At 38.9% G+C, this 117,683-nt stretch overlaps 6 protein-coding genes across 10 annotated transcripts; 5 read left to right on the top strand and 1 right to left on the bottom strand.

Moving 5' to 3' along the window:
* The first annotated feature begins 8,814 nt into the window (after nt 1-8,814).
* On the top strand, nt 8,815-24,117 carry LOC101173398 (uncharacterized). The gene is made up of 6 exons (XM_004074257.5): nt 8,815-8,934; nt 13,671-14,880; nt 19,055-19,724; nt 20,052-20,302; nt 20,931-21,110; nt 22,489-24,117. The coding sequence occupies exons 2-6, from the start codon at nt 14,146-14,148 to the stop codon at nt 22,696-22,698; spliced, it is 2,046 nt and encodes a 681-aa protein (XP_004074305.2). The 5' UTR covers nt 8,815-8,934; nt 13,671-14,145; the 3' UTR covers nt 22,699-24,117.
* A 2,838-nt stretch (nt 24,118-26,955) lies between these two features.
* On the top strand, nt 26,956-31,262 carry LOC101163911 (cytochrome c oxidase subunit 6B1-like). 3 transcript variants are annotated; one of them, XM_078954881.1, is made up of 5 exons: nt 26,956-27,129; nt 27,664-27,768; nt 28,676-28,789; nt 30,626-30,726; nt 31,106-31,262. In XM_078954881.1, exons 1-5 carry the CDS (start codon nt 27,024-27,026, stop codon nt 31,157-31,159), a joined length of 480 nt encoding a protein of 159 aa, XP_078811007.1. In that variant the 5' UTR covers nt 26,956-27,023; the 3' UTR covers nt 31,160-31,262. The 3 variants fall into 3 exon arrangements, with proteins under 3 accessions (XP_078811007.1, XP_023816060.2, XP_011479276.2); XM_023960292.2 differs by having other exon boundaries at nt 26,961-27,129; nt 27,661-27,768; XM_011480974.4 differs by lacking the exon at nt 26,956-27,129 and having other exon boundaries at nt 27,760-27,800.
* Nucleotides 31,263-32,837: 1,575 nt separating this feature from the next.
* Nucleotides 32,838-53,264, top strand: LOC101173640 (solute carrier family 2, facilitated glucose transporter member 1). The gene is made up of 11 exons (XM_011480975.4): nt 32,838-33,064; nt 33,197-33,337; nt 40,547-40,648; nt 40,764-40,924; nt 44,075-44,315; nt 45,655-45,817; nt 45,967-46,154; nt 46,822-46,926; nt 47,006-47,104; nt 47,193-47,396; nt 47,493-53,264. The coding sequence occupies exons 2-11, from the start codon at nt 33,326-33,328 to the stop codon at nt 47,826-47,828; spliced, it is 1,611 nt and encodes a 536-aa protein (XP_011479277.1). The 5' UTR covers nt 32,838-33,064; nt 33,197-33,325; the 3' UTR covers nt 47,829-53,264.
* Nucleotides 53,265-55,529: 2,265 nt separating this feature from the next.
* On the top strand, nt 55,530-69,015 carry LOC101173875 (polyhomeotic-like protein 1). Of its 2 annotated transcripts, none has more exons than XM_023959911.2 (15): nt 55,530-55,766; nt 57,721-57,845; nt 59,428-59,544; nt 59,701-59,778; nt 59,897-60,019; nt 60,099-60,242; nt 60,318-60,399; nt 61,210-62,180; nt 62,291-62,426; nt 62,506-62,675; nt 62,757-62,847; nt 63,659-63,746; nt 65,440-65,665; nt 66,065-66,278; nt 67,535-69,015. In XM_023959911.2, exons 2-15 carry the CDS (start codon nt 57,723-57,725, stop codon nt 67,684-67,686), a joined length of 2,715 nt encoding a protein of 904 aa, XP_023815679.1. In that variant the 5' UTR covers nt 55,530-55,766; nt 57,721-57,722; the 3' UTR covers nt 67,687-69,015. The 2 variants fall into 2 exon arrangements, with proteins under 2 accessions (XP_023815679.1, XP_023815680.1); XM_023959912.2 differs by having other exon boundaries at nt 55,535-55,766; nt 65,458-65,665.
* On the bottom strand, nt 67,918-82,735 carry LOC105355099 (tyrosine-protein kinase STYK1). The gene is made up of 10 exons (XM_011480978.4): nt 82,539-82,735; nt 79,724-79,776; nt 74,321-74,530; nt 74,015-74,236; nt 73,646-73,827; nt 72,547-72,615; nt 71,693-71,904; nt 71,573-71,613; nt 70,613-70,709; nt 67,918-70,453 (listed from the first exon to the last, which is right to left on the bottom strand). Exons 2-10 carry the CDS (start codon nt 79,773-79,775, stop codon nt 70,258-70,260), a joined length of 1,281 nt encoding a protein of 426 aa, XP_011479280.1. The 5' UTR covers nt 79,776; nt 82,539-82,735; the 3' UTR covers nt 67,918-70,257.
* Nucleotides 82,736-85,410: 2,675 nt separating this feature from the next.
* LOC101174115 (chloride channel protein 1) lies at nt 85,411-116,620 on the top strand. 2 transcript variants are annotated; one of them, XR_013658868.1, is made up of 24 exons: nt 85,411-85,633; nt 93,011-93,281; nt 93,364-93,495; nt 93,567-93,695; nt 94,607-94,740; nt 94,813-94,890; nt 94,987-95,065; nt 96,125-96,250; nt 96,806-96,890; nt 98,060-98,161; nt 98,267-98,351; nt 100,525-100,680; nt 103,948-104,017; nt 104,553-104,663; nt 105,498-105,711; nt 105,849-105,982; nt 106,093-106,184; nt 106,917-107,009; nt 107,543-107,630; nt 109,006-109,108; nt 109,977-110,021; nt 112,091-112,195; nt 113,637-113,723; nt 115,490-116,620. XR_013658868.1 is itself a non-coding variant. In XM_011480979.4 (24 exons), the coding sequence occupies exons 1-24, from the start codon at nt 85,463-85,465 to the stop codon at nt 115,937-115,939; spliced, it is 3,132 nt and encodes a 1,043-aa protein (XP_011479281.3). In that variant the 5' UTR covers nt 85,417-85,462; the 3' UTR covers nt 115,940-116,620. The 2 variants fall into 2 exon arrangements, 1 of the variants encoding a protein (XP_011479281.3); XM_011480979.4 differs by having other exon boundaries at nt 85,417-85,633; nt 109,006-109,100.
* Nucleotides 116,621-117,683: the final 1,063 nt, after the last annotated feature.

Raw genomic sequence — 117,683 nt, 5'->3', positions numbered from 1 at the left:
GTATCGACCAAGACATTTTTTTAAACCATGAAAACATAAATTTAATTACAATAAAAAAATTTATGGCTACATACTATCTTTCCTTGGAGACACATTAAAAAATAAACACAATTTAGGTAGTTTAGAAGCCATCATGTTTCATCAAGTCACACAGAAGAAAACTGTTTAAGGGATTCGTTTTTAATTGTCTTTATTTTAATTTTCGGCTATTAGTACGACAGAATTTTAAGGCCATTTTAAAAAAAAAAATTTTAAATTACGACTTTTAAGTCGTAAATTTACGAGAAAGAAAGTCATAACTGTTAAATTACGAGATTTTGAGAAAAAAAAGTCATAGTTTAAGGACGGAAAAAACCAGAAGTTTTCCTTTTATCAGAGCCTGGCTTGAAAATGAAATTTGTGGAGCCTTTTGTGAAGCTTTATTTCTGGATAGGTTTTAAAAACAAAGAGATTCTGAACCTCTTGGCGACTCAAAATCAGATTATTTTCAGTGGAGCCGGCTTTGCGGGGTCTGGTGTCAGTAAAGCGGAGTTTCATATGTAAAATAAGGAGCTCAGAGACACGTTTGGGTGTAGAGGACCGCTGCAGCCTTTATTCTCCTTTTCATTCACATAACCTGAAGTTCATCTGTCACCTTACGTCATGAACCTGTCATCCGAACACCTATGCGGAAGTAAACAGTGTCACATACACCCCCTCCTCCACATAAAACGTACCATTTCAACATAAAACAAAACAGAGGAATGAAAAGTGTCTGTTATATTAGCAGAAGAACATTGATACCTCCACAGACGGAAGCATCACATAAAACATAAAGATCTTGTCTTTGGTGGAGAAAGAAAGGGTGATTTCTTAATCAAAGGGCTGCAGAGATTCTGCAAACCACTCATCAATAAATAAAACATGAATAAATCGTAAATCAAACAAATGAGCTTCCAGACATGTGGAACGTTATCATTAAAATTCAGCTCACCTGTTCAATTGAGTGTAGTCGGTCTGCTCTGCTGCGTGTTTGCGCAGCGTTCACTTGCTGCTCTGTATACTCACTTCAACTTAAATCTCATAAATTTACGAGATTTTTTCTCGTAAGAGTAATGACTTAAAATCTCGTAATTTTACTTTTTTGGTGGCCCTTAAAACTCTCTCGTAAATTAAACATTGTAGTGAATGAGATTTTAATTGTGTAACAAACCCCAGTGGTAACTTGGCAAACTACACTCAGCTCCAGTTTTTCTCCTATTTCAAATGTCCTTCAATCTGAAAGTACGAAGGTTAGCTTCTTGGGCACAAAAGTTTTATGCAACTATATTTTATACAATACTATATTAAACAGACACAGCGACAGCAGCAAGAATTATTGAAGAAAAGACTGAAAAATTAAAGGCATCTTGAAAGGTTCTGCAACCGCTTTTAGGCTCTTTCATTGATCAGTGGTGTATGAGATGCATGTAAGAATCAACAAAGCCAGGATCTCAAAAATCAGTTAAAAGCAAATTAATTGGACTTAATTTTATTTGTCTAAGTTAGTGGAGATGAAAGAAAAGAATAGGCAAAAAAATCCCTGCAATGTTTTAGAGAACCAGAAACAGCTGGGCAAAAAAGTCCAAAGTTTTTGATTGAATGCGACACCTTGGGGTAATTGACCTCTGCGCCCTTCTTTCTCATGTTGCTTTCACTCAGGATGTTTTCATACTGGACACATTTGGAAAGTTTGTGGGAGTTTTCAATCTGAACACACCCAAGTGGACCCTGGTTCTCAGATCCTTCTTTCAAGATGGTCTTGGTTCGTTTCCATTGGACTGAGCTTCGGTTCCCTCTGAGTTTTCTCAGTCTGAAGGTACACTGATAAGTATTTATGACATATATATTGTCAGGAAAACAGTGTGAGAAGCAATATGTATAACGTAAAAAGTTGTTTATTGAGCCTGCATCTATCGAACCCAATTTCATTGAGTTGCTGTGTCTCATTGTTGCTTCACGTTTCTCTATGGCTCATTGGTTGCTCACCTTTCTACTCTGTTTACATCACGTGATGTCCGGCTACGGTGGCTGATTTTGTCCAGTGGTTACGAGCACGGAGCCTATTCAGACTGAGAAAACTCAGAACCTTGCAGCATGTCTTTACCATATGGGTAAAAAGTGTAGTACCGGACGTTGATACAGACTTTCTAAAAGCGCATTTTCAGGACTTGATCCGGACCAACAGACTGTTCCAATCTAAATCCACCCTCAGAGTGCCTTTCTGCTAAACTGTCAATCAGAGATTTGAATTATTACTGAATAAAAACATCAGTTGACATGTTTGTCAAACATAAATTGTCATATACTGTAACCATTTCAGTCTTGGTGTCTGTTTTGAGGCAAGGATACATATATATACTTACTTTTTATTTTTACAAACCACACTTGCTTTGGTGATTATCTAGAGTACTTTAGCTTTGCAGGTGTTTAAAGATGTATCGAGGGTACGTGAGGACAAAACAGCGTTATCTTTAAACTGTTTCATGTTTGAAGCCGGGATGACCTAACCGGACTGTCACCATAACAACATTAAGAGGTGAGTTTGCTGCTCTGGCATGACCAGAATAACAGGGGTCAGAGGAGGAAAAAAGGATTAGGTTCCTCACAGGATTATGAAAGTTGCTAAATATATATATCACTGAACTTAACCCTTGTGCTATCATAGGCACTTTAACATTGGGAGTTGGGTCATCTAGACCCACTAGACAGTGCGTTGAACCTTTTTTCTTCCATGATTTGTGATCTTCACTAGTGTCCATGGATTACATGAAGTCTTTCCACCTTTATCCACCTTTGTCATGGTAGGGAGAACACGTCAATGTAAGGGTGGGGTCATCTAAGATAGCACAAGAGTTAAAGGATACAGACATTTTTATTGTTTAACAAGTGGAATCTAAAATATAGTTTAAAATTATTAAATGTCATTCATTTATGAAACTAAATTGAACATTTTGTTAGTTCTGGACATTGCAAATTTTTTAAAGGAAAAGTAGTTTGCTTAAAAAATTTAAGATAATATTGTTTGTTTCAGAATCCAAACCACAATCAGGACTTCAAAGTCATTGTCTGAGGAACAAGATATAACAGAGGAACAAGATATAACATTTTATCCTAATCAATTATATTTTTTTAATAATATTTTTTTTTATCAAGAAACAGCAAATGCTTTTTTTTTCTTCTTTTAGTAGGGAACAGTGAAAATGCCCAGTAGTCCATGATAATCACAAGATATCACAAGAAAAATCACAGCTAGGAATTTCTTTACATGGAACATTTTTGTCTGTCTATGTTCCAGTAAAATTAAATTTCAGTCAGACAACTCATGCTTTATTAGAGAATGCTTTATTATCCGTATTTTCTTTTAGTTTGGCATAAGGCTCAGTTCACATACAATAAAACAAGATTTCCATAGAAAACTTCAGGTATAAAACTACGCCTAACGGAGCTCACAGGTGGAAGCCGGGACGAGGGTGGGGCGACAAACGCAGCGCTCGCGGAAATGGATGAAGAGAGCGTAAAGTGGAACGGGTGAGTTAATTGCCTGAACCGCCCGCTGGGAGATGTCAACGCACTGATGAGCTGCCTGCCTGAAATTCTCCCAGGGCCATTCATTCAGTGTTAAAATACGTATTTAAGAGTCCTTGATAGTCAGGGGCATGTACAGGATTTTAGAGGGTCAAAAGTTGGAAAAGGGCAACAAAAACATATTCTGCCACCAAGCTCAGTTTCCTGCATTTTGAGTTGTACCCTTCCACGATGTTGGCTTTTTTCAGAGCATTGTACACATAACTCTGATCCATCCGGTCGCTCAACTAGAATCTATTGCTGTGAGGTTCTGCAGAACTTTGGCCCGCTTGCTGATGCTCTGTGCATTAGCTGCTGTGCAGCTGCACTGCTTCACTCGTTCTTATCTGAGCCGAAAGATGTAGCTGATACTGGCAGCAACATGGCACAGAGTTTTGGTTCGGTACCCATCCTAAGTAAAAACTTAGTAGTGCATGTCTCATAACAACAAAATGAGCTGTTTCTCACTGAGATCTTTTAGTTGTTTTCCACGCTGCTGCTAAAAGAGGCTCAGTGGGTGGTGCTGCCAACTAGCGGTTGGAGGTTTAAGTGGAAAACAAGAGTCAGAGGCTGAAGGACGCTTATAAATAATTAAATAAACATCATCCTGACAGCATTTCAAATCGATAAAAATATCACCAAATGAAATATTGTGATACATTACTGAATTGATTTTTCCCACCCCTAGTTAAAACGATAAGAAAAAAAAATAGGACACTAGGGCCCTTTTTAATACAGGACAATGGATGTTGACTATTGCCAATCAATCTCCTCCCTGTCATGTCTTTTACTCAGAATGCATTAAGTTTGCCAAATCTACATTATTCATTGTCTAATACTGGACTTATTTTTCTATGCAGGTTTGAACGCTGAAAGTTTAAACAAGAGAGAAACGTGTGAAAACGTTCATGTCCAAGCAATGACTATAAAACTTGTATTAAGGAGTCTTACAGCCTTGAAATATTAAAAAAAATAGTAAAAGAGTAAAGTTTCACGGATTGTTTCAGCCGAACAAATCTGTTCTTCTTGTGTTTTAATTACACTACCCAGAATGCCAGGTGTTGTAATTAGGCAGAAAATCTTTAGGAAGAATCGATGAGAAGTTCTATATATTTTCTAATGAGCTGTTAGTGTTATTATTTTGTTTTTCTATGTAAAAGCCACATATATTGAGTCTTGACTTCCCACCTTTTTTAATCCTTCAATGTATAGCTCTCAAAGAGGCTTTTTTCCATTCATCCTCAACAAGCGAAATGTAGACTTAAAAGCCCTCCAGGTAAAGAAGCTGATGATCAAACTGCTGAATTCATGATGAGGAAGAAGAACGAAGGTAAAAGTTACCTTCAGTAACTTTAAAGAACGATCAGAACGATGCACCAGAATAGATGAAAGAAAACTTTAAATACTAATATTGAGGATTTCTTGGGCCAGAAGCTGAAATGAAAGTGGATGCCAATAGAACATCAGAAAAAAGATGAACTGGAAATCCAAGCCTCATCAAGCATCAGAATCTTTTAAATAAGACCTGCTGAAAACATCTTTGCACACTCAGATGTGATCCCGACGCTGAATATGCAAAAGGGGGTCAACAATAGACAGAGGTGACAGCAGAGGTCGAGGACAGGAAGCAAACCTGGAGCCAAACCTGTAGTTCTAAGAATGGCTCTCTATCACACAAACACTGAAGGATCTCCTGACATCAGCAGTAGGTCTGTCAGCCAGCCAACCAGGTAACTGGGACTTTCCATTGTAAATATTTTGCCCCGACGGAGCAAAACTCCTCTTGAGAAACAGGTGGGGCGCTTTGGGCTTTGTAAATTCCCTGCTTAACCTAGATTTTTTTTTTTTAAAACACTTCAGATTCTAAGATGACAATAATGATATAATTAGTAAGAAATAGACTTTATGACTTTGTTATCTTGACAATAGTCATCAGTCTTATAGTTTTCAAGGAATATCATTTACATTTTAGAATAAATAGAAGAATCAAAGAGTTTGGTTGGAGTTTTTGTGTAAAATAAGTAAAAACAAATCACAACAATAATAATAATATGAAGAAGAATGTCATTGTACGTGGAAACTTGCTTTCTTCAGTGTACACATGACAGTAGCCTTGTGGTAGAGTGTCTGCCCTGAGACTGGAAGGTTGGGAGTCATTCCAAAAACTCTAAAATTAGAACCTAATGCCTCCCTGCTCGACACTCAGCATTAAGTGGTTGTCCCAGAGGGTTAAACTACAAAATGGTTCCTGGGGGGTATTCCAAAAAGCAGGTTACGTGAGTTACCACGGTAAGTTTGAGGTTAAGGAAGGGTATAACCTCAGCTTTTGGTTCCAAAAACCGAGGTATATTTCATGTTATGCTTAGTTCCCATAGCAACTCATGCTCTGAACGTAACCTGGGGGGTATTCCAGAAAGCACGTTTAAACTATTCTGACTTTAACCCCATCTCATTTCTATTTTCAAGTTGCCATAGCATATATATATATATATATATACAACTTGACACGTATCGATGTTGTAGAGATAAACTTTTTTACATAAATCTAACTTAATTTTTGGCTTCAGTTAAGATGAATCATTTTCTTGAGTTCAGTCAACTTAACAATAACCCGTAGTTATCAGACATTTATTTTACTTTCATTCTAATTACTTCAATTGAGTAGGTGTAACTTTGGTGCTGCTGTCAGATTGGCAGCGCAAGGAATTGTGGGATACCATTCCCTTTGGGTTTGGGTACAAGTGTAGGTTTTTGTCTAAATATGTTTAGTTGTAGCTGTTTTATAGTTTTTGCCGAGCTATTTTACCATTATGTTTAATTCTTTCTGCACCATGAGGACAATCGAGGATGATGAGATTATTTAGCACCCCTAGTGCAACTGATTAATATAAGAACTGAAGTGACAGTCAGAGTCATGATAAATAAATGCATGGTATATATTGTTAATCTACACTGTATCATTTATTTTAATTTTATGAAAATGAGAAAATCTGCAGCCTCTAACTTAGACATATGAGAGTTCAAGAAGTACAATAAATTAATATGGAAAAACGTTTAATTGAATTGGAGTAATATGACTTTTAGTTAGATAAATATGTAAATTTGAGTTGTATAAACAACTATTGAGTTGGATAGACATAAGAAATAAGGCTTAATAAATTTAACTCGATTACTTGTTACCAATTGAATCAATTCATTTAAGTTTTATAAGTCGTATATGTAAGGGTTAATGGCCGACAAAGTGTGCATTGTCACTTTTTAACGCACGCCGTGGAAGCCTGAACCGTCCGACGCCTGCGAAGTGCGTTAAAAAGTGGTAATGCACACTTCGAAGGCCATTAACCCGATTATACCATGGTGACTTACAAAACCAATAAATATTAACCAGTTTTTAGTCCTTAATTCTTGTTTTTTTTTTTTCTGATTTGGATCGCTTTTCTCACAAAAAGGTAACTCTTGCAGTCAAGATTCGTCGATATACATATGCTGATCTTTCCGATGGGTTGAATAAAGCATCAGTTCAGAGAGAAAGTTCACCTCTTACCGCATGTTTTTGCCAAACTGATGAAGCAAAAGGTTGTTTTAAAGAAGCGCAGTGATATATGTGGTATATCACTTATCAATGCACATCTAGCAGCCAATCAGAATCGAGTAGTCACCAGGACCATGTTATAAATATACATCACAATGTAATTGGAAACAAGATCAGAAACTCTTGCGTTTACTTTGTCCGTTATTTTTCTCCAAGCAGAAACTCTTTCTTTTTCTGATGCAGCAGTATAACTTTTTTGATGGACGTATAATCTTCATACGCCATCATTAAAATCTCCGACTCTGTCTCACTGAAGTATAGCGCTCTCTTTTGTTCTCCACGCATTTCCATGGTGACTCCGGAAATCGGCGATCTATTGAGAATGTCTTTATGTACTTGCCGTGCATGCGCATTAACCCAGGGACTTCAGCCAGAGTTCAGGGTTAAAGTCAGGGTAGCTTAATCTTGCTTTCTGGAATACCCCCCTGCTCATGAATGTATCTGCTGGTCACCGCATTACCATTCCTCCAGGGCATGGGTCAAATGCCGAGAACAAATTTCACACACCTAGGTGCGTGACAACTAATGGGATTTTAGTTTCTTAACTAATAAAAACTAGAATTTAAACTTGACTGTGACCATGTCAACTGTTTATGTAGTAAATATACATGTAAGTTTCAATGGATAACTGCAAATTTTCTGTTTTACTACAAGACCTGAAAATTGGAACAATGTAGCAATAAATATAAGAAAGAAAAACCTCAGTGAAAGCCATTATTGTAAACAAGAACGTCTGAAAAATTCTAATGTTTTGGTACTGAGGTATTTAATTTACTCTCTGCCTGTTTAACTCACAATTTCATCCACATTTATTGACAATCACCTGCAAAGATATTCTTCTTTAAAAACGCACTTTAATGAAAATTGTGTTTTTGGTGTTTTAACCCTTTGCCTGTAGCATTTTTCTCATAACTTAAAAAACGATTTGTTAGTATTTGTTAGGTAAAGGACACATGTTCTCTGCTCCGTTCCATTCCAATGCTTCCACTGTAGACAAATAGAGCCATTAACTTCACAGTTTTCTTCATCTAGCTCTAAACTGTACAGCTGGATAGCTCCAATATTGCTCTCCATTTTTGTTGCACCAGTAATGTTAAGTTGGGGTTGTGAGGGGCTGCAAGCTAGTGGTAGAGAGTATAAACAAAGGGATCATGGGAAATGGGGGAAGGCTTACTCCAAGTTAACATTCCCTTGCACAACGCAGAGGTGAATTTCTAATAAACTCCTAACTCTCCGCATAAATTATGTCCTAGAAAATGACACAGGTTTTTTTTTATGGCTTAAAATAGCAGAATCATAATTAAAAGACCACTGGGAACGACTTTGAAATAGATCAAAAGATGATTGGAGTGGGTCTATAATTATACAAAAACAAAGTCTGATAAGAGACTTCATCTGTTGCCTCTTGTAAAGAGCAGACACAACAAAACCCGAGTGAGAAATCCTTCTTTTTCCAAAACCTTTAAAATAATTGCAAAAATTGTTTTTTAAATCTCCATATGTTTAGCAATAAAATTGATTCTTCTTCCATCTGGTGACAACCTTTTAAAACACATTTCGAAACAGTAAATTTATTGGCTTTTTAACTAAAAATGTACTCCCCGGTGAGAAAAGATTTCCACATCACATGACACATTGCCTGAGAGGAAGAAGGAGTTAAAATTATCCTCCAATCCAACTGTCCAATCCTTCTCAAGCTGATCAAGCTGAGTGGAGAAGAGACTGAACAGACTTGATGACTTCCAACTTGCAGGCAGGTAAGAAAATTTTGTTTCCTTCTGTGCAAAGTTGGAACAAGTTTTTGTTTTCTTTAATCCTTCAGAAAATGAGACTTCCTCCAAAAATGTTGTTCTGCAAAAGCTATGTAAAAAATTAGTTTTACTAATAAAGACTTTCTTTTATGACAATTTTTTTTATAATTTGGAAACTTCTAAAAAGCTTTTCTACTCCCAAAAGACATGAGTATAAATTAAGTTAAGTTGTTTAGTTAAAACTTGTCTTACATCACAGTTTTAGGGATGAAAAATAAATTAAAGTAACTTTTACTTTAGGTGTTTTCATAGTTAAATAACTTTTTTTCTATTATAGTGATGCTAAAATTAAAATAGTTTAATAGTCTTTTGATTTCCACCTTGAATGAATAACAAATGAAAAAAAAAAATCCCTTTAATAAGTTTTGAGGGGAACAGAAAAATTTGAATGACAAAATGTAAGTATCAGCTTTAAGGCTGCTAGTCAAGCGCTGGAATTGACATTTATGCCACGTTGCTGTTAGATTTTATTAGCTTAAACTGATTTATGATTGTAATTTGTAATGTTGTACATATGTTGTTGTATAAAATCTCTAAATTAATTTCATTTAGGCAAGATTCTTTGTGAATTAAAGTAATAATCATTAGTTAGGTTTGGTCTAAAATGTTAGCTAAAAGTTTGATTTTTTTTTTTTGTTTAAACTGTTTAATAAAATATAAAACCGATAAGGAGCTAGACTTATTTTTTTCAATTGAAAACACATTGCAGTAGCCACGATCACGTTTATCCCGTCCTTGTATGTCCCTAAAATGTGAGCAGCACCCTTCTCTGAGCAATTGCACGCCACGTGCAGCACTGAGATGTCAGCCTGACTCTCTGTTGGCTGCCAACCAGACAATTGTGCGGACAATTCATCATCCCTCACATCACAAATCCTCCTGCTGACAAGCGTGACGCCAACCACATAACCAACAAAGAATCCCAGCAGATGATGAAGTGGGGCCGAGGCCTCGGTGGCTGAGAGTTTATCTCTGCAGACTGAACATTTAACATGTCAAACAGGAACATTTGACCCTCTGCGTTCATGGGTTGGAGTTATTGTTCTCCATTTCAGTTGTGTTCAGTTTAATAGACTTGGAAAAGTTTTAAATTGTTGATAAACCTACACAAGTGATATAACCTTACAAAGAATAGTAGACATAAAATGAAATGTGGTTAGGATGTGCTGAAAGTTGGGTGAAAGGCGTGACACCTCTGTTGTCTTGATGTTTGTGTTTAAGCTGCTGTGTTGTCAGATCGGTGAGCATGAGAGCTTTGAAGAGATTTAAAAGTGTCCTTCAACAGTAAGAGTTTCTTCAACCTTGAAGCTGTTAAAAAAAACCAGGTGATTGTCACCAGAAAAAAAGTTTTGGAGCAGCATTGTGAGTCTCTTTTAAATGGACAACTTTAAAGTTGCTCTATGAATTACAAATGTTATTGTGTTGATGTATCAAGCTATCAGTCACAGCACCATGTGAAAATGCATTTTACATTTGGGGTGTGAGCTTATTCGGTAGAATTAAGGTATTACGAAATAATACCCAGTCACATTTTGTGTTTTTTGTTCTACTTTACAGTGATTAAACATGTGTTTAAGGCTCCTGGTTGATGTAGTATAAGTATTTACTAAGATCACGTCCCCAGCAGACTAACGAATTGCAACATTCCTTGTTGTTGTAGAAGTTTTGTGAAAGCTTGTTTGGAAGCATTTTAGAATGGAAAAGGTCTCATCTCCCATTTGTAGCAAATTTATCTCTTAGAAAAATGAGGAAGAACCAGATCAAAACCACTGCGACCAATGATTATTATGAAGCATTGGTTCTATTATAAAACCTGAATCCCCAGAGACTCATCAGAAGAGAAAGAATATGTGAAAATAAAAAACTGTTTTGGATTTGCATTGAGTTAAATTTTATTAGCTTGACTTACTAGAAAGATTCTCTCCAGAAGTGCTTTAAAAATATATAAAACTTATGCAAACAGTAAAAATATTTCAAACAATGACTGAATCCAGTTTGGCCCAAGTTATCCTACTGGCATTTTAATGGTAACCTCCTTAAGGAAGCGTAAGAGATTTTTTGGGCACCTGTAAAGGAAAACCACGTTTGAACAAAACAATGAAGACAAAAACAGAAACCAAACCACCAGAAGACCAACTTTAGAGACAAATTAGACAAAATTGTATAAACCGAAAACAACTTTTTTAACCTAAGAGGGTACCTTAAGAGGGTAAACAAAGAAAGAAAAAACCCTAGTTCATCCTGGAAGGCTAAACAGCACATGAAACCTATAGCAGCAGAACTGAAGGCATGCCTCAGGGTCATCCAAAACGACCTGTACTGGAGGCTTTTGTTCCTGAACTGAAGCAAAGTTGGTTCCACAACTGAGAAGTCTGATCGCTGGCTTCTATCCAGGTTTGTAAATTATAGGAATCTTGGAGAAAATTCTCTTTAGGAAATGGTAGTTATTCCCAACAAAACAGGCTAAAACGACAAGCTAAAGTAGTCGAAAAAATGACCTTTTTTGCTAATTGTCATCAGAAAGCTGGCAGCAGCATTTTGGATCAGCTTTTTAGAAGAGTAAAATAGTCAGGACTTGCAGAAGTCAAACCCTAAAGTAACAAATGCATCAAACACTGCCTCTGAGAGAGGATCTTTCTGATTCTACATAAATAAAGGTAGCTTCACTTAATGCAGTTCAATTTGAACAGAATGAGCTCTGAAATTAAAAAACAACCTGGGTTTGATTTGAACGTGGGAAAAACATGTTTTTATAAGACATTAAGGACAGAGTGAAGCATCACAATGTGAAGCGGTTTGTTTCAAAGCTGGATCTTTAGTCCAAAAGTCTTGCGTCAGACTAATCCATACTGAATGCCTGAAATGTCTGAGGGTATCTCATATTATTCTTCCCGAACAACGTTTTTCTGTGACATCACCCGTCATGATGCTGCTTCACTTGCAGAGGTGCAAATTCTCACACCTGGATGAGGTCAGGGTGAGGCGGAGCTTAAGGAAAGTTGATCTGTTCTCCTGTGTTATCATGTGAGCATGAATCCATTTTGCTCAACAAAGATGGGAATGTGTTTGTTTTTTTGGACCTGCACACACTGCAGTGGCTGGCTCCACTTCATCTGTACGGGTGGCAGTTTCAGGCAGATCTAGGACCTTGTTGCCAATCCCTCATTAAAAAGCATTAAATCCAACCAATCCTATTAGTCTGTCACCCCTTAGGGGCACATGAGAGGCCAGGAGACATATTCTCCAGTCTGCTGTGGATCTTCTTAGAGGCACGAGCACAAACAACATTGTTCATTCAAACAAAGAACAGTTCACTTTAATACTGTAAATGCGCAAAAAGCAAAAGCTCCGCAACTTTTTCTCAAATAAAGGAGAAAGTGAAGGATAAGGATAATGATTTTGAAAAACTTTTAAAAAAGAAATCCATCCACATTTGTTTGTTTTTTTTGACTGACAATCTTTCCAGTTTGTAAACTGAGTCAACATCTCAACTCACCACGTCAAACAGCTGATGTGAGACAGCTCTGTTGAGATGAATGTGTTCTTGACTTTTTGACGAGTGCTTTTACACGTGACTCACTCAGGTATCACGTCTCTTTAATCTCTGCTAATGTTGCTTTTAAGTATCAGACAGCATGGTTCTCTGTCAGATTAAAGCTCTCAAGTACTGCCTGAACTCACATCCCCTAAACGCCTCGTTAAAAGAGACTTAAAGGAGCGACCTTGAACGAGAAAACACCGCCTTTGAGTCTTTTAGCAAAATAGCATGAGTTTGAACTATATGTTGGACAGAATGATTGATGACACCAGGAAGCAAAGGACAATAGCGCGTAATGCTTAAAACTCAGTGGCCTTGTGGTGGAGCGTCCACCCTGAGTCTGGAAGGTCACACTTAAAGGTGTGTTAGGACTTATACCTTAGGAATACCAGAGATACTAGAAGGTTTCTTACACATACCATTTTAGATAAAGGCCTATTAAGCTGTAATTAATGGTTATATCTGGGCTATTACACAAACATGTACATTTACTAGTTTTTTAATTATTTTACTTATACTTGAATAAATTATTTTTTCACTCTTCTCTTACTGGTTTTTCCTAACTATGTCACTTATTAAAAGTTTCCCAAGTTTCAGTGGAAATAAACTTGATCATTCTTTGATCTCCACATTTAGGTGAATGAAAGACAAAACCTGCTTGTTGTCTGTGCAGCCTTTCAAAATAAACTTTTGGGCAATATCTGTAAGTGATATGGAAGGAATCTCCCTTTACTTTAGATGGAATGGTGTTTTATTTTGAAAATTCTATGCCCTAAATTTAATCTCTTCTGTTCTATTACATTGATAAACTAGCATTTCATGACTTTGAGTCTCAAAATTGCAAACAGTTTGGACACCACTTTTTTCTTAAAAACTTACTGCTCCAACTTGTAAAAACTGGAAAAATGTAGTTGAGCTTTCAGACTGACTTTGCTGGTAACCCCTCCCTTTATCCTTCCTTTAGTCACTTCCTGTTCTCTACCTTAAAGTAGTTTACCTTCTAGGTAAAGGCTTTGAACAGCTTTGAAAACTGATAGTAAGCAACACATTTGTTTATTCTGGAAACCAACAAACTTTAAGGGCTTTTAAAATGTAAAAACCCTTTGATGTCTTGGTTTTTAAGGTCTTTTCTTTCTCTATCCAGCATGCAAAGTCCCTCTTGGATTTCACGGACAATTAGAAGCTGAAGTTAAAAGGATTAAACTCAGCTGATGATCACAGGAAGTCCTTGGAACTAAGAGCGATCACTTGTCTGGCAGTGGTCCCACATCTTTTCCATCAAGACGGCAGACGGACCTCTGAGGAGACCTCAGCTCAAACCTCAGAGCTTGTCATCCTTTCAGTAAGGCCAAGAAACCTTCCTAATAAAATGAGATTATTCTGAAAGCAAACACAGTTTTGCCAAAAAACTTTGCCACTAGAACATTTCTAGGGACTTGGATTTGTTTTATTTTTTTGTCCTTTTTGATGTTGTCTGAGCAGAACGATCTGCTGAGCATTTGCTGGGATGCACCCTTCAATCCAACATGAATAAGCAACATTCAGGGTTTATTTAGCAACAGATATAAAGTCAAAGAAAGCCATAACGTAATTCCTAATTACTTACACTCCAAGCAAAGATGACCAGAGACAGTCATCCTCCCAGTCTCATGCATTCCCGTGTATTGCACCACCAATGGATTGGAGTCTCCCTGGGGTTTGTCCTCCCCGTTTTTCCCCTTTGTCCTCTTCTTTTGTGTTACTTCCTGTCATGTGCAGCAGGAGCTGGTAGTTTACCAGGCATAGAATACAGTTATGGCATTAGCCCCAAGTTTGTTTGCACCCCTGTTCCTCCAGAGGCGGATCCTAGCTGCTATTCCCCACCTACTGTGCCCCATGGACCCAGTGGTAGCTCTCATGATCATGGTGGGGGCACCCATCGAAGCATGATGTCGGATGAAGCTAAGGCCACCATCCTGCACCTTCGCGAAAGCCTTGTGAGGCAGAAGGAAACCATCCTTGACCAGCGGGAGACCATCAGAGAGCTGACCGCTAAGCTCACCTTGTGCGAAGGTTTTGGGAGTCACCATAGTGTTGGACATCATGAAAACCACCATGAAAGTCACCACGACCCTCACCATGACACCCACCACAGTGGCCACCATGAGGACCATCATGGACGCCATGGCAGCCACAGTGGCCCTTCTTCGCTGCACCACAGTCCCTCAGCGCATGATCATCACCCCTCCCACGGCAGTCACAGACCAGACCTTCATCACAGGAAGGGATCATCGCACAGCAAGCATAGCTCCTTCTCCCCTGAGCAGACGGGAAAGACCCTGCAGACTCTGAAAGAGAGGCTGGAAAACCTACAGGTAAGATTAGCTCAGTGATTTGCAATTTTCTCAGCTCATATTCAAATCTGCATACATCAAGAATGCTTCCTGATACAATCCCACAAAGGATCAAACAAGGATCAAATCAGAGCATCATGGGAGAATTCCCCCTGACAGATAAGGGGTCATTAACAGCATAAATTGAGGCACAGCTCAGGGTTACTGTGACCAACTTTAACTGTCAGATATTTGAAAAAAACAACAAGTTCCTCAACAGACAATGTTTCCCTTCTGACCCAGATAAGGAAAAGGGGTTTACAAGGGGAGAGGTTGATGGCTCAGGGTTAACTGAAGATTGCTTTAGCATAGATGTAATGCAGGAGTGTTGGAACCAGTAGTTGCAGTGGCTTTATCTAAGGTGGTATAAAATGTTCCTGAACTTTAGGCAGGTCTGTTCCCTCACCATGTTGAACTTTTACTTAAAGCTGAAGATCAGATGCAGTTTGACCTGCAGGCATCAACACGTCAGTGATATTTACGGTGGCCGAGAGATGCAAGACAAGTTTACATTTGAGATACAACGACAACAATTGAACAAATACTGAAACACAACAGCAAATCACAGAACAAATTACAGATTCCTGAAAGAAAAAAGCAAATCACGGAACACATTACCAAATCCAGAATCACAAAAGCAATCCCGCTACAAATGACCAAATCCAGAAACACAATAACGAGAGCGGAGACACGGCTTTTAACAGAAAGGGACGTAATATAAAACCAATCGTGTTTGACTTTTTTAAAGTTTTTTACTGTTTTCTTTATGTGGACATTATTAATACATGAAACAGTCCAAAAGCATTTTTTTCTGAAATTGTATTATTACAATAAAAATTATAACAATGTTTAGTAGGGTAAAGTTCTTGCTTCACTTCCGGTAGTAAAGGTAATCCCTTTCCGTTAAACAGCCAGCCGGCAAGTGCAAAACAGAAGATAGAGAAAAAATTAAGAAAGGGAGCTGCTGCTAACGGAAAGGGAAATAGTCTGAATGCATAAGTATGCGTGTGTGAACATTAGTTGTATTGTGTACATGTTGACACGTTTGTATGTGAACATTTTTGAAGCTAACAGGTATGTTTATAATATTTGAGTGTGTGTGTGTGGACAGGCCCCACCCCTTCTAGATTTGTATTACATCTGAACCTTACCGTAATGATTATAAACATCCAGCAACTTGATGCTTTATGATGCTTCATAGTCTTACCCCTTCTCCCCCCCATTCTGTAAGCAGCCTTCTATCCCCCTCTCTCTAACATCACTCTCTCTTCTTCCCTCCTTTCCTTTTCCGGTCCAACACCAAAATGTTACAAATATGATCAATATGAACAAAGTTCGGCCTAAAAAATAATAAATAAATAAATAAAAATAATAGTAAATAAATATGCCTGTGTGAAAGTTAGTTGTTTCATGTCCATGTTTATCTGTGTGTATGTGACCATTATTGGAGCCAAAAGGTATGTTTGTAACATTTGAGTGTGTGTGGACAGGCCCCGCCCCTTTTAGATTTGTTCTACATCTAAACCTGAAAGTAGTAACTATAAACTTTCAGCAACTTATGGCCTTATGCTGCTTCATGATTTCACCCCCCCCCCTTTATAATCACCCTCCTATCTCCCCCTCTCTAACATCCCTCTATCTTCTTCCCTCCTCTTCTTTTCCGTCCTTCCAACGAAAAAATTTTACACATGTAATTAATATGAATAAAGTTTTGAATAAATTACAAAAGGTAAAGAAAATTTTGTGGAAAATGCCAGCGCCGGGAATATCTTGAAAAGTTCAAGAATTTGAAGGAAAGAAAGTCATATTGGAAAGAGAGCTGAACATTTTAATAGTTGAATGGTTAAAATAGCTAAAAAATTATAGGAGTTAAGCAGCAAAAAATAGTCGAAGATACTATAATAAAGAAAGAGAAACAGGAAAACAATGGGCTGAATGCTTTATAGCATTCAACGCATGCTATTTATAGCATTCAACCAATAACTTAAAAAAAAATCATACACAATTGGTTTTATATTGTGTCCCTTTCTGTTAAAAGCCGTGTCTCGGCTTTCGTTGTTGTGTTTCTGGATTTTGTAATGTGTAACAGGGTTGTTTTTGGTAAATTAGTATTTGGTAATTTGCACCCGAATTTGGTTTTGTCTTTCAGGACACTGTCATTTGTTCTGTGATTTGCGGTTGTGTTTCAGTATTTGTTCATTTGTTCTGAGATTTGTTATTGTTGTATCTTAAATGTAAACGTGTCTTGCACCTCTTGGCCACCATAGGATATTGGACCCATAATGCATTGTGTTAACCAAATTTATAGGCAAAATTCCTAGTTCAGCATATTTCAAACATATTTGACAACAACTGAACATGTTCAGGGCTGCTGAGCTCTCTCATATGAATCCTAATTCATATGAATGAAGGGCTCAGAGTAAAGCTTTCTCGGTCAAAACTATTCCAACCTCACCCCTAATTTGGAGAATTTGAACATATGAGGTCTTCAACATAAAAATCAAGATAAATTTCAAATTTACTAAAAAGAAAAAAAAAAAACATTCCATTTTGGTTTAAGCAAACATATAATGAAGAGAAGCTGCAACCTAAATAATATAATGTCTTTGGCTGCAGTGGTTCCAATTAGTGGGAATTTTTACTTTTAAGGTTGAGAAATAGTATGTAGGAGATACACTAATCCATTTTGAAACAATGAGTGTATATTCATTTTTTTACACCATTCCCAACCTAAGTAATGTTACACTGGTAGAAGAGTGTTAATTAGGCAGCAATATATGTATATTGGGGTCAGAAATGACTTAAGTTTCTCACTGAAAAGTAACGTGATTCAGTTTTCGTCGGTTCACACATAGTTCACTGGTAAATGGATTGATTAAAAATGATTAAAAATGTCACAATTCTTCAGTCTCTGTAACAGGTATTCAGATAGTCGGTTTTAAAACAAGTCATGAGTTTTTAAAGTCAAATATGTTCTTTTTCTGACATTTAGATGATGCCGAGGGGTTACTTTTAAAATTTGAACCATACAGGTCATGGAACACTCATTTACTGGGAATTCGTGGAAAACATCCCTTTGATCTTTCTTGAAGGTGTGAGATAAAACACAATAGAAACTGAGGTTTACCTATCACCACCTTCTAAGATGTCTATAGCATCAGTCTGTAGTCATGCACTTAAGGCCACTTGTCAGCTTCACCTTCAATTACTTTTATCCTTCCTGAGGGGCTGTTAATCATGGCGTGTGCTGGTAGGGGACAAAGCCGGATTTGCTGGTGAGGATGACAAAAGGGGAAGAAAATAAGTGGTGGGTGGGAGTGGCCGGAACCTTTGTTCTGATTGGCTGCTTTTAGTTTGATCCAAAGTTGCTTGTAAGTTGCATCTTCTTTCAAGTTGCATCTTGATATGTAAGTTGCATCTTCTCTGAATTAAATTTTTTCTGTTAATGTTGTTTTTGTGTATGTACAGTTTTCTTGGTGTTTTGAAAGGTTCTTTCTACATAAAATTTTCTTTTGTTAATATTAATATACTTATTTTTTTTTTATTACCTCCACTGTTTTTTCATCTTTAAGAAAATCTAAAATGATATTAAAGAGTGTTGTTTTTTCCTAAACTTTTGCAAACGGAATAGCTGCTTGATGTGAAGGCATTTTCCAATAAGTTAAGGTTATGGTTTAACATTGTTTATCTGATTATGTTGAATTGCTGTCTTTGAGTTGGAAAAAGGCACCTTTATAGCTTACAGACATTTTGTCTAAGCAACACCAAAACAATAAAAATGCATAACCTATTCAGAGATGTGTGCAACAGTCTGTTCTTTTTTGTGTAAAAATAATAAAACTGGATAGGTAAATGTAAACTTATGTTGCACAGAAAAGCTGTTATTCTCACTGTCCTGTGAGGATGTACATTCCAACATTAAATACTCACCAACTTCAACAACACATTTAGTTCTAATATACTTGTAATTTGTGGAAACGTTAGTTTTTTCAAAGAATGTGGGCAAATTAAGCCAAATCAAGTGAATAAACTGTATTGAACAAACCGAGAACAAATGAATGAGGACAACTTGTAAACAAACTAAACTATAATAATTGTTCTTCAAACAATTTTGTCCTAAAATGTAACTTCAAAACAAATATTTTTGTGTTTACAGGCTAGAAATTCTTCCAGCTCATATTCCAGCTCCTTAAGACAACTTCTTCAGCGAAAGATCAATGCTCTGGAGGAGCAGTTGCACAGATTCCATAGAGATCCCCATAGTGACCCTCACAGAGATCATCATGATGACCATCACGAAGATAACCATGGCGGTAGCCACCATGACGACCATCGGGATGACCATCACGATACTCATCATGGTACCGGTCACCATGAAGACCTGCACGGTCTAGGCCATCATGAAGACCACCACAGTAGCCATCACAGTGACCACAGTAGCCATCACACTGACCACAGATACCACAAGCCAAACAACCACCATAATAATCATCACTATGACCACAGCTATGACTGGCACCATGGTCGGCATTATGGTCACCATGGCAACCACCCAAGCAGCCACCATGAGGACCACACCAATGATCATCATGCTGGCGATCACCATGATGATCATCAAGATTATTACCATGAACATGGACGCAATGGTGACCACCATGACGATCACCATGACGATCACCATGACAACCACCATGAAACCAGCCACTATGACCAGTACCATCAACCCCAACACCTGCCCTACAGCAGCAAGGAGACAATTCTGCAAGGTCCTGGTCACAGCAAGTTGGAGACAGTTCTAGGTCAATTACACCCCAGCGGTGGTCATGGTATGTACACTCACACTTCAAAAAAAAATCAAACATAAAAAACTTTCGATTTGTAAACTGACGATTAGAGAGAAAATCCACTTTTGTTATACAGTTTAAGGGTTTGAGACACAATAACACAAGTACAATAGCATTTTGTCTTTATTCAGAGTTGCTATTTGTTTTTTGCCGTGTTACTTATGCCAAATTGATACTTTTACAACTGTTAGTTGTGCTTATAATTTCTTATAGAAGCCCAAATACAAGCTAAAAAAGTAGCCAGAGTCATCTAAGCATGATGTACCATCGTCCGATTTTTTTCCCCCCTCATTTTCACCATGACACCAGGAAACAAACCGAAGCTGAAGAGCCCCAGTGCTTTTCTCCTTGACTTCCCAATGAGGACCAACTACATGTACGCCAAGATGAAGCGGTCTTTGGTCAATGAGATCTTTGCCATGACTTTGTGCCTGTGGTTAAAGTCAGGCGAGAGTTCTGGCCTTGGAACTCCCATCTCCTATGCCATTCCTGGACAAGCCAACGAGCTCGTACTCATTGAATGGAGCAACAACCCAATGGAGCTTCTTATCAACGATAAGGTAAAAATAAAAAGCACTGCTAGATTTTGCACAAGTCCAAAATAGAACAGAAATAGATGTGTAACTATCACATAATAACACCCATGACCGTTTTGGAAACAACAGGGACATCTGAATGGTTTTGCCTTTTATGTTGAACAACCCAGAAGATAGTTTCTTCCTTTGTTTGAGATGTGTCTGCCAGAAAACAACTGTGTGTTACACTGACCCACAAACAAACTGTTGACGTACTCAGCTATTTCAGTGGCCCCCTAATCTTTTTTTCCCTGTAAAGCTGTGGTGTCTTTTTCTCACCAAGTGGAACCAAGAAGGTCATCTTTTTCCCCACCGTATTTCCGTTGTGTGTGCAGCAAGCACAACAAACAAGCAAAGCAATTAATCTCGTTATTGTCTCATGGTGATTGACCTAATTGTCTGTAGGAGACGCCGATGGGATAAACCATCATGTTTGTTGTCTGGGAGTCACAGACTTGGTCGTCATCAAACTAATAGGTGACACAGTTAAAGGGTTTTGTTCAGAGAAACCTGTTACCATAGTGATGGGATGATAAATGGAGTCCTAAAACAAGAGAATTTAAACTGAACTATATCTTCTTTATTGTGTTTTTGTTTTACTATCTATGTTTAGGCAGCTACTATGCCAATAACAGTGACGGACGGAAAGTGGCATCACGTGTGCGTGACATGGTCGACACGTGATGGCGTCTGGGAGGCCTACCAGGATGGGGTAAAGAAAGGTTCTGGGCAGAACTTATCAGCCTGGCAGTCTATTAAACCAGGGGGGATCTTCATCCTGGGTCAAGAGCAGGTGAAATAAGCAGCACACTCTTTGGGAATACATGATCAGATAGCCATTCCTCCTCTATGAACAAATCAGAATAATAAAAATACAGTTTTTGCAAAAGCCTCACTTCCTACAAGCTGTGCTCTTATAAAAAAAATTCTTCTTTTATGGTAATGTTTGTGAAATTTGAGAGGGGCATTTTCCAGCTGGAGATCTATCACCCTGCTTCTGCAGCTGTCCTCACCTTGCATCCTGCTGCTTACCTGGATCAGGTGCTTTCACCTGGGTTCACCTGATCCGGATAAGCAATGGTATAGAGATGCCAGGAGAATAAGTATGGAGGTAGATCTTCACATGCAGGGTTGGGCAGCTTTGTCCATATTTTTTGTACATCTTGTGGACTCAAACTGAAAAACATTTTTTTCTGTTTAGTTTCATATTGAAGAAGGAATCTGTAGATTTACATAATGGACAAAGACAAGACAGATGAGCTCTGCTCCAAACCAATTGCACATTGGTCACTAATTAGTTCCTATGATAAAGATAGTAAGAAATGTTGACTTGTGATAACATAACGTTTTGCTGACTGGTAAGTAAAAAAATGTCCCCCAAACACAAAAATGTGTGGAATTCAAAGTACAGAATCATTTCTACTCATATGTTTCCAGAAGTCTTGGAAGTCTGGATGGAATTTTTTTCAGTATGGGGAATTTTTGGAAAATTTTATTTTTCACCCCAACTAGTTAAAAGTTGATAGCCTTGAGCTACGTTCACACCACCCTCGGAAATACACTTTCAAGTGACAACTTTCACTGAAAAGTCCAGTTAAACATGTGTTTCTGGCTTCCACTTTCAAAATTCTTGCATTTTCAGGCTCTACATGCAAAATGTGCAGTCATTGAATGTGCGTTGAAAGTTAAATCAGTCGAACTTTGACCAATCAGGGACAGCTTTGGTATTGATATACGGATGGCATTCCTTTTACTTTACAGAAGTGCAACTCGTTTCAAAATTGATCGTGGAGGAGAAATAAGTAATTGCGGATTGTGACGGGATGGAATTATATGATGTAGTTGGCGGACATGCACTAGTATCGGGTAGCAACATTTCAGTGTGAACATCATGTGCAAAACCCACGTTTAAGAATGCACTTTTACTGCATTCTTAAAATTGTATCCCATGCCTGGTGTGAGCATAGCATAAGAATGGAACCACATTTATATTTAATGCTCTATCTTGGATAAATATTGGTCTAGACACAATCAAGTTCCCCCAGGATTTTTGCTTCCTGGATTTAGTATCACTCAATTTTTGATCTTATTTAAATGGAGGTAATTCAGCCACACTGTAGCTGCAAATCCATTCTACAATTTATGTGAAATCCCTTTACCTCAATCCACAGGACACTATGGGAGGTCGCTTTGACATCACACAGTCCTTCATGGGAGAGATGTCGGATCTCCAGTTCTGGTCCAGGGTTCTGACAGCGGATGAGATCCACATCCAGGCCACATGTGGAGGTCACCTCGTAGGTGACGTCATGTCATGGTCTGAAGAATTGGTGGAGCTCCACGGGGGCCTCAATGAGCTTCCCTATGAGCCCTGCCACTAAATCTGGAACGAATAAACATTGTTTGGGTTGTGTACGAAGAATACAGAATATGTATGTCTGAATGTATTATTTATTTATTTTTTTTTTTTGCTCCTGTCTGATCCTTCTGCCTTCTCCACGTACACTCTCTCTTCCGTGCTCTCAGCAGGACAGCTTTGAGAGCCCTAAAGGGCGCAGAGCTTTGGATTTACTGCCCATGTGCTAACGTCTGTGGCTGTTCTGGGCAATCCAACACACATAAGAGGATTTTCTTTTTCTGAAACAGCTCCAGAATTTGCTGGCTGACATTAACTGACTTTCTGTAATCAAGAGAAACGTTACAGACAGGAAAAGTGAGACTAAAAGGGGCATAAGTAATAAGTCCGTTCAGCCTCTGAGTAGCCTCTGGAGAATTTAATGCAGGTTTTGTTTTTACAGTGCTGGTCAAATTTGGTTTGGTTGTAGCACAAAGTATTAATGTTGACTTTTGCACATTATATTAGTATTTCATATTGAAACTATACTTCAGGCTTTTCGTAGAAAAACCATGCTTTTTTTCTAAAATATATTTATAATTTATGTTTAAAACTTGATGTTTTGTCTATTACTGCAAGTGGATTCTTCTGAAGATTTGTTGCACAACTCAGAAAGGGGTCAGTGAGAGGTGTCGCATGTTTTGGCTACATGCCACCGGGCAGTATAAATACAGGTAAAGCAGTTCTCAGCGTGTCAGAGCTGGAATGGCAGGATTTACCTGTGAACACCTGATCTAAGCCCACCTATTTTTGACTTGCTGCAGCCACTAGGCTGAGGCGGCAGCAGCGCATGCTTGGAGGAAAAACCCTCTGGTGACATCTGCTTTAGCTGCACTCCCACTTTTTATAACGTTTTTATCCAGTACAAGTCGCATCAGACATTTTTGCTTTCGCTTTGTAGCACTTTCTAAACATTTGCTTGATTCTGTCTGGTTTTTTTCATGCATGTTGGTAAGGAACTGTTGTTCCTTTGTTTTATTTATACCCTTTCTGGTTGTGTTGATAGTTAAAAAAAAAAAAGGGATATGCGTTGTACTGATGCCAATAAAACATCATTTTGAAGCTGTACATATTTGCAAACTCTTTACTTGTGATGCCATGTCAACCGCTCTTTGCTCCAGTGTTGGCATATGGCGCTGGGCCAAAGAGACAGAACGTCTCTATCCGTGTTCTCGTCATCTTGCCACCAAACTGTGTCGCTCATAAGCTCGATGTTTGTGTGTAAAAAGAGAAATATTTTATTTTTATTCCTGTGTACTTGCTGTAAATATGCCATCTATTTTCCTGTGTTTGAACGACAGCCCCTCCCTATGTGTAAGCCAAAAAGTTCAACTGTTAATCCATGCTAATGATGCTCCTCAACATGATATTTAATGTAAGGGTTTTGAATAAAAACAATTTCAGATGTTGGCTTTTTTTGCTGTTATTTGGGGCAGCCGTGGTGCAGAGGTAGGGTGGTCAACCCATGATCGTCAGATTGCAGGTTCGATTCCCACCTTGCACACCCATGAGTCAAAGTGTCCTTGGGCAAGACACTGAACCCCACCTTGCCTCTGGTGGGAGGCTGGCGCCAGTGTTCAGCAGCGGAGCTGCCACCAGTGTGTGACTGTGTGTGTGACTGGGTGAATGGGTCTGTTACTGTAAAGTGCTTTGGGCCTTGTAGGTAGAAAAAGTGCTATATAAGTATACACCATTAATGCCATTTTATCTGAACTACAGAATGGTGTTAAAACATCCACGGTTCAGCCTCATTGAGGTCTTTTAAAAAGAATCAAGACATTTGCAAGCACACACATCCTAAATGGATGCAAACAAACAACAATGTTCACACCAGCAAAACCATGTTCCACCAATGAGAAGATAAGTGATGATTGCAGGAGTGTCACAGTTTGGCTGAACAGTGAGGTATGTTGATTCCAAGTGTTGCTAAAACCTTAAGCAGCAGAAATGAGCAGAAAAGGCTTGTAATCCTGCACTGAATGTGGTTTTAATTTGATTAATTGACTCCACATGTCATTAATGAAAATAACTGACTGTTAAACATCAAAGGGTTTAAACCAAACATAATCCAGGTATATCCCAAAAAAGTTTACTTTTCAAAGAGGCTGTTGTAAGTTTAATGTTTGACTGCTTTGCACACGCACAAATTAAAAAAAAGCAAATAATAAAAATGCTGATGCAAATGCTAGTTTGTAATGCATCAAGTCCTGATTTTATGTTTAAAAATTCCAACCTGGTTCATTTGAAATTCGCTATTACTTAAAAATGTTAGCTTAAAACCAAACTAAGCTGGTTTTGGAAGCCCAAACAGGAAATGGGTTAAAAAAAGAGAGAACAAAAGTCACACACCCAGGTGTGTGTTTGCTGTTGGAACAAATCAGAATAAACCTGTTTACAATTGAATGTGGGTGTGCAAAAGATCTCAGAAGTTCCTCTTAGTATTTTTAAAAAGTAAAAAAAGAAAAACCTTAGCATATTCTCCGACCTCTTTGTATGCAGAGCATTTCCGGAGAGCTGCTGGCCTCAGGAGGACAAATGTGTCTTCAATCTGGACAGAATGATCTGGATCAGCAATCAGTACCAATGCAAATATCACTAGGGGGCGGTGTAGCTTCTATGAAGACTAGAGGACCAGGTAAAATCACTAAACACTTTTTTGGCCAGTTCATTTTTCCAAAACACTTTGAAAAAAAGCTAGCTTGCATAATACATTTCTTCAGAGCATCCTGAGTGGGCGGTCCAGCATGGAAAGTCTGAACGTGTTTGTGCAGATCTGTGTCGTTTCAGCTTGAAACATCAAAGACTTCTTAGTGATATATTAACTGCTAAATTAAGAATAGAAGTTGACCTTTCAGAGGTATGGAAACATCAGAGACAGCGGCCACTGCTTGTGGTTTCAGGTTCTGGTTTCCACTGAATTTGCTACAGCCCCATAAAGAATTATGATCTGGATTCTTCGCCAAAACAGAAATGACATTTTCTGGGGATTTCACAGGTCTCCCTTCTTCATGAACCCCCAAGGTCTGAGCAACAATTTGAAACAAAAAATTGAGCCATGGAGACTCATAGTGCCTCAACCTGGAGCAGCCGTGAAAATGTGGCTTGGCACTGGAGCAACAGCTCCTCTGTGGAGGAAGGGCCACACTGAGGATGAAGAGCAACAAGAGGAGTTTGAGAACATACATTGGGCTCATGAGGGCTCTGTTAATGTAAGTTTGCCCCAGATGCTCAGTAAAAGAGGGAAAAGATCCATTCTTTAAATCACAGTTACCACATCTTTCTGGAAAAAATGCCACACTGAACACTGAAGTTGACAAAGTTTCCCAAAACTCAATTAATATCCCACATGTCATGGTAACAGCTTCAAAGTGAGGTTAGTTAGGCTGCAAAAACAGTCAAAACTTGACAAATCTCACCACACACGTCATATTGAGATACAGTATAATAAAAAGAATTTCAAAATAAGAGTCCATGTGGTCAGCATCATTAGTATTCTGACTGCTGTCATAGCTACTATTGTAAAAGAAAGATTACGTGACTGAACACAGTTACAGGTAGCAGCAAAAATTAGAAGTAGAGCTACTTGCTGTCAAAATATAACTTCAAATTTATGTTGTTTTTTTGACTAAAACATTTATTGATTCAGCTTGAAGAAAACCTTATGATCGACTCAGATTTTAGCCACCATGACAGTAATATTTGTCAATTGAGCTACCAATACTTAATTATGATTCATAGAAAATTCAACAAACCATATAAATAAAGACATAAAGAGGTTTGTTGTGAGGCTAGATTTGTTGCTTTGGAAAATAACTATTTGTAATTCCCTCTTTAACTTTTGCTAACTCATTCTGGAGGCTCACAGCTACTCATTCAGTTCAGATTAATTTACAAAGTTTTGCCAACCGTCATTGACAATATCAGCCAAAAGCTAGAAGATTGGAATTTCTTTGATAGTTTTCATTGGATATCCTTTAACAAAAAGGTGGCCATGTGTCTAAAAACATGATACTCTCAAAAGATGCGTACTAAAAATCTCAAAGTATGATAAATTGGCATTGGTTGAAAAAGAAATGAAAATCACTACTTATCTGTATCAGTCCCGGATGAGAAAAAGTTTTCATGGACTCGTCAGATTCATAGAGAGCACAATTTTGGATTCTAACTTAATTTTATTGGTGATTCTCATAATGACTCCTTTTATTAAAGCGACATTTTACAGTCCTTCTAATGGATGTTTTTTTTTTTTTTTTTTTTTTTACTGGAATCATAATATCAGGTCAGTGAAAAGATTCAGATTCAGTCGTGTTCATGTGTATCCTGTTCTTCCAGATTTTGGGAACTTCAAATAGATACAACAGTCAGGAGTGCCTTTGGAGTTGTGTGACTGACTCACCACAACACATGGCTACAAAAGGTGCTGGTTTCCCTCCAAGTGAATTTTGCCAGAAAAAGTTGGGACAGAGAAATGACCTAATATCATTAAAGTACTTGTTTTAAATCTGGTTTTTCAACATTTTCCCTTTTAATCCAGACCCACATATGTTCATTGTTCATATACACCAATAAATGTGAGCAGAAACTCTAAATTATGTAACAATTAGGTCTGTAAGGGACAGATTTTGCATGATGTTATTCTTCATTTATAGCAGAGAAATGTAAAGAAATCCTTAATATTTAACAGTAAATTATTTTCTGTGCTTGCATTGTGTGGGATCAGGGCAAAAGGTCTTTTAAAATCGTGTTTTTTCCAGAGCAGATCTAAATTCCTTCGAAATGGATTAAAAGATAGGCTACATGTAAAAGCCGAGCCTTTTTAAAAAAAAAATCTTAAAAGTTGAGGGGCAACATGTTTGTTTTAGTTTTTTTTTTTTACATTTTTTTTTTTTATTTAAACAGTTGCTATTACTTTATTTGCTTTGTTGTTGCACTTCCTTAAATTTTCCAGCAGGTGTCAGAGTTGGATTTCAATTTTTCTTTGAACACGTTTCCCAACATGCTTTGAGGGATAGTGCCTCAAGATTGATGAGATTAAGGCGGATTTCGTCTCGTACAGGTAGGTGAACTGGTTTGTCTTTGAAATTTAAGGTGAGCTTTACAAGTAGTTAATTCAAATTTGTATACAAATTCCCAAAAGCTTTTTATAAGTTTGTTGTAAGGATTTTTCTTTTGACATACGCTGCAAATATGTAGATAATATTATTCGCTGTACGCACACACTTAGAGGCTTAGTGAACGCTGGACGGGTTTATATTGATTTACTATATTATTATTCCTTAAAGTTAGAAATAAGGCTTCCTGTGTCATGCATTCAAAATATTTCTAAACCAATGAAGTAATTCATCAACGGTAGAGATAAATATGATTTTACATTCTTTTTGTCTTTTAAGTCTATATTTTGTCTTTAACTTTTTGAATATTTATGCATTTTATCTTTTTACTATTCTTATTTCTTTATGAATGATTATAGTGAAGGTGTGCCGCTTTGCAGCGATCGGTTCTGATCGGTTTGAATCGGAAAATTCCGTTTAATTCCTTCTGGCATGATTCGGAAATTAATAAATATTATTCTGGTTTTTTTGTGTGTGTTTTTTTATTCACGTTTATTATTTTACATGTGAAATTTTATAGTGGGAGAAACAGCTAAATTATTTTGTAAAAAAAAAATACTATTGATGTTTTACCAGTTTTTCATTGTACTTGTTAAACTATTTGCTTTTTGTTTCACTGATACTGATAGTTTGGTTATAACTTTCTTAATTAATCAATTAAACATAGGCCAACTTGTAATTCATTTAAACAAGTACGATTTTTTTTTTTTGTAATAACGATTTACTTTCTCCACCAAACTGTGGCCTCCTGTTTTAAAGTCCATTATCTGATCCTGGCCTGTGTGCAGACTGTTCTACTTCTCTTGCCTCTGTTGTTTCTCTGAAATTATCTGCATGTTGATGTTCTGCTAGATCTGCATCTGAAAATGTCTTATGAGGAGAAGCTGAAGAACTACAGGACGGCTCCGTTTGACGCCCGCTTTCCCAACACCAACCAAACCCGCAACTGCTACCAGAACTATCTGGGTAATAACGACGATCTACCTCAGTTCACTCTCATGAAACTGCAAGAAAAAAGTGAAAGCACATCTAAATAAACAATTAAAAAAAAAACATGTTCTGTCACTTCTGTTACGGCCCCTTTGTGTCTAGGGGCACCGAGGCGGCATAACATAAAAAGTAAAGTTTTGGCTAATAATTTAACTGTAACAAAAAACAGCAAACGAATGTCTCCATAAAAATATGACAAATTTATTTACAAATAAACAACCAACAAGAACTAAAAGTGAAGCTAAAAGGCCTCAGGGTGAACCCAGGCCAAAATAACAAACAAAACCCCAACTAACTGAAACATGTAAGCTTACCTGTACAAAGGAAAGGGAAAATAAAGACAAAAACTAACCTCCTTAACCTAACAAAAACAGGAGAAAACATGTACTAAAGAAAATGGCGGTTCACCCCTACAGCTTCACTTAACATAACTATAAACCAAAAGATTAATCAGAGTGGGCACAAACAAAACTACGAAGGACTACGAATACAAAATACAAAAGTGCAACACACAACTAAACAAGAGGTGAAATCAAAAACAAAATGGAGACGAGGGCCAAGCTGCATTGGAGACTTGTTGCAGCCAAGCTCCCTTCTCACCGGCTGGAGGTCCAAATGGTGCTTTTAAAGCTGCCTCCACCAGCCTGTCCAAATTGAGGCCACACCTTCATGCACCACACCTGCAAATAATCACAGACATACAAACAAAGATCCACAAAACACAGAAGTCCCACTCTAATAAAGAAATAATACACAAAACACAGAACAAACCAAAACCAAATAAGGCCATAGCCAACTTCTTATAAAAGATCTTCATCCATCCCATACAGGCTATAGTGATGCATGTTACAAAACTAGTGTTCAATCTGCTGCAGTGTTATGAACTCCGTCCACTTTGCAGCAGATGTCTATAGGATTATTCATGTTTGTGTAGATTACTGCTGCTTAAAGCTGAGATGCTCTGAAACAACACATGAGCAGCCGAGCAATTATCCCTTAATTTATCAATTTAAGCAGGAAATTGACACTCTTTACAAACCTTATGAGTTTTGTTATTATTTTCAGATATTCTGTACAGAAAAATGCATCGATTTAATAATTTCACACTAATGTATCCGATCTGCTTTATCTCCATGTTCTTCATCTTATTTAGCGTTTAACTGTCAGAACTAGCATTTGGAATCAACTGAAGAAATTGCTTCTGCAAAGGATCATGAAATTTGCGCTCTGTCCTGAATTTTAAAACAGCTTTCACTTCCACAGATCCTAGCGTTCTGCTTGACATGTTGGCCCAGAGAGGTAATAATGTGTAGCAGACAAGTGTGAGTTAAGATCATTTTAAAATTAGCATGGACATAGAAAGATGTGGTGTACCACAAGGATCTGTTCTCTGCCCCCTACAGATTATTAAAAACAAACAAAGTATTTAAATGATCCAGTTTGTGGAACCGTATTATGTTATCAACTGTTTGGTCCCAACATGATTTCCATTAGAGTGGGTCTTTAACACATTTTATTTTAGTTTTTTAGTTTTTTGCTTCCGATTCAGGAGTAAATTGACTCACTGAGATTGCAGAAGTGTAGAAAAATGATGGAATACGTCAATTTTACCTCAAAATGAACACAAATGTACTCAGATCTGCATAAACCCACATAAAAACATTTATGCTGCTATGAGAGAGAACATATTTTGATGCAGAGTCAAAAGTGCGCGCATCATTAGCATGCACAAATAAAGATGTACTGTCTTGAAAGTTCAGCAGTTTTCGGTGCCTAACCCTATTGATTCTTCATTTTCTGTCTTCTCTTCAGACTACCATCGATGTAACAAAGCTCTGTCGGCCAAAAACCAGGACCCGGCCCCCTGCCAGTGGTACCACAGAGTTTACAAGAGCCTCTGTCCCATCAGCTGGGTCTGTTCCTCCAACAGCACGCCTCACTGAGCCGCAGCTGCACAGACACAACCGTTCTCACACTTTGTCATAAAACAACAGTAAAACTAATGAATCCTGATCCTTTTCTTTGATTTATTGGTGGGTCAACAACAGATAACAGGACAACTTTTTATTAAATCACCTTTATTTTTGATCCGTTTACGTCATAAGTGACCACTTTTAAATTCATTTATTGGATTTATAAGCAGCTGCTTTTATGAATTCATGTCTCTTAAGTTTGATCCTTTAATATGAATAGATGTTCTATCCAACATCTTGCTTTTGCATAATTTTCTGAATGTAGAAACAGAGAAGGACTGAGCTGATTTTCCATTTGTTGCCATGTTTTTTCACAAAGGTTCAGAAATGGGATGGTCAGCTGGAGGCTGGAACATTTCCTGGAAAGATCTGAGCGGTTTGAGCGTTTCCCGTCTCCTGTCATCCTCCTAATGTGAAAAACTCTCATCTTTCTGTACAGAAGAGGCAGCTTAAATAAATGAACCTGTTACTGTGAACCCTGTTGCCCTGGTGCTGTCTGTGTCCTTTCTAGTGCTGAGAACTAGGCTGTACTCTAAAAGACAAGTGTTAGTGCCCAGAAAACAGTATTTAACTGCTTTTTGTCCAACTGATGTATCTAAAGGTTAAACGGGTGAAGTGGGAACCTCTTTTTTTAATGCAATAATGTTACAGAAGATCTTTTTGCCTTATATAAACCTTCAATTTTGTGGTCACAGTATGGTAAATGAGGGAAAAGAAAGATTTTTCCCCCTTTTATTCACTCAAAGTACAGTTTTAGGGTGACATTAAGAAACTTTTGTCCTCAGGACAAGAAGTCATGCAATTTGGAGGATTCTATTTAAGATCAATTAAAATTGTGCGTTTCTGTGGGGAGAAAAAAACAACTTGCTGGTCATAAAGGCTCGCCAAGTCCATCATGCTGATATGAATGTTTTATATCCTCTAGAGGATTGCTCACCCACTCTACTCTTACTTGTACATACACTTTTCAAAGCAGAATGTTCTCAGGAGGCCATTCAATTATCAGCTTTGACAATGTACCGTGGGGGAAGGAGCTACTGGCAGTGGTCCCCCTGCCGTGGTTGCTGCATGGATACGGGTCCCTCTCCTCTTGGTTTTAATTGCACCTCAGACATGTAGGACCCTTGGTGTGTGTCTGGGGGGGGTGCTTGGACATCATGGCCAGCAACAGAAGATGTCCTCTCAGTGCCCTACCTGCCATTTTTAACTGCACCCTTTAGTACATATACCCTTTACCCCACAACAATATACACACTCCAACACACACAAATACACTCACAAGGAAGGAGGGACCTCTGATCATCTGTCCCTTACCCCATCCCTGGTGGGGGTCCTGGCTACCACTGCCTTGGTTGGGGGATGACTGGGCACTCTCCCTAAAATCTAATTGTTTTATTCCTGCATAGTAATATCACTCTTTCTAAAGATCTTGTAAATTTGAAGCCGGGATAAAATATTATTACATAATATTATTTTCTTTTTGTGGGGTCTAAGACGAAATTTGAAATTGAGATTTACAAAAATATCTCATAAATTTACGACATAATTGAAAGAAAAAAAAGTTGTTAAACTTGCCCTAAAACTCTGTCGTAATATAATGGATTTCTTCAGCAATTATTTATACAAATATGTATACCACCTGGTTACATAAAGATGGATGTTGCTTCTCAGGTTGTCTCCTGAAGCCTTTAAATGGGATTAAAGATTCAGGAGATTGTAATCTCAGAAAAAATCCTCTGATCTTTGGCTTCTTTTTTATATTTGTTTTATTCTGGAATCTGTTTGGTGCACTGGTTTAAAAATTAATATTTTTTAAGTTTTCTTTTTCACATCAGGGATGTTTGCTTGAATTTAATCCCATCACATCCTTAAAATGTATATTTTTTCTTTTACTTAAAATCTGTTATAATGTGTCGTGACCTGTTACTTTTGTAACGTTGCGTCATCTGCAGCATCAGCATCCGTCACCCAGCGGTGTCTGTCAAGGTCATCAACGAGAGCAGTACAGGAAGTGTCCTCCATCCTTGGTGCGCATGCGCTCGTCCTATTTCGAGTGACCAACTAACCGAATAAAGGATGCGAGCGTACAAGAAGCAGCGGGATGAGGCGATGCTACGCAGGAGCTTAGCGTTTGAGCGTGGGGGCGGGGCTTCATCCCAGCGACCCCGTCTGATTGGTTGACAATAAAAGTAATGAGAACAAGTGAGGCCGGCTACGTGCGTTCATCCTCGCAGGAGCTGTGGATGGGAGAATCGTGAGGGGTTTAACTTAAGGACAGGTGAGTGTCCGCCCACAGCCACGAGCCACGTCCATCATCTCAATCCGTCCAGATGTTCTCTAAATGACTGATTCATTTTTCCCTAAACGGAGCCATGGACAGCGACTAAAGGGGTGTGCTCATTTTTCGCAGTGTCAGTTTGGGCGGGCGGGTCCTTCGAAGTCTTCATCCCTCCACCTGAACCCCCCCTTAGGAGCGCGTGTCCTCCACGCGTCGTCTCTGACCATTTAAGCTCGTGCTCGTGCGGTCACAGTGCAGAAGATGGAGGGGCAGGTAAGTCTTCTACCGTCCTTCACAGTGACCCACATTTCGAAGAATCGAGAAATGATCTACTTCACAGCTTTTAGACCTTCATTTTTGGAAATGGATGTTTGCATGTTAAACAGCGTGTTTGTGAAGGCACTCAGCGTCTGACGGAGCTGCGTGGGCTGCATGAACACGCATGTGCTATAATGTGTTCATGTGCCGTAATCACTGAATTATCATGAGCTTTAAAAAAAACTTACTATTCTACAAAAAAAAAAACAAATTTGAGATCACAAAGATAACAAATAATCTACTTGTTTAGACACCTAATTATAAAGGTTAATGTTTTGACTTAAACTGACTTTCAAGATGTTGTTTAAAAAACCTCAGTCAGACAAGGTGGTGTTAGTGTCATGGTTTGTGCTGGATGGCGTCTTTCAAAGAAACATTTATTTATTTATATTTTGGAAAATCTTGAGCTATAAGCTCAAGGGCCATTGATTATCTGGCAGAGCAATGGTTAAAAAAAGGTTTGTCATAGTTGCCCATCCTCTGTTTGCGACTGTAGGAAATCCCTATTTTAGTTTTTGGTTTGGTAATTGCTGAATTCCATGATAAGTTTTGTGTATAAACAACAAAACGTTGCATAGTGTAATAAAAAAAAATGGGTGACAGTTAAAGACCCACTCCGATGAATACTGTATTTGTTGTTTTGGTGCTTTTAGCGTGTTGTTGTGGCATTTTTGTTTTGTGATGCAGGACATATATAAAGAAAATCAAACTCAGTTGGTATTTTTTTATTCAAATTGTTGTGAACCAGGAGCATAGCAAAAAATGCTGTCTAAAAAAAGGTTGCTCATAATATTTGTTGCACCGGTAACGTAAAGGTTGGGGGTGTGAGGCATGTAAGCTAGTGGGAGAGCATGTAAGCAAGTTGATCTCAGTTATAGGTGGTGGGAATAGGACAGGGGTTGTTCCAGGCCAGTAGTCCCGCCCACAACTCAGAGGAAAATTTGAAATGAATGCTCTGCAGAAACTATGTCCAAGAACACAACACAAGTTGTTTTTATTTTGGTTAAAAATCATTTTAAGCAATCATAATTAAAAAACCACCTAGTTTTAATACAGTGGTGGGCAAAATTGTTGGTACTCCTCAGTTAAAGAAAGAAAGTCCACAATGCTCACTGAAATGACTTGAAACGTTCAAAAGTAACAATAAATTAAAATTTATTGAAAATTAAATAATCAAAATCAGCCATTACTTTTGAGTTGTTGATTAACAGAAGGATTTTTTTTTTTAAAAACTAATAAAATAGGGCTGGACAAAAATGATGGTACCTCCATAAAAGACTGAGAACTAATTACCCAGGGGGTCATGATGAACTTAAGTATGTCATTTAATTGACATCACAGCTGTTTTCAAACCCATAATCAGTCAGTCTGCCTATTTAAAGAGAGACAAATAGTCACAATGCTGTTTGGTGAAAAGGTGTGAACCACACTGAACATAGACAACAGAAAGCCAAGGAGAGAATTGTCCCAGGACATTAGAAACAAAATTATAGACAAACATCGTAAAGGTAAAGGCTAGAAAACCATCTCTAAGCAGCTTGAAGTTCCTGTGACGACAGTGGCACATATTATTCAGAAGTTTAAGACCCACGGGACAGTAACCAACATCCCTGGACGTGGCCGGAAGAGGAGAATTGATGACAAATAGAGGAGACGGATAGTTGGAACTGTATCCAAAGAGCCCAGAACAACCTCCAAAGACATTAAAGGTGAACTCCTAGATCAAGGTACATCAGATCGCATCATTCGTCGTTGTTTGAGGCAGAGTGGACTTCATGGGAGACGACCAAGGAGGACACCACTGTTGAAAGGAAATCATGAAAAAGCCAGACTGGAATTTGCAAAAATGCATGTTGACAAGCCACAAAGCTTCTGGGAAAATGTCCTTTGGACAGATGAGACAAAACTGGAGCTTTTTGGTAAGACACATCAGCTCTATGTTCATAGACTCAAAAATGAAGCATACAAGGAAAAGAACACTGTACCTACTGTGAAACATGGAGGAGGCTCAGTTCTGTTTTGGGGCAGATTTGCTGCATCTGGCACAGGGTGTCTTGAAGTTGTGCAAAGTAAAATGAAATCTCCAGATTATCAAGGCATTCTGGATAGAAATGTGCTGCCTAGTGTCAGAAAGCTTGGTCTCAGTCGCAGGTCATGGGTCTTCCAACAGGACAACGATCCAAAACACACAGCCAAAACCCCCCAAGAATGGCTAAGAGAAAAGCGTTGGACTATTCTGAAGTGGCCTTCTATGAGCCCAGATCTGAATCCCATTGAACATCTGTGGAAGGAGCTGAAACCTGCCATTTGGAGAAGACACCCGTCAAACCGGAGACAACTGGAGCAGTTTGCTCATGAGGAGTGGGCCAAAATACCTGTTGACAGGTGCAGAAGGCACATTGACAAATACAGAAACCGTTTAATTGCAGTAATTCCTCAAAAGGTTGTGCAACAAAATATTAAGTTATGGGTACCATCATTTTTGTCCAGCCCTATTTCATTAGTTTTTTTTTTAAATAATTCTGTTAATCAACAACTCAAGAGTAATGGCTGATTTTGATTATTTAATTTTCAATAAATTTTCATTTATTGTTACTTTTGAACGTTACAAGTCATTTCAGTGAACATTGTGGACTTTCTTTCTTTCAATGAGGGGTACCAACAATTTTGTCCACCAGTGTATATATCAAAAGGTGATCGGAGTGGGTCATCAACATCTGACAGAAAATTTTTATAATTTCATTTTTCATCACATTTGCTAATATCCTGCTAACCATATTATTGTTTTCTGATTAAAACTGAGGTTCTCTATATTTTTTTAAATAAAATAAAAAAGCTCCCAAAACATAATTAATTCATCTTTTTGTAAATATAGAAGGAAGGCACAGAGATGTATAAAATAAAATATGTATAAAAATAAATAACATAATATTTTAGTTTTGCCTCAATTTTCTTTCATGCTAAAACCTCAGCATGGCGTTAGCAACTCAAGTGTTTCCACCTTATTTGCAGTGATATGTCCCTGGAGGACCCCCTCCCTTATCCGACCCTGCCTAAACATTGTCATTCCCGTCTGCCTCGCTAATGACTCTGTGGTAAATTCATCACAGAAAGCAGCATGTGAGCCACAGACGAAACATTTGATTGATCCTTTCTTCCCACAGAACCAGAGTTAGTCCACTCTGAGCAAATGTGGGTCAAATGTATATGTTGCTGTCGTGTACTCATGTTAAACCTATGGGTTAAGAACATTCCAGGGCGTTGTCATGGAGACAATAGAAGAACGATGAAAGGGATGATGGCATACAAGCCAAAAACCCAAACATTATTTTTGATCTGAATCATGGGGAAAGCTAAAAAGTAATGAATTGAAATGAGCTGTTTGATTTTAGCCTTAAGCTGTACGTTCCTGACATGAACAGCTGCAGCAGGCCACACACACACAATCAGGTTTTTCAGATAGGGCCATCAGTTGCCATGGCAACATCATTCCTTTGGCGTGCTGCATGCAACAGGCAGCAGGTTCAAATGTGCCTAATTTTATTTGTTTGTATTTATTGAAACAACATGAAAAGCTCTGAACAGAGTCAAAGAGCTGAAAATAAAGAATGCTTTATCATTATGAAGGTTGAATGTTTGGTTTAGGATGAGATGTTTGACAGGAATTTCAGAAAGAAGGTATTGGATGGAGATCGGCCCAAATCTTGATCTAATAGTCACATTCGGATTCAGATTCAGCTGGGATGACAAGCTTCATTAATCAATCAAACTTTATTTAAATAGCACTTTTTATGCAAACACAAAGAACTTAAAATGAGATACGTGCAAGAAAATAAAAAAAAGCAAAACAATTTATATAAAAGACAAACAATGAGCACAGTTGACGAATTGAAATACATTGAAACACTACTATCTTTATACTCAAATTGGGGAGATAAAAGGGGACAGAAATTCAGATTAAAACTAAAAACATGTTTAGATTTTTTTGAAAGGATGGATAGAGATCAAAATAAATTGTATTATGTTATAAAAAAAACTGTACCTGAGTGATGCTGCAATGTTACTGAGTCACAGTCACATGACAAAAAAAGGCAAACACAGCAGAGGGAGTGAAAGAAGGTGAGCCTGAGGGGAAAATGCATCACATGCTCTGTTAACTGAGCCACATTTTGCTTTTTTGCAGAGTAGGGAGCTTCTCTTCATTCCTCTCGGAGGTAAATAGAAAGAGATGTTGGCTGTTTGTGGGCCATTTTGAAGAATGAGTTTGCTAAGAGAGAATATTGAAGCTTTTAGCAACTTAAACTAGATTTTATTTAAGTGCAGTATGAAGTTTTTTTTTAAGAGTTGCTCATTTCTTTCATTCATTATTATAAAAAAAAATAAGACCAACAAGTGAAACCAGTTTTAGCTTTTGATGTGTGGCATTTTGCAGAATCCCTTATCTTCGTTTTGCTTGTCTGTCAGTTGCTGTTTAAACAGTCTGTGTTTTGGCTTCAATTTAGCAACAATTCTTTGGCTAATTTAGTTTATAGTGAACCCTCAGAGAATGTTGTTTGAATAGATTCTGAGCATGAACTGTAGAATTTAATTCAGGATCACTTTTATTGTCTAACAATAACTTATTTGTTCCCAATTTAGCTAATGTAAATGTACAATTTTGTAATTTATTGGCATTTTCAGCACATTTAACTTCTTTTCAGCTGTTTATACTTTATGCCAGTATAATATTTAACCTTATGTATTGTGTTTAGGCAAATGTTTCTTTTGTTTTTAGTGACATTACAGCATATTTAGTTTATTTAGCTTTAGCTAGTGTCTAATCTTTGACCTATTTCTTTCTACACATTTTCACCTTGTTAAGTGTTATTTGTTTCTTCATTTTAAATCTCAGATGATTTAAGTCATTTTAGAATTTGACATGTAGTATGTTAAAAACTTAATGTTGCCTTTTATTCCCTTCTTAACAAGTGCACACATTTGCTGATCACAAGTTAAAGAAGAACATTACATTTTTGCATATTTTTGTAAAAATCTAGTTTCAATAAAATACTAAAAACACTGGGTGGGCACAGAGACCTCAGTAGACACACCTGATGCTTTCAGGCTCGCTTTTTAGACTCTTGCTGAATTGATTGCTCAGAAATTTCCTCTAAATCCTCAGGGATGCACGCTTTCACTGCAAAAAAAGGAAAAGAGGTGACAAGGATTTTTGGTAAGAAAGCAATTAAAAGCTTCAAATTCATGCAAACACATTTTTTTAAATAATGAAACTTGTACAAGAGACATTTGCCTCATTTCCCTTAGCAGAACATAAGAAAAACGTCGCAACAGTTAATTCATACTTCAGTTAATATTTCAATTCTTCCGATTTATTTCCACTGTCCTCTACACCTATCAATAAACCTGTCTTTGTTAAAAATAAAATAAGTGCTCTTTAACCCTTTTTAAATATTTTTGTCTACAGTAATCTGTTTTGTTGTCAAAGAAATAACAAAAAAAGATTTAAAAAAAAAGATATATTATTAAAAAAATGTAAAAAAGACTTTCTCTAACCAGGTCTATATTTCTTCAGTCTGTCTATCAATTAGTAGTCAAAACTTTTGATACAATGTTTTATAATCAGCTTATAATTCTTATTTTGATTTGAAAAAAATTGTTTACTAGCTCCATCCTGTGTTTTTGTGTGCACATTTAGCATTTATTTTAGACTCCATTTTTACTTCACTTTCCTATCTAAGGGTAATTTTTTTTTTCCTTTTCTTTTTTGTTTTTGTTTTATTGCATTCTATGCTGTAATTTTACCATTTTATTTAAAAATGTTTCTAAGGCAGTGGTGCCCAAATCCAGGCCTCAAGGCCCGGCCTCCTGCTGCTTTTCAGAAACCCTGTCTTATCTGCTGTTAATTACCCAAATCAGGTGTATTTAGCCAATAGGGAGCTTCAATTGCAGGAAGGTTGGAAGTAGAGGGCTGCATTGGGATTGGGTCCCGCGGGACCCAACCCAAATCTCGCGGGATTGGGCGGTTTGAATTGTGCTGCGGGCGGGAGCGGGCGGCAAAAAAAAAAACCCGCGGGATCAGTGCTGCCATGAATATCTCATGAATATATATTAGCAGACTACGTTAGGCTGTGCAGCTGTTGGATTCTTATGTACTGAAGCTCCGTGAAGGCACCAGGTAGAGACGCCCAATGGCCTCTGTCATCTAACCTGTTGTTGGGGGTGCGCCCTGCCCCGCCTCTTACTAAGAGCGCGCTTCAGGCCGTCTGTCTGCGCGCACACAGGGACACTTTTAACCGAACAGGATTTGTGAAAATATATTTAATATTTAAGTTGCACATTACACAAGAGGAATGCATCAAAAGATGAGGCTGGAGGAGGACATGAATCTCTTTAATAATATCAATAAAAATACGTGTTTTTTTCCTGCGGGACGGGAGATGATACAAAATCAATGCATCTCTATTACTGTGCGGGACTAAATTCTCTGAGTTTTGCGGGTGCGGGCGGGGGTGGACATACATATTGCGGGAGCGGGCGGGAGTGTAACGCATACGTTGCGGGAGCGGGCGGGATTGGTCAAAAATTCAGTGGGCGGGAGCGGGATGAAGAAAATAGTCCCGCGCAGGGCTCTAGTTGGAAGCCCTCGAGGCCTGGATTTGGGCACCAAATACATACATTACATTACAATTTTCATTAAAGTCTTTTGTTTGTGAAAAAAATAAACATTATGGAGAAGGAGAGGCTGTAATGATACGTTTTGTTCAAATCTGAGCTGATGGAGCCGGGCTCTGCTGCAGGCAGAGGTTGATAGCTTTACAATTCAATTCTCTTTGAGCTTATTCAATTATTTTCAGGAAATAATCAATAACAGTCACTCGTCTGTCATCTAAAACAAAACAAGAAAAAAAAATGCAAAGAAGCATGATACTGTAGTGTCATAGTAACTGACGTTTTCCCACTTTAGTTACTAATGTGTTGTTTGGATTTCATGTGTTTGTGTGCACAAATGACCTACTGCCATCAACGCATGTGTTAATCACCGCCGACTGTCTGCTGCAGTGCTGCAAAAGCCCTCCTCAGCTCAGGTTTCATGTTCATAGAGTCTGCCTCTTTCCGTCTGCCTCTGTCCTCACTGCTCTGTCCATCCTCTCTGTCTGCCGTCAGAAAAAGCAGGTGACAGGCTACCTCCTGTTCTCCATGGGCACCGCTGTCATAGGCTCCTTGCAGTTTGGATACAACACAGGAGTCATCAACGCACCAGAACAGGTCAATAAAGCATTCCTCATTTAAACCCAAACTATTCTGAGGAAATCTCATTAAATGGATTATTTGGTGATCTTTTTTTTCCCCATAATCTTTAATCATTTTTTTTGCTTTGCAGAAATTACGGTCCTTCTTTAACAACACTTGGGTGGAACGTTATGGCGAGCCCATCAGTCCTGGGGTGTGTACTATTGTCTGGAGTATCGCTGTCGCCATCTTCAGCGTGGGGGGCATGGTGGGCTCCGTCAGTGTGGGCGTCTTGGCGAACCGCTTTGGCAGGTAAGCTTGTGTTGGACTAATGTTCTGTCTGCAATACACACTTCTTCAATCCACTTGTGGACTTCTGGAATTGTTGAATGAGTCAAAGACAAATTATTGTTATTTCAAATGTCCACTCTAACCATGTTTTCTGTGATAAATTTATGTTCTAGACATTGTTAGAGACAAATTAAAGTCACAAAATACATGTCCAGTGTTTTATATTTTATTCAAAAAGACTGAGCTGCCCCACCCATTATTTCGTAACTCAAACACCTCAAAAAAGCTGCGCAAAGAGACAAATAACCCAATTCTTGAACACATGATACAAATATGGTTCAGAGTCTTAAATTACATGAACCAAACTCAACCATTATCACAATACAGCCCAATCTGGGGGAACAAATTTTTCACCCCAGGTAGAGCGGATGCCACCTTTAAAATATGGGCAGCAAAGGGTCTTTCCGCCATCCGGGACTTATATCCTCTAGATTTTGATATGATGTCATTTGAAGAATTAAAAAATAAATAGGAGTTGAGCAAAAAACATGTTTATAAATTTCTCCATGTCAGAAAATTTGTAAGGAAAACACAGAAGACCCTCAATAAACCACCAAGCTCAATTTTAGAAAAGTTCATGGTGAGAGACAGTACCAAAAAAGGTGCCATTTCTGAGTTTTATAATCAGTTTTTGTCTAATTCAAATGAAAGTTCACAATACAAAGTAAATGCCTGGAAAGAAGATCTCCAAAAACAAATTACAAATGAGGAATGGGAGGGTGCTTGTGCTGCAGCTCAAAAGGTGTCAATTAACTCGAGACTAAAATTAACACAATACAAATGGTTAATGCGTACATATGTAACACCAGCGGATTTAAATATATATAACAGAAATATACCAGATGTTTGCTCCAAATGTATGGAAATGAAAGGAACATTCTTCCACTGTACTTGGGAATGCAAATGTATACAAACATTTTGGGAAGAGGTGAAAGTCAATAGAGAAAATTACTTTAAAACAGATCACACTGGAGCCAAAGTTTTTCTTATTAGGTATATTTCCAAAAATACATCACTACAACAAAGGTGAGAGGGCGTTTATAAATCTCAGCTTGATTCATGCTAAAATGTGTATTGCTAAACGCTGGAAAAACACTCACAGTCCTAGCATAAACCAATGGTTCCAACAAATGCTGTCAGGGGGTCCCTTTAGAAAGAATTACATATATTTTGAAAGACAAAGTAGAAGAATTTGAAAATATATGGCAACCTTTCATACACCTTGTAAAGAATATGGATCCTCTGGAATAGAATATTGATTGTTAATTTTGGATGGTACAATAGACCTCTGTTTTTTAATTTGTAAATTTTTATTTATTATTATTATTTTCTTCTTCTCTTAATTTTAAGTGTATTAAGTTTATATTCTTAATTTTGTCAACATCTAAGGAGAGGCACTCTTGTTCTTGGGGTGGGGAGAGGGGGGTGTTAATATAAGATGGTGAATAAGAGAAAGCATTACCTAAAAACTGTTGATAAAGTTGCAATTTTTGTAATGGCTGACTCGAGTGAAATTTATAATTGTAAATTGTATTTCTGAATTTCTTTTTATGACTTTGAAAATTCAACAAAAAGAATGTGGCAAAAAAAAAAAAAGACTGTACAGTCAAAGTAGCAACTCATTTCCTCTCTGACACCCCAAATAAGGAAATCCGGCACTTTATTTTCATTTATATTTGTTCTCTTGATTTTTTATCTTTTAGAGCCAGAATTTTATTTAAAAACTACAAATTATTGCATAAAAAATATTATATTATATTATTAAAAGTATCTTATTTACTCTTAAAGACAGCTAAAAAAAATGGAAAATAAATATAAGTATTTGATGAAAAACATGAAAAAATGTTTGAAACAATAGGATGTATCATGATAAATGGAGTATTTTGGAGATTAGACTGGAACACAGCTTGTTGTACTCTGGATCAGATGCATAGCCTTTATGTGAGGATGGCCTAGGGGTCAAACCCTTAACTGATAATGTTTTCCAAAGGGCAGAATGCTGTTGGGAAGAAGGTGCAGAAGGAGGCGAAGGAGGTGAAGGACAGACAAGCAGTGATGAGATTTATAGTAAAAGAAAGTGACACTGGTGAGCTAAGGTTGATCGGACCAAGCAGTGAAGGAAATTGACAGCCTGGAAAGTGAATGTGACAGAGGCCCAAAGTTCCTTCCGACTGGGGGGTTTATGTTCCTGTTGAAAGTACATCTAGGCTTCAATTCACATGCAAAGTGCAAAACTAGCTGCAGAAAGTACAGGATGGTTTTTTAAACCATTAAAACCAACCATTTCCAGTTGGGGGTTTAAATGTTTAACAGCTGCAGTTGTGCAGCACTCACTGCAGAATAATACTCAACAGTGCTATGAATTAAACTTAAAGTGCTTACTTAAACATTTTAAAAAGCTACAGAAAAATTACCAGATCTTAAAAGACTCAAGAAATGGACCAGATTATGGTTTAAATATAAACATGTAAATTTAACGGCATCTGCAAAAAAGGAGCCGCATGCAAGAGACTGATGAGATTATGGCTATGAGACAGGAAAAGTGCAATCCATTTTGCACACCTGCTTTCAAAGAACAAGCAGTATGGACACACAAAAACGCCAAGAAAACTAGAAGGAGTAGATGCAAAAAAATCAACTTAGCTTGTGCAATGTGATTTATCAAACCTGAATCAGGATGGCAGCTGCTGTTTGTACCGATATTTTGCACATGTGAAAGGTGAATAATAACTTTATGCTCAGAAGGCGGAAGTTTTTCTTGCAAGGTTGAGACACGGATGTCACAAAGGTTATGGAGTGAGAGCATAATTATGTGCTAACATGAATACTTAAAAATGTTAAAGATTATAGAGACACATCAGTGATGTAGAGGAGAGATGTTATAGCCTCTATTTATCATCTCAATGAGCTAAAATGAAATTAAAATTAATGAAACTTTTATAAAGCTTGAAAAAGCAAAACAATCACAACTCTAAAAATGTAAAAAAAAAAAATGAAAATTTGGCCTATCTTTCTGCACAAGTGTGTGCACATTTGCATTAAGCCTTTTTGTCAAACTGGCTAACAGTCCTATAGTGTCTCAGCTAATGCTGTTCTTCCTCTCCTCCTCAGGCGTCGCTCCATGTTTATTGTGAACTCACTGGCCGTGATCGGTGGCCTGCTTATGGGTTTCTCTACCGTCTGCTCATCCTATGAAATGGTGATTGCTGGTCGCCTGGTTATCGGCTTATTTTGTGGCTTTTTCACCGGCTTGACTCCCATGTACGTGGGCGAGGTGTCACCCACACCCCTTCGTGGCGCCTTCGGTACCCTTCACCAGCTGGGTGTGGTTCTGGGCATCCTGATTGCTCAGGTCAGCAGCACTCTCATTTTTACACGGAAACATTTCTTTCTGCAGACTTTAACACCTCAATCTCAGAGATATAACTGTCCTGACATCCAAAGGTCCAGCCACTGGCATTCAATCATCTCAAACCATGGGAGAAACAAAAAGCACTATCACAGTCTCTATGGTGTGATAGTAATGATGTAACACAACAAATGAGCAAAAAATTAAATACAGTCGGGAATTTTGCGTGTCTCCCACAAAGTTCAACAAATGAAAGGATTTTTGGCAAATTTGAGTCTAGATCCTGATGGTGCACATGGATGGAATTTTATCAGGAAAAAGATGTGTGTAAAACAGCCTGGAAGGTAGAAAATCAGACCTAAAAGAAAGAAAAAGACTTCGAGTCTGAAGGGGGCAAAGAGTGTTTCAAGACAGGGACAAGAACAAACTCTGTGATACTGAACTACAAAAAAGTGGTCAGTTTTCTGGTTTGTGCCAGCTATTTTCAGCACTCAGAATTGTTCCAGTCTCTTCAAACAGCAAACAGAGCTTACAGCTACATAGAGAAGCCCTCACCCTACAAAGACAAAAAGAACAAAGTATGGGCAGTGGTTTACGTTCTTCATCAGGACAGGCCAGCAACGCTGTAATCTGTGATGTAAAGCGGAAGAAGATCTTTATTGTAAAAATGAAGCACTAATTGCTAATGTTAATAACATTAGGGTAAATTATTGCTACTTGGAGGGATGTTGTGTGCAGGATTGATGATAAATATATTATATATGGAAACTTAGAGTTAAATGCATTAAATACTCTTTCCATCAATAAATGGTTCATGGAAAGAGCTTGAATGGGTTCTAATGGTTATAATGCAGTTAAAGTTAAAGATGTATATACGATCACATCAGTTGTTATAAATGACCTTACTAGGTCATTTTGACATCCATAAATCAGGTCCCACTCCAACTATATTTTCATCTTTTGTAAAAGTGTTTCCTGTGGTTTTTGAATTATAATTATGGCGTTTTTAGCCTAAATTAAAAATCCTGTATCTTTTTTTTAGATATATTTTCTGCAGAGCACCAGGAGTTCATTCGAAGTTTGCCACCAATATCCCATGATCCCTTACACTCTCCCCCGCTAGCTTACAGCCCCTCACAACCCGAAATTAGCATTATCGCTGCAACAATATTGGGATTATCCAACCGTATAGTTTTGAGCCAGATGCCATCTCAGACGAAGAAAATGAAAATGTTAATGTATCTATTTGTGTGAAATCAGAATGGAGCAGGGAGCTTGCCCCCTCTATCAGTGTGGGTCTTTAAGTCAACAGAGCTCTGCTTCTGTCTTCTACTTGCTGCAGATCTTTGGTTTGGAGGCTCTGCTGGGCTCAGAGAAACTGTGGCCCCTGCTGCTGGCCCTCACAGTGGCCCCTGCTGTGCTGCAGTGCATCCTTCTGCCTTTCTGTCCCGAGAGCCCTCGCTTCCTGCTGTGTAACCTCAAACTAGAGGAACAAGCACGCAAAGGTACAATACATTAGCAACTTGTTGGTTTTCTTTTTCATAGCCTGTCTAAGTGATGGGAAACAGAAAGTTAACTCTGTGGAAAAAAAGGAGAAAGAGATCAATTTTATTTTCTCCACAGTCACCCTGTAAAATCTGTATTTTGTTGCCAGTGCTGGTTCGTCTGCGTGGCACAGAGGATGTGAGCAAAGATCTGCAGGAGATGAAGGAAGAGAGTGCAAAGATGGCCCAGGAGAAGAAGGTGACCATTCCTGAGCTCTTCCGATTGGCGAGCTACAGACAGCCCCTCCTGATCGCGGTCATGCTGCAGCTCTCCCAGCAGCTCTCAGGAATCAATGCTGTGAGTTTATCGTTCATCTGCTGCCATATAGAATGGCGTGTCCTTGTCCTGTTCTGCACCCTCTATAGAGCTTCATGCGGCTGCACCTGCTCATAATTAGGCCTAAAAAGCTTAATGTGCAAATAAGTTTGTAATTGAGACTCGGTTAAACCATATTTTCATCTGCATGCTTGTATTTCTTCCAAAAAAAAAAAACACTTCATTGTATTTCTATAAAGAATTATGCACATCAAATGATCTCTTTTCAGGTTGTCGTTGTTTAATAACAATATGTATGTAGGCCTACAGTATATAATTATTAAAATAATAATCATAGTAAAATGTAAATAATTTGTTGCAGTTTAGGGATTTGTTTCCTACATAGTGTTGCAAATTTTAGTTATGCCTATAATCCTTTTTTTTATGCTTCTAAAAGTATTTCCCCCCATATGTTTGGAAAACAAATGCAATATCATAATAAGTAAAGAAATTGTTTTTAATTACTATGATCATTATTAAACATTGGATTTCATACAGTTTCAGCTTTTCTTATCCATGTTGACTCTAATACCTGCATTTGGATTTCCTAAAGAGATACTTCAGTAGCAGAATTCCTGCTGGGAAATATTCACTTTTCCTGAAATGTTTATGAAACTAAAAATCTTTTTTTCCTTCCCGGATCCTCCAGGTCTTTTACTATTCCACAGGGATCTTTCAGTCAGCCGGCGTGAAGCAGCCCATTTATGCCACCATAGGAGCCGGCATCGTCAACACCATCTTCACGGTTGTCTCTGTAAGTGATTCTCCTCAAGTCCTTCAGCTTAAAATGTACTTCTGGCCACTCATCCCTCTCTCCTGATTTTGCCCTCCAGCTCTTCCTGGTGGAGAAGGCGGGGCGACGCACTCTCCACCTGCTGGGGTTGGGTGGAATGGCCATTGGCGCTCTGGTCATGACCATCTCCCTGCTGTTGGTGAGTTCACCTCAGCGTCCGCAGTTAACATCCTTATGACCTCTGTCTCATGGGTCTCTTCCCCTCTTTTTTACCCGGATTTGAGTAGAAGGACATCCCAGCAATGAGCTACGTGGCCATCATAGCTATCATGTTTTTTGTGGCTATGTTTGAGTTGGGCCCCGGTCCAATCCCGTGGTTCATTGTGGCTGAGCTGTTCTCCCAGGGGCCCCGTCCTGCAGCCATGGCTGTCGCTGGCTGCTGCAACTGGACCGCAAATTTCCTTGTTGGAATGAGCTTCCCCAAACTTGAGGTAAAGGAGGCAACCATTGGTTAGACGCAGCTAAGGTCTCATTTCCTTTTTTTTTTCAACTCACACAGGCTCTTGTTCTGACTCTTGCTTTTGCAGGAATGGTGCGGGCCTTGGGTCTTCCTCATCTTCACTGCCTTCCTTATCCTCTTCTTTATCTTCACCTATATCAAAGTCCCAGAGACAAAAGGAAGAACCTTTGAGGAGATCTCCCGTGTCTTCAGTGGCGCTCCGCCTCCTTCCGCCTCACCCACCGAAGCTGCTCCTGCTGCAGCGAACGCCACCGTGGCACTGCCAGGCTCTCCCGAGAAAGAGAAAGAGAAGGTTCCATTGGTGGAGGTACAAGCAGCAGCTCCAGAAGTAGCCCCACCTGCAGCGACTGAAAACACGCCCCTCGCTGACAAACCCGCAGAAGAGCTTGCAAAGCAGGTGTAGATTTGATCGTAAGGAGGGCTTCAAATGAAAGAAAAATCAGAGACTCACTTCAACTCTGGAACCCCTAAGTTAATGTTTAAATCCTTATTACATTTCCCTCTTTGATTCTACTATGATATTCCAGGGAGTATAGCTGGTTTAGACGACAGCCAGCACAGATGTTTTGACGATTCTGGACGACACATATTTCCGGTAGCAGAAATCGACACGAAGAACAGCTGTAATGTTCACTGTAAAAGGGGCGTAGATGACAGAGAAGCTTTAACAAACAGACCTGGGTGCTACATCTTTTCCTAAATCTGCTCCGAGATTAGGAGATGCGAAGGAATGTGACCCACTTTTTAACACCCAAATTCCATTTCACGGAATTGTCAAAATGTGTTTGCCTCCCCCTTTCGCATAAATATTAATTTTAGACAAAGGATTTTATTCATGAAAGGTGGAAATTTGCCCATCCCAGACCATGACACTACCTCCCTTCATGTGTCTGAAAAACCTGTTTGTTTTTAAAAAGCATATGTCTGGTGACCTGAATAACAAACATTGAGGGGGACAAAAACTTTTTCTCAACTCTGTAAGTTTTGTGGACACCGCAGTGCAGGAAAGCTCAAACCTCTTGCTGTAGTTTTTTGCCAAACAAAAGTTAGCACTAGTTAATTAATTTTATCATGAAATGCAGTACTTACAAAACTAATATTGGAATTTATTTCTAAAATCACAACATATTTTTTCAATTTAAATGACTTCTATTTTCTATTTAATCATTCTATTACACAAGGCACATATTTATTGGGAGTTGCAGAATGCTAATAGAAGAACCAAAGCTTTGAAGCTCATAAAAATGTTTAAATTTAGATATAATATTAGAAATAGAGGTTTTATTTAAAGAAAATGCATAGCTATAAAGAGTTTCTCAAAGGTCTATATAAGAAGTGAACACATTAACAGCTATGAGGACATGCAGATTCATTCACTCATTGCGCTCTTTGGTAATCAGACTAATGCCATAGACTGCTTGTCAGTGGTATAGAAGCACTTCATGTAAAACCAACAATGCTCATAGTCTGCACTGTATTTACACAAGACATACATCAGATATTTAACTGTCTAACATGTGCAATTATTGTGAAATCTTCAGCCATAAAGGGCAGAGGCAAGTGGCGGCGAGATGTTAATAATGTAGATTTGTGTGCAGAGAAAGACTTTAATTGACTTTTGTGTTTTATTTTCTTGAGAATTACATTATTTAGTTTTTTTTTCTTTTCATAAGAGGAACAAATGAGAAGTCAGAGAAAAAGGCCAATTTAACGTGCGGGATTTTCAAAATAAGACATCCTGAGCTCTCTGTTTTTATTCTCAAATCAAGTGGAAAATTTTGCATATTTTAAAAAATAAATACTGGGCTTACTATAAATTTAGATGTTTAAGTGTTGCAACAAAATCTACTTTTATTTAAAGTATGTTGCAAGATTTCTGCAGGAATGGTTCAAAGATTTTCTCCAAAAGGCCCCCAAAACACAGAAATGCCAGCTTTAGCTCCATCTACTGTCACAAAAATATAACCTACCAGCAGAACTTTCTTTACTCCCATCAATGGATCTGCCATTCCCCTAACTTTTCCGGTTGATATTACTGCTATAATATAATAATGGAGGTAAATGCCTTTAATTATCCTTTGTGTGGCATTTATTCCCAGGCATTGGTTTCATACCTTTAATTAAATATTCCAGCAGATTTATTTAAGAAATTCACCAGCAAAGTTTCAAGCTCAAACAGACTCTGTGAGTGATTCTTATCTAAAAAAGAAAAATGTTAATATAAGCTCATTTATTGCACATATAAAGAACTTATCCAGCCTCTTGAACCAGATTTGATTGCTTGAAATGAAATCCCAACATTCCACCATAATGACATTTATATATATTTAAATGATATGTGAACGTAGGTCACGTTTAAAGGAGTTTTGAGCACTTTTCTTGTCTTTATGAGGTCGAGACACTGCTAAACCTGTGGCACTTTGTCTGCAAAGTTAGTTGTGACTGAATTATGTGTTGCTAGCATTGTGTAGTGTGTGTGTAGTGTACAAATGTGTGGCAAAAAGTATATTTTGCATATTGGGTTGTGTTAGTTACTGTAACTCTGTGAAAGAGATGTTCTTTACCCGCACGTCCCATTACAAACGTATTTATTTATGCATTTTTACTGAACTAAAGAAGTATTTAACTTGACACAACACTTGATGTGTGCTAAATGGTTGCAGGCTGCATTTTTGGGTGTGTTGCTTTACTGGAGAATTGATGTTTTTCTGTGTTTGTGGACGATAGTGACGTGAAGATTATCGAGCGCCCCTCTCTGCTTGTGTTTAGTGTCTTGTTCTGCTTTTTGTGAAGGTTCCAGCTTCTGTTTGCAGCTGCACATTTTCACCACCCTCCGTCAGATACCTCTAAGATGGCCGATTGTTCTTTATTTCCTGCAAATGTCTTTAAATTAATATCTCAGGATAATGTTGAAGGAAACGGGATACATGTTTGTTGTTGTGTTTTTCAATCTCACTTTGTTTTTGTTTGTTTTTGGGGGGGGGTCAGTTTTCCTATCTGAAGAGACTCCTAGACTTCCAGTTGTCCAACATCTTCCATCTTTTCCTTGTGGACATGGACGTGTTCCTAAACTAGCCAAGACTCATAGTATCTACTGCATTTCCAGGGTTTGCCATTGGGCCTCTTCCAGGTTGGACAGTCATGTATTGTCCTTCATGGATCGAGTAGGCTTTTTTTGTTTGCAGTCCAGACCAATTCAACTGGCTCCCCTGTATGTAGAGACGTTGGAGCTCTATTTCCAGCTCCACCTGGTTGTCTGAGCATCTGATCTGTAATGCTACATTCACACCAGGTATGTGTTGCTCGTTCAAGATTGCTGAACGCACTAAGCGACCTAAACGCAGGTTCTTGAATCTGGAATCTGGACTGTCAAATCCCGATACTAGCACATGAACCTATGGTTGGAAGAGTCTTGGTGTGAAATGTTAAAGCGGTGCAAATCTTGCTCCAGGCTTTTCTTTCATAGCTCTATACTGAAATATGAAAGACTTGGTGTCACAGAATTCCGGCCGGTCACAAACCACAATTATTAATTTCCTTTTCATGATCAATTTTCAAACTGTTGGTACTTCACTTAAATAAAAAGAACACTACTTATACGTTACTACCAAATCTGAGTTCCTGATTGGTCAAAGTTCAATTGGTTTAACCTTCAACGTGCGTTGAATCGCTGTGCATTTTTTGCGTATAAAGCCCAAAAATTGACTTTGAAAAGTCTTGAATGCGGAAGGCTGAAAGGTGCATATACTGTACACATGTTTACATAGACTTTTCAGTGGGAGTGGCCGCTTGAGGGTAGCATAAGGAAAGCCTCAGGTCACTTATACAGGAGCTCATTTGTTTCACTTGTTTCTGGGATTTTGCTGCATGATAATAACCCACAGCTCATGGCTATAGGTGAGAGTTTGACAGTAGGTTGACTGATTGAACTGAGAGTTTTATCGTCTGACTTCTTCTTTTCATGACCATGGTCCAACACAAACTCCACTTTAGTGCAGAGGCCACAGCAATTCTTCAGATGTTCTGACGCTCCCCCTTGGATATCATTCATTCCCATCCTGGAAATTCCACCTTTTTCCATGTAAGACCCATGGATTGGGACTTGGATATCAGTCATTCACACCCTGGAAATTCCTCCTTTTTCCGTGTAAGAACCGTGGCTTGGGACTTGGAGGTGGTGATCCTCGTCCTTAGATCTTCATCATCATGCGTAAAGGGCTTTAGGTCATTACTTATGAAGGCAAGAAAACCAGGTCATCTGCAAAGAGTACAGATTGGATCCTATTGCTCCTTAAGCTTTCTGCCAGTGTGCTGCTGCATTTTTTATATTTTCATAAAAGTTATGCGCAATTGGTGAAAAAGAGAAACCAAAGTCCTAAACTCCATCTGGGATTTTGGTAAAGTGCTGGTTTAATGTTCCATAAACAGACTGCACAGTTGCTTCTAAATCTGAGATTAATCTACTGACTGGACTCTGCTTTCAATCTTAGACCTAACTGTGGAGGCTGGTGAGTGAGATCTCTGATCCCTCCCAAAAGGAACCACTTACTCCACTCCACTTTGCCAGTCCAGAGCTACTTTTCCCTTCATTTCAAGTTTATGTTGTTGGTGGCAGCTTCATTGAGGCTTCCAAGGTGGAAAAGGTTGATATTTTACCAGATTCAGGTCAAAGCTGGGTAATCTGGTTCCACCATTGAGCCCAAAAGCAGAGAAGAAAACCTTCAAACAGGGGAATCATAGATTGAATGAAATGTGACCAGAAAGGATTCTGATAACTGGGAAATTGACCATAAACAGTTGTTTATGCTTATGTACAAACTCCAAACCCTTCTGTACATGAGTCACTACTAACATTCATTTGTAAATATGTATTTTTTTATAGAGTACTATTTCTACGCCAACTTGCATGCTTATACGCAGATCATGGTGCACATCTTTTTATGTTACATTTAGGTTAGAAATAAAGGCGCCACCTTGGGAACTGTCACTGCTTTCAATGAAAAAGACTACAGAGTCAAGGGGAAAAAAATCCAAACTATATTTTACTCACACAGCACTAATACTGACTGTCAGGTCAGATTCCCAGTAAAATGTTCAGCTTCAGAGCAAATGGCGAAAATCATTCAAACCAGGAAAACCTGTCAACAGCGTTTCTTAAGTAGATCCTCGAGCACTTTGTCTTGAATTGTGTCCTTGTTTGTGGGTTGTGGGCTTTTCGTCAGCTTCCTGTGCCTCTGTATGCAAGTATTTAAGTGTATGTGAGATTTCATCCTCCGTGCTACTAACTCAACTGCGAATATCTGTGAAAAGGTATGTGCCCCCTTCTGATAATTTAAACAGAATTTTGCATATTTTTCGCTTTAATTATTAAGATATTCAAGTAACTGTTTTTGTTTTCTCTTGAGTTAACTTTTATCTATTAGCGTGTTTATACTCTATCAGAATTTATTTGTGGTTTTGGAATTTTTTGTACACTAAACCCTGAAAGGGGTGTTGCTTTTTCACAGGACTGTAATATTATTATGAAACATTTCAGGTGATGAGGGCGACATTCTTCATATTTAACCTAAAGGGAACTATTGCAGTGCCATTGATGATGTGGTTTTTGATACAGGGTAGCTTACCTTGCACGGAAAGTCAAAAATGTCACATTTTAGTGTTGCAAAAAGGATGCATGAAAGATTCTGTGTCCCAGACAGTCACTATATTCATATGTTTCAGTGTTCACGTATGTCTTTAACATTTTTCTGTGACTCACCACTGAGGCACTCCACCCGTTTCTGTTTGTGCAACCTAATATAATGTCAGTCAATAAAAATATGTATTGTGTATCCAGAAATGTTGTGTTTTGTAATCTTTTAAAGGTAGTAAATCAATGATGATACTACTTACAGTCAGAAATGCACATTTTGTGTGCAAAGGCAATTCAAACTACTAAAACATTAGACGAAATATTCAAAGGAAATGTTAAAGGGGTAATCATTAAAATAAAAATTTAAAGAAATTTAAAAAGAACTGAATTTAATGTAAACTTAAAGTAACAGTGCGGATGAAGGCTTTTGAATAAAAACTAATTAAATTTAGCTGAGAACAGATTTAATTGAACTGAGTGTTTAACAGATCTAAGGCTTTCTAGAAGTCTGTTCCAGATCTGTGGAGAACAGAACCTTTTTTGTTTTGACTCTAGGAACAAAAGACCGGATCCAGATGACCGGAGAGGTCTGGTTGGTACATACTGGGTCAGTAGGTCAGTCATGTATTTTGGTGCAAAATCCTTCAAAGCTTTTTAAACCATGCAGAAACAGAACTTTGAAATCTGTCCTCTAGCAGACAGGCAACCAGTAGACCCCAGAACTGGATTGATGTGGTCTACTTTTTTGGTATGTGTGAGAACTCGAGCAGCAAAAACATGAAAAGTTAACTTATTAAATGTATTAGGCCTACATTTTTTCCAAAGTATAAATGTGTTCTTTTATTTTCTTGTATTTTTTGCTATATAACCCTGTCTAAAAATTAGGCTACAATAATATAGATATTTTAACAAAACTGAAGAAACTAAAAATAAATGGCAAGACAACGTCACACTCAATATTATATAGATATATAGTTTAATTTAAAAAAGTAGGGAGCAAATCTCAATTTATGTTGTAACTTTCAAAGGTTGCAAATCTTAAGGTTAAAATCTTTTGAGTTTGTATTAGATCAATGTATTAATTTATTTTGCATTTTAAAAAAAGGCAAAAATTATTATAATGTTTTTTTCATTTTTATAATGTCCCATTACAATCATTTGTTGATCTATTTCAGAAGAGTTCCTAGTGGTCTTTTAATTATTATACCATTCTTGAGCAAAATCAAAAAACCTGTGTGGTTTTCTAGGACATAATTTCTGCAGAACAGCAGGAGTTAATCAGAAATTCACTTCTAATTTGTGGGTGGGACTGTTAACACTAAGTAAGCCCTGTCCTACTTCCCATCATCCATCTGTTTATAAACTCTCCCGCTAGCTTACAGCCCCTCACAACCCCAACCTAATATTACAGGTGCAACAAAAATGGCAAGCAATGACTGAGCTATCCAGTCGTCCAGTTTTGAGCCAGATTCCAGGTCTGACGAGGAAAACAAAGACATTCATGTACCTGTTCATCTACAAATACATCAGAATCATTGATTATATAAGTGAACTGGAATGAGGTAGTGTGACATTGAAAATAACTACGGTAGTAGTTAAATCAATCCATTCGCCTCTTTCACATAAAATGACCGTTTTCATGTTGGAACCAGATGTAAGTCTAACTTGACATTTCTTTGGCAACCACTCTCTCCAGTGAGAAATGAGCATGTTAGAAGGCCACACCCCTTTCACTGAAAATGGGCTTGGTTTATAACTGCTCCATGCAGAATAACTTGCAATAAAGAAAAAAACTTGGGTTGTGTCCGAATTCCTTCACTACTCACTACATAGTACACTTTATAGTGCGTTCGCCATTTTGTAGTGCTTTCCGAATTTACAATTCCAAAATGCTCATGAGCATATCAATTAGATTTTCACTTTGTAAATTCGATGACGTCATATTCGGCATTAAAAAAAAAGTAGTGAGCATGGTGCCCAAATTACTTTTAAAATCCAGGGCACTCTAGCTTTATGATTAGCAGGAACATGTTTAAAAGGTGTTGCAGAGTAAGAATGGTTATTCTGATAAATATGACTGAGTAATTGAAGCTGTTTATTTCTCTACAGAAGTTTATGGGATTTTGGTTCTTCCTTTTTGGAACTCAGCTCAGTTCTCTTATATTGTCAATGATCAAAATGGAGCTTGTTGCTTGCCGTAGTAGCTTTTACGTCACATCTACAAGCTGTTTCCAACAGCGTTTTTTTCGTCTGCTCCTGATTCAACACGATTTGAAGAAAGAAATACTCAGAAATGCAGTTTTAAGCTTACATTCCTTTATATGTATATTTCATCATCAAAAAAGCCACAACAACTTATTAACAACTCAATTTCCATCGGATTGGGTCTTTAAAATAATTCTGATCATTAGCGGCTTCCCCCATCCTCCGGCTCCCTCCATCTTTTTTCCCGTCATTCCGTCGCGCCGGAAAGGGCAGTGCGGGAGAGAAAAGGAGGCGTTGCCCTCCCCTCCACACAACACATCAGCTGCAAATTTATGCAGAGCAGCAGAATCAGTGCCGCCGTCCAGCACGGAGGATCCAGCGGGGAGAGGCGGCGCCGGCCAGCTCGCTCCTACAGCCGGGAAGGCCGCTGAGTCGCTCGGACTCGTTGTGCTGCAGGCAGCCGGTTCGGGAAGAGGAGGCGGGGGGAGAGCCGCAGCTGAAACGGTGAGGATGGACCCCGAGTCCCGTTAACCGAGCCAGACTGCTGCTGCTGCAGCGGTGGCGGCGGTTAGCGGGATGCTAGGAGGAGTAGCCTCCGGTGGATCCAGTGTCAACTGGTCTGAAACATGGACGGCAGCTAGCCGAGGCTAGCTCCGCGCTCGCTGCTCAGGTGAACGCTGCAGCTAAAAGAGACTTTTTCATGAGAAAGGAGAGATGAAGATGATGATGCTGAGTCACTCCTGATGATGGATCTACATCACAAATAGAAACAATATGATAACCGCGAATAATCCAGATCGCTTTGCAAAAACCCCAGACTGTTGTTTGCAGCATCAGTTGTTAAATATTTTAAAATATGTAGTTATTTATACCTTAGACATTTTCTTCTTCGAATTCTATACTTAGTGAATATTTAATGTATTTTTCTTTTCATTTTGAGCAGAAGAACAAAATTGTAAATTAATTCTTTACTTACAAATTTAAATAATAATAAATTAATAAAAACTAAAATTAACACCAGGCCTTAAATGAATGAAGTGCATCCCTAAAGTTGTAAAAAAAAAAAAAAAACTTTTTTATTGCTGTTCTAATTTTTTTCAAATTAACTTTATTTATAAAAGAAAACTCCTTAACCCCATGGTTAATAGATGCTTTATTAAATTAAAGTTCGAGTTGCCTTCTTATATCTTCAGATTCATTTTGTCTCTAGAAAATTCTTTTAGATGGGTGTGGTTGATCCTTTGTCCTTAATTACTATTATTTAGTTTAGTCCAGCTGTCGGCCTTTTACACTACAAAAGACTTCTGCTCCAGTTTTTTTTTTACTGACCCTGCAAGAGTCTGCAAATCTTGCTTAACCTTTATAGAAAATTGCACTTTATGTTTACGTGGCCTTTAAGCCATTCTTTTATAAAATGTAGCTTTTAAATATTTATATTAATTGGATTCTAAGAATGATATATTTTTCTATGAAAAACAACTTTAAATTATTTTCTTTTGACAGAAGCACACACAAGTTCCTTTCAAAATAAAATACACCCTGTGTCAAATAAGTTTTGTCTGCTGCAGCGCAATATTGAATTAAAAATGCTAGATAGCCAAATCAAACATGAAATCTTCTATCATTATGATTGTGTTGCGCTGTCATTTTTTTTTCCTTTTTAGTTGTCGACATTGATGTAGATTCCAATTTTCTAAATCTGTATATGTCAACGCAATTGCATATTTTTAAAACATTGAGTCTGAACCACATCTAGTCACTGTTGTGAAGCATAGATTAGAATATGTGCTCAACTTGACTAAGTAGCTTCATATTTATTCAAATTGTTTATTCAAAGAGCCACACTGGGGGGATGTGGCTCCCAGAGCCTCAGGTTTGAGACCCCTGGTTTAATTAAATGCAGTCAAAAAAACGTGTAAATCTAAATTTGAGCTTTTTAAATAGCTTAGCAACCAACTTTTTTTTAAAGGAAAATTCCCTTACTGAAAAAAAACAATTGAAAACAATATTTGAACTCAAAAGCAACTGATTTAAAAAAAAAGTAAGTCTCACTAAATTTTTTAATATAGCTTATTTGGGTTTTTGCTCGTTTGATTAAAAACTCAAGCCTATTCAAGTGTTTATAGCATTTAAATTAGTCCTCAAAATGAACAAAATACTATTTGCAATAGTATATAATGTTCTTATTAAAATGTGGCTTCTTGATGGTGGCAGCAGTTCTTCCTCTGTGATTTTTAGCCATTTAATTTTAGAAAAAACTGCCACACAAATTTAATTTTTTTCCCCCACTTTGTGGATAAAAAGGGAAAGTCGCTCGTCTGTTACTTTGTCCGCTGACCGCACATGCTCAGTGAAGCTAGTCGGGGACACAGTCAGGTGTTTCTGTTCTCATCGGCTGGGGTCTTACGGCTCCTCGCCGCGTTTTCATTTATGTTCAGCTCATCCGTCTTCTCTGCAGCCATGGAGACGAGCGGCGAGCAGAACCAGCAGGGAAGCTCGCCCAACGGGAGCTCTGCGTCTGGAACAAGCCCCCGCACCTCAGCAATGAATTCCATGTCTCTGTATGAGCGACAGGCTGTGCAGGTAGGTGTGCGTATGGGGTGGGGGCACTCTGAACTTTGTTGAGGCAGTGTTTACTCCTGATAGATGCTCAGCCTGACCTGTTCAGAGCAGTCTTTCCTTTCGTCTTTGGTCCTGACTGCAAAAAGATCAGAAAAATCATCCGAAGCTCCTCATCGAATAGGAACTGCTCCTGATCTTCTCTTACCTTTCAGAACACTGCGTTCTTTTGCTGCTGGTTTCTGGCATCCAGCACAAACTCAAAGTTACAGATTTTTCTCAGCCTGTTAAAATCTCAAGACTATTTATAAGAAACGGCTTGAATTAGCAGAGACAAAGAGTTGCAAATGTGGAAACCATGGGGATTTTAGCCTGGATTTCATGAAGAGTTCAGCTCAGTTCTACTTGATGTTCTCTTGTCCTTTTGGAAGGGATAGAAGTTCTTCTGGAGCTCTGTCATGGGACAGGTTCCTGTATATTATTCTCTGCTATCTGATCCATCTTACCAGGATGAAGTGATCAACCAAAGTTCTGCCCCTCCTTCACCCGGGAGTTAAGAAGAAAACCCAAAAGTAGATTATTAGATGCAGAAAGGTTGTAATGATGCCGCCCAATATACATCTTCATCTTCCTCTATGGTGTTCACTGTGGCCAAAGCTTAGGGAGCCATTTTCTCTCAGGCCTCACATGAGCACTGAGGTTTTTCAGTAGAACAATAGACATGCTGGAGGGAAGATCTTGACACCCCACCCCCCCAACAAAAAAACAGCCATTTGCCCCAGACGACACAGTTCTTGTGATCATTTGAGCACTTTAAGCCCTCCTTCTAAAGGATGTGGGATTTTAAAGATAGTATTGGTAAATGTTGATGTCCTTTGAATATCCAGCAGTCCTGCTCTTTTTCTGACTTTGGTCAATTTAGTTTGAAGCATGCTCTTAGTGGGTTTCTTTCTTTTGTCCCAGAGGAGCCTTATCCCCACACCATAACACTTCCTCCTCTGTGCTGTACAGTGGGAACCGCATCGCCAGGTGGCATGTCCAAACACCAGGATCTGTTCCACCTCAAATCTGAGCTCCATTATTAATTTGGCTGCATTATTGCTTTTTGTCTTATAACCTGTTTAAAGTCGTAGAAGGTATTCCAATTCTCTGCATTTTAATATCGGGACTGTGCCTCGGGCTGCAGCACAAGCTGTTTGTGTTGCGTTGAGGCTTATTTGTCTTAATGGTTTATGATTGATGTGTTTGCTGACGAGCAGAAAGTGATTTCCAGCGACTGAATCAGAGTGGAGCAGAGAGAGATGGAGTCTTGGTGTTGTTTTCCAGGCCTTTGTCACCTCGAGCCGCCATCTGTCTCTGTCACCCTGCACATACTAATCTGAGCCACCATTCGCTTTGGACCCGCAGCTTATTACTGTACCAGATCGTACATCAGGCAGCTGGCGGGGGCTGCCGCTCCCTCCCTGCTCTCTTTTCTCTCAATCTGCACTCTTGATTTATCTATCTCAGTGGTGTCTCTATCCTCTTTTAGATCATCCTTCTTTCTCCACCTCTTCTCTTTTTGTACACGTGTCCCATTTTTCTCGTCTGCTCCTCCCTCCTCAAGGCCCTGCAGGCGCTGCAGAGACAACCCAACGCGGCTCAGTACTTCCAGCAGCTGATGCTGCAGCAGCAGATCAACAACGCCCAGCTGCAGAACCTGGCTGCCGTGCAACAAGTGAAGGTATGCGTGGAAGTTTAGCATCCACAATAAGCAGTTCCACGGAAAGCCACAGGAAGCGGATGAAGAAAACCACGAGTGCAGCTGCGCTGGATGGGTTCAGGGAAGGACCAAAGAGCCACGTTTTGCATTGCTAATCATACTCTTTCTTTCTGTCAGGCAACTCTGGCCGCCAGCCGTCAGTCCAGTCCCTCCAGCAGCAGCAGTAGCTCTTCTCAGAGCACCAGCACCTCCTCTGTAAGCCTTCCCTGTCATCCGTTATCCTGTTATTGCTCCACTCGGTGTAATTACATTTTATAATTAAGAACCACCTCCACAGCCTTGATTTCTAAGTTTGTAAAAAATGGATTTACAGGTGAGCGTAACATCTGGATCCACAGCCAGCAGTCGTCCTTTGGGCACCTCTGCAACCTCCACCATTAGCCAGTCGGTGCTGCTAAGTGGGACGGCAGGAGGGCAGGGTCAGATGTACCTGCGGGTGGGTTTCATTAGACGGTTCACCTGACATAATGGACCGGTTTACAGGTGTGATCCGTGTCTGTCACCTCCTCCGCCAGGTCAACCGCTCCCTCAGGGCTCCCATCTCCTCCCAGCTGATCTTCATGCCCAGCAGCACAGGAACTGCAGCCGTGGCAGCTCTGCCGCAGCAGCAGGAGGCGACTCCTGCTTTGTCCTCCAGCAGCCAGACCGACAACGACCAGGTCTGTGTCATCAAATCATGGAGTTTAAACGCTGTGTGACGTCTTTGTGCTCATGATTGTTATTTATCCTTGTAGGTGCAGAATCTGGCCATGAGGGGTGTGTCCAATCCCAAAGGTGTGGGTGTGAAAACTGAAGCCCCAGAGAGGAACGATGCAGGTGAAGCAGCTGGTTTTACTAATGGTTTCTTTATTGCTCGTGGTGGAGTGTGACTCATCCTTGTTTATACTAATAAAGCTTTAGTTTATGAACTGTTCTGCTATATATTATCAATTGTCAAAACTTGCCTGGACCAATCAGAAAGGTATCTGCATTTTTTAGTTTTAACAGCTAGAAATCCGCTGTAAATTAGAGTTTCTCGTGCCTGTGAATGACATTTAGTTCCACACTTTGCAGAATTGTTTCAATTCAGACATTTTGGAGGGCTTTCTAGCAGGAGTGTCTATTCCAAGCTCACGAAACAGAATCTGTCCGCTTTTTAAGTTCAGAACCTTCATAACTCTATGTATTCAGAATTTGACTGCTCTGTGTGAATCATTGTTCTGCTGCAGAACCAAAGTTCTTCCCTTTTAGGATTTTCTTATAAAGGACAGAATTCAAGAATTCAGATGCAAAGCCCCCCACACCATCACACTACTACCACCGTGTCTGGCTGTTGCAGTGATTATCTTGTTCTGACATGTCGAAATTAAAAATAATCCTGATTTTTTTTTTTTTGTGAAAAATAATTTACGTCACAGATACAATCTTTTTCAAACTGCATTTTTAGTCTGCTGACTCACAAGGAGTAGAATAAAGAAATACTTTGACTGCAATTTTAAGATTAACTTTCCTTAATTAAGATCAGAAAAATGCCACAAGAACATGTTAAAAAAACAATTTTGATTTTTTTTTTTTAAACAGCTTAGTTGAGTTTCCTTTGAAATATGACTCTTTTTCTCACAAACTTTTTGTTGTTGTTTTTATCAGCTGCCTTTTCCCTGGTCCAGCCCTCGCATCAGTCAACCCCCCAGTCTCCCACTAAACCAAGCCCCCAAACTCCCCACATCAAAATTCCCACTTACCCTCAGCCCACCAACCTCAAAGCCCATCCCACATCATCCGCTGGTGCATCGTCGTCCTCTTCATCCTCCACCTCCTCGATCCCTCTCTCGCAGCTCTTGCTCCATGGAACCCGGACGCTGACCACAGGGAGCACAGCCCCCACCGCCGCCCACGCCCTGGTGCTGACATCCAGCGCTGCGTCGCAGCCTCACGGTTACCCAGTCGGCACAGCCACCATCAAACCAGCGGTCAGCACTCAGACTCTGGTGGTGCAGCCTTTGCAGAAAACCTCCATCGGAACGGAGAAGTCAGGTCACGGGAACGCCCCCATTCCCATCCAGCCAAAAACGCTGCAGGGGCTCCGCCTCCCTCTGCAGCTGCCCTCAAGGAACCCTCCTCCAATCCTCCCAGCCCCGCCTTCTTCCAGCAGCTCCGCCCTGACTTCTCAGCCCCCACACATCCCTGTTCAGATAGTGGGGGCCAGGCAGAGCTCACTAGGGGGCGCTCAGGCTCTGGCTTTGGCCCGGGGCAGCTGCAATCAGGAGGGGGCAGCCGTCCTCAGCAGTTCGTCCAGCCTGCTCACCATGGTGGCGTCCATTGCTTCCAGGGAGGCTGGGGTCGTGGGTCGAGGGGTGGGGCTGAAGACGTTTCAGTCTCCCCAGGAGGCCCCCCTGCTGGCTCAGGTTCCCCAGGTGCATCCGCAGGCCAATCAGAACTCTGGACAGAACCAGAACGGACTTGTGGCGCTAAACTCCGCCTCCTCCCAGACCCCTGCAGTTTCATCTCGTTCCCCTTCACAGCCCCGCCCCACCGGCTCGCTCCCCCCGCTGTCTGAAGAGCAGAAGAGAGCTGGGGTGACTGCCAACGGAGACTCTTTGGGGAGTCACACCCCGCAGGTCAGCTATTGTTTTTTTATACATCAATATTATTTTTTTGGTTTCTGTAACCCCCCCCCTCATAAAAATGATTTCCTGTCACCTTTTTTCATTCACTTTACTCTAAAAAGGTAAAGCAGGTCCCCGCATCACTAAAAAGAAAATCTGACTCCAATTCACCAAATGATGAAGATGCCCCCCCTCCCCCGCGGCTGCAGGCAGTTAGAGACTGCGCCTCATCATCCCCCGCCAAACCTGCGTGTGCAGGTAAGACATCGGCTGAGCAAAGCAGTAGCGTTCACAGCCTCTCCCTGGTTCCTCTTCATCTTTATCATCGTCTCCACAGGCTCTCCTCTTCCTCCAGCATCTCCCTCCCCCACGCCAGCGCTCTCTGTGTCCCGTGGACCCTGCGGGCAGGGGGAAAAGGCCCCGCCTCCTCAGGCTGTGGTCAAACCCCAAGTTCTCACTCACCTGATAGAGGGCTTTGTTATTCAGGAGGGGGCGGAGCCTTTCCCGGTGTGTACAGCAGCCGTGCAGATGTTTTGTGTTCGTTTTTTGATGACATTCACTGAGGGTTCGCTTCTCTTTGGCTGACAGGTGTGTGGAACCATGAAAGACTCGGCGGGTGAGGATGTGTCACTCGACAGTCCAGACACTAATCAATCCGAGAATGTAACCACGGCAACAGGTACCCGGCATAAAGCTCTGCTTCCTGTTAGATTCTTGGTAACTGAAGTTGATATGAAGATTAATCAGTTGTAGGTATGAAATATTTAACCCGTAAATGAAAAACGGAGGATAAAAATAAATAAAAGAAATACTGTGATGGAGAATGTCAAAGAACAAAGTTAAAATTGTTAAAAGCAAAACATTAAAAAACTTAAAGGGTTGTCTTAACTTAAAAGCTTATTTAACAAACACAAAATTAACCGCCTTGCCGGAAACTTGGGCTTAATCAACAGAGTGAAATGAAATCACAGACTCTGGGCATCTTGTGTCGCCACGGAAACTGTGGGAAAGTTCAAAGCCATATAAACCTGCAAAACGGACGTTTCAGCCTCAATCTCCAGTAGTGGAAGACATGTTATTAACAATAAGACATGAAGAACTCTTCGTGGCAAGACCTGAGTAGTTCTGGGTAAAAACAATCATCAGACCTCTGGTTCTACATCTTCCCTTTTGGGGACCTTAAGCTTGATCGTGACCAGTACAGTAGCAATCCTCTTTACTGGGGGGTGTTTCATGTTGGATGGTGATTGGCTGTTGTTGATATTTTAAAAGGAGAATATTCCATCATCTCAATGAGCATCTCACTTGATTCTCAGCCCCATTTATAATAAATAACGACTAAAAACATTTCAAAATTATATTCTATGAAAAAGTACCAATTGTCAAGAGCCTATCTTATTGTTTTTTTGTACTGTAACAGAAAAACTGAAGATGGATTTTGCTGCACATTTCTTTGGTGATCTAATAGTTTTTTTCTTTCTCCCCTCCAGTGCTGAAGTGTGAATACTGCAAAAACTTTGCTCCAGCGAGTCAGTTCAGAGGAACCAAAAGGTTCTGCTCCATGTCTTGTGCAAAGAGGTACATACCATGCATGCAACCGATCGCACACGGAACGGGCCATGCTAAAATACTGTGCTGCTGCTGCTGCATACAGTTGTGTTTTCATGACAGCCTCAGTAAAACTCACAACACATATTGGGTTTTACAAAACTAAAACACATTTGTGTTACTTTCTCACTTCTCCCTAAATGCACACATTTTGTGCTTGCTGTTGTTTTGACATCTAAACTTGAAAAGAAACCCAGCACCTGTCATAATGGGCTGTTTGAAGTACTTTGGATGTTTTTTCCTGCAGTTCGGAGCTGAAGAACATCTTAATGGAGGAAGTCAGATGTTTCCAGTTCTTATCACATTGAAAACCCTTGTCAGTGTTTTATTTTGCCTGTAATTCTGGTTTCTACCCATAGATGGCGCACTATAAATACATTTAGTTATCCTGCATTCATGTGGCATTGGAAGATTTTGTTGCTTTTCTGACATTCATGTGTTTTTTTTTTTCTTTTCGGATGTCATTTTTTTCAATTGTCCCAACACCACATGAACACAGCATTTTTCTAAGTTTGCGTTTTTCTTTGAGGAACATCAACCCTTTGGTGGAATTGGCCCTGAAATGAGATACAAGTTATAGTTTTGAAACAAATGTTCTCTTTTTAAAAATGTATTCAATCAAAGTAAAAGCATTTTTTCGTCCAGATTACATTACTTATGAGGTCGATTGCAAAAACACTCCCCACATCTACCTCTGCTCCGGCCCTTCTGTCAAATTTTAGAACCCTTTGAGACCCACAAGTCCAAAACGTTTTCACACTCCTGTCTTTTGAGATGCTCTTTTGATGCTCCAGACTAAGAAAGCTCTGCACTTTTTTTTCTTACTGCAAAAAAAGCCGGTTTCCACAGAAAGAGAGGACCAGGATAATAATAGTAACAATACTATAATAATAACAATACTTTTAAGACTTAAGAATAAGATATGTAAATTGGGAAATGTACTAAAACTAACTTTTTGCTATGGTTGAATATTTAGTTGTGGTTTGTAATGTCAGTTGTTTTTTTATATTTCAGCAAACATTAGTCAACATGCCTGACAAAAATTAATTTTATGGAGCCAACTTCTGTTTTCGAAATTAGAGAAAAGGGTTTTCCTTTTTGGAGCATCAGATAATTACTCTCCCAACCCAGATTTAACCTCACTGGCTTTCTGTGCACTAAGGCCAAAGCACCTGTGTTTGCACATTTAAGTTTCTTAATGATTGTTCTGTAAAAGTTTTCTTTTTTTTTTCCGGAAACCTTTTTTTATTGGATATATTCAATAATGCAGGTCACTCCAAAGTTCTTCAGAACAGCCCAGTAAGAAAAGGTTCTGAATGTAAATGTGGTTAAGCCGCTTCTGCACAGCAGTTCTGAACCTAAAGAGCATGAATGTTTGTGTTCCTGTGTGTCAAACTGCACTATTCAAAATTTGTGTTGTTTTTTTGTCTTATGACAAACTACATTGCATTTATTATTGTGTTATTTATTTCTCTACATAAACAATGCATTGCCTGCATTGTTTTTTACAGTATGTTTGCATTTTGAGTTTGTTCTTTTGCTTCTGCTTTAAGTTTGTCTCTTTGCTCAGTGTCTGTGTGCGATGCTGCAAAGAGACAAACCAACTGTTTGTTGCTCGTCCTGGCTCCAGTACCGCATATGTCACTCTTTGTCTACGATACAGTATGTATTGGTTCCCCAGGTACAACGTCAGCTTCAGGCAGCACATGCCCGTGCGGCAGAGCCACGGCCAGCGTCGGGGTCCGGAGCACATCGCGGCGCCGGAGCAAAGCCAAGCGCATTTATCCAACTCGGACGAGGAGGGAGGAATCGCAAGGAGGAGGGTTCCCCGCCGGACCAGCTCTGAGATCGCCAGCGCCAAGATAGCAGGGAGACCCATTCCTGTCAAGGTGATCCTGCAGACGACCCGGAAGAATCAACTATTATTTGTTCAAGCAAAAAAATGATTTTTCATACATTAAATTATTCAAACTGTTGATTTTGAAGAATAACTGAACCTTTTTTTCCAGCAAAAACAAATAAACCTTCTGAAGGAGAAGTTCATAACGCTCGTTTGCTGCCATCTAGTGGCTTCTGTTGCTTACTGTCATGATGTAGCTTCAAAATTACAGTTTTAATTTCTCACTTTCAGCAAAGTTTATCTTTAATATCCAGACTAAATGAAATTACATACTTTAGGCTTTTATTTTTAAATTACTCCTTTTTCCCTAATCACACAGGTTTTGAAAGTACATGTTTCCTCTCATCCCCATCCAGTCCTGACCTTTTCTTCTGCTTCTCAAACTCAGTGTCGGTCAGAGTCCAGCCATTCAGAGGAGGAGTCCACTGCAGAGGAGGATGAAGACGACCCGCTGTCACTCTCCCCTGCCTCCTCGGCCTCCTGCCACCAGCCGCCGCCGCCGCCTCCTCTGCCGCCAGAGAGCTCCGCTCCCAGCTGCCCGCCCTCCAGCCCCGCCCAGTGGAGCGTGGAGGAAGTGTCGCAGTTCATTTCTTCACTTCAAGGTTGGAGGATTTGACTTGTTTGAAAGGGTTTGAAAGCAGGAAGTTTCTAAAAAAAATGTTGATTAAGACGAAAAACTTTTGAGTTGTGCCATAAAGGATCTTTTGAAAAAAAACTTCAGTCAGACCGTCTACACTGAGGGAGTTCTAAACAACCTTCACTGTTGAATGATGTAGGGGAGAACAGAAGTATGAAAATAAAAAATATGAAGAAAAAAAAAAGAAAGAAACTTAAGGTATGACTAAATGAACAGCTGTATATACTCACAGGCACGAATTTTCTAAACTCTTTTAACCCTCCGGTCGTGTTCGCATTCAGCCCCCTACTTTAGTGTTCCCGGTCAAAATTGACCGGTCTGTTTTAACTGGTCTTAAATTAGCACACAAAAAAAATTTCACCACCAATTTTTTTATTAAACATTCTTTAGTTGAGAACAACATTTAAAAGTAGTGTCTAACGACAATTTGTAGATGTAAACATTAAGGAAACATTTTTTAAAAATCACTATTTGTGGTCTAAAGCACTGAGCTCCACCTGGTGGCCAAACTAAAAATGCCGTCCATGTACCACCATATGGTGTAAAATATAAATGGTTTATTATTTTTTTTTACTTTTATTCGTTTATTTATACATTTTACAATATGTGAACTGTATCCCACTAATATGAATATCTTCAGAACACACAGATTATTAATGTATTTCTATGCAAATATTTCTAAATGTTTAAACCGTGTAAATTCAAAATTGAATTGAATCAAAACGAGTTGATCCAAAGAATTGTGAATTTAATCGATTCTGGAAATGTTTAATTTGCCTGAAATCACATTATTTTCATATATCACCTTGCTAAAGGTCATCATGCTTTTATTTTGTTCCACTTCTTTCTTTTTTTAACCAATTTTCAAACCTTTTTTGACTGTATAAAATGTAAAATGGGTCCACTTTAGTTCCTTGTAACCCTTAAAACTGTGGCCATTTTGTGTCTGAAACTGGAGAAAGTGATCAAAACTTGAGTGTGAGTTGCTGCTTTGCTCAAATAGTCTGAATCTTGTACATTTCCGGTGTCAATTTTCAGGCTTCCTCCAAACATTTCATTTAATTGTGTTTTTTAAATCAAATAAAATATGAAAGGGATTTTTGTGTATTTTCATGTTGTGGTTTCAGTGTTTTAAATGACATAAATATTAGAAACACTCTGCTATGTATATTTTGGTTGTTTTTTTCCCCCGTCTAACTCTACTGTCGTCCTCCCTCTCAGGCTGCGAGGATCTGGCCTCAATGTTCCTGTCGCAGGAAATCGACGGCCAGGCGTTGCTGCTTCTGAAGGAGGAGCATCTCATGTCCACCATGAACATTAAGTTAGGCCCCGCCCTAAAGATCTGCGCTCACATCAACAGCCTGAGAGACTAAATGGAACCGCGTTCAGACACTCAGACGAAGCGCCAAAGGTCCCGCGTACGAAGGAGCCGCTCCCGCCTGCACGTCTGTCTGAGGTTCTTCTGCAGAGAAGGTCCAGGTTTTATCCTCCCAGCAACAACGGAGTTAAAGTCGACGCGCTCAGATATGGTTAAGGAAAGGGCTCCTCTGAAGCCTTCAATCTGAGCCTTTAGTTTGAAAGTCAAAAGAAAAGGAAACATTGAAGAAAGAAATCACTTGAAGCTTTAATTTGATGCAAAATTTACTCCAGTTATTTGAGAACCAACACTTAACCTGGTTCATGAACCCACACAGAAGGAAAGATGTCCCCGTTTTTGAATGAATGTGGTCAGGAAAACCGTCAGTCTCACTTGTGATGTTCGCATAGGGACTTGTGTGTTCATCATCTGTGGATGGTGGTGGTTCTGCACTGAACAGGGTACGGAGCGAGTTACAGGGTACGAGTCCAAACCCCCCCCCAGGTCCCTAAAAGCTTCTGCAAGTCGGGAGTCAACCTCAAAAAGAAAAGGAATACCATCTAAAGTTGCGTGGATTATCTGGAGCGTCTTTGTGATTTTCTCCATTTGAGGATGCCAAGAGACCTTGAGCTAAACTGTAGGACATGTAAAGTTTGCCTTTTTCTATTTAATTGCACATTTTGTTGCTGGACCGCCTCGTCTGAGCTTTTTTTCTTACGTAGAACTGTGTTCATGTTTTCTGTGAACCTGGTGGCCTTTCTTTCTAGTCTCTAGATTTTAGATGAGGATTGTCTTGTTTGTTTGTTTTCTTTTGTAAAGCTGCATTACATATCATTCCTTTTTTTCTATCAGTGCTTAAAGTTTTTTTTTTTTTTGTTTTGTTTTTACAAACTCTGGTGACTGAGTCTGTTGCCTTTTTCCAAAACGTGACTGAAAAGTAGCGACCTTTATCAAGGAACCTGGTCTTCCTCATAGCTTTGTCACGTAGTGTGTAACTACAACCAGTATTTAGCTTTCTAACCGATCTCTCTTTATTGTTAGTGACTGTGACTCCTGAAGCCTTTTTTTTTTTAAAAAGGTCATCCTTGACAGCTGTGCGTTTTTATTTCTGCCCCTTCAGGATTTGGGGTGAATTGTGAGCCTCAAATATGTCATTTGGCAGATTGTTAAGACTTTTGTTTCTGTTTGTCAAAAAAAGTCGCCTCAAATTTTGTTTTTCTATTTATAAAAGCGGAATTGCAGAACTGAATGTGTTGCAATAAAACTGTAAAATCCTGGAAGAGGCTGCTCACATGGAGAGGTTGGTACTTTACTGCTAATAAAGAATCAAGGAGCTGTTTTGAAACGTTGGACTCCGTGTCTTAATTGATGCAAACATACCGGTCAGCTGTGCAGAATACTGTACTTCTATAGTCCGTCCATCTGTCCCTTCATCCATCTATCTCCTGAGCTTGCTTAATTCCTTTGGGGGTCACAAGGTTGCTGGATCCCACTAACTGTCCATAGCAACCATAGGACATGTTTTTTTTGCATACACGTAACTTATGTGTGCAGATCAATTCTCAAGACCCCCCCAGTTCCCATAGTAACCAGGCATGCTCTGTGACGGATGTTCAGTTTAACCCTTGTGCTATCTTAGATGACCCCACCCTTGCATTGATGTGTTCTCCCTACCATGACAAAGGTGGATAAAGGTGGAAAGATTTCATGTAATCCATGGACACCAGTGAAGATCACAAATCATTGAAGAAAAAAGGTTCAGCGCACTGTCTAGTGGGTCTAGATGACCCAAGTCCCAATGTTAAAGTGCCTAGGATGGCTCAAGGGTTAAAACAAGTGTTTTACTAAACAGCGCACACTTTGACTTCCAGGTTGAAGTGCAATGTGACACAAAATTTACTGCATCTTGGACATTTCATCAAGTAACCACAATAGGCGGGTTGTTAAATAATCAAATTGGCACCTGTAATCTCTAAAGTTAGTCTGACTTCAACAGAAATATGGAAAAAAAAACGTTTGGGGTTTTGTTAATTTACCCCTTGGCCCTGTTGTCTCCCTGCTCCACTGCTCCTGTAGTTGCTGTCTGAATGGAGGAGGGGGGGGTTGAAGTCCCACAAAATCAGACTCTACAGGAGTGACATCAATATTTGCAGATCAATAATCAAGATGTAAGCATCAGCGATTCAGGTTTGCCTGTCGATCAGCCTCTTTCCTGCGGTGCATCCGCTGCAGCTGGAATCTTATTGCATTATTGATAATGTTGATTTTATGGAATTCAGAGCTACACAAAAGAAACATTTTGACGTTGGTGGCTTTTTTTTGTGTGAATCCGACCTTGAAAAGCTAAAAAATGATCAAATATTTAAAGATAATAAATAGTACATATAAAGTTACAGTACTTCAAAAGAGGAATCGAGCTTTCCTGTTGTGCAAACAAAAGTACAAAATAACGAACCATAAAAAAATAGACTTTTATCTGTTGTTTGCTTCTCTCTCCTGGAGTGGTCAAACACCTCCTGTTAAACACCAGCACCAGAAAAAAAGCTCCTTCAAGTGTTTCACAAGTGTCCTACATGATCCCAACAGATCACAAAAAGGCAGAATCGGCGGCTTCTCTTAGTCCCGCCTCCCTCGTGTATCTGTCAAAGTTTAGTGGTTCTGTCACTCTCAGTGGCCTCCTCCCATCAGCTGATGTCTCTCCCGTGTGAAGAACGTTAATCAGCTGGGATGTAGACAGGCGGCGCTGGGGGCTGTAATGGCCACAAGACTTCATGATGGAGTACCTGCAGAAAAAGTGTGATGAATGAATCATTTTACATTTGTCCCTCTTGAACCACTTCAGCAACATGGGACTACAATGTTCTTTAATGAAAACTTCAGGTCCCAGAATTCCCTTAACTGACAGCTGCTTTGGGATGTGGCCGTGCTGCCGCTGTACTCACAAAGAGCTGGAGCAGGTGGACGGCTGCTTGAGGTACTTTCCACTCTGGAGATACTGCAGAAGTTCTGTCACAGGGACTTGAGCGAAAGGTGGACCACCTGATCACATGAGAAGAGGCTGCGTTAAACCTAAACCTTCCAAATACAAGAATAAAAGCTCCATCTACAACAGGGATCTGCAACCTTCAAAACCAAAAGATCCATTCGGGTCAATTTCTCACCAAAATCCAACAAGAACCACTAAGTTTTTTTATGCTTATGTACAGTAATTGTTACTATTAAGATGTATATGAAATGAACTACTGTTGTGTTGTGGCATGAATAAAACGTGAAGATAAATTTTCATTTTTTATTCTAAATATGAAATACTTTATTACTCATGAAAGTTTCCCATTACTTTCTTTCAAAATAAAAGACACAGAGCCACATGGAATTTTTTCAAATCTACTAGGTTGTGTAATGTCAGTAAAAAACCCAACTTTACATACCAATATTTCATGTTACTATCTTTGCCATAAATTTGTGAACATGAGTAACTAAAACTAAACAAGAGCTAATTAAGTGACCTTGTGCGTATTAGTGGACCATAAGACGTGCTTAAAATCCTTTGTTGTTTTCTCAAAGATCGACAGTAGAACACTGAATTAGTTGAGTGTATTAGTACAATGTTAGTAAATTACGAAGCTACAATTCTTGATGGATTATTGGAGCACTATGGGTACTGAAGTCAGGAGCCTTGTAGAGTGATTTTTACTGTGCTTATACAGTTCATGAATAGGTTAAATAAAGCTTGACTTATCTGACTGTTTTGATTTGACAAATGTGGCTTATATTCCAAGTTAGTTTTCAAATGATTTTATTTTTCTTTCATTAGAGAGCCACAATGGAGGGGTTAAACAGCCACATGTGTCTCAGGAGTCTCAGGCTGCAGACCCCTGGTCTACAGCATGACGGTTACTCACCCAGTGTCACCATTTCATAGAGGAGAATCCCAAACGACCATCTGCCAAAACCAGAGATACCACATCAGTACACTGCAAGACTGTCGCTCCATCGTGCCGGCTCTTCATTTTCTGACTCACATGTCACTGCTCTGACTCAGGGCCCTCCTGCCCAGAACTTCAGGTGCTTGCCATTTCTTCATACCCACCTCCTCCACTTCCATTGCTGAGGGGGTGTGGGTTCTGCGGTACGCTGGGCCCAATCCCCACAGCTTAGCTGTCATGTCTGCACCCACCAGAACACTGCAAGCTCCAACATTACCATGGATGCACTGCCGGCTGTGAAGGTACTCCTGTGGGAGACAAAAAGTGCAGAAATAAGAGAAGAAGGGAGCATCTGTGCTATCTTAAAACCTTGAAAATAAAAAAATAAAATAAGAAACCAAGACTTTATTGTACCACGTGAGGGGACTAAAGTTGACTTTTATGTACTTCATAATAATAATAATAACACATTTTATTTAAAAGCGCCTTTCAGAATACACAAGGACAGTCTACAGATTAAAAAAACACAATAAAATCACAATATGGTTTCATGGTTTTGAGACTCGCAAATTATCAAAGTGTCGGTGCAATATGACGTTTTTTGAGAGAATTTTAACCAAGCAAGATCTTAGCTTACAAAATGTTTCAATCCTTTCATATAAAAGAATATTTTTGAAATAATTTCTTTTTTTTTTTTTAAACTTAGACAAAATGAGGTGGAAAAACAGAAGAAAGTTGGAGGATGAGGCTAACAATTGTTCATTCAAAAACTCTGCCTTACTTTATGACACAGTTGTAAATGAGTATCCGTGTACTGCAATATGAAACCACACTGGTTTTAAACTAAAACACAAAGTTAAATCAGTGAGGAGAGATATTTTACACTCTCTTAGTGAAAACAATCTGAACACCTGTTCCTCAGGCTTTTATTTTGAAGGAGGTGAACTAACCAGAGCAGAGGCAACTTGTCCCGCCATGGTAAAGATTTGTTTCTCCGTCATCTCACAGCCAGAATTGTCCTTCAAAATAAAAATGGGAAAGGAAGAAAAAAGGATGAAGGTTAGAATCTGTCACATCCACATCCACGTTTCTCTTTTTCTTTCAAGATGATTTAAATAAATTCCACAGATGAAACGTGAAGAAGTCACTTTTTATTTAGCAGATTAACTGTCAGTTACAAACTATAACTTCAGAAAAAGTTATGACATCTCTCCAATAAAGTAACATCAGTTCCTGGGGAATAAACACTAAGAATTAAATAAAAATGTAAAGAAACTTTTTATGCTTTTGGATTTTTTTGTCTTTTATTTGATATTCTGTGTTGTTGTTCTGATTTTTTCACAAACATACATGACCTTCTCTCTTTTTTTTAGATGTCCACATTTTCTCTTTTACATTTTTCTTTAAATTTTTTATTGTCAGATTTGTACACATCTGCATCTTTTATACATTTGTCTGTCCTTTGAATTTTTGCATATCTCTATTCACATTTCTAATATCTTGACGGTGTTTGCCTGTTTTTATTCCTATCCAATTCTTTTTATTTGATGTTCAGTGATTAACATTTCTGTCCAGGTTCTTTTTGTGTTTTTTGACATTTCTTTCAGAACTAACATTTGTATTTTTTTTGTTTTAATGTGCATTTTTAATGTTCTTTTACGTTTATTTTTTACTTTTTTTACTTTTACAGTTTAAATATTTGTGTTTCTGTTTCCATTTTGACATTTGTTTGTTTTTTCTTTTTCTTCATCATTGTTTTTACACATCCGTCATCTCCGTTCTCTAATCTTTTAGTGTTGCTTCCATCTTAACACCTGTTTTTCTGTCCTCCATGGATGTTAAGATTAGATAAACACCTGAAACCACTTTCCTCTGTTCACTTGGCTGAGTTATAGATTCTGTTTCACTTTTGTGTGAAGAGGAAATAATGTAAAGTGTATTATGTATTTTTCATATTTCACATGTTTATTTTCTATATATATTTTGCTTGCTTCGAGTGTGGGTTTGTTTATTCCTGCCTTGCAGTGCAAGTACAAGTGCAGCAGGTACCTGTCTGCATCTCCACAGGAAGCCCAGCAGGTCCCTGTGCTTCAGCTCCTCTACCACCAGAACAAAAGGCGACTGCACTGACACAACGCCCAGCAGTGCAGGGATGAAGGGATGGGGTCCCATATTAGACAGGAAGGAAGCAAACCCCAAAAAGTCTTGTTTCTCACTGTTATTTGCATTTTCTGTGGAAAAACATTTGACAGGATAAGGGAAGGTATTAAATCTGACTGAGGTTCTGTGCATGTATGACATAAAGTCTGAATGGTTTGGTCTTTTAAACTTAAAATCTCTGCAACCAGTTTAGCTATTGAGAACTAACTCGTAATCTGTGGGTGTGGATTATTAGGTTTGTGGGCTGCAGCAGCTCACCTTTGAGCACCCGAAGGACCACGTTCTTGTTGTCCGTGCGCGCTCTGAAGAAGCTGACTGTGTCATTGGGTTTGATGCAGAAGCGCAGAGGCAGAGCAGTGACATGACCAAAGCCTCCCTGCTGCATCTGTGTGGACTTCTGTGGAACTGGGGTTGGTTTGACATTCTGCTTGACAGTCATGGGCACCTCTTCGTGTTCCAGAGGGTTGAGCCCCGGCGGTGCTTTTAGGAGAGAATAGATGCAAAACTTAGAAAACAACCAGTTCGAAAAGTGGAGTTGAGAACCTGCTAGGTGACATTACATACCATCGATTCCTTTCAGGTTGCGTCTGTGTGTATTTGACTGTCTGTGTGTTGTGTGGCGGTGGTTTTGATGGAGGTACTGCGGCGCTCTGTCTCGGGTCCGCTCTTTCCGGGAACATAATTTTAGTAAACATACTGTCAGGATGATGAGGAGGGTGAGGATGAGGAGGATGGCAGGGACCACGATGAGCTCCAACTCATAATTTAGAGTGACTATGAAGAAGAAAGAAGCAGTTTAAACAGAGCACCAGACATGTGTGTGTATTCCTGACAGCTTAACTCACTCTACAACCAAAGGTTTATTGTTTCCCAAAGCTGAAGATGTGTAGTTTTAGTGTTTTGCTCTGGATGACAGAAAAAGCTTCATCCTCCTCCTGATGACGGGATGTTTTATATTCACCACCATCTTTTATTCACTGAAGTTCAGACGCACTAGATTACATTGACAGGCAGAGTAGCCTTTTCAGTATAGGATTGTAAAGCTTCAGAATGATTAACCCTTGTGCTATCCTAGGCACTTTAACGTTGGGAGTTTGTTCATCTAGACCCACTAGACCACATGTGTCAAACTCAAGGCCCGGGGGCCAAATGTGGCCCGCCATGTTATTTTACATGGCCCGCGAGAGCATACAATTAGTTAATTTCTTAAAATAAAATGTTTCTTTAGTTGATTAGATATTATTTGTGTGTAGCTGCTGTTTTAATTATTCAATGTTTACAGGTCTCATGTGTATGCAGACAAATTGTTGTCATTAACCCTTGTGCTATCTTATATGACCCCACCCTTACATTGACGTGTTCTCCCTACCATGACAAAGGTGGATAAAGGTGGAAAGATTTCAAGTAATCCATGGACACCAGTGAAGATCACAAATCATTGAAGAAAAAAGGTTCAGTGCACTGTCTAGTGGGTCTAGATGACCCAACTCCCAAAGTTAAAGTGCCCAGGATAGCACAAGGGTTAAACCATCAGTTGGATGAAAGGCTGTGTGCAGCTTTTTTTTGTAAAGTCTTACACGTGTCATACATGTTCTTTCTAGCTCAGTTTGATGTTACTTTTCTCTGGAGAGTTTGATCGTGGGTTTTAATAACCGACAAAATTTAAAAGGATTTTATGCTTGCAACTGCAACTGTTATTGTCACTTCAAAAAGTTATAATAAATAAATGAGTTATTTAACATTAAGCAGTAGTTACGTTTACTTTTCATTACATTTAGTTACATGTATAAGTTATATCTGGCCCTTTGAGGACAACCACTATGCTGATGTGGCCCTCAGTGAAAATGAGTTTGACACCCCTGCACTAGACAGTGCTCTGAACCTTTTTTCTTCAGTGACTTGTGATCTTCACTGGTGTCCATGGATGAGATGAAATCTTTCCACCTTTATCCACCTTTGTCATGGCAGGGAAAACACGTCAATGAAAGGGTGGGGTCATCTAAGATAGCACAAGGGTTAACACCACAGGGGAAGCACAGATCACAAACTCAACAGAGCTGTGAAAAGGATTCTCACCTTCCTGCTTTTTTTTTAAATATTTGTCATAAAAACTGTTGCATAAATTAAAAATCGGACGTTATAGATTAAAAGTCAATGTGTCCAATCTTGAGGGCCAGAGTCCTATGCTTTCCAACAAACCTGCAATTCTAGCCTCCTGTTGGTAAAACACACCTAATGCAGGTAATTGTTTTAGGGATTTTCTTCCAACTGGCTCTCATCACTTATTCTCCTTACCCTACTCTTTGGTTCTCTGGAAAGTCTTTTTGCTTTCACACTGTCATGAACTGTACCAAAATCTACTTAAAAGGGAACAAGGCCAGAGTTCACCACACAAAGCTGACTGTCAGAGAAGAGAAACGCAGGTAGAACAAACATCAATGCTATTGTATGCTAAAAATACATGTCAAAAATGGTTTTCAGTAATTTATTTAACCCTTATGTGGTGTTCGGGTCTGTGGGACCCGTTTTCATTTTTTATCAAAAGAAAAATGATACAATTAATTATTTTTTCAAACTCAGACTCACTGGCCTTGGCTCATTTTCTGTGAAGAACATATATCAGAATACATTTTTAATGACCACACACCGTATACCCCCCCAACACATTTATATTACATATAAGATGTTCGGGTCCACTGGACCCGGGGCTAATAGAAGTGTGGAAATTGATGTTTTATGTACCTACACTCTGTCTTCCACCTGTCTGGGCCTGCTGTGTGTGTGTGGGTGTGTGTAGGTGTGTGTGTGCGTGTGTGTGTGTGTGTGTGTGTGACCAGTGAGAAAGAGAGAGAGAGAGTGGCAGAGAGAGAAAGTTTCACTGTAAATGTGAGTTCTGTTTCTGCACCTGCGGTTCCCGCACAAGGTTGCAACATTGTTAGAATAATTCAAGCATCAACTCTGTTTGCTCTCGTTCTCCCGCACATTTGACATTTAACCATTTGACTTTCTTGCGGGAATCTTTAATATCTCGCTCTTTATCTGCTACAAATTGGAGGCGGGACACGTTAAATATAGCTTTGCCAGTGTGGTTTCTTATCACAACTGATCAAAATGGCCAAAAGACTTTCTGCGCAGAGGGCCCTGGAATTGATTTTAGAAGAGAGTGACGTTTTTGATGATGATGTAGAGGGAGACGATTCAGAAGAGAAGGTTTCAGAATTAGAGGATTACATTTCTGAAAATTCAGAGTCTGACAGTGACTCTGAAGAAGATGATTAGATTGGGGCGGCCGTGGAGCAGCGGTCGGGTGGTTGGCCCATGATCGTAAGATTGCAGGTTCAATTCCCGCCTTGCACGCCCATGAGTCGAAGTGTCCTTGGGCAAGACACTGAACCCCACCTTGCCTCTGGTGGTAGGCGGGCGCCTGTGTTTGGCAGCGTAGCCGCCACCAGTGTCTGAATGTGTGAGTGAATGTGTGTGTCACTGGGTGAATGGGTCTGTGACTGTAAAGCGCTTTGTCCTTGTTGGAAGAAAGGCGCTATATAAGTATACGCCATTTACCGTTTACCATTTAGATTGAGCATCAGCCAGTTCCAAAACGAAGCCATCAGCACCCAGCCACAGGACCAGGCCGTCAGCAGCCAGGACCATATGTTGTATAGGCTAGTGGCTAGAAGGCCATGTGTTCAATGGGGCTGATGTGTTGTCTTGACTAATAGGTTTACTCTATGTGTTCAGCTTGTGTTGTGCAGCTGAATGGGTTCAGTTTCTGTGTTCAAATAAATAAAAGTCAGTAGTTTTGAAAACCCCTTGCTTCATTTGAAAATTTGTTTCCACTCATATCTTGATTTTAATTGATTTTCTTTATCACGTTTTAAATAATGAATTATGAATGTGATCTAACAAAGGTTAAGGGCAAATATTAACCAAATATACTGATTGTAAATGGATGAGGTAAACATCTGTCGAGTATTTTAACATCAAAGTGTTTGATTGTGAGGCATTAAAAACCACAACATGCAACGGGTCCACCAGACCCACGAACACTGGCTGAGTAACAACAATATGAACACCACACAAGGGTTAACAAGAAAAATTTCCTTTTTTTTCTCTAAATGAAAGATATTGGTAATATACCAGCAGCATCAGATGTAACTTTTGGTTTGTTTTTTTATCCTCCAGCTAAGCTGATCTCCTCTTTGCCAGCAAGACCACAAAAGCTTTAGAATTACCCAACCCTGGTCCTCTAAATTCTCCCACCCTGCCTGTTTCACAGTCTGCTCTGATTTCAGCCGACTTCAGCTGACTCAGGAGTTTCTTCATTCTGTATGACGGGACACGCCTGATTCAGGTATTCAGCAGCAAAAAGTTCAGGGAGAGCTGGAAACAGGCAGGATGAGAGATCTGGAGGATCAGGGATTTGCAGCCCTGCTTTATATCATGTTTACATTTGTTCCAACATTAGTTAGAATGATCTAAGCATTGGCGTTACGTCTGCAAACATCCCCTCGCTCTCATTGCTCACGCCTCACGTTGTTTGCTGTAGGTGGAATGTGAAAACTCTTCAGTGGTTTTGGCACATTCTTGGGAGTGTCATAGCCTTTGTAGAATGGTGCTAAGTAAAGACATGCTTGCACTTTTCAAGAACACACAATTTTACTTTGTTTTGTTATTGCTTACCACAGAAACACGGCATTATTTCATTCAGCACTCCTGTTTTTGATGCAGTGGAGAATGAACAGATGGAGATAAAGTAGCTCCAAATTAAAAAATCAATACAAATAAAAGGCTTTCCTGTTGAGGAGGTTAAAAATTGTGGTAGTCTGAGAGTTAATATCTGTTTATTTGTTGCAAAAAGGGTCCACTGATACTTGAAACAAATTAACCCTTGTGCTATCCACTTGACTAGACAGTGCTCTGAACCTTTTTTCTTCAATGATTTGTGATCTTTACTGGTCATGGTAGGGATAACACGTCAATGTAAGGGTGGGGTCATCCAAGTTAGCACAAGGGTTAAACGAAGCATATAGGAGCTGAAACGTGAAACTCAACAATGAGACTGTTGTACGCTTGCCAACAAGCAAATTAAAAGCATCATGTGGCAGAAGTACTGACAGGTTCGGCTGTGAGAAAAGTTCAGGATCTGAAGCAGCAGTTCTGTCAGCTGCATAAAATGAGATCTTTTTACTGAGAAATCTGTCACTTGAATGAATAAGATCATTAAACATATTCAAATCAAACTAAAAGCCTTTTCTTTTATATGACAATCATCAACGAGGAAAACAACTTCCCAAAAATTGCCTGAATGTATATGAAGTTTCACTTAAACCTTTAAGTTTAGTTGGTTGGTTTTTTCTCCACTAATCAAAGGTTTTTTTACTCTTGTAACTGCGGAGTCCTAGAGGTGCAGAAATGATTTTATAATCTTTTTAGATGCAAACACATCACTGACCTTCTTTGTCATCTATTCTTTCCTTTCTGCAGATGCAGCACTGTGAATAAGTTTGATTTCTTTTAGTTTATTTACTTTTACTGACAACATCTATTGCAAAAGTTTAGCTCCTCTGACTGTGATCAGCATCATGAAACCAAACTCAGCTTTGAAAAATCGTGTGATGAATGGGCATTTCTATACTGCAACGATAGGGACGCTAACTTTTTAATATAGATTTAAGCAGATTTGGAATCCCTTTCTGTTAATATATGAAACCATCATTTAATAATTGGTTCTCTTACCCAGTTTTAGATAATGACATCATTTAAAAACAATTGTGGGTACAAAATTTCCAAAAACAATAAATTAGAAAGGGTGCCAGTACTTTCCAACATGACTGTATGTACTTAGGGGATCAGAGTGTGGAATTTCCTTCTCTAACCTTGTTTATCAGAGATGTTTTGGGTTAAACCACAAGTAAAAAAAAAAGTCAGGTAAGAAAAGGAAGCTGAAGGAGGGAACTTTAAACTTACTACACAGCCTGTCGTCTGACGCACACAAACTGTCTGTTGAGTTGGAAGTCATGCTGGAGAGAGAAAAACAGAAGTCAGAAGTGATCCATGACTGCAGTGAGGAAAGACTGTCCAATGATGCTGGTTTTCTTTGTGCTTTTCAGCTTTAAATTCCTTAGTCTTTCAAAGTAAAAGCAGGCATTTGTCAGCGCACTGAATGTCTGTCATAACCCCCTGGAAAAACTGGACAGGTTGAACACCGAAGTGCAGCAGTGAAACTGAAACAAACAAAAGTAGGATGAAGTTTTAGTCTACGCTGAATGAAACCTCTGACATGGATCAGTTTGCATAACTTTAAATATGCAGACTATGTTACGACTGAAGTTTTCATACTCAGATCAAAGGGTTAGCAGAACACTCACCCCCACATCACTGTTTTTGAGAATTTGGAGAATTTATTGTCTGCTCTTAGGTGGATTTTTCACTTTTTACCAACGGTTTGTCTTCCTTGCCTATAAGGACCCACACTGAATATAATTTGCAGGCACAAAAAGACACACACACTCAAATGTTGTAAACATACCTGTTGGGTCCAAAAATGTTCACTTACAAACATGTCAGCATGTACCGGTACACAATACAAATAACATTTATACACTCATACTTATGCATTCAGACTAACACATGTGAAACGTTTCATTCAGTCACGCAAACTATTTGTAAAAGGTAAAATAGCACCTGTGCTCGTGTGAGTGTTTATGTTTTTCTGAGGTGGAAGATGGAATGTAAAAAGAAAGAGGGAGAGTACCCAGTCATCCCCACACCAAAGCCCCCACCACAGCAGCAGCGACAGTGAGGACCCCCAACACCCGCATGGTAGATAGAGAACAACCGCCCACCGGGCAATCGCATCCGCCACCCGGGACAGGGCCAGCAGGGCCGCCACAGGGACCCCCAAAGCCAGAGAGCAGGGAGGCGTACAGGGACAGAGAGTGCAAGCCCAACGCAGGGCCCTGCCCCAGGAGAGATTTTAGAGCTTTTGTTGATCAAATAAAATAACTTCATCGCTAATGTATATTAGACAGAATGAATGCAATCCTTTTTTATGAAAAATGATAAAAGCACAAAGCATATCTAAATAAATACATAAAATCAAAACCAGAGGAAATTTCCCAGTGGGTGCGATGAGTTTCATCCAGTGTGGGTCCTTTCATGGCACTGCCTAACTATGCAGCCACAAAGGGGCCTAAGTCTGGATCTCCCTGTGCCGGTCCCCAGCCTGGATAAAACTCAGGCCCAGGGAGGGCATCTGACTTAAAAATCTCTGCGAAACCAAAATGTGTGACTCTGTGAAAGCTAATTCGCTGTGACAACCCCTAAAGGGATATGCCGTAAGGAGAAAAACCTTCATGAATTGGGTTAAAGTGGCCAAACAAGCAGATGACGAGAAAAACCTGCAGAATCAATGCTGCCTTGAGTAAATTACTGGAAGGTCCAACTTCTTAAAAATCACTGCACATGTAGTTTCAAATGTTTCAAAAGCAAAGTCTTAAAAAATGAGCTAGTCTGATCTCCTCTTCAATATAAAATAGTTGACTCAGAAGTAATTGTAAAATAATCAAGATAAACCAGTTTAACTCAACAGTTGATCATTTATGACAGTTACAGATTATGTTTTTAATGTTTTTAATTAATGAATCATCTGAGCTGTCTCATTTTTAGTCATAAAAACTAATTTGCTGCATGTTTATATAAGAACATTTTAATATTACATAAACATATGAATATAAAATACAGCTTTAAACAAAATGTATTTAACAAAACTGCCTGGCCTCTTGAGAAAAAGTGAATTTCCACAAACAGATAAATAAATAAATAAATAAATAAATAAATAAATAAATAAATAAATAAATAAATAAATAAATAAATAAATAAATAAATAAATAAATAAATAAGGAAAACAAATCATGAATTGATGAATTATATTTTTCTGTATGAAAGGTTTCCTCAGAGAGCTAATGTAAACATTTGAAAATCAATTTGTCCCGAAGAACACAACGTGTGACACTTTGATTTGAATGACTGAGAATCTTCACGGACAGATGGACCAAAATGACCCCAACAACACTATGATGACTCATTCTAAGAGGTCGTCGCGACACAGAATGACACGAAAAGAACTCAAGTCAGAGTTCACAAGTTAACAAGATTACTTTTGGACTTTCTGGAGGGTGTGTGCTCTGTGTGCGTCAAACTAATAAAAAAAACAAAGTAACAGTCCGACGTGGGGGTGGCGGTGTGATGGTCTGGGGCTGCAGTTTCAGGACCCTAAACATTATTTCCAAACGAAAGACTTGCAAATGTCAAATAACTAAATGTATCCACAGATCACAAACACTGGGTTGAAGCTGTTGCTGCCAGATATGGACTAACTGGTTGTTTAGTTCTCATTTGGAGCCAGCAGATTTGAGCACTTCCCTTTACTCTGTTTTGAATGTATTACCATTTAAAAAAGACAAATTCTCTTAGTATGTTACCACCCCATTACTTTTTGTTTGTTGATCTAAGAATGATGTTTGACAATACATATTAAGTATTGTAAAGTATTGAAACAAGTAAAACTTTTAGTATAAAGGTATGGTCATATGAGATATTTAACACAATAATATAAAACATATATATGTTTTGGGTTTATGAAATAATGTTGCCTTCCTTCCTTATTTTTAATGGGGCAGCCAAAATGTTTCAGGTCTATGTTTACACTTCATCTCTAAAATAAGGATCTTTTCAAAGCTCGTCTGTACAGTCTTGTCTTCATCAAAAACAGTTGACATACCTTGTGTCTTCTGCCCCTGTAGTGCAGTTAGACTGAACCCGGGTAGTCCATGGAATCACAGCACCGATCCGAGAAATGCCATTTCAGACGTAACGTGTTCAGATTGCGTGGAGCCGATACTTATGCATCATGCTCCTCTGTCAGAAGTTCCCGCCCACATTGGCTCATGTTGACTCTAGCATGTTTGAGACGTCTCTGAAGTCAAAACACGCTTTAGCATTTGACCCTGCCGGCTGGATCTGCTCAACCGGTTTTTTCTGCAGCATTCCTCTGATTTTCTGCCCTACAGTAACTCAGATCAACACAAACCAGCACAAAGAACAACAACTTCTGCAAAATGCACACACAGGCCTGCATGTTGAAACTGATGTTTATATCCTGCTGAAGGGTGTGATTGTTCCATGTTCTAATAAAATAAAGGTGTGCAGGGAAGCTTTGGAGGTCATTTTCCGACTTGACTAACTTATACTTTGTCATATCCTATTTTGTGTGTGACGCCAGAGGCAATAGGCGACAGAGTATTACTCTTAAATGTGGTATTTACATCCTACCTGACCTGTTATGTGTAAAGGTTGAGTTCTCAAACTTTGTGTCCTCTGTTTCCCAACTTTACGAACTCCCTGAATGTAGTTCTGGAAGGTGGCTTCAAGTTCACTCTCCAGTTTTTTATGTTCACTCTGTTGGTCCAAAACACAGTCAAATCAACAAAGAGACACTTTCAGAGCAGACTGTGACTTCAGACCTGCTGTTTCTGCTCCCCTGTGCCACGCCCTCCCCAGCACTTTTCCCCTTTCACCATTATTACCTGCACCGCCCTGCACTCCTTCAGCATTGTCTTTGCTGCATTCAGACTCTTGTGACAAAGCCGGTTCTTTTGTCAGATATGACAATAGAGTTAAAGGAGAAGTCAGGCTGATGTCCACTAAAGTGCTGTTTAAAAAGACCTTTTGTCCAAATTAAGGATGATCACAGTGAAAATTTGGCTCAAAAACATTTGAACTTTCCGGAAATACCACACTAAACTCTCCTCGAGTACATCCAGCTGTGGACACTACAAGCTTTGAAACTGCAGAAATTTGGGGTGTTCCATCAAACCTGGTCTACAGTCACATTCTCTAATGAGGCTGGGATTCTCAACAGTATTAACATGTTTCTCCAACATGTCTCTGACTGCTCTTCATTTAGCTTTAGTGGACCAAGAATCCGGCTTCCTCCCACTGTCCAAAAACATGCTTCATAGGTGAATTGGCAACTCTAAATTGTCCATAGGTGTGAGTGTGAGAGTGCATGGGTGTGTGATTGTGGACGTTCTACCCTGCGACAGACTGGCGACCTGTCAAGGGCATCTCCTGCCTATGCCCAAGTAGCCGGGATAGGCTCCGGCAGCCCCGTGACCCCGAAAGGGACAAAGCGGTACAGAAAATGGATGGATGGATGGATGGACCAAGAATGAAAATACCACACAGTTTATTAATGTTTACCCTGTTACGACTGTGACTGTATTTAGTTGAGTTCTTTCTTTTTATTCTGTGTTGTGTGTGTGTTGTATTTGTGGTTCTTTGTGGGTGTGTGGGTGTGTGTATCTGTTTCTGATTACTTTCAGGTGTGGTGCTGGAAAGGGTTTGGCTTCCATTGGACCCAAGCTGATGGAGGCAGCCTCAAAAGCCCCGTGTGGACCTTCAGCCTGCGAGAGGGGAGCAATCCTGCAACCTGTCTCCACTGCAGTTTGGTGCTCGTCTCCACCTGTTTTGTAGTTTGTGTTGTCCTTTGTAGTTTTTGTGGTTTTGTGAAGTGAAGCTTGGGGATGAACTGCCATTTGCTTTCACACATATTTTCTCCTGTTTGTAGTGTTTTGTCATTGATTTCCATTTTCTTTCATTCACAGGAAAGATTTCAGTTAGGTGGGGTTTTGTTTGTTATTTTGGCCTTGGTTCACCCTGAAGCCTTTTTGCTTCACCTTTAAGTTATTATTGTCTGGTATTTATTAATTTGTAAAGAAATGTGTTATTTTGTGGAGACAATCTTTTGGTGTTTTGTTATTAATTTAAGTCAGGGCAAAAACTTGACTTTTATGTTATGCTCCTCTAGGCCCCCTAGACAACAAACAACCATTTTCTGAAAAACCTCAGATATACATTGGTATATGTGGTTTTTTTTATTTTCTGTTCTGTATTTAGTAGGTGTGTAACTATTAGTCGATTAATCAAGTTACATTCCAAATTGAAAAAACCTTTACCATAAAAAAATTGTTTCAATAAAACAAATTGATATGGATCTTGGAAAACACCATTTGAATTGAGGTTTATTTTGCTATAGCGTAAAAACAGTGGACAACACACATGTGATGGCAGCAAAAAAACGATCAAGCCGTCATCAGTCCAATTTGTGGAAACACTAAATGTTGCAGACGTGACCATACACTTTGGTAGAATGTTCTAATAATATCCGTTTGTATTATTTTCATGTGGAAAAAAACAATTGGCTGAACTTGATGAAACTAAAAATGTGAGTGGATTTGCCATCAATTCTTTTTTACTTATTTGTACACATTTAATTTATACTTCATTATTTTACAAGCAATTCAAAGAATCTGGAAAACTCCACCTGCGCCTGTTCAGTACCAGGTATTTATCTCTGAGTCACACTGGTTGAAGCTTTGGAAAAACATGTCCTGTATGGATTTTAGGTCAGTGAATCAGATCGTGTCAGATTGTTCCAAATGAACCAATATTGTACGATGAATCGTACCGTCAGCCACAAATTATGATATGAATCGAATCATTAAAATAAATGGTTACACCCTTCATATTTAGTGTTCTTCGTCTAGCTGCGTGTTCCCTGTTATTCTCCTGTACCTGACTGCTATATGTCACTGCAGCAAGCTGGGGTTACTGTAACTGAGCTAGTTTAAACAGAATGTCAGAATGCAAGAGCGTGTGTGTTGGTTCTGTGTATGCGTGTGTGCGTGTAAGAGAGCGCTCCTGGTAATCCTGAGACACCCGGTGAGCGGCAGTGTTTATTTTTGGGTCAGTGACGGTGTGTCAATGGCCGCAGATGCATCGGACAGGAAGGCTCTGAGATACAAGCAGACCCTGGTTAGTGTTCCTCTTGTTTCTTCGCCTTTCTCTATGTTTACTACCCCAAAGGCTGCATGCCAGGCCTCGTCTGACACATTTTCGTCAATGCCTATGTGTCTGTTGTGGTTTTGCCTAACTTTTCACCCACCTGTGTTGGAAACCGCCACTGTCACACTTCGAAAAGTGTCTTAAAGAACCGTGTCTGCGTCAGGTTTGTGGTCACCTTTTACCTAATATGTAACATCAGGGTCATACACACAGTCCGGCAACAGGTGCTGAGATTTTCTTAACTCCTGAACTTGACATGCACATGCACAATTTGCACACACTTGTGCATGTGACACTTTTTGAGAGCGTCTCACCCTTTCTTACTCTTACTCTAAACACCTTTTTGGAAGCCTCTTCTAACTCTTTTCATGAGATCTTCACATTTTTTTGCCGCCAAAATGTAGAGACTTGTTTACACAGTTTCGTAGCTCTCTGTGCTCGCATTTGTGTGTTCTGTGTGCGTTCTTTAGAAGAGAAACCTGATCGTGCTCCTGCAGCAGATTCTGTCCTCACCGGTGATGTATGTGAAGACAAAGTTATATGAGAAGGCCTCCACATCTGGAGCTTCTGCTTCATGGGTGCACAAACTATTTTGAATGAACTCCTGAGGGTCATCTGTTTGTGTTTTGCTCTGTTTTTGTCTGACACGCTCAGCTTTGTGTCTTTTATCACTTCACCAAATCAGCCTCACAGCTATGAGGGTGAACATCAGAAAAAGTATGCTAAAACAAAGATGGAGGTGATGACAGACATCAGAATTCTATTAAATTGTTTCAATCTGGGTTTGTTTTGTCAGCCACAACAAAGCGTCTACAAGTGTCTTAAATATCAAACATTTAGGAAGCCTCAAGTTCCTTTCTTTTTTAAATGTGTAAAAACCTTATCTAGCATATAGCAGGACAGATATCATAGATACTCTAGATCCGTTTTAGTTAAAAATGTAAAATGGAAGTTTATGTTTTAAAACAATGAAGGCAGCAGCTTGAATGCCTTTTTTTACACATTCTAACACCATTTACTCAATGTTTGGGAACTCACCCAGGTGACTCCAGTAAAAACGGATCAGGAGTGCTCATGTTTTCAGGGTGACACCCTCAAACACCTTCATTCCGTTTTGTGATCCAGCTTTTAAAATTAATATAACCTGAAAGTTTTCCTAATACATTGGAAATCACTGGAAATGACGATGAAACATCTCATTAACAGAAATTGAACCAAACTCAGATGTAACTGAAGCAAAAAATATATATTTTGTGTCTACAGAGCTGGAATTAGAAAACATTTAAAATTTGAAACAACAATGGTTTTCTTAATATTTTTAAAAGTACATTTAAACAAAATTGAAAACAGTGCATTTCTTTCATTATACATGTTTTTTCACTCTTTTTTATCAGTTAAACTCTTCTATTTCTCAATTTAGCTGTTAGTTTCATGTTCATTTTACAAACATGTCTTTTTCACTTTCACTTCTTTTCTTGTTACTTTCACCTTCTTTATGTCCTTCTATCTTACATTAAAGATGAGAAACCCTTTAATTGATCGATTCATGTGAAAACCTATCACTGGGCTGTCATTCATTATTACACTAAACTTTGATTTATACATTTCCTGGCTTCTTTTAGCTGTTTTTTTCTGGAGTGAAACTCCTTTTATGCTCCTGAAGCTAAGTAAGAAGCAAATAAAAATGAATTTTGATGCTTTAGTTCTCATCAGCACTGTCAATATCAAAACTGTCAATGTTGTGCCATCTCCCAGTTTATAGAATTTAATGATCATTTCAGATTTTCCATTTGTTTGTACCTGTTTTATAAACGTTTAATCAAGTTTAAAGTGTCCTCTTAAAAGCAGTTGTCATTTTAATGCCTTTTAAAGATTAAAACATGTTCTTTTTGCACTTTCTGCTGCAAATTGTCTAAAAAAACAAAGTTAGCGTGTATCTCTTGAAAATCCTTGGATGTTTCTTCTTTTAAAGTTGTATGGGCACTATGGCATTAATATGCTGGAGTGTGAAGGCCGATGTTCAGGAAGACTGCAGAGTTGTGGACGGCACAGAGTGTCAAGTCACCTCCGTGTGTGCTTTTTGGAGGCCGTGGTAACACCTCTGTTTACGCTGCGTGGCACGATAGCGGGATATAAACAGAGGTCTGCTCCCCTTTATTCACCTTTTATGTAATTATGGTGATCGCCCCTCCAACTGCTCCCTACCACAAAGACTTAGCAGCCATCCGGGGAATGCATGAAGCTAAATCCTTCTCTATTTTAAAAGACCTTTGTGTGCATACATCAAATGACACCCTCCAGTGACGAGCACAGACATTCATTCGTACACATGTTATACAGTAAAGCGGCACGTGAAGATCTGAAGGTCCTTCATTCATTGAAATGTTCCTGGAACGCAAACGTGATAAAAAAAGGTAAAACAAAGGTGGGCTCTTTTGGCCAATCATTTGATAAAAGGTCCATAAAATGTAAACATTCTTCTTCATGTTGATCAGCACAAAGGCCAAAAAGCCTGTTTAAGATACAACCATACGTTAATTTTTTTATTGTGAGGATTAAAAAAGAGTAAATCATGGCAGCTGCGGGAAATTGACAATTTTACTACTTTACATAATCATTAGACCTTGACATTGATAACAAATGGTTGCCATGGATTTTACAGTCTCAAAGGCTGCCACCTTGAATCAAAGTATGACCTTGCTGAATTGTAAGAACATATATAATTTCAAATGGAAAAAAATGCACTTTTATGTAAAAATAGAGGCTTAAGTGAGACAAAATGTAACTACTTTGATCCCAGAAAAATCATAGACCATTTATCAAATCAATTATGCAAACAAAAACTTTTTTTGCTTTTAAAATGTAATATCTGGGCTGCACGGTGGCGCAGTGGTTAGCGCCCCTGCCTCATAGCAAGAAGGCCCCCGGTTCAAGTCCCAGCTGGGGGACGTGAAAAACAGAACATCAGTGGGGGACCTTTCTGTGTGGAGTTTGCATGTACTCCCCATGCATGTGTGGGTTCTCTCCGGGGTCTCCGGCTTCCTCCCACCATCCAAAAAAATGCTTCATAGGTTAATTGGCAACTTTAAATTGACCATAGGTGTGAGTGCGGGAGTGAATGGGTGTGTGAGTGAGGACATTCTACCCTGCAACAAACTGGCGACTTGTTCAGGGTGTCCCCCCTGCCTTCGCCCACAAGTGGCCGGGATAGGCTCCGGCAGCCCCGTGACCCCGAAAGGGATAAAACGGTTAAGAAAATGAAAAAAAATGTAATATCTTAATTTCCTGTGCCAAGGTTGCTTTTTTTGTTCAGTCCAAAACACTATTTCTAATCATTTTTTTGAATAATCATTTTTTGATAAAAAAAACATTCTGAATAATAAATTTAGTCCTGTCAAATTTTGTAAATCAAAATTAAATCAGTATTTTGTAACACTGGTAAAGACACAAATTCATTTTTGATCAATAATTTAAAACATTTACAGCTGACTGGTTGCTATAGACTCTTTGTCATCATGGAGATTCCAGTTTGAATCAAAATGCTTCTTTACTAAACCTGTTGCTTTCATGTTGTCGCCTCAACAGTCTCACACAAAAACAGCAACAAGAAAAACATGTTCCTCGCATGATTTTGGCAATGTTATCTTGAGTCAAAATGTTACGCAATGAAAAACAACTCAAACTTACAACACAACAACATATAAAAGCCAAATCCAATTTATAGTTGCAATGGGAAATGAAAATTTAGTTTAGAGTAAAAGCACAAAATTGGAAAACATATTCATGAGTCCCAGACGTGCAAAATACTTTATGGTTGCTAAGGGCGTATTGTCATCATGGCAGCTGTGAGATAAAATGAAATACTTGGTCAAAAAAAAGTAATTTTGTATGCAGTAGTTTATTACTCAACACAGAAAACACTCTTCTATTTAACTGAAACTTTGTTTGAGGTCTCAGGCTTTCTGCAATGTTGGGCTCATTGGACCGAGCAAACTTTTTCATATATTTCGAATCACAAAACCACCTGACATTCCTTACACACTCACATACACAAAAAAGAAACACACAAATTAATGCAGGTATATCAATAAACATTTGTTTTAGGGTTTTGCAAACCAAATATGGCAACCTGTGCGGTCCTTATAAATGCAAAAATAAAGAGCAGCTCCTGTGATGAATCTCTGACTGGCACAGAAAAGATCCAATGTACTGTTTTCTATTGTTGGTTAAAGGCAAAGACAAACTTATAGACTTTGGGTGGCCAAGGCCCAAATAAAGCAAAGCAAGGAGACGATGTAATTTTGAGGATACTGTTCTTGGTAACGCAATAAAATTATATCAGCATTTAAACTTCTCCTTGTGCTTTAAAATGTAACCTTTCAGTGAATAATTAATTTATTTGATTAAGTCATACAATACAAATATTTTCTATTTCTTTTCCCTAATCTTCAACAAAAATGTGCTTTTGTGTTTATCTGAAATCCAACCTGAAACAGAGCAAATCATTTACATTTTTGGAAACATATCCATCTATTTTTCTCTTGGAATAGTTGATAAGTTCACTTTGAATATGGAAGGTAAAATGTGTCGTTGTTTTAAAACACTAAAGGACTAAACTAACTTTCCATAGTTTGGTCAATCTATAAGGATAATGAAAAGGAGTTTTTAAAAAAATATCATTTTTTTCTGATTTTAAATGTTGTCTCCAAAGATTTTAGATAAACCATTAACTAACTGACACAATAACATTGTTTGGGACATTTTATGTTAAAAAACTGAGATATTTTGTAGCTTAATGAAGCTTCTATGATTTTGTCTGCCTGAGAAAAGTTATTGAGAGACCAAACTGCGACAAAAATATTGTGCAAAAGAAGGCGAGACATGGAGGAACTGAGAAACACGAGGAAGCTCTGAAAGGTATCCTGATGGTGAGGGAAGTCTGATGAGGAATATTGGATCACACGGCTGCTAAGTTTAGAGTCGAGTAGAGTTTCAGCCGTACGCAGAGTGTGAGAGGAAGAAAGGATCAGGAGTAAACTGCAATGAAGGGCAAGAGTGGACGGGTTCAAGAGAGTAGCACACATTAGAGTTTCACCAGTCCAAGAGACAAACAAGAAGAAGGTGGGCCAGGGCGACACATGGAGATTGCTTGATCTGCAGGCTGCATTTGGATGAATCTGTGATGGAATTTTAGATTATAAAACTAAGAAAACCAGAGAGCACAATGAAACTCAATCTAATCCAATCACCTAATCAAAATATTTTAATTTAAAAACAAACCAAGTGCTCTATTGCCTTTTTTTGTTTTTTTTTTTGGAAAAAAGCTCCAGAATGTGATCATAATACATAAAATGGCTGAGCTCTACTGCTGAGTTTATAAGCCTGTAAGTACTGTTTTCAAAGGCGTAATGGCGGATTCTTAAACACTGTCTTTGTGGTGCATCAATGCTTAGAAATTCCTTATATTACAGATTAAAGCACCCCCAAACCGAAATTAGTATAAACCTGGTCAGTTCTTTAATAAACCACTACGAGGCTTGTTTCACAAGCAAGTCAGTCTTCATTCATTCCAAGACAAAGTAAATGTCTTTATCTGAAATGGTTTCTCTCATTGACTGTATATGAGAACTGGACAGGGTGACCCCCCCCCCCCCCCCCCCATTGACTCCTCCCCCCTCACGTTCCAAAAAAGAAATACCCGCTTACTTCTAGAAGCCAAAATCCCACAGACATCCATTAAGAAATAAACAGGCACTACTCGCACATTACAGTTGTCAGAGTAACCATTCTTGTTCTGGTACCTTTGTTTTGGCCCATTTCTTGCTAAATTCATTTTTAATGTTTTTTTTGTCTGTATTGCAAGTTGTTAGAATCTTAAACTGACCAATCAGATGCCTTCATAAACGTATGTGTTGCCTGCTGGCAGCCACGTCAAATGTTTAAAATGTTTTGCGCCAAAACCGTGAATAAATGACGACTGAATTGACTGCATTTGGTGGAATATTTTGTGAAATATTTTGTTCGCTTGGTAAACTAGTGTAGAGCAGGGCTTGTGGAAATGAGCTGAGTAAAGTAATTGGTTCCATCACATCCCTCAAGTGGACTGATAGGTGGTGACAGTGGATGCAGTTGGTGTTTAATCAACTCTTTGTTTTATTGTGCATCCTCCTGCTGGTAGCCGCCATTGGATGTTCTGTGGTTCTGGAAGGATGGACATGCTCTGTAGCTAAACAATCAGCAGACCATCACCCCACCATCAGCAACCTGAACCACTGATGCAATGCAGAATGGATTCATGCCTTTTTGGTCATGGTCATGATCTGACATGACAATGTTTTTCTAACCTTCTTCCTTATTGTGAGCCCCTCCAGCTTGTGGTTCCGACCTTCAGTGTTAGTACCAACTTCGACGGTTGACATGTTTTTCATTTCTGTGTTTTTTGAATATCTTTAACTCATTTTTTTAAATCTAATATCTATTCTGAAGCCTCAGAATATGTTAAGCTGCATCACAAAAAGCAAATAAAATCCAACAAAAATAAAAACATAAGCTTAGCTTTAAACATAAGACAGCTGACAGAAGTAAACAAATACAAGCTCAATGATTAATCTCTCATAGCCGTATAAGCAATGTGTTGTTTGTGTCGACTGACTTCCTGCCGAGTCAAAGCAGCTGCGGCTTTCATTGTTTCTCGGTCTGGAGGTGGGCAGTTGCAGCTCACAGTGCTTTTCTGCTGCTCATGTTTCACTCTGCAACGACTGGCATCTCTGCACACGAGCACAGCATCCTGACTGAAGCATCTGTGTGTGTTTGTGTGTGGGACACTGGCTCAAACCATTAATCCTTCAACCTGCCGGTCCACGAACCTGCTAAATCAGAAGCTGCTTCCTGAAGTGCTTTTGTCCACACCGCGGTTTCAATGCCAAGAAGGGGCATGAGCCACGAGCAAATGGTTTTGAGAGCCTGGGGGCGTTGACACGATTTACATAAAAGCTTTTATTTATTTTTTTTTCTGTTAAGAGAACATGTAATGCAATTTTTAGAACTTACATTTTTTCCCGGGATTATATTATTGCATATTTTGTGCCAAGTAATTTGAACCCCCCCCCAATGAGCATAATTATCAATGCAAATTCAAAATATGCTTTTGATTTCCTGAGGAGAAACAGAAAAATTGGCACAAAGAAAGATCACTAAGATCCACATTTCATTAGAATTAAACATTTGGGGTCATGGAACCTCATTGATCCATAACAGAGGTTCTGTTGATGGTCATGTACATCTTTGTGCATGTACGTACTCTTTGAACTGTGACTGTCATTGATCCATTTGCTCATTGGCTCACAGCTCTATGGGGAGTACCAGGAGCACCACGGGGCATCGGGGAGACGGGAGGCCACGAGGCTGCTGACTGAGAGACAGATCAAGAAACACGGCAGACACGACCACAGGAAGACACGCCACGCCCATCACAGCCACGGACATCAGCATGGCTATCACAGCAGGCAGCGGGCTAAACATAATGCCAACATGGACAACGACAACATCGATGAGCAACCGCCTGAAGAAGACTTCATCTTTTCCCTGAAGAAGAAGCGCTCCTACTCCAAATGCAGAGGTGAGAGCTGCTGAGGAAGGCAGTGAGGTGATGCTGTCTCACTCCCTTTTCTGTGATTGGCTCTGCTGTTTGGTTTGGACAGACTGCATAGCCCGGGTGCAACGGTTCCTTGTCACAAGGCTGGGGGAGGACTGGATTTTCCTGGTTCTGCTTGGGATCACAATGGCGCTGGTCAGCTGGACGATGGACTACGCCAGTGCGAAGAGTCTACAAGGTAAAACTATTCATTTGATCATAGAATGTCTCTGTTTCTTGACTTTATTTTCTCATGTTAATTTTCTTCAGCGTATAAATGGATCCATGGAGAGCTGAGGGGGAACATCCCCCTGCAGTACCTGGCCTGGGTCGCTTATCCTTTGATATTTGTTCTGTTCGCCTCCCTTTTTTGTCACCTGGTTTCTCCTCAAGCTATAGGTCAGTACCAGCTACTTTTTGTCTCTATCCAGACATGCCATCAATCAAGCAAACTTCTCTTGTTTCCTTATTTAGCATCCTGTGGGTTTGATGTGATGACACCTAAAGGAGATCAATTGCTCCTTATCATTGCTTTGCTTCATTTGGTTTCATACTTCACCACTTTTGCTCCTTCATCCCACCAAGATGGATAATATATATAATTTATTTGAATGTACAAAAGTCTGAGCTGGTTGACACATCATTCATCACCAGGCCAATAGGAAGTGCTGCACTTTTTTCGTAAATGTTCATTTTTCTGTCATGACTGCTTTGATGAGATTACATGACCTGAGGCCATTTTTCTTTTTTAGAATTTTTTACTAGTAGAACAGGATTCAGCTCCATAAACCAACACCATCACACTATCACCACCTTGTTTGACAATAGCTCTGATGTTCTTTAATGAAGTTTAGTTGTAGTGGAACACAGGATCTCTTTTGTCTCAGTATTGCACAGAAAAATTGTCCAAATATTTAATAGATTATCTAGATTGTTTTGCATAAAATTTGACTTCATGGAAATTCCGAAGCATTCACATTTAAAAATGATGGATATGCTTTTATTGAAAGTGTTGGGTTTGGGATTTGATTCCCCAACCAGCCAATTGGCAATAATGCTCGGACTTACAAAGTAAAAATTACTATTTAATATTCTTTATTATGTTCCCTAAGTTTGACCAAATCCGTCATGTACTTGTTGTATTTTTATAACATTTACAAATCAATTCACTCAAACACTGCAGAAAGCCAAACATTAAAGTCTATGAAAGAGCGTGTTATAAGACAACCACTGACATAATTAGTGGCAAATGTAAGTTGATTGAAGTGCTCTATTTTAATTTTTCGTTTCTGCCTCACCCTCTGGTGAAGGTTCTGGTATTCCAGAGCTGAAGACCATCCTGAGAGGGGTGGTACTTAAGGAATATCTGACCCTCAAGGCCTTTATTGCTAAAGTCATCGGTCTGACTGCCGCTCTGGGCAGCGGCATGCCAGTCGGAAAGGAGGTGATAAGTGTTCTTCTTTATTACCTCTTCTCTTCTTGTTGTTTATTTGAATGAAATGTTCTTCTCTCTCAGGGTCCTTTTGTCCACATAGCCAGCATCTGTGCAGCTGTTCTTAGCCGCTTTATGTCCTTCTTTTCAGGGGTTTATCAGGTGAGCTGAGGGCAACATTTACTTAAATCCCATCTTGTCTTTGATGACCTCTGGTTGACCCCTTAATCTCCCCCCTCTCTCTCTTTGGATCAGTAGAACCCATACTGTTACACAGACATCCTGACGGTGGGCTGTGCTGTTGGGGTGGGCTGCTGCTTTGGTACTCCGCTTGGAGGTAAACATGGTGTCCATTCTGGTGAAATCCATGTATGCTAGGAGTGTCTGTGCATTAAGATCTTGAAGAAGGAAAAACCATATAGTTGCAGTTCCTCAAACGCCCCTTGGGAGCATCTTACAAGCTTAAGTTTGACCTTTACAGTTTGAAACTGAAAAAAAAGACGCTGGCTGCAAAACATCTTTGGTCTTATTAAGTTCACTTTAATTTTGACAAGTTTCAGTGAAATAAATATAAAGGCAAATAGAGAATAATCACAATCTTTGTATTTATTGTCTTATTTCACAGCTCAGGAGTCCAGCGACAGGCAGTTGATGAGGAAAAGCCATTCTGCACATTTTTTAAGTTCTACATTATTTAAACAGAGAGACGTACAAAAGCAACAGCCAGAAAATTAATCAATAATAAAAAAACAATGCTGGAGATTGTTTTATTTTTGGTCGAAAAGTCAACTATTTTTTTCATTAATTGATTTCATCTATTGGGGATTTATTAGATAAGAACAGAGTCACAAGATTAGTCAAAACAAAATGTCAGCACGATACTAAGACAGTATTGACAAAATAAAGCAAAAATGGTAGTAGGCCTAAAAACATGTAGGTACACACAAAAGGTTGGTTGGTAGATTTCTCACCAAAATACATTTTGTGTCATAAGTGATATCTTATAAGAAACAGGAGGAGCTCCTCTTTAGAACAGGTGAACATGCCTTTCAAACAAACAAAATATATGAGTAGAAACTGTGTTTCTATTAAAAAAGGATTGAGTGACAAAAGCAATGGTTTCAGACTAAGACGATCCACAGGAGGTCCAACAGGATCCAGTAGGGCATCAGTAAATATTCTTTTCTGTGGAATTTCCTGAAAATATAAAACTATATATAAAAGTTTCTTAGCAGTAGTTTTAACTAAAGTTTTCATCAGCAATAGTAATTTTTGTGTTGGTCATTTGAAAGAATGGTGGGTTTATCTACCTTATTTTGTGATTAGCCAAACAAAGTGTATCAGAACTGTTTTGTTTGAGGCCACTTTCTGACTTTTCATCTTTATTTATTTGCAGGCGTGCTCTTCAGTATTGAGGTAACATCCACATACTTTGCAGTGAGGAACTATTGGAGAGGATACTTTGCCGCTACGTTCAGCGCCTTCATTTTCAGAGTGCTGTCTGTGTTCAACAAAGATGCAGGTCCAGATTGTCATGTTTTTTTTGTTTGTTTGTTTGTTTGGGTTGTTTTTCAATATTTAATAAGATCTACTGATGGAAATCAACATTTCATCTTAAAATCTAACAGGACAACTGATACAATGGGTTTGGCTTCAGAAATTATGAAATTATATTAAAACCAGACCAAACTGTCATTGACTTTATTGTACCAGGCTCTTATGTTTTCTATGTGACTTTACTTCAGATAATGTTGTTAGTGTTTTTTCAACTATAACTTAAAGATAGTTTGTGTCATTATAAGAAAGTATTATAAAAGAGAACCAGATGCTTTTTATATTCTAATTAGTAAAAATATATAAATATATCCACTAGGGGGCACCCTTACTCCAGTTTCCAAAAACAAACTTTTGTCCAAAAATCTCAGATTTCTGAAGCAGAAATTTAAGTTCCTTAAAAAAATCAAAAAGGAGTAGGTTGCTGGGGAGTAATTAATAGTTATGAGAGTTATTCTGATTGTAAAATACTCGATTTTATTATCAAAATTTTTTGGGCCTTTCTTTTTTCTTTTTACGGCAGTCACCATCACAGCTCTGTTTAGGACCAATTTTCGTATGGATTTTCCCTTTGACCTGCAGGAGCTTCCAGCATTTGCTATTATTGGGTGAGTTATTGATCCATTGAAGCCATTTTTCACAGAGGAAAATGGCTTCAGTGAATGCCTAATGATGTGTCTAAGTGTGGCAGAGCTTCAGCATTTAAATTCAAAATCAAATTAGACGTTTTCTTCTATTTACTTTTTCAGGTATTAGTGTGATTTTTTTGAAAAAAAAGTCATTTTCTGCTATGCAAAAGCATGCCTTTCGATGTTTTTTTTATTTTTTATTTTTGCTTAAAATGCCTGAAGAAATGTGCCAACAATCAGTTATGTGTCAAAATATAATTTGAGTACATAACTGAGTTTATGATTAGAGAGGAAAAAATCTAACCTGATTAACTTTTTATTCTGTAAAGTGCAATTCTGGACTCAGATATGATATCTGACTCAGATATGTCAGACCCAGAACTGTTAGACAAAATACGGATCCAGGATAACATAAAACAAGCAGAACCAATTGGAAAAAACTGCACGTCCCTTTTGACTTTGCTAAAGTTAGAGATGATGATCCCAAATTAAGAGGGAGACTTTTAGACGAAAGAGATCCATGAGAATTACTCTTCAAAGACTCGTCTCACTTTTGACAAAAACATCTGGATTGCCTCCAAGACTTTAGGAATTTTGTTCGGAGAATTGATGAGACAAAACCAGAAAGTTTGTGTGCAGTTACACCATGCAGTCAATCAAACATCATTTAAAAAAGAGAGCATCGAAGCAACAGTCAAACAGGCGGTGGTAGTGTGATGGTGTGGGCTACCTTACAGCTTCAGGACCTGGAGGACTTCTTATGAATGATGGAGCAAAAAATGTCTTTTATTCCAATAATTCTTGAAGGAGACATCAGTTGCTGAGCTCAAGAGCACTTATGTAATGCCGCAGAACAAAGGTTCAAACTCACCAGAATAAATCAAATAAATGAATGAAGGTCCTAGATAGCTCTACTTAAAGTCTGGACGTGTTTAAACTCAAATTTACAACATTTCTTCTTAAAAGTCAAACATACAGTTAATCAGAAATGATTAAGTTTTTAAGTCAGTTGTTATTCTTCCCCTTTACTGTTTTGCATCAACAGACTTGTTACACTCTTCCTTTTGACATATACTTTTGCCATTTTGCAAACAAATACATGGCAATAGGTTTATCTTTTTTTTCTTGCACGATCCATTTTTCTGCAGGATATCCTGTGGGTTTCTGGGAGCTTTTTTCGTCTATCTCAACAGACAGGTTGTGTTGTTCATGCGACGGCCGAACGCCATGACCCGCTTCCTCATCAAACAGTGAGTCTGAGTCTTTGAATCCAAAAGTCTTTTTTTTTCATTCTGAGCTTGGATGTATTGTTTGTAGGAAATGAACTCCTCACATCTCTGTGTTCTCCCTCCCAGCCGGCTCATATTTCCCGCGGTGGTGACCCTCGTCATCGCCTCTTTGACTTTCCCACCTGGCTTTGGACAGTTCATGGCAGGAGAGGTCAGACTTTAAATCATGCCAACTCATCCCGTCACTCAGAAATCCTCTCAGCTTTTATTGGGGCGGTCTGCAGAGCAGGAGAATGCTTCACATGCTCACCTGTCTGCAGCGCCAACAACTTATTTACACGACTTCAAAAGCATGGCCAGGGAAGTTTATTTGCTGAATTATATATAAGTGAACTTAATGCATAACTAAAGCAGTACAAAGTAAACTGAGGGCATCTTTTTTTTTTGACCTGGTGAAGATGAGCCTGCAGCTTTCCCCTAGCAGGCCTCACATCACAGGAGCACTGAAGATCAAACTGTGACCTTTCTTTGTTAGAATAAATCCAAAGCTTACCTGCTGCTTCAATGAGTATCAAACAGCAACAAACTATAGTTTTTTTTTTTAACATTAAGAGCTGCTAATTATTACAAATGTGGATCTTTGTATCAGATTGATCTTCATCTTCAAAGTTAAATGCTTCCGAGAAAACTTGCACAAAGTTCTGTAAAGGGGTTTAATGAATGAACTGGTCTCCATTTTTACAAAAGGTAGAATGAAGAGAGGATTCCAACAACTGCAGAATCTCTGATCAAACCTTAAAGAGAGTTTGGTTGAAAGTCTAATTGCACCAATGCCTGAAGACAGGCTCATTGGAGTCACCCCACCCCAAATAGACAAGATGGGTGTGGCTTTTGACTTAGAAGGAGAGAGGTGGGTGTGGCTTTTGACTTAGAAGGAGAGAGGTGGGTGTGGCTTTCTGTGATTGTTTCAAAGCTAGTCCCCCGAACTCTCTTTTAAACTTGAAACAAACCGGGAAGTGCCGAGTGTTGCAGCTCCTCAGAGAATCACTGGAGGCTGGTTGCAGAAGAAATAAAGCTATTAAAAATTCCAACTTCACACTAAAGATAAACATGTTACCAGCCTGCTGTCAAACACCTTTTGATGTTTAAAGCTTTTTTATTATTCATGGGGTGGGGGTGTCCACTTCAAGCATGTTTAGGGGCGGGGTTTCTCAATTGGCAGGCACGTGAATTTTAAAAACTTTACTTTATACACTGTATACTGTTGATACCGTGCAGGGCCGAAAGGGATTTTTGCCTAGAAAAAACAAAAACTGTTTTTGATAGCTTTAAACTCAAGTGAATATACATTTAAAAGAAAATCCAACAATTTTACATTTTTTGGACTTGTATCAAATTACACAAGCCTTATTTTTCACTTTTTCTGTCTCTTGATAGTTTAATCTTGAAATTATTCTTTGTAAGACACTAAATCATAAAACAACACCATATTTTTTGTTTAGGCACACCGTTTTCACTCCATGGTATCATGGAAAATTGTCCTTATTTAATCACTTCTCCCTTCAGAATAAAGCAAACAAACACCAGACCTGAGTAAATACGTCTCTACAGCAGATGTTTCACAAGTGCTGTCAGTTTGCTTTGCAGACGTCTCTGCAGAGTTTCAAGGTGAAATTTTAGATATCTCTGCATCAACAGCTCACCAACCCAGAGCGCAGAGCTCGCCGTGCGTCTCGCACATGCTCAGAATTGATCCCTAGGTGAGAACCAGGTGTGTGCGTTTCTGCATATGTCATTCAGTAGCGTCTGAACATGCTTCAAGGCCTCATTGAAAAAAATGTTCACACCTTCAAATCCTGATCCTTTCCACACAACAGTGAAGCCAGAATATGTGTGTGTTCCACTTCTGTAGCTTTAGAGACTTTAAGTGCAAATTTCAGATGTTAAACTAAATTCTGGTTCTCCTCTGTGTTTCCACACATAACACAAATATAAAGGATCTTGACTCAGCGCTGAGTCATCTGAATGGTGCTTTTGGACCAAAGCAACAGCATTTAGTGTCCGTGAGCAAAGACACATTTATGCAAATGTGGAGCAACATAATTTAAGTGCTTCATCATGTGAGTCATCTAAGGAGAATGAGTCATTCCGATTCAGATTTCACCACTTTCTTCAGCTTCTTTGTGTCGTCTGACCCCCCCCAACTCACACAGTTTTATTCCTTTTACTCCTCTGTCCCTTCATTAGACTCCATTATTTTCCTTCATTATTATCACTTCTTTTTATTGCTTTTATAGATATTTTCATTCACTATCTTTTCTCACTGACTGCTCATCATCCTTCTAGATTTTAACTCCTTCTCCTTCTGTCGTTTTTGTCTCCAGCTGATGCCCAGAGAGTGCATCAACTCGCTGTTTGACAACTTCACATGGACAAAGATTTGGGGGTCGCCCCCGCCTGTGGGTTTGGGCCGCTCAGCTGCCTGGCTGCACCCCGATGTCAGCGTCTTTGTGGTGCTGCTGCTCTTCTTTGTAATGAAGGTATGCGGCTGCTGAGAAAATGTGGGTGTTGTTTGAGGACAAGCCACCTCCCGCCTCCCTCTTGTGGAGAAGTCTGGTTCCTGTTGACGTCAGAACTCTCGTCATCATCTCCTTCATTAGGGACTTTTGTTGCAGGTCACTCATTTTATGTGGTGGTGAGGAGCATCTGTGAGTGTGGGTGTGGGTGTCTTCATTTTCTCCTTCTTCAAGGTCAAACTTGCAATCCCGCAACCTGGAGAATCCTAATCGTTGTAGATTTTTATTAATGCACATTTGCAAAATACGTAATTTGTTAAATGAGTCAGCAAAATATTTGTTAAACTCAGTGAAAGGTTTACATTAAGCAGCTGTTGTTTACAGTAAAGAAGTAAAGAAAAAGCAGAAACTGCAGCTGTACTGTCACTAAAACTTACAAGCTGGTTGATGTATCCCTTCAGTTTCACACTAAAGACAACAAGACACCTCCACTCATCCCATAATAAAAAAAAGGTGCTTAAGGTTTTTTTAAGGCCTAAGTCCTCAGGCAGATGCACAGACGTCCAATTCTGCCATGCGTGTTTGAAAATGAGACAGAGGGCTTTTTTTTCATTGTTGTTTTTTCTTTGAAATTTGAAAACCAATATTTTTTACAGTATTTGCTGCATAACTTGAAGCTAAATAGCATATGTGGAAAATGACATGCATCCCTACAAACCGTTTTATGCAGAATAGAAGTCATCTGCTGAGATAAGATTTGAAGAAGAGCGTTTTGTGACAGAAAATACACTGGATTGGCCCCGAATTCCCAGCTCTGAGCTCGTTGCAACGGGTGGGGGAAAAGGGGCGGGGTTGCTCCACACCAACAATCCCGCCCACAACTAAGAGGTGAATTTTTAATGAACTACTGCCGTTCTACAGAGACTGTCTTGGAAAACCATACACTTTTTAAAAAAGATATTCATGACCCCTTCAGATGCATTATTATCATTATTATTGTTGTTCCAATATCCCGAGATGCATTTCTAGGGTATTTAGCTTTCAAACACATAAAAAAACAACTTCTGGTTGAAATGCACAGGCCTGTATATATAAATATTTGTAGGAGCGTATTAAAGCCCTTCGCTCAGTGTCAAGCAGCAGCTAGATCATGGAGCTCGTCGGTTGTGCAGAGCGGCACCCAGCCGGGAAACTTTAATTCCTCTGAAGCGGAGCGCAGCTCTCTGTTCAAACTCAACTTATCCACCACGTTCATCTGCCTTCCTGTCATCTTCTGCTGCCTTCTGCTCCTCAGGAGGACACGCACAGACCTTGCGTGTCCTCCTGAGGAGGACACGCAAGGTCTGTTTGGCTGGAGTCTGTTTGGCTGGAGTTTGGCTGGAGTTATTCTAAACCAAAAGAGCAAACTCTCTATGAAAAGGCTAAATTTATTATTTCATTTAAAAAAAACAACAACATATCCTCTTGATGAAGGGACTGCTGATGAATCTGCTTGAATCCTGTTGTTCAGAAGCAAAGTGCTTCAAAGCTTCAGATCAGGTTTATCCAGGCGCTGCATGGTAGTGAGAAACCATTTTTCCAGCTTGTAAAGGACTGACGCTCACTCAGTGACAAGTGTGAGTGCTGACTACTCCCCTCTAATCTCCAATAGAGTTGAACTTTTCCTTAGGATGTAATTCTGTTAATCCATTGTGAAATGTTTGTGGATTGTTTTAGTTATTTACAATTTTCGAATATCAAACTAAATTTTAAATAAACGCCTGCGTGACTACAAAAGAAGATTAAACAGAATTTTAAAAAATGCTGTGCCTGAAACAAGCTGAAAAATTAATATATGTTGCACCACTGAAGCAGAAACTAGTGGAATCCAGAAGTCATCATCTTTAGTCATTCGTCTTCTAGATCTTCTTTGGAGATATGTTTAAATTCAGACACATTGAGGGTCCTCACTCTAACTGAAATCCTCCAGAACATTTGCTTATCCATGATGAGGGGAACTCTGCTGCATTTGGATAATTGTTCTGCTGCAGGGCCCAAATAATCTTCAGCTCAACTGATAGAGAACGTTCTCCTTTAGCGTTTTCTACTAGAGAACGCCATTTGTAACGAGACTATAGGTCCTGAACCTGTGAACCCATTGATTTTATTTGTATACACTGCACTTACACTTAGATTTTCTTGTGAATAACACGCTTCTCTGAAAAAAAGGGATCCTACGGGGCATTCATGCCAAGTTTGATGCTTTTTTTCAAAATGTATGATTACTTTCATAACCGGCCCCCTATTTGCCTCCTATGTTTGTTCAGAAGTTTCTTTCATGTTGAATCCTGGTCTCCTGTGTCACTTCAGTTCTGTCTGTGTGGTTCTGCTTCTTCCTTAGGTTTGTGTTCTTTTGGAATCCTTTTGGTTACTCCTGAGGGTTCCTGTAATTGAATAGAATCAATCTTGCTGTGGTTCTGTGAAAACTGCTTAGATACCTTTGTAACCCTTTTAGGGTGAGGGACGCCTGTGACTGGGTTCTTATTTGTACTCTTTACACTGACCTGACTTTCTGTAAGACAGTCTGTTGTTACAGTGATTTCATATTTTAACAAATTTGACAGAAACCATGTCTTGGTGTGAAAAAAAGCGAATTAAATCCGTTTTGAAGAAATTATAAGTTCGATTTGATTGCAATTTTGCAAAAGGATCGGTTACTTTTTCACATTCATGTAAGGAATATAAACAGGTTTTTGTAAAGACATTAACTTGTTATACAAACCTAATTTGACATTACCTATAAAAGTTAATGTAGTTGTTTTATACTATGTTTGAAGATACAAACAACTGAAGGGGTTAATACTTTCCTACATTTCGTTTTCCTGTCCATCCCTTCATCTGCAGCTCTTCCAGTCTTCCTGCTTTCTTCTCTCTGAGTCTTCGGCAGCATCTCTGCTTTGTGCTGCATCAGCCATCTGTTTGAGGATTTGGGAGCTGATGGACTGACTAAAGCTGTGTGTCTGGGACTGATTGATTTTTGACTTTCAGGATTAAAAGAAAAGAAATCTGAGCTCAGTTCTGTCTTCAGGACAGCAACCCTGAAGTTTTATTTTGAAGGTTCAGTGCCAGACAATAATAAAAAAGGATGTGTAAATCATAAAATGAATTGCAAAAATGTTAATGTAGCGCTTTACATAAAATGAAAGTGTGGTTAGAAAAACTACTCTGACGTTTTGAATGTGTGGGGGTTTTTTGGTCACAAACATAGTTATTTTTAAAAAGAAGATTTTTTTTTTCCTTTTTCCTGTCTAGTTCTGGATGTCTGCTGTTGCCACGACAATGCCCATCCCATCCGGGGCTTTCATGCCGGTCTTCATCCTTGGTGAGAAATAGCTTCTCTTCAAAAAACAGAATAATTCATTTCAAAAATAAATTCCTGCACAACAGCTTCAGTTTTTTTTTTTAAATGATACGTTCGTTATACATCATAATTTGATTACTTTTCTCTTATTTTGAAATTCTGATGTAACTAAATACTTGAACATTTCCAGGTTAAACAACAAACATCCTATTGGTGTGCGTTTGGTGTCTGACAGCACAAAGTTTAAATTTCCAGCTTTGTTTCTGCATTTTTTACAGCAGCTAACTTTATTTCTTCCTTTATTCATAGTCGTAAAATGCACTATAAAATAGTTTCAGTTTACCAGCCTTTTTGATGACAAACTATCCCACATCATACATTGCCCAGAGTATTTTTGTCTGTTTTGTTTTTTCGTAATCTTTTAGATTAATCCTTGCATTTCTGTATCATCTTCCAATAACCAGATCACCTATTGTTCTATACCTCCAAGGATATAGACATAAATTCTGTGAAATCTTGAGGTTTTCTCTTTTTCCTCCATATTTCCTTCCTGCAGGAGCTGCGTTTGGCAGGCTGGTGGGGGAGATCATGGCCACTTTGTTTCCCGATGGGATTGTGTTTGATGACATTCTGTACCGCATCATCCCTGGAGGGTACGCAGTCATCGGTTAGTCTCCAGTTTTTGTTTCTACATCTGGGATTGGACCTGTAAAAAAAGTTTGGTCTAATTGGTTCGATTTTCATTATTTTAGAAGTGTTGGAGTTTATTAAGGTGTGAGCAATGTGCATTTATGGTTCATCTTTAGTTTGATTTAAAGCATCCAACCCAAATTAACCTAAAAATGAGAAGTGGTACTCCCTTTTGACTGCAAAGGTATTATTAAAGTATAAGGTATTATTCTGGAAGGTATTTTTCTGGATTATAAATATGCCCACTATGCTTGGTTAGTTCTCCTTCCCCTCCTGACCGTCAGTGTCTTAAATCGACCAGCCAGAGGTCGAGTGTCCTTTTTCTTTAACTCCACAGTCATCCTTCATGCTCTTTCCCCCCCTCCTCATCTAATTTCCCCCCTTCTCCCAGTTGGTCCTCCTCTCCCTCCTGCCTTCCATCCGAGGTTGCTTTGCTCTGACAGTTAAATGCCACCGCAGGTTTGTTTTACCTTTCTCACCTCAGCCGATGACCCAGAAATGTGGCCTTCAGTCACTCTCAATCCAGCAGTCCTGCAAAGGTTGTTTCTCTTCTTCATCTTTTGATCTCTTCCTCCTTTTACTCCCCTGATATCTTTTTATTCTCTGAATATAAGGTGTGTTTGTTTTTCAGGTGTATCCTCTTTGATGACGTTCAGTCTCTACATGTTTACTCTTTTTTGTATTTTCAACTTTTTTCTATATTTTACAGTTTCATAATCCTGGCCTTAAAACATTAGTGTCTAAACTGGCCTTTATCATACCTTCCACCCATGTTGGTTGTACACCGTCCATGCCTCTGTTTCTCCTCCAGGAGCGGCAGCACTGACTGGAGCGGTGACTCACACTGTGTCCACAGCTGTCATCTGCTTTGAGTTGACCGGTCAAATCTCGCACATCCTCCCCATGATGGTGGCGGTAATCCTGGCCAACATGGTGGCCCAGGGACTGCAGCCCTCCCTGTACGACTCCATCATCCAGGTCAAAAAGCTCCCCTACCTGCCTGAGCTCGGCTTTGGACACATGAGGTCGGTCTGAACGCCACAGAGGAAAAACGTCCCGGCAGATTAACGCATACATCATACAAAACATTAGTCCTGGAATAGAATTAGATAAAATAGAAATGGTTTCATTTAATGCAGTATTTGTGTGCATTCCTCCACAGCCAGTACAACACCTTTGTGGAGAACATTATGGTCCGAAAGGTGAAGTTCATTTCTTCTCAGTCCACATACAGAGAAGTCAAACACCTGCTGGACTCCTCCTCACTTAAAACTATCCCCCTGGTGGACTCAAAAGGTTAAAAAATATTCTAAATTGAGTGAATCTTTTTTTAAAAATGAAGATACACATTTAATTTACAATATCTACAACTCTGCAAAATACAATTTTGACATTTGTCCTTCAAGACTCCATGATCCTGCTGGGCAGCATCGACCGCTTGGAGCTTCTGGCTCTTTGTGATTGGTGGTTGTCACCGGAGAGGAGACTCCTGATGCTGGTGAGAACGCTCGCCTTTTTCTTGTCAAGTCCTTTCCTTAGAGCTCAAATATTTTATTCCACGTAAACTAATCTAGATTAAAAAACTAAAACTATAGACCTCATGGTCAATGGTTAAAAATGTGGTGTATCCAGTAAATGTCGTGAGAATGATTAGAGAGAAAAACTAAACTAAAACTAGATTACAAAATGTGTTGCATTGAAAAGATTTCAGGTGATGGAATAACAAACAGAATAAAATCCCTCATCACCTAAAAAGGTAAAAGTCAGCTGAATTAATTATCTTTTTTTTTCTTTTAAAGCTAAATTCCTAAATAAAAAAACACATAAAAAGAGACCAAGGCTTTAAAAAAATTATTCTTAAATGTTTGGTTAGGAACAGCTGGAAAAAAAGATTAAAACAATTATTGAAACAAAGGTTAGTCTTTCGCTAAATACTACATTAGCTAATAAAAATCCAAACTGGCATTAAAAATGGATGCTAAATGTGGTAATCCAATGTTGATAAATCTTTACTAAATGCAAACTTACATAAAGAATATGTTAAGGGGGTGAACATACACTGAATTCTTTTTGAATGCTAAATGAAATTCAACAATGTTTCCTTTAGTTTGCACTCAAACTGAGCACAGTTGACACTTTCCACAACAGGTGATGGGTGGCTGTCATGAGCCGTTCAGAATGATAAATACTCTTTACATTTCAGTGTGTTTTCTTCTGGACGGGAGTTTAGGGTCGCAGTCTACAGGAGCAGAATCCGTGTCCAAGACACAGCTGGGAGTCCTTTGCCTTCGTGGATGAGGAAGAAGAAGATGAAAAAGAGAAGGTGTCACTCTAAATTTTGATTTGTGAATATATTTGTTTTTGTAATATAGTCATAATTGATTTTCATCATTTCAGTGTCCTGATCCATTTGCCATCTGCTCTGGCAGTTGTTAAAAACTGTTATACTGATAGAAATTCAAATTATTTTACTAGGAATAAATACAGACCAGTAGTATTCTGTGACCGTGTGTTTGTGCGCAATTTGTTTCAGAACACCCCACGATATTTCTGAAAGTTGTAAAATGGTATAAACAAGCCACTGAAGTTACAAATAAAAGAAATTTGAATCTATTTATATTTAAAATGTACATTTATTTTTTCATTTAGAAACCAAACTGTACTTTAAACTTCTAAATCTATAAAGTAGACACCTTCTAACCCAATTATGACAATCTTTCTACAATAGAAATGAAATATTCTTCAGAAGTTCTCATCAATGTTTGGCATTTGTAGGTTGCTTTGCCTTCACTCTTCTTGTATTTGTAAAACTGTAAACTCTGACAGAGCTGATGTTCCACCTTCCTTTGACTGCAGGATAATTTGGTTCAGGAGGAGAGGAACGGCCCTCTGACCTCACCAAAACCACAAGAGCCTTCATCAAACCACACTGCATCAGCTGCAGGTGAGGATCAAACCGTTTGGTGGATTAAAAAAAAATCCTATTTTTAACAAACTAGAACAACAGCTGCATTACTTTTTTATTTAGAATAATTTAGCTCCACTGAAAAGCTCCTTATCTGTCTTAAAAAGGGGCGACATTTTTAACTAATGCGAACTAGTGGAATTAACAGCAAGGCTAAGTATAGGCACATTGTTTTAATTTGCCAAATTTTTAATTCTTTTGTTCAAAGATTAGCATGTGGTAATAAGCTGCATGAGACAATTTGCATGTAGCATTCTGCACCAGCTTCCCCAGAGAAAGAGGATACATGAGTAGAAAGAAACCCCATATTTCAGATGCACCCATTCAGTCTGTTACCACCATAGCAAGCTCTGACAGTCTGTTCCCAAGTCTGAAGCAAACCCCAAAGTGACAAATGTTGCACTTCACCAAAGAATTATGTGGGGCTGGTTTCAGAAGAGAGCAATTTTAATACATATGTTAGTCCTTCAGGGCAACAGGATTAAAAAAGTTCATCTAGAAGATATTTTGCTGCTCATGCGAGAAGAAGCTGCTCGACCTTTTGGTAGCCAATTGATTTTCCAAAATGTTTCAAACTGTGGGAATTTCCAGAAACCTTGTGAGTCATTGAAACTAAGTTCTGATTCTCTGGAGATAATAATTTGCATTTGACATTTGTGCTGTACTATTATTGGGCATTGATGTACCAGACATGTATGAAGCTGGAGAAATTTAGCAAAAATACGTAAAAAGCAGCAAAGACATTAATCAATTTCCCGTGATTCAAAGCAAAGGTAGATGACAGTTTTCGTGTTTTATTGTGCTTTTGGTGAAGATTTGGAGTTTGCATTTCTCCACAAGATTGATTGTTTTTTACACAATTTGCCTAAAAAGGGGTTTTATAGAATTAGCTTCTTGCTATGTCTCGATAATTCACCAAAAAAGAACAGATGACTAGATATTTAGTCCTATCCCAGATGGTGTTCAGGCCTTATTTCTATTCAAACTTTGGAAAAATTATACAATATTTAAGCTACTGCTCACAAGTCAATGCTTTGACTACTTTTCTTTCTCCTTTTGCAAAATGAATACAAACACATTTGCTTCCATGAGCCCAACAGATGCCAAATGATCGGAGCCAATACCTCTGTAACCCTAACATCAGCTGGGATTTGTTCAACAAACCAGATGCTGTTTTCATTGCGGTGGAACTCATCATTAGCCTGTCACACTCAACAAGTAACTGCCTCCCAGAGAAATTGTTTCCAGGGCGCAACAATGAGGGGTCTCTTTATTTTTGACAGACTCTAAAAAATCCCTCTAGCAATTAGGGTATGTTTGCAGGAGGTTACTAACTCCTGCTGTGCTTCTCTAGATGCCTGTGCCGAGAAAAATCCTCTTCGGTCTGTGAGGGAAACGCTCCATAATCTGTTCACCTCCAACAGCAGGCGGCTGGAGAAAGAGCCACAGGTCTGTGTGTGAGTGCTGACCTTATTGCATGTCTACGTGTCAGATTAAACCTTTTTGACATCCACCTTTTCTTTTTTATAGTTTTGATCAACACATTTTGAAGAAATCCTGCAATACAGCAACGCCTTTCTATAAAAATGATTCCATTGTAGCTCTGTTCTGTCAACTTTTTAGCACAGGGCTTTTTTCTCCCCACTCATGCATACGTACTGCATCTGATTGACGAGGACTTGCAAACACGCAGCTGCTTCCTTTGCCTCAGACTAACTCCCACGGGTGGAGTGTATTTTTTTTCCTCTCTCATATGGAAATTTAAAAACTGCATTGAGGAGGCAGAGTTATTTTATTCAGTTCAGCAGTGAGTGTGAAGAAAAACAAAACACCTGCAGGAATGAGATGCGAGAGCTTTGGAAATTGGGAAACCAGAATTTCATTTCTACATCCCCTCCTTCCACGCCTCTTGAATTTAAAAATCTGATTATCATTGACGTTTTTGGAGTCTGTCCCTCCTTCCTAGCTTCTTTTTATTATGGAAAATTGTACTCACATTGAATGCAAAAACTGTGTTATTAATATATAAAGATTAAATGGACAATTTCCATCTGATCTCAAACATGTCAGGTCATCATTTTAAGACTAGATTGTAAACTTTTAAATTGAATAGCCCTGCTCACTTAAATTAATGCACTGGGAATCTTATTGCCAAGGTTCAATTCTTTTTTTTATTCTTTTTTAAAGACTTTACTTCAAAATTCTATTTTCTGCTTCTCCCATATAATCCATTTACAATCTCAGTTCTATAAATTAGAGAACATCTCAATGCTGAAAAAGCTTTATAAATGTGTACATTTGTGCTCTTTGGTTCTTTGTTTCCAGGAGCCCTGTTCTCCCCCCCTCTCCGACACCATGACACCAGATGAGGTATGAAAAAGACAAACCTCAAAACATCTTCACATTTTTGCTGAATTTATGCTTATTTGCAATAAATAAATACTTTCCGCTCTAATTAATAATAATTCACTTTATATCAGACTCAGGTGCGGTCCATAGAAGAAGATGCAAATACAACATACATAATAAATTAAAATAATAAAAAAATAAAAAAAGAGTATAATCACTGTATGCAGTGTTTTCTCAAGGCAGAAATGTAGCGGCATGAGTTTTGTGATCAGTCAGAGACATGATAATTAAATTCTTAGATTTGTGCAGGCATTCCATGAGGCTGTTTAATGAATTAATTTTAATAAATTAATCTATACATTTATGTATTTATTTATTTATTTGTTTTTTTTTGTATTTATGTTTTGTTCTTTTACACAGTATTATTCTGGGTCGGTTGCTGTTCAGCCACTGCAGCTCTATATGGGGACCTGCATCGCCACCTTGGTGTGGTGAGGCTGGGTCCCCCCCCTTCGATGCTGGGATTTAAACCTTAAAAATAATCTGCTTGTTGTTAATGTATTTCTTGATTGATTGATTGCAGCCATAACACATATTTCTTAAGTTGGAGCACACTGACCGTCAACTTTGTTATGCCCAAAAATGTTTACATTCTACTTTGCAAGAGGTCCCATATGGTGGTGTCCTGGCCTGTTGTCCCCATGATAATATGAAAACACACATGCACATAACATCAGGTCACAGTCCCCATTAGGACACAAAACAAAGACACAGTTGAACATCTATGTTCCTGACTTACTGGGTTATGGGTAAAAATTCTTATTTGAAAGCCAAAATGTTAGAGGACAAGAAAACTTTAAAGAAACCTTAACATTGCTTTGCTTTGTGTGACTAAAGAGTAAAAATATTTTACAACACCAGCCAAATAGACAGCACTGCAACACTTTTGAAACGTACCAGGTGGGACTCATGCTTCCGCTGAAGTGTTTTTTAGGTAATTTAAGACCCATAAATGACCCAACTTTAGCCCCCTTCAATTCCCAACTAAAAGCTTAACTGTTTTTATCACCTTTTATTGGTTTTCTTTGAAGGAGTAGGGCTGCTCTGTCATGAACAATAGTAGTATTGTGACAAACTTGACATTTTTCCTTTTTTATCGGCCGAATCACCTTTGCTATTAGATATCACTGTTTTCACTGAGCATAGAGCCTGCTGTCTGCCTGAAAGCTGAATTTCTCAGATTTCTTCAGGTGCCTTCCAAATATTAAACTAAGCAGGAGGTGTTCATTGCTCTAGAACTGGTTTAGATCCCATATTAGACCCTAAAAGTACGCAGTAGCATCTAAATCAACCACACCTGCCACTTGTATAGTTTACCACCAATTATATGAGTTCAATATGAGCCATTGTGAAGCATTTTCACGTCATCTAATGACAAACATTGAACAACTCCAATTTAGATTTCTGACTTAAACGTTGCTCATTTTGTTTTTCTCTAGTTAAGATTAACCTGGACTTTGTTGACATCAGGGTTTCATGAAAAAATGTATTTTCCTTTATTCTACCTTCATTATCAGTAGTGGTAATGCTATTAGAGAAGATACAGCATCAAGGTGTCAAACAAATGTCCCTGTTGTCAAAATTTAAGGTTGAATTCAACATTTTTTAATCGCAACTTTTAGCTGAAACTTTTTTTTTATTTCAGCACCCTTCAAAAATATCTTCCACTCCTTTTTTGTTACCTACCCTTCCCTTAGGCAGCACACTCCCACAAAAAGACATAACATCGGTCTGTAATTCCACGAGACTGCTGTCCTTGTCACAACAGTCGGACCTCGTAGGAAAAATCAATGGAAAAGCTAAAAGGTGTCAGACATCTTAAATCTCAAAGGGGGGAACTGGACATTTAAGGACAAAACTAAGTTTTCAAGGATCTTCTTAGTCGTAGATGATTGTTGTCAGCTTCCTAAAACCACAAACTGCAGGTACCATACAGGACATGCATCCTATGAAACTGTTGTTGCTTGATTTATTTGTTTCATGATTCATTATGGTTCCCTTCTCTGTGGCCTTGGTCTCTGCTGCTTCAGATCAGAGCATGGGAGGAGGCAGAGATGGACAAACCAGTCGAAATCGATGAGATACGTGTCGATCCATCGCCTTTCCAGCTGGTGGAGAGGACGTCGCTACACAAGGTACATCTGCTTCCACACAATCATTAAAGCTCATGCATCTTCATGTTTTGAAGGTTTCTTAAATTTATTTTTGCCTGATAAATGTAACAAAGCAGTTTTTATTTAGAGATTTTCTTTTTTAGGAAAGAAACCTGTCCAAATCTTTACATTTTTTATGAAAAGTGTTTGACCTTTAACCTGGTAGCTCATTTGTGTCACCATCACTGAAAACAACTTAAATCCTGTTTTCATAATTGTATTTTTGAGGTTTGTGGAAAAATGTAGTTTGAGTCGTTTAAAATCAGACACAGAGGACTTTGAGGGGTCGTAAAAGACAGATTTCATTCTGAACCACTCACATAACCTCTACATACATTCTCACTCTCACTGTTTGAGGGCTTTAAGCAGAATCTCAGATTTAAGTCCAGTCTTTCACCAGAACACTCCAGATTCTTCATTTTTTCATCCACTCAGGGGTGGACTCAAAGTTCTGTTGCAGAACCAGAGTGATGTGAGCTTGGGTTTATTGACTGATGGAGGGCATCCTGCTTCAGGATTTTCTTCTAGAGAACAGAAATCATTGTTCTATTAATTATACTAATTCGTTAAGTTAGAAATGTCCTCTTTTGTCCTGTCGATCCACGGAGTGTTAAACCAAAGATTTTCTTCATACTCATTAACAAACCTTGTTGATCATTTTTTGAGTACCGGTAAATTTTTGTGTTCTTTCACCTTTACCGTGCATTGCCTTTTTTTCTTGATAATGTACAACATTATTGCGTTTAATTCACAAATTTAAAAAGTTAATCATAGATTGTATAGAATAGATACTTGTTTAACACTTGTTTAATGTTGACAATAGAATAGTCATCACATTTCTTTATAATTTTTATATACTTGTCAGACTATTTTCACAGGTTCCTATAAATGTTCTACATTCCTGCAGATCTGTTGATGTTTGGTACTTTTGCACACTGTCTCATTTATTCTTATTTCTTCCTCGGTTGTGTTTCGTCTTTGACTCAATCTTATTGGGACAAACCTGAAAGTGACCTCATATTTTCATGATGTTGAGGCATATGAACACCCTTCACTCTTTTTTTCTTTTCTTTTTTTTGCATCCCTGTAAACTCGTTCTGGTAGTAATCCTCATGGTGTTCTGTGTATCCGTGTGGAAAAGAGGCAGAGGAGATGGGATGTGCTGATGCATACAGAGAGCTGATCCACAGTGTGACCTCAGCTGGGTTATAAGTACAATAGTTTGCAATTTAAATGCACTCAAGGACTCTCCAGTATTCTTTTCACCAGGAGACCATTTTCCTTTGTCTTTGACAGAACGCTTAAAGATGCACAGAGACTGTGAATTCTCAAAGGTGGCAAAAAGAATAGAAACATGGATGTGCAAGTGTGAGGAAAGTTCTGTTAAGTGTGCTGAGCTCTCCCTCTTGCTGCGTCTCTACAGACCCACACGCTGTTCTCTCTGCTCGGACTCAGTCACGCTTATGTGACCAGCATCGGCAAACTGGTGGGAGTGGTGGCCCTGAAAGAAGTAAGGAACCAAGTTTGATTTTTACAACACTGCCTGCAGCTTTTACCACCAGCTTTTACTCACTGCTTTTTCCTTCGATTTTCTTTCTTTAATTCAGCAAAGTAATATTCATGTCATTCAGCACATTTGAAAGGATTTAATAAAAGGATTAAACGCTTGAACTTAAACACTCAAACCACTAATCAGGAGCAGTTTTTTCTAGATGCCAGAGAGGCTTTGTGTGAAGAAGTAATTAACCTCAAAGATCTTTTTTGAAATTGACTGGAATTATTGATTAATTCAGATAGTAAAACTTCAATATTAGAGAGAGATTACAGTGGTAAATTCCATTGGAATTTTATAAAATAAATATATATTTATACTTGCATTGATTTGTTAAGACAACAGGTGCCAGCCTGAGTGAAAAAGTTACTTACCACCTTTGTTAAACCATAAATTAACTATGTTTAACCGATTTTGAAACTCTTTTATTTGGGCCTTAGTTAGTGAGGTCCGTTAGTTAGGCCTCATCCCCATAGTTGTGCTTCTGTGACTATCTGCAATGAAACACCAACATTTTTGTCGTCTTTGGAGATAACAAAACATCTAATTTACCCAAAGTTTTAAAAATATGTAGACATGTTGGACATTTTGAAACATAACTATTGTGCGCCAGATATGAAAGTTAATGGCATTTTGCAGGGCCGTGCACAGGATTTTAGAGGGGAAGGGGCACAAAAGGCCTTTTAAACATCTCTGAAATTTAAAAAATAAACTACCAATGAAAAACCTCCAGTTCCTGACAGCTGTAACCAATGTGACTCTTGTCACAGGAGAAGTTGCTTGGTCCCTAAACAATTCTGGCGGCTCTGAGTCCAAGCGGAGCAGCAAAGACAGAAGCAGCAGCTCAGAACCCCCATAACACAATAATAATAAAAACTCAACAGATATAACACCTACACCCTTTGTTCTGTTCAAGCTCCACATTCTGTTCCCTTTAACCCAGAAGTACTGAATGCTGCAGTGCCTCACATAACCACAAGAGGTGTTTTAGTGATGTTCTTAGATGAGTCCAATTAATCTGGCCGTTCCAGGCTTCGGTAAACTATAAGTGACATCAGAACTGGTTAGAGTATAAATGTTTATGATTTAACTTTTAATGGAGGCATTAAAACTAAATAAACATTTGCATCATTCTGACAGTTTTTCAGTTTTAACTCACATTCTCCAACACACTGATACCAAGCGGCAAGGAGGAAACACCTACAAGCATCCATATTTTATTGAATGTTTGCATGATCACGATGCAGCAAAGTTAGTTACTAAATATTATTGTCATATTCAGCTTGATATGAAGACTTAAAAAGCTGTTGGAACTCCAGATACAAAAAAAAACAGACTTCTGTGGGTTTTTTCCCTTTCAGAAGCAGCACTTTTTGATAGATATCATAGCATCCCTGCAGTTTCAGGGCAAATTAAAGTCCAGTAGTTGTTCAAACCCCTTAAAATGCAGGTCTCAAACTTTAGTCTTCAAGGTGTCCTACATCTTTTCCAACTAACCTGCCATTAAAGCTCCTTATTGGCTAAAAACACCTGAGTCAGGTAATCAGCACCAGATGAAGCAGGATTTCTTACCAGCAGGATGTTGGCCCTCGAGGTCTTGAGTCTGAAATTCCTGCCTTGAAACAGCAGGGAGGCTTGGTAAGTAGCTTTTAAAGAAAAAGTGCATGTTAACCTTTCTTATCCTCGTTTGTTTGTTTCCCCCCACCTGCTTTCCTTCACAAAAGCTTCAGAGGGCCATCGAAGGCTCCACGCGTTACGGCGTGCGCCTCCGCCCACCCCTGGCCAGCTTCCGCGACAGCAACCACAAGCCTGTCCCCAAACCTTCCGCCTCTTCCCCTGCTCCTTCTCCAACCTTGACCTCCCCTCTCTCCCTCCAAGAGGTACCTGACAATCCCTCTGCATCAACCACCGGCCACCATCACCATCCTCTCGACCATGAGCATGAAACTGAGGTGTGGATCGAGGGGGTGGACAGGGAGGCGAGGGCCAGCTCAGAAGACAGCAGCCTCACGAGCAACCTCAATGTGCCTCCTTCATCAACTCCTCCCCCAGTCCCTGCTCCCTCCACATCCCCCCCTCCCTCTCCTTCATCCTCCCTCCCCCTCTCTACCTTGAGGGTCACACAAGGACTCTGCGAGGGGGATGAAGGCAGCGATGATGAGCCAATGGTATAGCTTTTTATAATGGAAAGGCTTTTTTTAACGTCTTGCTTCTTCTTTTCTTATACCTCTTAGGTTCCAAACTCAGTTGGTCCACTCCTCAAATCTCCATCTTATAAAAAGATCTGTGTTGTATTTTTTATTTTATTTTTTTAACTTTTTGCTCTGTTTTACTTTCAGTTTATTTACTAAGTTAAGCATTTTCAGGGTTTTACTATTTTTCCCTTTGTACCAAATCGCTTCATCAGCTCGCTGATAGTTGAGCTCATCTCATCTCAAAGACTTTATGAGGTAGACATTCATCCCATTTCAGTCCCAGTTCTTCAAACATTTCGTATACGAAGATTGTTGTCTATAACTTTATATTTTCTCTTCAATACCTGATTATTAAAAGTTTAAAGAAGGGGTTTGCTCTGAGTAGAGAAGCAGAGGTGAATCATCCTTTTGAGTGTCAGCATCCAGACAGAAGAAAAGTGATGGAGTGGTAGGTGACGTTTGGCTGTTTTGACCTCCACAATGCATCCTCAGAGCTTATGCCATCATGTTTTACTTAATGAAGAAAGCAGCTACATGCAGAGCATTTTTGTCCAACAGGATGCATCCCCAGGTTTCTCAGGTGCTGCCATAAGTCTTTAACATCATGTATTGTGAAGTAGTTTTTATGAGTGAATAAATATATTTATTTGTTAAGTGTAATGTTTTTCCCCAAAGCTCTTTTGTTTGCCAACAATTGTTTTAAGTGTACTTTAGCAAATGGGTTTTTGAAGCTCATAGAACGGTGAACAATATGGCAGAATAAAAATGTCCCTTCAAATTTGAGATTTTTGTACTTAGCAAACTTGACCATAAAAATAATATCTTTTTTGAAAAGCTTTTTTTACACTCTAAAGTGCTCAGATATTGTTGCTACGATGATAACTCAACACAATATTTATGATAAAGTGGAATTTCCCATAATTTTCATTACTAAAAAACTTTACAAAAAAATCTATTACATAAAAGCCTGTCTACGGTGTGGACATCATCTTCTCTTGAGTTGACGGTTTCTACTGTTGATCGCTTTCAGCCACATAAAGTGCATGCTAGCCTGAGAGGCAGAACAACATTTTGATGCTACATTCACATCAGGCATGTGATGCTAAAAGCACTTTGTTACGGTGTTCACACTGGACTGTCGCTACCCAATACTGGCACATGTCCGCCACTGGAAGGGGCTTGGTCAGAGTGGTGCAAATCTCCCAAATCTTGCTCCAGGCTTTTTCTTTCACAGCTCTATTCTGATAAAAGACTTGGTGTCATAGAATTCTAGCTGTTCATAAACTGCAATTATTAAATTCTCCTCCATGATCAATTGTTGGAACTTCAGTGAAATGAAATTAAATCCAAACATCACTCCCAATCCAAGTCCATGATTGGTCAAAGTTCAACCTGGTTTTGTAAGTAGAAACTGGCATAGTGATGCATAAATGAGAGAATTGTAAATGTGGAAGCTCAAAACGCACATTTCCGGCCTTTACATACACTTTTCATTGAAAGGGGTTTCTTGAACACGCTTTTCCGAAGGCGGTGTGTGTGTGTAGCTTGAGATATGGACCAAAAAAAGGTCAAAAAATTTTTGAGTGTTTTAAATCACTCTCTAAAACTGAAAAAAAAACATGATAGGAAACTTTTTTTAGGGTTCTTGTGACATCTTTTCAGACTCCCAGAAAAAACTTTCCGCAGACTTCAAGTGGTTCAAAACTCTGCCACCCGCATCATC

This window comes from Oryzias latipes, chromosome 11 (genome assembly GCF_053564925.1).
Source record: "Oryzias latipes strain Hd-rR chromosome 11, Olatipes_Hd-rR_3.1".
Lineage (NCBI taxonomy): Eukaryota > Metazoa > Chordata > Actinopteri > Beloniformes > Adrianichthyidae > Oryzias > Oryzias latipes.
Note: the sequence above shows the minus strand (reverse complement) of the source record. Positions and strands in the feature narration are given on the sequence as shown.

Excerpts from the sequence above, each read along its gene's own strand:
- LOC101163911 (XM_023960292.2), top strand. The coding sequence starts at position 27,024 with ATGTGTATCCTGTTCTTCCAGATTTTGGGAACTTCAAATAGATACAAC. Across the intron at positions 27,769-28,675 it reads GCGGATTTCGTCTCGTACAG|ATCTGCATCTGAAAATGTCT; the intron begins GTAGGTGAACTG and ends ATGTTCTGCTAG. Across the intron at positions 28,790-30,625 it reads CTGCTACCAGAACTATCTGG|ACTACCATCGATGTAACAAA; the intron begins GTAATAACGACG and ends TCTTCTCTTCAG.
- LOC101173875 (XM_023959911.2), top strand. The coding sequence starts at position 57,723 with ATGGAGACGAGCGGCGAGCAGAACCAGCAGGGAAGCTCGCCCAACGGG. Across the intron at positions 59,779-59,896 it reads AGAGCACCAGCACCTCCTCT|GTGAGCGTAACATCTGGATC; the intron begins GTAAGCCTTCCC and ends ATGGATTTACAG. Across the intron at positions 62,848-63,658 it reads GAATGTAACCACGGCAACAG|TGCTGAAGTGTGAATACTGC; the intron begins GTACCCGGCATA and ends TCTCCCCTCCAG.
- LOC101174115 (XM_011480979.4), top strand. The coding sequence starts at position 85,463 with ATGCAAGAGCGTGTGTGTTGGTTCTGTGTATGCGTGTGTGCGTGTAAG. Across the intron at positions 93,282-93,363 it reads CTCCTACTCCAAATGCAGAG|ACTGCATAGCCCGGGTGCAA; the intron begins GTGAGAGCTGCT and ends TGGTTTGGACAG. Across the intron at positions 96,251-96,805 it reads TGTGTTCAACAAAGATGCAG|TCACCATCACAGCTCTGTTT; the intron begins GTCCAGATTGTC and ends TTTTTACGGCAG.
- LOC105355099 (XM_011480978.4), bottom strand. The coding sequence starts at position 79,775 with ATGACTTCCAACTCAACAGACAGTTTGTGTGCGTCAGACGACAGGCTG. Across the intron at positions 72,616-73,645 it reads TCCTGTGGAGATGCAGACAG|GACAATTCTGGCTGTGAGAT; the intron begins GTACCTGCTGCA and ends TTTATTTTGAAG. Across the intron at positions 71,905-72,546 it reads GACAAGTTGCCTCTGCTCTG|GAGTACCTTCACAGCCGGCA; the intron begins GTTAGTTCACCT and ends TGTCTCCCACAG.
- LOC101173640 (XM_011480975.4), top strand. Across the intron at positions 40,649-40,763 it reads TCATCAACGCACCAGAACAG|AAATTACGGTCCTTCTTTAA; the intron begins GTCAATAAAGCA and ends TTTGCTTTGCAG. Across the intron at positions 46,155-46,821 it reads AGCTCTCAGGAATCAATGCT|GTCTTTTACTATTCCACAGG; the intron begins GTGAGTTTATCG and ends CGGATCCTCCAG.
- LOC101173398 (XM_004074257.5), top strand. The coding sequence starts at position 14,146 with ATGACCAGAGACAGTCATCCTCCCAGTCTCATGCATTCCCGTGTATTG. Across the intron at positions 14,881-19,054 it reads AGAGGCTGGAAAACCTACAG|GCTAGAAATTCTTCCAGCTC; the intron begins GTAAGATTAGCT and ends TTGTGTTTACAG. Across the intron at positions 20,303-20,930 it reads AGCTTCTTATCAACGATAAG|GCAGCTACTATGCCAATAAC; the intron begins GTAAAAATAAAA and ends ATCTATGTTTAG.